Here is a 143928-nt window from a genome sequence, read left to right as displayed (position 1 = left end):
TATCATCAGAAATAGTTTTGTTTGTTCTTGGATCTCATAGAAATGGACTCAAAGTATGCATTCTTTTTGTCTGGGTTCTTTTGTTCAGCATTATGTCACAGAAATGCATGTCTCTGGTTGGGTGCAGGCATAGTTCATTCCTTTTCTTTGCTGCATAGACTACTATGCCATTCAACACATAGTGAATGAATATGCCACAATTTGTTTATCCAGCATTATTGTAAAAAATCTTGTTTCCTTCTCTGAGTCTGGAGATTTAAGACTTTCTACAAGATCTCAGGTCTTTTGCAACCCTGTGTGGCTCATCCTCAAATTGCAATGGTTATAAATGGCTATTGTATCCATCAGGATCCAGTTAGGAAAGAGGTATTTCAGAGACAGCAATACATCTTCACTTGTCTAGCCTCAGGGTTATGTCACCTATCCTTCTCTCCACCATTATCTTGCCTGTAGAGAACGTAATCTTCCTGACATTCCACAGAACATCACACTGATCCATTACATTGGTGACGTCTTGCTGAGTGGGCGTGATGAGCAGGAGATGGCAAGTACTTTAGATGCATTAGAAAGTCACATGTGTTCCAGGAGGTGGGGAATAACTCCTAATCCAAGTACTGTATCAGTTAAGGTCCAGGAAATAGAAACCACACTAGGCATTTCAAACGAAAGGGATTTAATACAAGGAGTTGGTTATACAGAAGTTAGAAGGCTAAGAGAATGAAGTAGATGTTGAGGTGACCCCAAAATTAGCAACCATAAGAAGGAGCGACCACCTCTAGGGATGCGAGAACACTTGGGAAGATTTAGCATTACCAGAATGTATAGGAACTTGAAGGATAGGCCACCAGAGGCTGGTTCTGGATCGAGGAGAGCATTTTACCTCTGGTGCTGGAACCTTTAAGAGGGTACTGTGCGCCTGGTCCTTGGGCCTTTGTGGGGGGCCCTGGGGCTGGTGCGCAGAGAACCAAAGCAGTGGGGAGCTGGAACCTCCTGCAGTTACTGGAGGAGTGCCACAGTAGCTGCAAACAGGAAGAGATGCCTGTCTTCTCTCCTCCCACCTTCCAGTTCCTCACCAGCGCCTCCCATCAGCAGAGCCTAAAAAGGAAATTGGGTGGTAAGGAGTTCTGGGAAATGTGGTTTGCAGACAGCCAGACCCAGCGTCACAGAGTGGAAGTGAGAACAGTAGGGTTGGCCTGGTAACTACCCGGGTAGCTACCGGCGCAGCCATCACCTCAAGATCTCACCAAAATAAGATGTTTCCCCCTGGGAATATGCCGGTTGCAGCTCCTTTGGGTACTGGTTGAAAACTTAGAAGTTCTGGGCCTTCTCCCAAGAATGCTGAAAGCTGTCACCGTCCCTGAATTGTCTAGCACCTTAGGGCTTGCGGAGCTCCTGAACTTCTAGCTCCTAAAGCTGCAGCAACTGGCTACACACCAAGGGAAGGAGAGAGCCTGAGGTCAGATATCCTTTCCCCTCTTAGCCCCATCTGAGGTCAGTGGGACACATTCCAAGAGTTAATACCTTACAAATGTTATAAGGAATTTTTTAAAATTTTTATTTATTTATTTATTTGGAGATAGAAAGCACGAGCAGGGCAGAGGGAGAGAGAGAGTCTTAAGCAGGCTCCATGTTCAGTGTGGAGCCCGACCTGGGGCTCGATCTGAAGACCCTGAGATCACGACCTGAGCAAAATCAAGAGTTGGTCACTTAACCGACTGAGCTGCCCAGGTGCCCGAAGGCCTTTCTTAATCTAATGACTTCCTTAATCTAATGACTTCAAGTTTCTCAGAGATGGAAACATGAGAGCAATTTAAGACTACCATTGTTTTCCTTCTCAGTGTTCTATTAGAGACCTTTATGTGCAGAGATGGGGGAACAATGAAACTAAATAAACAACATCTAACCACAGCAGGAAAGGAAAAAAAAATTAAAAAAAAAAGAAAAAAGAAAAAAGAAGATAAACCCACCAAAAAATTAAAAAAGGAAAGGCAAGATATGGGGACCCAGAAGGAAGGAGCTGGTGAGAAGCTGCAAGCACAGATACTGATTTGTGCTGAAGAAGATTGCAATTTGCTCGGGGCTTGCTCAGGGGCAACAAAAGGTAACCATGCTGGATAGAAATTACCGAACATATACAAAGCAATGGAAAACATTGAACTGCTGAGGGTGACACCAATGCAAAGGAAAAGAGGCTGTGTATGCTGGAAGGCATCAGGAATCACTGACCCCATGTCGCTCCCTACCCACCAGATCACAAAGGCTGTCCATCTGAAGCTATGCAGCCGGTATGGCGAACACGTCAGTGTGGAGTGCCACGTAGCTACAGCACTGGGCGCAGATGTGTCCGGCTGGAAGAGTGAGTATAGGGATGAGGTCGAAGGCTACCCATGCCGTGAGTATTGTCTTTCTTCTAGGGGAGAGATCTTAACTTACATAGAGACTGAGTTCCTACGCTTTAGAGCCTTAGGACCCTGGCAGAACCCAGACATCCCAAACTAGTGATCTTCTTTCTTCTAAACTACACAAAGCTATAGGAAGGACAATGCAGGGAGAAAGGGCAAGCAGGGCCCAGGATGGGGAGGTGAACAGAACAGTGAAGGAGTTCACTTACACTTAGGTGTAAATCCAACAAAATATGTAAGGGCATATATATAAAGAAAACTACAAAATGCTGTTGAAAGAAATTTAAAAAAAGGTTAAAAAAAAAACCTATGAAGGGATGTATTGTGTTCATGGATTGGAAGACTCAACATAACAAAGATATTGGTTCTCTCCAAATTGATCTGTATAGATAGATTGATAGATCTAATGCAATTCCTATCAAAATTCTATCAAGGATTTTGGTAAACATAGAAAAGCTAATTCTGAAATTCACATAGAAAAAACAGGAACTAGAATATCTCAAAGAATTTTGAAAAAAAAAAAAGGTAGGAAGATTCACTCTACCTGATCTTATGGTTTCCTTGTATGGCTATAGTAATCAGGACTATATGGCTATAGTAATGCAGTTTTGGCTGAGGGACAAACACAGATCCAGAACAGAGAACAAAGTGATAGCCTCCACAAGACCAACCAGTCGGTTTCTGACAAAGATAAAAAAGCAATTCGATGGATGAAAAGAGAGTCTTTTCAAACAAATGGCATTGGAGTAACTAGACATCATGGACAAGAAACCCAAAAACCTTGGCTTAACCCATTTTATAACAATTGACTCAAAATGGATCATAGATTTTAAAATGAACTGTAAAACTATAGAACATTTAGAAGAAAACAGCAGAAAATCTTCAGGACCTGGACTTGTTGAAGAGTTTGTAGATATGACACCAAAAACACTACCCATAAAAGAAAAAATATCAATCAATTGGATTTCATAAAAACTTTCTATGAAAGGTCCTCTTAAGAGGGTAAAAGTATGAGCTACAGACTGGGAGAAAATATTTGTAGACCACATATCTGATAAAGAGCTCATTTCTAGAATATATAAAGAACTCTCAAACTTAATGATAAGAAACAAACAATCCAATTAGAATATGGGCAAAATGCAGGATATATGGAAGGAAAATAAGCACATGAAAAAATGTTCAATGTCCCTTGCACTGGACACATGAAGACCACACCGAGAGGCTTTTACGCACCTACCAGGACAGCTGAAATAAAACGTAGTGGTCACGCAAAATGCTGGTGAGGATGCAGAGAAAACAGGATGGCTCATACATTGCTCATGGGAATGTAAAATTGTATGACCACTTTGGAAATAGTTTGGCAGTTTCTTTTTTGTCTTTAAGATTATGTAGTTATTTGACAGAGAGAGAGAGAGTGCACGCATAAGCGGGGGGAGTAGCAGAAGGAGGGGGAGAAGCAGGCCCTCCGTTGAGCAGGAAGCCCAGTGTGGGACTCTATCCAAGAACCCTGGGATCATGACCTGAGCCGAAGGCACACGCCCAACTGACCGAGCACCCAGGAACCCCAGTCTGGCACTTTCTTAACCCTGTGTCCCGACAATTAACACCACTGGACATTTCTCCTAGAGAAACAAAAACTTGTGTCTTCACAAAAACCCTTCCGCGATTGCCCATAGCTGATTTATTCATACTAGCCTGAAACTATGAACAGCTCAGACATCCTTCAGCGGGTTAACGGTGAAAGAAACTGTGATAGGTCCATACTGGGAAAGAGTACTCAGTAGTAAAAACGAACATACTCTTGGGACGCCTGGGTGGCACAGCGGTTAGGCGTCTGCCTTCTGCTCAGAGCGTGATCCCGGCGTTATGGGATCGAGCCCCACATCAGGCTCCTCCTCTGTGAGCCTGCTTCTTCCTCTCCCACTCCCCCTGCTTGTGTTCCCTCTCTCGCTGGCTGTCTCTATCTCTGTTGAATCAATAAATAAAATCTTAAAAAAAAAAAAAAACGAACATACTCTTGATAAACACACCCACATGGATGCAGCTCGAGGAGCGGGAGCCCGGCCGCAGACTCGAGGTGCCCGAGGAGCACACCTCCACCGCTCTACAGCCTCCGCTTAGGTCAGCTTCACTCTCCCCTGCGTGGACGGGATGGAACTCAGGCCTGGCATCTCGTCCTCCCCATTCCCGTGAGTGGCTCAAGCATGACCGCGTGACCCAATTTAGGCCAAAGACAGTTGCTGAGTGAGAGTCACAGCTCGCCGGTCCCCTGGCACTGCTGACTGGAGTCTGGCTAGCACGTAGCACATGACCTGGAGCAGCTGGAAAGGAGCCACACTGGTTATGTTGTTTGAGCCTCTGAAAGAGTCCGTGCCTGAAGGTAGACTACCCCAGACTCATGTGCTAGATTATGTCTTCTATTAAAGGAACAAACTATAAAGAGTCCTTGGAACAATTCAAGTAACAGCAGACAACAAGATGCCTCTACTCTGAATGAGGGAGTTGCTACACTCCCAAAGTCTAAAGGAAGGAGGAGTGTATTAAAGAAAAATGATCCTGTGTTTCCTGAGCCCTGTCTCCTATCTCCACAAAAATGGAAGATCCCTAAATAAGTCAGAAGATTTTTGTACAAGCAGCTGCCCATTTTTCTAAGCCTCTTTTGTATCAGTCTCATTAAGGTGTAACTGTTTAGTTCCATCAGTGGAGCTGGAATAAAAAAAAAATCTTTTCCCTCTAAAGAGAAAGCTCACAAAATACAGGGAACACACAGCAATGTGTAATGCTCCCTCCCTTCCCTAGAAGCCAGCGGGGGAAGGAAGTGTTGGGGGCAGGTCCCCAGCCCAAGAGAGGTTATAGTTTCTCACCTTCCAAACAGAGCTCACTGGAGAAGCAAGATGAATATTGTTTTAGCAGCTTCAAGGAAACTGGTCCTTCTTTACCAGCCCAGCATTTCTATTCGCAGATAACCAAAGAAGTGGCAGGCTCCAGGGGCCTAGCTGTGGTTCCTGTGTATCTGAGGGGCTGGCCATTGTGCCCTCATGTGACAGGTCACCTGCTCTGGTCCAGACTCTTAACAAGAAGAGTGAGACATTGAGGAGATCGGGTGGAATAAAGCACAAGGAACCCACCAATCACCTGGGCTGAGGATCAGTCCCCTTTATCCATGTGAAACTTAGTACTGGCTCCTACACTCAAACTCCTGTGTTATAACGAGCTGTATTAGCCAACTTTATAATTAAGGCCCGTAGACTTCAACTACTCCAGCAGAAAATTACTGCCAAATTCTCATTACAAAGTGACACTTTTTGTGAGATATTTCAGGAAGCTCGGCAGAAAGAAGATAGTGCTCCAAGATATCCTAACTAAATGCCTTTTGAATAATTGTAAAGGAAGTGCTTTTTAAAAATACATACTACATGAATTCCTTTATTACCATGGAAGTGCCATAGATTGAATGTGTGTGTCCCCCCAAGATTCGTGCGTTGAAACCTAACCCTCAGTGTGATGGTGGTAGGAGGTGAGGACTTTGGAAGGTGATTAGGTCGTGAGGGTGGAGCCCCCATGCATGGGATTAGTGCCCTTATAAAAGGGACCTCACAGAGTTCCCACACCCCTTCCACCATGTGAGGACACAGCGAGAGGACAGCTGTTTATGAGGCAGGAAATGAACCCTTACTAGACATCAATCTGTTGGTGCCCTGATCTTGGACTCCTAGCCTCCAGAGCTGTGAGGAGTCACTGTGTGTTGTTGAAGCCCCTCGGTCTGTGGGGTTCTGTCACAGCAGCCAGAACAAACGGAGACAAGAGGGAGGTTGAAGATTAGGCCTCAGCATGTACTTGTTTATTGGTTCATCGATTCACTCAATGAAAAGGCTTTTTCTTAAGTTGCAAAAATGGTACCTGATTTTTTTACTTTAATTTCTCTAATAATATATTCATTTCGGTGTTATCACCACTGTCTTCTTTCAAGGTTGAATTAAATTTTTACCTTTCTTTCAAACCTGTTCGATATTGGATCTCTATTCTCTAAGCTCCAATAGCACTTCACAGTTTAGTACTTAATTACCTATTATCTTCCATTGCTTTCAATTTATTTCATGTGTGCCAGGCTTGTCCTCACAATTAGATTTTTTAAAACTGTGGTAAAAAACACATAACATAAGGGGCACCTGGGTGGCTCAGTCGGTTAAGCGACTGCTTTCGGCTCAGGTTAGGATCTCAGGGTCCTGAGATCAAGTCCTGAATCAGGTTCCTTGCTCAGTGGGGAGCCTGCTTCTCCCTCTGCCTGCCGCTCCCCCCTGCTTGTGTGCGCTCTCTCTCTCTGACAAACAAATAAAATCTTTAAAAAAAACACATAACGTAAAATGGGCCATTTTAACCATTGTGAAGCGTACAGTTCTGTGATATTAATTACATTCATAATGTACCAGAGATCTGAGAAGTTTTTCATCTTGCAAAACTGAAACTCCATACTCCCCACTGTCTCCTCCCGAAGCCCCCAGCTACCACCATTCTATTTGCTGTCTCTCTGAATTTGACTGCTCTAGGTCCCTTATATAAATGAAGTCATGCAATATTTATCTTTTTGTGACTGGCTCATTCTCTTAGGGTGAAGTCCTCTAGGTTCATCCATATCGTAACATGTTAGGATCTCCTTCCATCTTAAGGCCGAGCAGCATTCTACTCTCTGTGTACAGCTGATGGGTGCAGCCAAGTCTGGCCTTACAGCCCTCATGATTTCCCAGTGAACACACATAGTGGAGCCCCTCAAAGACCCTCTGACACCTGACTGGGGAGAAGGAAAAGTCTCATTGGCACAACTTGTGGACTGAGCTAGGAGTGGAAAACTCAACTGAAATATGATAACCTTCACTGTGGAAAATCAAAAGTAAAACCAAACTAGCAACTCTTAATTACCATTTGGTATAATAAGAAATATATATTTGGGGTCACCTGGGTGGTACAGTCGTTAAGCGTCTGCCTTTGGCTCAGGGTGTGATCCCAGCATTCTGGGATCGAGCCCCACATCAGGCTCCTCCACTAGGAGCCTGTTTCTTCCTTTCCCACTCCCCCTGCTTTGTGTTCCCTCTCTCACTGGCTGTCTCTCTGTCAAATAAATAAATAAAATCTTAAAAAAAAAAGAAATATATATTTGATCTTCATCCCCAGTTCCTGGCACAGAGCTCCTAAAGCCCTTAGGAGTTCCTAGAAGATAAGTTATAAGAGTGCTTTTGTTCGTAATAAACCTCTTTCAACCATACTTGAGTTTATTTTTTTTTAATTGTAAAGATTTTATTTGTTTATTTGAGAGAGAGCACAATTGTTGGGACAGAGGGAGAGGGAGAAGTGGACTTCCCGCTGAGCAGGGGGCCCAATGCAGGGCTTGATCCCAGAACCCTGAGATCATGGCCTCAGCCAAAGGCAGACACTTAACCCACTGAGCCACCCAGGCACCCCAATCATACCTGAGTTTATGCTAGTGAGGTGGCTCTTGGAGGCCTGAGATGGCTTCAGGATGCAGTTGGTTGCCAAGGGAAACAACCACGTGATTAGATGGTTGGAACTTAGAGCTCCTGACCTCTGGGGCGGGGAGAGGGGCTGGAGATTGAATTTGATAACCAATGGCCAATGATTTAATCAATCATACCTGTGTGACGGGATCCCTATAAAAATCTCTAAGCAGCAGGTTCTGGAAGCTTCCTGATCCATGAACATAGTGAGACGCTGGAAGGGAGGTGTGCCTGGGAGGGTATGGATGCTCCACCGTGGCTCCAAATACCTGTAGGCTATTCCTAAGTTGTATGCGTCTCTTCCATTGGACTGTTCCTGAATTGTATCCTTCAGAATAAACTAGTAAATGTATATAAAGTGCTTTCCTGAGTTGTGTGAGTCCTTCTAGCCAGGTATTGAACCTGACGAGGGGGTCATGGGGGCCCTGATCTGTAGCTGCTCCAGCGGAAGTATGGGTGGCCAGGACTTGCAATTGGCATCTGCAGTGGGGGCGGTCCTGTGGAACCGAATCCTTAAACCTGTGGGGTCGGCTGCTAACTCTGGGTAGTGTGAGAACTGAATTGAATGGAATTGTTGGACATCCAGCTGGTGTCAGAGAGAATCTGAGAGTTGATGCTAGGACCATAATGACAGGCAGGCATTTTCTCTGGCTCCAGAAGGAGGCATATGTGGGAAAGGAGCCTGGGCAGGCAAGCATGCTCAGTACATCTGGGGCGTGTTAGGAACTCAGCACCTGCAGAAGAAATGTTTATTTAAAATAAGTATTACTGACATGCCTTACAACAGGGGGACATCTGGGGTATTCTAGTAAAAGTTATGGGACATTTACTAGATTCTGATTAGAAGTTTACTTATTTATTTATTTTTAGTACTCTCTACACCCAATGTGGGGCTTGAGCTCACAACCTCGAGATCAAGAGTCACAAGATCCACCAACTGAGCCAGCCAGGTGCTCCGGAAAACTCAGATTTGAAACCATTATTCTGTGCTCTTCACTTTGAAGTTAGTCCCAGCTTCCCAAACTCACTCTGAGTTTGTGAAGTATAAAACCTGTATTAAGAAAAATGCTGTTTCCTCAATTATTTGCAACCCTCTCCAAATGATACACAAAAATCCTCAGGCAACCTTCGTAGATAGAAATGTGTTAGCTAGAGGGGGGTGAAGGAGTAGGACGAAGGCAAAGAAGACAGCTCAGAGCAGGCTGTTCCTGCCTGATGGCTTTTCCACCTAGTGCAGTGAGTGTCATCAAGGAAACAGGTTACAGAAGTTGTCCATCCTAGACCTACTCCATCAGTGACTCCTGGACGGGATCTGGAATCTCAGTCAACACATTCCCCAGGGGTTCTAAAGCCACCAAGGTTTGAGAAGCACTGGTTTCTTGTATGGACTAATTTGTGCCCCCCCCCCCCATTTCACATGTTGAAACTCAAACCTCCAATGTGACTATATAGAGAGCTTATAGAGATAGGGTCTTTAGGACACAATTAAGGTTCAATGAGATCCTAAGGGTGGGGCACATCTGCAAGCAAGAAGAGAGCTCCCAGGAACAAAATTGGTTGATGCCTTGATCTTGGACTTCAAGCCTCCAAAGCTGTAATAAATTTCTGTTCTTCAAGCCATCCGGTTTTTGTGGTACATTGTTATAGCAGGCTGAGCTGGCTAAGGCAGCTTCAGGGGCAAGAAATGCCCAGTCTATTGTCAGCTACAAAGAAGGGACCCTCGCTCTAGACCTGGAATCTCTGGTGTAAAGAGCCAGGTGTGTGGTTATCCTGGGCTGGAGGCAGGGAGGTGACATGAGGGCACTCCTGAAATATTGGCAATGCTCTGTTTCTTGGTTAGGGTGTGATTACACAGAAGGGTGCACTTTGTGAATCCCTATTAGGCTGGGTACTTAGGATTTGTGTATATATTTCTACTTAAAAAAATCAATGATAGTATTCAAATAAAAAGTTCAAAGATTTACCTCTTAGAACTGTGAGGATGAAGAGATCACAGAGTTAAGGCCCCTGACCGGTTTTTAGTACGCAGGCCACACTCCTTAGTTATTTGCCAGCTTTTATCAGCGCATTAGTGAAAGGCCAAATGAATATGCAAATGAACAAACTAGGCGAGGAAAGAGCCTCAGCAGTCCGCCATTGCCACCGAGAGAGCAGAACAGGGCAGGGAGAAATGCACACAGATGTGGGGTTTGCGTTTCAGCTTTTCCACCTCCTGACCAGGTCACTCCCTGAGGCTCAGCTTCCTAACTGCACAACAGGTGAGTCGCCAAGGTTAAACGTACGCAAAGGCCCTATCGTCACGCTCTACCTGTATGCACCCCAGAGCTCAGTGAGTGCTAAGCATGATGCAGATGAACGGGGAGCTGGGATGTGGCCAAGTCCCCTCGCAGGAGAATCAGCAGGCAACTTTGGATGCAGGTTCTCCAGTGGCCATTAGCCCCTAAGCATCTGTAGACCAAAGATTTCGATGTTGCTCTAGAAAGGTAAACTTTCCAAGAAACGCTGTTCACAATTTACCTTCAAGGAAATCATTCGCACTTCCAGCTGCCATGCTCACATTAAGCTTATTGCTGGTAATGACTGAGCCAAGACAGTGATGCCAAATACAGCCTTCCTGAGTGACCTTAATGAAATTCAGCTAATGGCAATTTTATGTTTTATGGAAGCTCTTCCTGTCTACTAACTGCCAACAAGAGCCAATCCCGGCATCTTGTGCCTGCATCTCAGCCTGGACATTTCAGGAAACTCAGCAAGAAATGATACCAGCACAGATTGGAATGCCTCTTAGCTGTACTGTGAAGTTTAGGAGATAAAGCCATACAACCAAGGCCTGTGGAAACATGATTTTAAAATTATGTTGACATGCACGGTAATGATCACTACCACCTACTCCGGCCCTGCTATAACCCGGATATGATGGCAGGCATAGGAACATGTCACGTCAACAACAACACGTCCCGATATTTACTCACCCATCAGAGGTGAGTGGGGGCATCATCTCCTACAGTCTCTATTCTCTCTCCTGCCACCTGGGCCCTGCAAGGGCTAAAAGGCCACATGTTATAGTTTTCTAGGTGTACAAGGTCCTTATAATACACTCATAGAATATATACATCGAAGTTCAAGAATAAGCAGATGCATCTAAAGCCAAGAGCCAGACAGGTGAGCTGCAGAGGACGTGACATTTGAACAAACACCTGTGCTCTGTCTGTGCAGACCTGCTCTTTGAAAGCAGGAGGGCCTGTGGAAAAGCGACCTGAAGAAATGTGTGCTTCCTAAGCAGAAAGGGGGAAAGAAAGGTGTTCAGAAGGAGTGGTCGTCTGCTGTGCACAAGGTAGACTCGGAGTCATTGTTCCTGAATGTTCTGGGGGAAACACTTGTTTGGCTAACCTCAAGGCCCATGCTAACTTGCATGAATGTTTCATATCCAGGCACAAGAGAACTTAAAAAGGAGGGCAAATTAGGAGCGCAAGGTTTGTTTTGTTTTCTTGAGATGATAACATCAAGGTACTAGTAAATGGTTGCTAACATGATGGTGAACAAAAAGGAAGTAGTAATGAAATTGTTAGGAAACCAGGCTAAAGGGAAACTGAGTGATAATCACAAGAGGCCAACTAACAACCACGATGGTGATAGCCTAATTGCAAATCAATCAGACAAAAAAACCCAAGGAGAAGTTGACCATAATAAACAGGCAATGCATAGCATAAGTAATGCAAATGGCTAATTAACACAAACTAGAATTATCAGTCCTACTGGCAATTAGGAAAATGTAAGTTAGAACATGTTTCCATCATTAGGCTGGTAAAATGTAAAAATTATTGACACTTTGCAGTGTAAGGGAGTATGGAGAAGCAGGGACGGTGGTACAGCCTTTTGGGAAAGAGACTTGGCAGCACCTAATAAAGCCCCAAATCCCACCTCGGTCTTGACTTTTTACTACACAGACACTGGGATGTATTTCTATGCATGCATGTGTTTCTCTGTGTGCCTGTCTTCATGCCACAGCCTGGAAAAGAGACTGGAAGGGTAAATAGCAACGGTCAGCAGTTTCCCCTGGAGAGCTGCCTTCTGTCACAGCCCCGGTTCTAGGTATCAGGCACATGTGCCCACAAACACGAATGCCAGGCTGTGCAGCATTTGTTATGACGGAAACAAGAATGTCTGCTACTAATTTCATCATTAGGAATAAAGAACATGCATGTGATTCTTGGTCTCAAGGTCATGAGTTCGAGCCCCGTGTTGGGGGTAGACATTATTTGAAAAAAATAGTAAAAAAAATTTAAAACCAAACCAAAGCTACCAAATAAAAAACCATGCAGCTGGGAAAAATCGCCTGCTGGAGCTCTACGCCCAATAAAGAAAACTCTCTAGGGGCCCCTGGGTGGCTCGTTTGGTTGAGAGTCAGGCTCTCGATTTCCACTGGGCTCTTGGTTTCGGCTGGGGTGGTGATCTCCGGGTTGTGGGTTTGAGCCCTAGGTAGGGCTCTGCACTCAGCAGGTGTCTGCTTCTCACCCTCTCCCTCCCGCTCCGTCCCTATCCTGCTCACCTGTGCTCTCTCTCTCTAAAATGAATAAATACATCTTAAAAAAAAAACAAACTCTGTAAGGAATTGTAAAGTGAAATAGCCAATGACCTAAAATCACTGTGCTAGGTCTCTGTACATGCTTATCTGTCTGCATGTCACTCTGTGGAAAAGAAGATGATACACAACTGTTAACAGTAGTTTCCTAGGCAGAGGAGAGGGAGATGTGGAAGGGCAGGAGGAGAGGCCAACCTGGCTCTTGTTTTCTTTCTTTCTGGAGACTTGCCTAAAAGTTGGGGTGGACAAATGCAGATTCCTCATGTCGGTGGGAAGCCCACTCTTAGGGACCTATTAGCCAATGCTGCTTTGAAAGCGTTTACCCTTCCATAAGATAACATTAAATACTACTAGCGTAGGGGCACCTGGGTGGCTCAGTAGGTTAAGGGTCTGGCTTTGGCTCAGGTCATGATCACAAGGTCCTGGGATCGAGCCTGGAGTCAGGCTCCCTGCTCAGAGGAGAGCCTGCTGCTCCCCCTGCTTGTGCTCTCTCCCTCTCTGAGAAGTAAATAAATAAAATCTTTTAAAAAAAGAAGAAAAAGAAACTGTAATCCAAGAGTTAGAAATTATTCAATCCAAACTTTTTATTTTATAACAAAGAAACTGAGGCCAGAAAATGTAGGGTGACCTGCCCATGCCACAAAAGAGCTGCCAGCCACGTTCGGAGCACCACCCAGACCTCAGACCCAGGCGGGCACTATGGCAGGATATTAGAAGCTGTCTTTCCTAAAGAGCAGCAACTTCTATCCTGTGCTGGTCACCCTGACCATGTGAACCTCCCAGATGAGAGCCTCGCTATATCGAAGGGCATTGGTTCGTGCTGAGAGGCAATCCTCCATGTGAAGCACTAACCACAAAGGCACGGGTGGGGGGACAAGGAAGGGAGTCTCAGATTTTTCTGTGAAGTCTAGAGTCATTCATTCCCTTCAATGTTCTCTTTAAAGCTTTGGTCCCAGGGCTTCAGTGAAAAGAGCTTTCGAGGTCCTTCCTGTACCCACACCCTGGACATGGTGGTAGGTAAACACGGTTAGGCTCTCACTTCAGTCTTTGGAAGATGCTCCTTAGACAAGGCGAGGGAGAACTAGGGAAGGGTGTCAAGCACTGAGTAAAGTTAATATGACTCAGGCTCAAACTAATCTACTATTCCCCAAGGCAAAACTCTAACTCCCCCTTACCGGCAAGAGGCTGACCTCCTTTCTTCCAACACAATTACTTTCAAAAGCAGAAAATGAGAATAACAAACTCGTTTAAACCTTAAAAAAAATTTCTCAGCAAAATAAGTGTTCATGTGAATTTTTAAAAAATAAGTTTCAGGGGTGCCTGCATGGCTCAGTCGCTTAAATGTCGAATTTCACTCTTGATTTCGGCTCAGGTCATCGTCTCAGGGTCGTGAGGTCGAGCTCTGCATTGGGTTCTCTGGGCGTGGAGCCTGTTTAAGATTCTCTCTCTCCCTCTCCTTCTGTCCCTCACCCCCCGCCCCCACGCACTCTTTCTCTCTCTCTCTCTAAAAATACATACATAAATAAATAAAGTGTACAATTCATGGGGCACCTGACTCAGTCAGTAGAGCCTGAGACTCTTGATCTTGGGGGTTATAAATTTGAACCCCACGTTGGACATAGAAATTGCTTAAAAATAAAATCTAAAAGCAAGTGTATAATTCAGTGGCTCAGAGTTGTACAACCATCAGAATTGATTTTGGAACATTTTCATCATGCCAAAAAGAAACCCCATACACGGGGCGTCTGCCTTCGGCTCAGGGCGTGATCCCGGCGTTATGGGATCGAGCTCCACATCAGGCTCTTCTGCTGTGAGCCTGCTTCTTCCTCTCCCACTCCCCCTGCTTGTGTTCCCTCTCTCGCTGGCTGTTTCTATCTCTGTCAAATAAATAAATAAAATCTTAAAAAAAAAAAAAAAAGAAACCCCATACGGGTTAGCAGTCCCTTCTCATTCCTCCTTCCCCCAGACCCTGGTGACCACTAAGCTACTTCCCATCTCTATGGATTTTCCTCTTCTGGAGAGTTCATATGTACGCAATGATACAATAGGTGGTCTTCGTGACTGACTTCTTTCCCTGGGGATCATGTTTTCGATGTCCCTCCGCGTTGTAGCATGCATCAGTTCTCCATCCCTTTTTATAGCAGAGTAACAATCCATGTGTATATACAACCTACTGCATTGTATTTATCCACTCACCAGTTGAAGGTCATTGGAAGTGTTTCCACTTTTGGAATATTGTGAAGAATGCTGCTATGAGTATTTATGTATGAGTATTTTTGTGGACATTTGTTTTCATTTCTCTTGGCCGTCTACTGAGTGGTGCATTTGCTGGGTCACGCGGTACCTCTAGCTTCACATTGTGAGGAACCAGACTGTTTCCCAGATTGGCTGCACCATCTTACGTTCCCAGCAGCGATGGAAGAGGGTTCTAGTTACTCCACATCTTTGACAATACTTGTTATTGTCCGTCTTTTTAAATTGTAGCTATCCTACTGGGTGTGAAATGCTATCTCAATGTGGTTTTGATTTGCATTTTCCTAATATTTTCTAACGTGTGTGTCCTTGATTTGCATATATATATATATATATATATATATATATATATATATATATTTAGCAATATCAAATCCTTTGCCCATGTTTTAATAAGATTGTCCTTCTTATTATTGGGTTATTAATATTTTTTATATATTCTGGATACAAGTCAGATATGTGATTTGCAAATATTCTCTCCTAGTCTGTGGGTTGTATGTGTCCTTTTTGTAGCTGGAAGTTGCTTGGCACCTTACTTTTCTTCACAAAATGGGTTTGGCGGTTATAGCTGCAGTTTAGTACTTGAGAAATTATTTCTACCTCTCACCTTAAAGTGCTGGTAGAGCTACAGGTAATGTTCAATTACTGATGAAGAAAACTCCAAAGGGGGCACCTGTGTGGCTGACTTGGTTCAGTGTCTGCCTTTGGCTCGGGTCATGCATGATCTTGGGGTCCTGGGATCGAGCTCTGTCTCATCTCATCGGGCTTCCTGCTCAGTGGGGAGTCTGCTTCTACCTCTCCCTCTGCCCCTCCCTCCCCCCAGCTTGAGCTCTCTCTCTTTCTAATAAATAAATTAAAAATCTTTAAAAAAATTCAAAGCTCTCAGTTTTGAGAAAGAAATGGGGCATGTATGAATGTATCCTGTCATAGTTGATAGGATACATTATTTCTTTTGTTCTTATTCTTAAAGGAAACAAAGGTCTCATAAAGGCTAAGCCAACAAGGATAATTCTGGTAGGAATAGCCCCACTTGGGAAATGGGAGTAAACTCCTTTATGCCTAACCCACAAATATGGCTTTTCTATCATAAGCCTCATCCATAAGCACAGAACAAATTAATGAGAATGGGCAGGTCTCCCAGTCATCTGATCGCATTAATTGCTGTATGCATAGCAGTCCCCAATCAGGAAGGGTTTTCAGTTTCAAATGACAAAAATCCACTTTGGCTGCTTTAGGGAAATAGAGAATTTATGGAAAAACATGGACGTCTTTGGAGAGCAGGTGAAGCAGTTTGGTTACCAGGCTATGCAGGAAAACTACAGTCAAAATGGAAACTTATCACAGGTCCTGTGAGGACAGCAGGGCTGTTGCTGACCAGTACAAGATCCTGAAGCTAACCCCCAGACCCAGTGCTGCTGGCATTAGCACCCCAGGAGGGGAGGTCTATTTCGCAATGACTAGAGGCAGAAGACTACCATTCTGGACCCTTTGCATCTTAGAGACGTACTTTAAGTCCAAGAAAGGCAGACCTGACTGGCCAGAGCCACGTCCTGTGCCATGGTTGATCCTTCAAGAGCTTGCCCACACCCAGTCCTCCTTTCCTGCCAGGGACGTTAGATTTTACATTGTCTTGTCCCCTTGCAGTTAATACAGGGTAACGGACTGTGAGTCAGATGGGCTAGCCAAAGGGGTATGAATCAAAGTGACAAGTCTCACTTCTGGGCTGAAGCATTTTATCGCCCAGTGATAGCCCTCCAGCAGTCTATTCCCCTCGGGTGTTGCCATGAGGGCCGGGTATTTCCAGGGCTGCAGCTACAAAAGGGTGAAGGTCAGTCTAGGTCTCAAGGTGAGTATGTAGTGCAGAGTCCTGGGACAACCACTGTTAGATATGTAACCTGAGCTAGGAATAAACCTGTGCTGTTGAGCCACTGAGATTTTGGAGTTGTTCGTTCCTGTAAAACAGTCTAACCTAGAGCCATACTGACTACATTAAAAAACATGTATATAGGGAACAAACTCAAAAGGCACAGGAGGGGAAGAGGAAAGTAGTTTAATATTTTTCTCCTCATCTTTAAAAGAAAGGACTCAAATTTCTTTCTTTGTTTATAACATTTACATTCTATTCAAACCCTATTTTCCCTATTGTTTTATCTTGGTTCTATATTTAAGTTGATTGAATTTTCACTTCCAGTTCTTTTACCTTGACCTCTCTGGTGTCACATTCTTTAGTTTGAATCTTTCTTGTTTGGCTAGATTTCACCCTTGTGTACCTTTTTCAGCAGTCCGTCTGTTGCTTTTGTATTTGAATAGACATTTTGACTGTGTGTAAGAATTTTCGGTCAATCTTTCCCTTAGAGTTTAGACATTGCCTTATAGTCACCGAATTTGGCACAGTGAAGTCAGGTGAGTCCGATTTTTGATGTCTTGAAGAAACTTCTTTTTAAAATAGCTTTACTGAGATATAATTTACATGCCACAAAATTCACCTGTTAAAAGTGTACAACTTAATGAATTTCAGTATATTTACAGAGTTTTGCGACCATCACCATACTCTAATTTTGGAATATTTTTATCACCCCAAAGAGAAACCTCCTATCCACTCTCCATTGTCTTCTCCCTCCAGCCCTTGGCAACTATTGATCTATGAATTTGGCTATTTTGGATATTTTGTATATATATGGAATTGTGCAATGTTCGTCTTTTGTGTCTGGCTTCTTTCACTCGGCGTGTTCTCCAGGCTCATTCATGTTGTAGCGTGTGTCAGGAATTCAGTCCATTTTATGTGAGTAATATTCCACTGTATGCACGGATATATCACATTTTGTTTACACAGCCATCCGTTGATGGATATTTGAGTTGTTTCCACTTTTATTTATTTATTTTTTAAGATTTATTTGTTTGAGAGAGAGAGCGCTTAAGTGAGGGGAGGGGCGGAGGGAGAGAATCTTCAAGCAGACTCCTTGCTGAGCACAGATCCTGTTTCAGGGCTCCATCCCGCACCTTATGAGATCATGACTTGAGCCAAAACCAAGAGCAGGATGCTTTACTGACTGAGTCACCCAGTGCCCCAGATTGTTCCCACTGTTAGGCTATTATGAGAGTTCATGATCAAGTTTTTGGGTGGACATATGTTTCAATTCTTTTGGGTATATGCCTAGGATCAGAATTGCTGGATCACATGGTAACACTGTGTTTAAACAGTGTTGAACTGGCTGTTTTCCAGAGTGGCTGCATCATTTCACATTCCAGCTGGCAGTGTATGAGGGTTCCAGTTTCTCCACATTGTGAACAATACTTAATCAATAATAATAATAAGTAAGATAATAACATCTTATTTATCCCAGTGATGCTAATTGGTACCTTATGTTTACTTGCATGATTAATGATGGTAAGCATCATTTCATGCACTTAATGGCCATTTACACATCTTCTTTGAACAATTGTTTATTCAAATTCTTTGCCCATTTAAAAAAATGGGTTGGCTTATTATTGACTTGCAAGAGTTCTTTAAGTATTCTAGATACAAGTCCTAAGCAGAGACAAGATTTACAAGTATATTCTCTTATTCTGTGGATCCCCTTTTCATTTTTTTGGTGATGTCATTTGAAGTACAATAGTTTTGAATTTTGATAAAGTCTAACATATTTTTCCTATTGTCACTTATGTATGGTTTTATAGCTAAGAAATTAGCTATAACTAGTTGCCTAACTAGATACAGTGTTTTCTTCTCAGAATTCTATGATTTTAGCTGTTACATATAGGTTTTTTGGCCATTTGGATACAATCTTTGCATGTAGTATGAGGGGTAAGGGTCCCAAACCATTCTTTTGCATGTAGATATCTAATTGCCCTGGTATATGTTGAAAAGACTATTCTTTCCCCCATGGAATCGTCTTTGCATGGAGGCTTGCTACTTATGTTTAGATGTCTGAAAAAATGTTTTTCTTACAGTTCAGAGATGTAACCAAGTAGGGTCTTTTTAAAAAAAGATTTTATTTTTAAGTAATCCCTACACTCTACATGGGAATGGAACCTACAACCCTGGGATCAAGAGTTACACGCTCTACCAACTGAGCCAGCCGGGCGCCCCATGTAGGGTCTTTGTGGTATTGTTCTATATCACTTTTTCTTTGTGCTTGTCTCTGTGACATTGCAATTTAAGTATGTTAACTTCAGGGAAAACTATACTATATAGGTATACATTGGAGATATTGCAGGTTTGGTTCCAGACCACTGCAATAAAGTAAATATTACAATAAAGAGAGTCAATGAAGTTTTTGGTCTCCCAGTACATACAAAAGTTATGTTTACACTATACTGTAAAGTATGAAATAGCATTATGTCTAAAAAAGTATGTACATAATTTAAAAACAGTTGATTGCTAAAAAATGCAAACCATTATTTGAGCTTTCAGTGAGTCATAATCTTTTTGCTGTTGGGGGGTTTTGTCTCAGTGTTTATGGCTGCTGACCAGGGTGGTGGTTGCTGAAAGTGGGGGTGGCTGTGGCAATTCGTTGAAGTTAGACAACAGTGAAATCTGTGCCATTAATGGACTCTTCCTTTCATGAATGAGTTCTCTGCAGTATGCGATATTGTTTAATAATATTTTACCCACAGTAGAACTTCTTTCAAATTTGGAGTCAATCCTCTCAAACCCGGCCACTGCTTTATTGACTAAGTTTATGTGACATTTTAAATCTTTTGTTGTCATGTCAACAGTCTTCACAGCATCTTCACCTGGAGTAGATTCTATCTCAAGAAACCACTTTCTTTGCTCATCCATAAGAAGAAATGAATCAGGGGCATCTGGGTGGCTCAGCTGTTAAGCGTCTGCCTTTGGCTCAGGGCGTGATCCTGGAGTTATGGGATCGAGCCCCACATTAGGCTCCTCTGCTATGAGCCTGCTTCTCCCACTCCCCCTGCTTGTGTTCCCTCTCTCGCTGGCTGTCTCTATCTCTGTCGAATAAATAACTCTTTAAAAGAAAAAGAAAGAAATGAATCATGAGAATCATCCATAAGAATCAAATGAATCACTACATCAAAAACTAATGATGTACTCTATGGTGACTAACATAACATAATAAAAGGAAAAAAAAGGAAACCACTCCTCATCTGTTCAAGTTTTATCATGAGATTGCAGCAATTCAGTCTCATCTTCAGGCTCCATTTTTTAAAAAAGATTTTATTTATTTATTTGAGAGAGAGAGAGAGACCACATGAGCAGGGGGAGAGGCAGAGGGACAAGGCTACTCTCCACTGAGTGCAGAGCTCTACATGGGGCTCAATCCCAGGACCCCAAGATCATGACCCGAGCTGAAGTCAGGCATTTAACCGACTGAGCCACCCAGGTGCCCCCTCAGGCTCCACTTCTGATTCTACTTCTCTTGCCATTTCTACCACATCTGCAGTCCCTTCCTCCACAGAAGTCTGGAACCCCTCAAAGTCATCCATGAGGGCTGGAATCAACTTCTTCCAAACTTGGGTTAATGTTGATATTTTAACCTTTTCCCATGAATCATAAATGTTTTTAATGGTATCTGGAATAGCGAATCCTTTCCAGAAGGTTTCCAACGAACTTCTCCCAGGTCCATCAGAGGAATCACTATGGCAGTTATATCCATCAAGTGAAATAATAAGACTTTAAAATTAAAATTACTCCTTGATCCATGGACTGCAAAATGGATGTTGTGTTAGCCGACATGAAAACAACAGTAATCTCATTGCACATACCCCTCAGAGCTCTTGAGTGACCAGGTGCATTGTAAATGACCAGTAATACTTAAAAAAAAAGATTTTATTTATTTATTTGAGAGAGAGAGAGGGAGAGAGAGAGGAAACCAGTGGGGGGGGGAGAGGGGCAGAGGAAGAGGGAGAAGCAGACTCCCCATTGAGTAGGGATCCTGATGCAGGGCTTGATCCCAGGACCCTGAGATCATGACCTGAGCTGAAGGCAGATGCTTAACTGAACCACCCAGGTGCCTCTGAGCAGTAATACTTTGAAAGAGATCTTCATTTCTGAGCAGTAGGTCTCAACAGTGGGCTTAAAATACTCAGTAAACCATTCTATAAATAGATGCACTGTCATCCCAGCTTTGTTTCTCCCTTTATAGAGCACAGGCAGAGTATATTTAAACATAATTGTTAAGGGCTCTAGGATTTTCAGAATGGTCTATGAGCATCGGTGTCAACTTAAAGTCATCAGCTGCATTAGCTCCTATCAGGAGAGTCAGCCTGTCCTTTGAAGCTAGGCATTGACTTCTCTCTAGCTATGGAAGTTCTAGATGGCATCCTCTTCCAATAGAAGGTTATTTTGTCTACACTGAAAATCTGTTGTTTAGTGTAGCCACCGTCATTAATAATTCTGGGTGGATCTTCTGGAGAACCGGCTGCAGCTTCTACCTCAGCACCTGCTACTTCACCTTGCAGTTTGATGTTATGGAGACAGCTTTTCTTAAACCTCATGAACCAACCTCTGCTAGCTTCAGACTTTTTTCCTACAGCTTCCTCACCTTCTCAGCCTTCCTAGAATTGAAGAGAATTAGGGTCTTGCTCTGGATTAGGCTATGGTTAATGAAATATTGTAGCTAGTTTGATCTCTCCAGACCACTCAAACTTCTTCCATATCAGCAATAAGGCTGTTTCATTTTCTTAACATTCATGTGTTTTCTGGAGTAGTTCTTTCAATTTCCTTCAAGAACTTTGTCTTTGCACTCACATCTTGGCTGACTGTTTGGTATAAGAGGCTTAGCTTTTGGCCTGTATTGACTCCTGACATACCTTCCTCACTAAGCTTAATCATTTCTAATTTCTTATTTAAAATGAGAGATGTGTGACTCTTCCTTTCGCTTGAACACTTAGAGACCATTGTAAAGTTATTGTCCTAATTTCAATATTGTCGTGTCTCAGGGAATAGGGATGCCTGAGCAGAGGGAGAGAGGCAGGGGAACGGCTGGTCAGTGGAGCAGTCAGAACATACACATTTTATCCATTAAGTTCACCATCTTATATAGATGTGGTTTGTGGCACTCAAAAACAATGACAGTAGTAACATCAAAGATCACTGATCACAGATCGCTATAACAAATATAATGAAAAAGTTTGAGATATTGCAAGAATTAGCAAAATGTGACACGGGGGACACGAAGTGAGCAGATGCTATTGGGAAAATGGTGCCAAGAGACTTGCCCGAGGCAGGGTTGCAACAAATCTTCAATCTGTAAAGAATGCAGTATCTGTGAAGCACAGTAAGGCTAAAGGCAATAAAACGAGGTTTGCTTGTAAACTCGAAGTGTAGGGGAGGAAAACGTCTCCTTCTTCCCTTCCAGATTCTTTCTTTGGCTGGTTTAATAATTAAATTGACATAGGACAGATTAACAAGAGAAAAACAAATTTAATTATACATGTACGGGAACCTTATAAGAATATGAGACCCACAGGCAGTCAGGCAATTGAGGCTTATATGCTGTCCTGAGCAGAGGAGAAGGGGTAGGGGTCTGAGACTTCAAAGGTAGGGAAGAAGAAAATTTATGGGAAGACAGGAAGAGCAGACGTTTGGTAAACATGTTTGCCATGCTTTGTGGAGACAGGGGGACAGAGAGGAATTTGATCTCCAGCTTCCCTCCCAGTTTACCATGCCAACCCCATATGCTTTGTAGTTATCTCTGGTGATAGTTTAGATAGACCAGACCCTCTATCTAAATTCTTTCAGGCAGTTAAAGGGGAGGTAAAAAGCTTTTCCTGAGTCTTCTGGATCTTATTTGACCTCAGTTCAAAATAATCCACATGCCAAAGTGGTAGAGTAGTATAATCTGCTCCCCTTCAAGGGGGAGTTTCAAAAAGGAATTAACATCTCTTGTACTAAAACTCAGTAATTTCTTCTATTTCATTTTAGATTTTTGGTCTTTAAATTTAAGCAAAACAAAATTTAATGCTGTTCATACAAAAAAAATAGCTTTCATGGTGCAATCTGTTCTATAAAATGATTATCTGCCTTTCATCTCAATTATTTCCCTTTATCATAATGTCTAGAACTATAATCATGAAACATTAACCCTGATTTTTTTCCTAAGTGGTAGAGTTTTGGTAGATTTACCAATTTCTTCTTCATATCTCTCTGAGTGGATTAATTTTAAAAAAGAATGAGAATGTATAATTTTTTAAAGATTTATTTATTTATTTGAGAGAGAGAGAGTGAGTGGGGGGAGGAGCAGAGGGAGAGAATCTTCAGGCAGATACCCCACTGATCATGGAGCCTGATATGGGGCTCAATCTCACAACCCATGAGGTCATGACCTGAGCTGAAACCAAGAGCTAAATGCTTAACTGACTGAGCCCCCCAGGCACCCCAAGAATGTATAAATTTTTTTTTAGATTTTTTTTATTTGAGAGAGAGAGCAAGCGAGTGAGTGAGAGAGAACAGGAGCGAGGTGAGGGACAGAGGGAGAAGCAGATTCTCCACTGAGCAGGGAGCCAATGTGGGGCTCGATCTTGGGACTCCAGGATTAAGACTGAGCTGAAGGCAGACACTTAACTGACTGAGACACCCAGGTGCCCTATATAATTTTTATATAAAAGTCAAGTCATGACTTTGGGTATCTGGGTGGCTTAGTTGGTTAAGAGTCCAACTCTTGATTTCAGCCTAGGTCTTTTTTTTTTTTTTTAAGATTTTTATTTATTTGGCAGAGAGACACAGTGAGAGAGGGAATGTAAGCAGGGGGAATGGGAGTGGGAGAAGCAGGCTTCCTGCTGAGCAGGGATCCTGATGCAGGGCCTGATTCCAGGACCCTGGGATCATGACCCGAGCCGAAGGCAGACGCTTAACGACCGAGCCACCCAGGCGCCCTCAGCCTAGGTCTTGATCTCAGGGTCGTGAGTTCAAGCCCCACACTGGGTTACATGCTGGGTGTGGAGCCTACTTAAAAATAGTAATAATAAAATAAATAAAATTCTAATCTTTGTATCTCTTTCTCTCACACACAAAGGAAAACATGGTAAATACATACAGTGAAATATTATTCAGCCTTAAAAAAGAAGGAAATCCTGTCATACACAACAATATGGATAAACCTCGAGGACGTTATACTAAGTGAAATAAACCAGTCACAGAAGAAAAAATACTGCATGAGTCTATTTATATGAGGTATCTAAAATGGTCAAACTCATAGAAGCATAGAGCAGAAGAGTGGTTGCTAGAAGCAAATGGGGAAGGGAAATGGGGAGTTGCTAACCAACAGGTATAAAGTTTTAGTAATGCAAGATGAAAAAGTTCTAGAAATCTGCTGTACAACATTGTGCCTCTAGTTAACACTATTGCATTGTACAATTGAAAATCTATAAAAAGGATAGATCTTATGTTAAGACTTACCAAAATAAAATTAAAATCAAAAAGAAAAAAAGCATGTCGTGACTTCAAAAATTTACCATCTTAAGTTTTTCAAACACCTTGAAAGCAATTTCATTCCTTAATATCACTGCAATGTTGCACTTTACTAATCTTTTCCCCAGTTTTATTGAGATATGATTGAAATATAAAATTGTATTAGTTTCATGAGTACAATGTAATGGTTTGATACATGTCTATGTTGCAAAATCATGAGCACAGTAAGGCTAGTTAAGTCCATCATTTCACACAGTTACAATTTTTTTCCCTTGTGATGAGTACTTTGAAGATCTGTCTTAGCAACTTTCAAATTTACAATACGGTGTTGTTAACTGCAGTTATCACGCTGCACATCACAACCCCAGGACTTATTTATCTTATAACTGGAAGTTTGTACCTTTTGGCCACCTTCACCCATCCCCCCTGCCACCCTTCAACACTTTACTCATTTCTAGAGATCACTCACTTCTGATAAAAGCAGGAAATATTCATCACTGTCTCAGTGTTGGACTCATTGTGCTGTCTTAAAAGGTTTCACACAGAATGTCCCATGCAACCATCTCATCAACACCTCAGAAATAGGAGCTGTTATCATCCCAGTTTGACAGATGTGGCAATTGAGGTTTCGGGAAGTTCATGAGCTCACCCCATGGTACTTGAATAGTGCAGGAAAAAGTCCTAGTTGGTGCCTTTAGTGTCCTGCACTGCCTCTCCAAGCCCCTTATAGTACTCTCAGGACTCTCACAGTTATGTTACAATTATGTAGCAGGGCACACAAGGCCCCAAGACTTGGTCTCTGGCACATGTTTGTCACGATCTCTCTCCTTTGTTCTTCCCCTCATCCCCTGCATTGTCATTTCTTGTCTTTCCCTTCTGCAAAAATATTTTAAACCTCAGTTACCTGGCAGACTCCTCTATTCATCCTTTAAAATTTATGGGATTTCTCCCCTCTGTATTCTATCTTCAATGCACCAACATTTTCCCCCAAGTATTTATTTATTTATTTGAGAGAGAGAGAGCGAGCGAGCAAGTGCACACATGGGTGGGGGAGGGACAGAGGGAGAGAAAGAATCTCAAGCAGACTTCCTGCTGAGCATGGAGTCCCGTGAGGGGCTCAATCTCACGACCCTGAGATCATGACCTGAGCTGAAATAGAGGGGAGGAGGCTTAACTAACTGAGCCACCCAGGTGCCCCAATGCATCAACCTGTTAATCTGCCCACATTTGTTTGGCTCAGGGTTTGTCTCTCCCACCAGATCATACATTCCTGGAAGACAGAGACCATTTGATTCATCTTTCTGACCCCAAAGTGTCACATAAGGCTTAATAAATGTTTGCTCAATTCCATGATCAATTTCAAGATCCAGTTCATTTGCTAACCCCCTCTGTCACTCCTCTGCTGTGATCATTTCCTTCTCTAAATGCTGAAATCACTTTTATTTTATACTTCTGGTTTACTGCTTAACACATCTGCTGTCTGTTGCCACCTTTCTGTTTTATAGACACAGTCTACAATAAAACAGCCAGGAAAATACAAACCTGCTTTACTTGTCTGTCCTCAGACTTAGCCCTAGGCCTTGTTCACATCAGAAACTCAAGGCATGATGATGATGGAGTCAGAAGAGAAAGCAGCATGTTTTCCAAAATGCAGTTATGTTACACACTTAAAAACAACGGCTCCTGGGGCACCTGGGTGGCTCAGTTGGTTGAGCGTCCGACTCTTGATTTTGGCTCAGGTCGTGATCTCGGGGTTGGGAGATGAAGCCCCGAATCGGACTCCACACTCAGCAGGGAATCTGCTTGAGATTCTCTCTCTCCCTCTCCTCCTCACCACTCCCCACCATTCCCTCTCTTTCTCTCTCCCTAAAATAAGTAAATAAATATTGAAAAAAAACTGCTCTTAAATCCACCTGCAGTAGACAGAAGTCTAAGATGACCCTCAAGATTCCTGTCCCTTGGTGTTCATGGTCTTTATAATCTATACTTCTAGTGGGGGTGGGAATGTGAATGTGATAGGATTTCACTTCCATGACATAGTTTCATCATATGGCAAAGCCAAAGGAATTTTGAAGATGTAATTAAGGTCTATAATGGGTCAGCGTTAAGTTAATTAAAAGGGAGATCAGCCTGGATGGTCCTGACCTAATCAGGTGAACCCTTTAAAAGAGGCCTTCCCAGAAATGAGAAATGTGAAGCTAGAAAAGCACTCCTTTGGGCCTTGGAAAGGCAAACCATTCGTTCAACAGGAAATGAATTCTGCCAAAAATGTGTGAGCCTAGAAGAGGGCTCAGATGAGCTCCCAGCCCTGGCTGATACCATTGTTGCAGCCTTGTGAGGCCCTGATCAAGGTCCCAGTGCTGGCCTCTTGAATCATGGAAACAGCGTATTAGGGTTCTTCAGAGAAATAGAACCAACAGGAGATATATCTGTATCTATTTACATTTATGCTATTTATATCCCATATATATGTCTGCAATAGATTGATATCTATTATCTTTTTTTTTAAATATACACTTCAATTTTTAAAAAAAGATTTTATATATTTATTTGACAGAGAGAGAGCCAAGCAGGGGCAACAGCAGGCATAGGGAAAGGGAGAAGCAGGCTCCCCATGGAGCAGGGTGCCAGAGGCCCCGCTCGATCCCAGGACCCTGGGATCATGACCCGAGCTGAAGGCCGATGTTTAACGGCTGAGCCACCCAGGCACCCCTATCATCTATCTATCAATCTATCTATCTATCATCTATCTATCTATCTATCTTCTATCTATCTATCTATCATCTATCTATCTATCTATCTATCTATCTATCTATCTTCTATCTAACTATCTATCTATCTTCTATCTAACTATCTTCTAACTGATGAGATTTATTATAGGACTTTGCTCATGTGGTTATGGAGGCTAAGAAGTCCCACACACTGCTGCCAGTAAGCTCTAGAACCAGGAAAGCTGGTGGTATAATTTGGTCTAAGCTGAAGGCCTAAGAACCAAGGGACTACTGATTTAAGTCCCAGTGTGTGAAGGCCCAATAACCAGGCCAATGTCCAAGGGCAGGAAAAAGATGGCCCAGCTCAAGAAGAGAGAGTGAATTCACTCTTTTGCCTTTTGGTTCCATTTGGGCCCTCAATGGATTGGGTGGTGTTTGCCCATGGAGGTGAGGGTGGATCTCTACTGAATCAAACGATAATCTCTTCCAGAAACACTCTAACAGACACAATCAGAAACAATGTTTACCAGCTTTTTGGGCATTCTTTAGCCCAGTCAAGTTGACACATAAATTAACTATCACAAGTCTACCACTTGTCAACTATACATATCTCCAAAGCGATACTTAATCTCCAAAGAAACACAGTAACAAGGTCATAATTCCTCTTAACATGATACTACTATCCTGCATACAACCCAAAACCCACTAACCCCTTTCCCAGAAGAGAAGGTAAAGTCCTTGAGTGACGTTTGCTCTTTACTTCGATATTCCATAGCTCAAATAATATAATGTAAAATTAACAGTACCTAGCACAATGATATAAAGTCAGCATATCTATAGTACATGGTAAGAGGATAAGAGAGGAGAGAAAACAAAGATATTTTCTTTTTAAAAATATTTTATTTATTTATTTGTCTGAGAGAGAGAGAGAGGGAGAGTGCAAGCAGGGGCACTGGCAGAGGGAGAGGGAGAGGCAGAAGCAGGCAACCCACTGATCAGGGAGCCGGACACCAGACTCCGTCCCAGGACCCTGGGATCATGACCTGAGCCAAAGACGGATGCCCAACCAACTGAGCCACCCAGGCGTCCCCAAAGATATTTTCTTAATATATTTATATATATATATAAACACAAGTATATTCAATACAAAATTAGGAGGAAATACTCATACAATTACAATCCTCATTTTTGTAACTGGCCATGAGGTTGCAGCTGGTATTTATAACCACCTTCTACTCACCATTTTGTATTCACTTTGCCTTCAGCAGGTCCCTCAGCTGGTCATGGTTTTTCACCTGGTGGGGTGACTCAAACCTTCATTTCTGAAGGGTCTGGGTCATTAATTACTATTCCTACCTGGTTTGGGTTGTTGTAGTTTATATCAACCTTATTATTATTATTTAAAGATTTTATGTATTGGGACACCTGGGTGGCTCAGTCAGTTAAATGTCTGCCTTCAGCTGGGGTCATGATCCCAGAGTCCTGGGATCGAGTCCCGCATCAGGCTCGTTGCTCAGCGGGGAGCCTACTTCTCCCTCTGCCTGCTGCTCCCCCTTCTTGGGCTCTCTCTGGCAAATAAATAAATAAAGTCTTTAAAAAATAAAGATTTTATTTATTTGAGCAAGAGAGAGCGAGAGAGTGAGAGAGAGCCCAAGCAGAGGGAGGGGCAAGCAGAGGGAGAGAGAGGTACAGGCTTCCCCGCTAAGCAGGGAGCCTGATGCGAGGCTCAATCGCAGGACCTGAGCTGAGGGCATAACTGAGGGCATAACTTACACGCTTAACTGACTGAGCCACCCAGGAGCCCCTACATCAACCTTAATCATAGGATATGGAAATACTAAGTGACAGTGTGAGGGTGTCTTGAATTCCAGATATGCTCTTATTTCGCTCCATCATGGAGTATTTCAATTTCCCCTTGGTAGTCGGGACCAATCACCCCAGTAACTCCCTTCCTTACCTGTTGATACAGAAGCATGAGGAGCCCAAAGTGGCTGGGTTGCAGTCTTAACTTCCAGTTCAATGGAACCATTGTTGTGTCTCCTGGTAGAAGCATCTCTTCCTTTGGAACTAGGACTTCTAGGCGAGGAGAGCATAAAGTCATAGGAATAGGAAGCAGACATTTTGTTTGTGGGTTAACAGTGAGTAATATCACTCCTGTTTCTACCCCTTAATTCCAAAACCCCTGAATCCTGGCTCTGGGAGGGATAGCACCATATATTAGTTGCTGTTTCACAGCATAACCTACCTTTTGGAGAACCTTGCCCCAGTCCTGCAAGGTACTGCCACCAAGCTGGGACTGTAACTGAGTATTCCAAAGCCAGCTTTGGAAGGATGGTGGGACATGGTAAGAGTGAATTCCATGAGCATGAGCCCATTGCTTCACTTCTTCTGCTGTGAAGTGAATTTCTTGAACTGTGGCAATGCTGTGGGAAATACCATGAAGGTGGATAAGGCATCCTGTAATTCTACAGATGGTAGTTTTAGCAAAAGCATTGCATGCATGGAAGGCAAATCCATATCCAGAGTAAGTGTCTATTCCACTAAGAACAAGACACAGTCCCTTCCATGATGGAAACAGTCTAATACAATCGACTTGCCACCAGGTAGTTGGCTGACCACCCTGGGGAATGGCGCCATGCTGGGGGCTCAGTGTTGGTCCCTGCTGCTGGCAGACTGCACACTCAGCAGCGGTCATAGCCAGGTCAGCATTGATGAGTGGAAGGCCATGCTGCTGAGCCCATGAGTAACCTCCATTTCTGCCATCATGGCCTCTTTGTTTATGAGCCAGTTAGGCGATGCCAAGGGTGGCTGGGGAAAGGCTGACGGATATTCATAGAATGGGTCATCCTATCCACTTGATTATTAACGTCCTCCTCTGCTAAAGTTATCCTTTGGTGAGCATTCACATAGGACACAAATATATTCACATTTTTTTACCCAGGTATGTTCTTTTCACATACCCATTCCCCAAATTTCTTTGTTGCCAAATTTCCAATCATATTCCAAGTCTTTGATTATTGAACCACATCATCGGCTCAGACATGAATCAGTATATAATTGCACATCTTGCCACATCTTCCAAGAAAAGTGAACAAGGTGGTGCACTATCTGAAGTTCTGCCCACTAGGAGGGTTTCCCTTCACCACTGTCTTTGAGGGATGCCCCAGAAAGGGGCTGCAGGGCTATGACTGTCCACTTCTGGGTGGTGCTTGCGTATCATGCAGAACCATGTGTAAACCAGGTCTGCATCTTTTCTTCCTCTGTCAGTTTATCATAGATAACTCCCCATGAGGCAACAAGTGCAAGATGGAGGCAAGAAGGCCATGTAGTAGGAGTGGGGAGCATGGGCATTTGGGCCACTTCCTTATGTAATTTACTTGCACCTTCAGGGCCTGCCTGGGTTTGATCACCACTTTCATTTGATGCTGGAGTGTTGCTGTGCATGCCCAACTTTATGGCTTGGTGGGTCAGATAACACCAGTTCATGATGGTCAGCTGAGCTCACATATAATTTGATGGCCACAGTCAAGCATTCAGCCTCTTCCAGGGCCTAGAAGCAGTCCAGGAGCTATTTCTTGAAAGCAGAGTTACTATCTGAGGAGGATGGCTGGGCCTTACTCCAAAATCCTAAAGACCTGCAATGCAATAAATCTACAGGGGCCTGTGAAAGGCTCCAGGCAGCATCCCTATCTGTCACTCCCACTTCAAGTACCATTGGATCTGTATACCGCGCAAGTGGCAGAGCAGCTTGCACAGCAGCCTGGACTGTTGCAGAACCTTCTCTTATTCTGGGGCCCAGTAAAAACTAGCAGCATTTTGGGTCACTTGGTAAATGGGCCGGAGTAACACACCCAAATGAGGAGTATGTTGCCTCCAAAATCCAAAGAGTTTGGAGAGTTGCTATCCTCCTATGATAAGACAGTGTAGGTGTATTGCTGGTCTTGCCAGCTGAAGGCTGGCTCTGGTGGGCTTTATGGACAGGTATGGAGAAAAAGTCATTTGCCTGATCAATAGCTGCATACCAGGCACCAGGGTATATTAATTTGCACAATGATGAAGTCTCAGCTGGTACAAGAGCTTCACTTGGAGTCACCACCTGGTTTAGCTTGTGATAATTTGATGTTATTTCCTAAGACCCACCCATCTTCTGCATAGGAGAGCACAGTGGGTCCTTCCAGGAAAGCCAAATGCTTTTGATAGGCTGTTTTCTTAGATTTGTACAGTTCTAATGGTTTCCACTTGGCCTTCCCCACCATAGTAACCCTCACTGCACAGGTTGAAGAACAAATTGTGGGGATTCTGCCAGCTGCGAGGTACGTCTACTCCAATTACGCATTCTGGATCTGGGGAAATAACAACAAGATGCCTTTGGGGACACACTGGACCCACAGTGAGATGGACTTGAGTTAAAACTCCATTGATCGCCTGACTCTCTTGAGCCCTTACTCTGACCAGAGGGCCATAGTGGCATTTTGGGTCTCCTGGAGTCAATGCCTATTCACAGCCAGTGTCCAGTAGTCCCTGAGAGGTCTAATCATTTCCTTCTTCCCACTGCAGTTATCCTGATAAATGGCTGTAGGTCCTTTTGGGGAAGGCTGGGAGAAAGATTAAGAGTATAAATTTGGTAGAATACTGGGGTGCTGCCTCAAAGGGACCCATTTCCCCTGTTCATTCCAGAGGTTCCTGATTTGTGAACTGGCTCAAGTCTGGGAACTGATTGACGGGCTGTGACACTCTATTTTGTGATTTGAATTAGACTTTTGTTCACTTGACCTAGAACTCTGCTTGTACAGGTCAAGTAAGAATTTCATAGGCTTCCTATTGATTTCATTTCTAGGAACACCATCATTAACCAGCTAGTGCCATAGGTCTGTAGGAGTCAGACTATTCCGCTTGCTTTGATCTGCTGTCCTTTGTGGTAACTACACCCACCTTCCCTTTGATGTTGTAAAGCCAGAAAAGCACTCCTTGGGCCTTGAAAAGGCAAGTCACCTTGAGTTCAATAGGAAATGAATCCTGCCAAAAACCTATGAGCCTGGAGGAGGACTCAGATGAGCTCCCAGGCCTGGCTGATGCCATGATTGCAGCCTTGTGAGACCCTGATCAAGGTTGTAGCTATGTTATACTGGACTCCCAAAGCATGGAAACTGAAATGATAAATGTTGTTGTTTGAACCTGCTACTTTTTTTTTTTTAAGATTTATTTATTTTAGAGAGGAGAGAAAGAGTTAGAGAGAAAGACAGTGTGTGTGAATGGGGGGGGGGAAGGGCAGAGGGAGAGGAAGAGACTCTCAAGCAGACTTCCCACTGAGCATGGAGCCCCACTTGGGGCTCAATCCCAGGACCCCAGGATCATGACCTGAGCCGAAGGCAGATGCTTAACCAACTGAGCCATCAGATGCCCCAATATATGTGAGACTTTTAAAACACTTGTGTGCCAGTTTGAATGAAAAAAATATATATACAATTTTTGGGTAAAGTATCTATTTCTTTTTTTGTAAAATAAAAAGGTAAACTATATGTGAATTAAGAATTTTATTAAAGTCAGTCAAGCTGAGAGTCAACTACAAAAGGTGTGGACAGATCATTAGTGATACACTAGAACTGAAATAATATTGTATCACTAAGTCCTTTTTGAGGAATCTACTAGAGAGCAAGTTCCAGACAACAAAATGACTAAGGCACTGACATAACGGTTCGTTGTGAGCATTAAATATACAGGTATTTTTCTAGAAATTAATACTAATTGAAGATTAACAGGGAGAGTATGCTACCTACTGTCAATATGCTCTGACATTGTAGGTATAGCACAACTATTTAAAAAATAGGGGGAGCCTCTGGGGCACCTGGGTGGCTCAGTCGGTTAAGTGTCTGCCTTCAGCTCAGGTCCTGGGCTTGAGTCCTGGGTGGGGCTCCCTGCTCAGTGGGGAGTTTGCTCCTTTCTCTCTTCCTCTGCCCCTCCCCATTGCTCATTTTCTCTCTCTCTCTCTCTCTGTCGCTCAAATAAATAGGTAAATAAATAAAATCTTAAAAAAATGGGGGGTGCCCCTGAAAGAGGTGGAGATTAATTCCCCACCCCCTGAACGTGAGCCATATTTTGTGACTTGCTTCCACAGATTAGATTATAGAAAGGCAGGAGGGAGGGATAACTTTACAGTGGACAAAACTGGTAAACACAACTTAAATATATGTCTGTGTATCTGTTTACTAAAAAGTCCTATCAACAATTACAAACCCAAAAGCAATGATCATGCCCCACTGCCTAAATTGTGCTATTACAATATTGCTTCCCAGTAAATAAAACCAGGGATTCTTAGAGAAATGACCGAAGAGTAGGAAACATATAAGATGTGTCTAGAATATTCTTGCCATACCAGATAGCAAAATCATATCAAAAAGAATCAAGAGCCAGCCTAAGCTTGATCCTACAGAAAGATAGAACCAGATAATAAGTAACTCCTAATGAAAGAACACAATACCATAAATAGCCTTTCAAAAAAAAATCACATATGAGCTGACCAAGAATCTGAATCCAGAGGACAGAGAATCATGTTTGAACTATAGTATTAAGTACAATCGGCAAAAAATCAGACTGCAGGAAACTTCAAGTCAAAGAATTGAGTGCCTTTACAAATAAATTGTAAGAAAAAACAAGGGCCACTTACAGACTAAAGATTTAAAAGGTATATCAAAGATAATAAGGAAACAGGCAAGATAAACTGTAATGTTAAGAGAAATACGTTTGGTTCTTGAAACCATAGAGAAATTTAAAAATGTGATTACTGTAAATGTCAAGTTAGGGATGTCCATTAATGGCAGAGTAGATTTACTAAGATAAATCACACTCTGGGCCACAAAATACATCTTAACAAACTTAATACTATAGAAAGATAGCCGAAAATTCCCCAAGTACTTGGAGGTTAATCCACATACTTTTAAATAGCATATGGGTCAAAGAAGAAGTCTCAAGAAAAGGTAAACATTTTGAACTAAATGAAAATGAAATACAAAGTTTCAAAATTTGTGGAATTCAGTGAAAGCAGTGTTTAGAAGGGAATTTATGTCCCTAAATACATATAGTAGAAAAAAAAAGACCTAAGAATAAAATAATGTAAGCTTCAAGTTTAGGAAACCAGAGAAAGAACAGCAATTTCAACCTAAATCAAGGAGTAGAAATAATTATAGTCACAGTAGAAATAAATGAAATTGACAGCCAGAAATCAATGCAGAATATCAACAAAACCAAAAGTTGGTTCTTCTTTTTTTTAACAGTGCATGTTTTTAAAAAAGATTTTATTTATTTGAGAGAGAAAGAGAGACCACACAAGCTGGGGAAGTGCAGAGGGAAAGGGAGAGGCAAACTCCCCACGTTGCAGGGAGCCTGACACAAAGCTCGATCCCAGGACCCCGAGATCATGACCTGAGCTGAAGGCAGATAATTAACTAACTGAGCCACCCAGGTGTCCCCAAAAGTTGGTTCTTTAGAAACATCATTCAGATTTGTAAAACTCAAACGAGGCTAAGCAAGTTAAAAATAGAAGTCACAAATTACTATTATCAGAAATTAAAGAAGGGACATTAAACTATCAACATAACAGAACTAAAAAAGAATTAAAAGGGAATACTAGAAACAACTTTAAGCCAAAAGATTAGATAATTTAGAAGAAATGGACGAAATCTTAGAAAGACACAAACCATCAACACTGACTCAAGAAGAAACAGATATGAATAGATCTAAAGCAAGTTAGCAAATTGAGATAGCAATAAAAAAAAAAAACTTCCCACAAAAAAAATCCCAGGATCAGATGACTTCACTGATGAATTCTGAGGCATTACCCTGATACCAAAATGGAAAAAGACATCACACACACACATACACACACACGCGTACACAGCAGTATCTTTCATGGCTACATACTGAAACAAACAAACCTAAAAACAAAAGTTAGCAAATGAAATCCATTTATAAATAAAAAAGAATATATGTGATCATCAAATGGGATATATCCAAAGGAATGCAAGGTTGATTTAACATATGAAAAATCAATTAACCTACATGACATTAATAAAGACAAAATCCACATGGTCATCTCAATAGATGTAGAAAAAGTATTTGACAAAATGCAATATCCTTTCATGATAAAACACTCAGCAAAAGAGAAGGGAACTTACTCAACTCATAAAGGATATCTATGAAAACCCCACATCTAACCATCTAATGGTGAAATAGTAAATGTCTTTCCCCTAAGTTCAGGAAAAAGACAAGGATGTCCTCAACACTTTTATTCAATATTTACTAAAAGTTATAGCTAGGACAATTAGACAAGAAGATGAAATAAAAGGTGTCCAGACTGGAAGGGAAAAAGCAAACTCTCTCTTTGTAGATGACATGGTCTCATATATAGAAAATCCTAAGGAATCCATTAAAAAACCACTAGAACTCATAAACAAGTTTTGCAAGTTTACAGGACACAAGATGAATATACAAAAATCCACTGTAGTGACATCAGGGAAGATGGCTAAGTAGGAAGTGCTAGGAATCCCTCACTCCACTGGAACAGTAATCAGATTGGCAGGAAATTTTCTGAAAAATTAGACACTGGTAACTCTGGAGTACGTAGAACACTTGTAGCATCCAGCAGAGAGTTTGATGAGGAGGCTGGTAAATTTTGTCAATTGCAACTTTGATGAGAAAGGGGATACCATTTCCCATCCTCCAGCCCTGGAGCAGGCATCTACAGGGTCAACAGCCCATGGTCCTGGGTGGCTTGTTGGAGGCAGAGTGGGCAAGAAAAACTTTGTCCTCCAAAAGTCAGGGTTGTACATTCTGATTGCTGTTTTTGATCAGTGTGTGGCAGGCATGGAAGTTGGTGGTTGTTTCAACTCCCATGAGCTGAAGTGCCTCTCAGCCATGAGAGAATTTAAAGACAGGATGTATTTCTCTCTCTCTCTCTCTCTCTCTCTCTCTCTCTCAGGAGCCACATTTAAGGAAATCTTTGTCAGGTCACTGGATGACTATAGAGACAACAGAAGGGAAACTTCAATGAACACATACAACAAGAAATACACACTTTGCAATACCATATGGAAAAGCCACAAAGGATGGTTTCAGCCACCAACAAGCACAACCCAGCAGTCCCTGATAAGTGGGAGATTAGATTTCCAGAATTACCACAACATGATGCTCAGAATGTCCACTTCTCAACAGAAAATTACAAGACATACAAAGAAATAGAAAAGTATATTCCATCCACAGAAAATAGAGTTTGACAAAAATAATCCCTGGAGAAGCCCAGGTATTAGAATTATTAGTCAAAGAAGTTACATCAACAGTCTTAAATGTGTTTGATGAGCTAAAGGAAACCATGGACAAAGAACTAAAGGAAATTGGTAAGATGACGTCTGAACAAAATGAGAGTATCAGCAGAGATAGAAATTATAAAGAGCAACCAAAAACAAAAATTCTGGAGCTGAAAAGTACAATAACTGAAACAAAAAACTCACTAGTGGGATTCAATAGATTTGAGCAAGTAGAAGAAAGGATCACTGAACTTGAAGATTAGACATTAATTATCCAGAAGAGCAGAAAGAAAAACAAAATGAAGAAAGTGATAGTCTAAGGAGCTGATGGACACCCCCAAGCATACCAACATATCCATTATAGGAATCCCAGGAGAAGAGAAAGAGAAAGGGGCAGAAAAAATATTTGAAAAAATAATGGCCCCAAACTTCCCAAGTCTGATGAAAGACACATCCAAGAAGCTCAACAAACTCCAAACAAGATAAACTTACAGGGATTCACACTGAGATACATGACAGTGAAGTTGCTGAAACTCAAAGACTAAGGGAGAATCTTAAAAGCAGAGAGAGAGAAGTGACTCTTCCTGTACAGGGGATCCTCAACAAGGTTCAGAGCAGATTTCACATTAGAAGCCATTATGGCCAGAAGGCAGTGGGATGACATTCTTAAAGTGCTAAGATAAAACATGTCACCCAAAAATTCTATCTCTAGCAAAACTTCAAGAATGATAGAGAAATTAAGACACTTCCAGATAAACAAATGCTGAGGGAGTTCACTACTAGTGTAGCAACCCTATAAGAAATGCTAAAATGAGTTCTTCAGGCTGAGATGAAAGGACACTAGAAAGCAAGTCAAAAACATCAGAAAATATTGAAGAATACTAGTAAAGGTAATTTCACAGGTAAATATAAAAGCCAGTTATTATTGTACTTTTGGTTTGGTTTATGTCTCCCCTTTTCCTATATGATTTAAAAGGAAAATGTATGAAACAATTAGAAATCTATGATAATGGTATACAATGTATAAAGATGTAATCTGTGACAGTTAACATAAAGAGGGAGGGATGGTGATGTACAGAAGCAGAATGTTTATATACTAATGGAACTACATTGATACTATCCAAAGCATATTTCCATAAATTTAGGATGTTAAATGTAATCCCTAAGGTTACTCCTAAGAAAATAACTTCATATATACAGAAACTGAAAGGAGGCAATCAAAATGGTACACTACAAAAAATCAACTAAGTACAAAAAAGGGCAGCAACCGAGGAACTAAAGGAACCCAAGCCATAGAACACACACAAATAAAACAGCTAACTAACAGAAGTAAATTCTTCCTTAACAGTAATCACATTAAATATAAGGGCATTAAACTCTCATATTAAAAGATAGTGCTTGGTAGACTGGATTAAAAGACAGCATCCATCTGTATGCTATCTATAAGACACTTACTTTATTTTTTTATTTTTTTTAATGATTTTTTATTATATTATGTTAGTCACCATATAGTACATCCCCGGTTTCCGATGTAAAGTTCGATGATTCATTAGTTGCGTATAACACCCAATGCACCATGCAATACGTGCCCTCCTTACTACCCATCACCGGTCTATCCCATTCCCCCACCCCCCTCCCCTCTGAAGTCCTCAGCTTGTTTCTCATAGTCCATAGTCTCTCATGTTTCATTCCCCCTTCTGATTACCCCCCTTTCTTTATCCCTTTCTTCCCCTACCGATCATCCTAGTTCTTATATTCCATAGATGAGAGAAACCATATGATAACTGTCTTTCTCTGCTTGACTTATTTCACTTAGCATTATCTCCTCCAGTGCCGTCCATGTTGCAGCAAATGTTGAGAATTCGTTTTTTCTGATAGTTGAGTAATATTCCATTGTATATATGGACCACAACTTCTTAATCCAGTCATCTGTTGAAGGGCATCTCGGCTCCTTCCACGATTTAGCTATTGTGGACAATGCTACTATGAACACTGGGGTGCATATGGCCCTCCTCTTCACTACGTCTGTATCTTTGGGGTAAATACCCAGTAGTGCAATGGCTGGATTATAGGGTAGCTCAATTTTTAACTTTTTAAGGGACCTCCACACTGTTTTCCAGAGTGGCTGTACCAACTTGCATTCCCACCAACAGTGTAGGAGGGATCCCCTTTCTCCACATCCTCTCCAACAATTGTTGTTTATTGCCTAAGACACTTACTTTAGATATAAAGAAACACAGGTTGAAAGTCAAAGGATAGAAAAAGATATTCCATAAAAATAGCCAGCAAGAGAGCTGGGAGGGTATATTATACTCAGACAAAAATAGACCGTAAAAGAAAAAGGATTAGAAGAGACAAAGAAGAAACATTTCATACAGGTAAAGCTTTCAATATAGCAATTAGACATAACAATTATGAACATATCCACACCTAAGGTGCCCCAAAATATATGAAGCAAAAATTGACCAAATTGAAGGGGAAAATAGATAGGTCAACGATAACAGTTGGAGACTTCAGTATCCACTCTCAACAATGGATAGAAACAACCAGACAGATGAATAAGGAAATAGAAAATGTGAGCACCATAAACTGATGAGATCTAACAGACAGAGAACACTTAGCAACAGGAGAATACACATTCTTCTCAAGTACCTATGGAGCATTCTCCAGAATAGACTGTATGTTAGATCACAAAAGAAATCTCAATAAATTTAAGTAAATTCAAACTACAAGCAATATCTTTTTCTTTTCTTTCTTTCTTTCTTTTTTTTTTTAAGATTTATTTATTTATTTTAGAGAGAGAGCACCGAAGACAGCCAGCATGAGTTGGGGGGCGGGATAGAGGCAGAGGGAGAGGGAGAATCTCAAGCAGATTATGACCTGAGCTGAAATCAAGAGTTGGATGCTTAATGGATTGAGCTACTGAGGTGCCCCCACAGTATCTTTTCAGTCACTGTAAAATGAAACTGGAAATGAAAACAGAAAGAAAATCAGACAATTTACAAATAGGTGGGAATTAAACAAACACTCTTAACCAACCAAAAGAAGAAATAACAAGGGAAATTTGAAAGCACTTTGAGACAAATGAAAACATAACATAGCAGAACTTAAGGAACGCAGCAAAAGCAGTGCTCAGGGGGAAGTTTATGGCTGTAAATGTATGTGTTGAAAAAAGGACTATCTCAAATCATTTGATAACCTTCATTGTACATCTTAAGGAGTTAGAAAAAGAAAAGCAAACTAAACCCAAAGCTAGCAGAAGAAAGTAACGGAACAGAGATAAATAAAATAGAAAATAACAACGCAATGAAACTAAAAGCTATTTTTTTGAAAGATCAACAAAATTGACAAACCTTTATCTAGATTGACCCAGAATAAAAGAAGATTCAAATTACTAAAATCAGCAATGAATGTAGAGACATTACCATCAATTTTATAGAAATAAAAAGGATATTCTACCAAAACCAATGCAAGAAGAAATGGAGGCATGTAAGTGTTGCCATGGGAGTGAGAGGGTAGTGTTGAGGCCTGCTGGGGGAGAAGGCACCCTACACAATTCTATCGCTAGATATAGACACTCCTATCCTTGAAAGGTAAAAATTTCAGTGGGAAACTTTGTCTGTAAAGATGGAAACAGTGTGGCCCTCTGAACTGACACTAAAAATAGCTCCCATCTCAAAGAACCCAGCATGAGAACTTAGATGCTGGGGAACAGCATTTGGTGAATGAATCCTTCCAGCCAGATACAGCACTCTCTTCGAATTCATCACCTTGCATTTGTAATCGGACTGGATCACATCCCATCATGAGGTTCCTGACGACTTTGAACAGTTTTTCAATGATCCTTATAGAAAGACACCTTCCCCAAAGAAATGTAGCACCTATATACAGTCCGTTGGTACGTACTGGATCTTCAGAGAACACTATAATCACTAGTGAAGAGTATATTAAATGGCTCAAGGGTTACTATGGAGAATTTTTCTATGGCGTCACAGTAAATCTCCTAAAACCACCTCCTGTTTCTGCAATGAGGTGTTCCTTTAGAGTCAATGATAATGCGCAAAATCCACAAATGTACGCAGGGCAAATCCTGAAGGTTTAAAAAAAAAAAAAAAAAGAAACCCGAAGATGCATTCTGTTGTGGGGATAATGGCAATTGATCTCTTTCTTCGGACAGGTCTCTTTGACATATGGTGTGGAAATACTCAACTTTGCCAGGTATGACAGTGATTTTTTTATAGCTCACGATGTGAAGAACAAACAGGCTCTAGAAAACATCTTCCAGTGGCCATCCAATTTCTGGTAACTATTCTATCACTAAAATGACTAGTGTTTTGCTGCCTCAATCTTCTAAGACTTTAGCTAATGAGATTGAACGCATATTAAGACTGCAACACTGTCAGGAGCTTATATGGCTAATGGGAGGCTCCAACCACTTAGAAAAAGCCAACCACTTCCTTCTAAATCTTTGCCCCATCAATTTACACAAGTTGCAGTGCACTGGTTTCAACATACTGTAGAAAGACACAAGGTGCTGGTGAGGTGGATTGACGGTGAATCTACTGACATACCTGGATTCACTCCAAAACATAGTCATGAAGATAATGTGAATTTGCCAAAACTTGTGGAAACCTTTAAGGAATGGAAAGAGTAGGTAATAGAATACCTTGCAGTTCTCCAAAACTAAGTACCTTCAAATAGGAGTAATTAAAATCAAACACTTGCACATAAATAGAAACTCTGAATAGCCTTATGTTATAGACTTGATGTTTCTGTCCCACCAAAATTCATATGTTAAAATCCCACCCCTTAATGTGATGGTAATAGTAGGTGGGGCTTTGGGAGGTGACTAGGTCATGAGGGTGAACCTCATGAACCGGATTGGTGTCCTTATAAGAAGAGACACCAGAGAGCTTGCTTCCTCTCTCTCTCTGTTCTCTCCCAGGTGAGGATACAACAAGCAGACTGTCATCTGCAAACAAAAAAGAGTGGTCTTACCAGACATCGGATATTGCTAGCACCCTGATTGGACTTCTCAGCCTCCGGAACTGTGAGAAAGAAATGTTTGTTTATTCTGTGGTATTCTGGTACTGCAGCCTGAACTAAGATACCTGTAAGTGGTGAGATTGAATTGGTGATGAAAAATCTCACAACACAGAAAATCCTAGAACCAGGTGGCTTCACTGGTGAATTCTGCTGAACGTTGACATAAGAATCAATATCACTTATTTGCAAACTCTTTCAACAAACTAAAGAAGAGGGAATGCTTCCAAACTCACTCTGTGAGGACAGCACTACCCTGATACCAAAACTCTAAAATGGCACTACAAGAAAAGAAGCTACAGACAAAAATTCTCTATGACTATAGATGCAAATACTCAAGAAAATACTAGCAAATCAAATTCAGCAGCATACAAAAAAGACCATCCCATGACCAAGTGGGATTTATTCCTAAAATGGAAGGATGGTGTGACATATTAAAAAATAGTCAATGCAGTAAATCACATTAATGAAAGAAAGGAATAAAAGCAACAATCTTCTCAACTGATGCAGAAAAAGCATTTGATAAAATATATAAAAACACTCAATAAACCTGGAATAGTAGGGAAATTCCTCAACATGACAAAAACCATATATGAAAACCCAACAGCTAACATCATACTCACTGATGAAAGAGTGAAAGCTTTCCTTCAGGGTCAGGAACAAGGCAAGTGCCAGATTTCATCACTTTTATTCAACATAGTTCTGGAAGTTCAAACCAGAGCGGTAAAGTAAGAGAAATAGAAGGCATCCAAATTGGAAAGGAAGAAGTAAAGTTATCTCTGTACATAGATGACATGGCTTTACATGTAGAAAAACCTCATGATTCCACAAAAAACTGTTAGACCTAATAAATGAATTCAGCAAACCCGCAGCATACAAAATCAACACACAAAAATCACTTGTATTTCTGTGCCCTTGCAATGAACAAATCAAATGCAAATTTAGAAAACAATTCCAGGGTGCCTGGGTGGCTCAGTCGGTTGAGTGTCCGACACTTGATTTGGGCTCAGGTCATGATCTCAGGATCATGGGATCCAGCCCCGTGACAGGCTCTGCACTCAGCAGAGAGTCTCTTTGGGAGTCTTTCCCTCTCCAGACTCTGCCCCTTCCCCCACTTGCGTGAGCATGCACTCTCTCTCTAAAATAAATTAATAAAACATAAACCCCAAATTCCATTTACAATAGTACCAAAACAAAAAAATACTTAATGTAAAATGGTATAGTTGCTACGGAAAATAGTTTGGTGGTTCTCAGAAAGCTAAACACAGAATTATCATATGATTCAGAAATCCTACTCCTAAATATATATCCAAAGTGAAGTAAGGCACTTGAACAGATACTTGTATGCCAATGTTCATTGAAACATTATTTACAATCCAAAAGGTGGAAACAATCTAAGTATCCATCAACAGGTAAATGGATAAAATGTGATATATACATATAACAGAATATTACTCAGACATAAAAAGAGATGAAGTTTTGATGCGCACTACAACCTGACTGAACCCTGAAAAGCTTATGCTAAGTGAGATAATCCAGATACAAAGGACAAATATTGTATGAATCCATTTTCATGAGGTACCTAAAATAGGCAAATTCATAGAGAGAAATAGTTTAGAGACCACGAGGGGTTGGGGCAGGGGGAATGAGGAGTTATTGTCTAATGGTTACAAAGGGGTAATGAAAATGAAAACATTTTGGAAACAGATGGTCGTGTTTACATACTGTTAATATAATTAATGCCACTGAATTGTATATTCAAAATGATTAAAGTGGCAACTTTTATGTTTATATATTGTTTGCTGTAATTAAGAAATAATGTAACATATCAAAAACCACTGAATTGTATACTTCAAATGGGTCAACTATATGGTATGTGAATTATATTAGAGTCAAGCTGTTCAAAATAAATTAAAAAAAAATAAGTATTTAGGGTGCCTAGGTGGCTCAGTCAGTTAAGCATCTACCTTTGGCTCAGGTCATGATCCCAAGGTCTTGGGATGGAGCCCCACATGGGGCTCTCTGCCCAGCAGGGAGTCTCCTCCCTCTGCCCCTCCCCCCTGCTCATGCTCTTTCTCTCAAAAAATAAAATCTTAAAAAAAAATTAAGAAAAAAACAGTTGTGTCTGAGTTTAACAAATGAAAAACTTTGAATACGATAGAACACTGTTCAAAGAAATTAAATTAGAACTAAATAAATGGAAAGACAGTCCATATTCAAGATCAGTAAATTTAATATTAAGGTGGCAAAATTTCTTAAAATTATATAAATTCAACATAATACCCATCAAAATCCCAGATGACTTATTTGCACAAACTGACAGGCTGATCTTAAAAATGACCTGGAAATTCAAAGGACCCAGGAAATTCAAAGTACTCAGGACAATCTTGAAAAAGAATAACAAAAAAGAGAACTCACACTTTCCAAATTCAAAACTTACTAAAAAGTTTAGGTAAGATAAGACAGTGTGGCCTAAGTTTAGACATACAGATCAATGGAACAGAATTGAGAGTTCAGGGGCACCTGGCTGGCTTAATCAGTAAAGCATGCAACTTTTGGTCTCGGGGTTGTAAGTTCAAGTTCCACACTGGGTGCAGAGATAACTTAAAAATAAAATCTTATAGGGGCGCCTGGGTGGTGCAGTCGTTAGGCGTCTGCCTTCGGCTCAGGGCGTGATCCCGGCGTTATGGGATCGAGCCCCACATCAGGCTCCTCCGCTGAGAGCCTGCTTCTTCCTCTCCCACTCCCCCTGCTTGTGTTCCCTCTCTCGCTGGCTGTCTCTCTGTCAAATAAATAAATAAAATCTTTTTAAAAAAATCTTATAAAAAATTTCGAGTTCAGAAGTAATTCTTCACATATATAACTAACTTTGACTAATTGCCAGGACAATTTCATGGTGAAATAATAGTCTTTTTAACACATGGTAGTGGGAACAAGCCATAGGCAAAAGAATGAAGTTAGACCCTTTAGTTTACATCAGGTGCAAAAAATAACTCAAAAATGGCTTAAACTCCTAAAAATGGGAGTAATGGTTACAGGGTAAAGGGCTTATTTTGGGGGCAATGAAAACATTCTAAAATTGATTGTGGTGATGGATGCACAACTTTGTGAATGTAGTAGAAGTCATTCTATTATATACTTCAAGTAGGTGAATTGTATGTTATGTGAATTATGACTCCTTTTTTAAAAAAAGATTTTAAGTAATCTCTATACCCCATATGGGGGACTGAACTCATGACTCTGAAATCAAGAGTTGCATGCGCTTCCGACTGAGCCAGCCAGATGCCCCTGTCATCAAATTTTTTTAAAAAATAAAAAGAAAGGTTATCACTACTGAGCCCATGGACATGAAAAAGATAATAAAAGAATGCTACAAAAACTCCATGCCCACAAATTTATTAACTTAGATGAAATAGTAAAATTCCTTGAAAGAAATTGCCAAAACTCACACAAGGAGAAGTAGGCCTATATCTATTTTAATAATTGAACCAATAACTCGTAATTTTCCAAAAAAGTACCAGATCCAAATGTTTTCACTGATGAATCTGACCAAACATTTAAGGAAGAAATTATATGAATTCTCTACAATCCCCTCCAGGAAACAGAAGCAGAAAGAACACTTCCTCATTCTGATACTAGCATCACCCTGACCCTGATAAAGTACAAAAAATAAACCACAGACCACTATCTTTCGTGAGCATAGATGCAACTAAACTATCAGCAAGTTGAAACTAACAATGCGTAAAAAGAACTGCACACCAAAACAAGTGGAATTTATTCCAGATATGCTGGTTTGATTAAAAATCAATTAATGTAATCTACTACATAAACATGCTAAAAAAAGAAAACTCATAAGATCATATCAGTGATGGAGAAAAACCTATGCCAAAATCCACCATCCATTCTATGATTGAAAACTCGTGGAAAACTAGCAATAGACGAGAACTTCCTCAACTTAATAAAGAACTTCTGCAAAAGCCCCTACAGCTAACATTTTACTTAATGGTGAGAAATTGGACACTTTATCCCTAAGACTGGAAACAAGGCAAGGATACTCCCTCTTACACTCTTACTCAGCATCTTACTGGAAGTCCTATCCAGTGCAATAAGACAAGGAAAAGGAAATAAAACTTATACAGACTGGGAAAGAAGAAATAAAACTATATTTGTTCACAGATGGCATTGTTTATGTAGAAAGTCCCCCCAAATTGACAAAAGAACTCTTGTTAATATAGCAACATCACAGCATATAAGGTTAATAGTATATGAATTTTGACTGCTTTCCTATATACTACCAGTGAACAATTAGAATATGAAATTAAAACCACAGTGTCATTTATTTTATTTATTTTTAAAAGATTTTATTTATTTGTCAGAGAGAGAGAGAGCACACAGGCAGGGGGAGGGGCAGCCTGAGGGCAAAGCAGGCTCCCCGCGGAGCAGGGAGCCCAGCGCGGAACTCGATCCCAGGACCCTGAGATCATGGCCCGAGCCAAAGGCAGATGCTTAACTGACTGAGCCTCCCAGGAGTCCCACATGGTACCATTTACAATAGCATACACACAAAATGAAATACTTTGGTATAAACCTAATGAAATATGTACAAGACGAGGAGGAGTAAAGATGGCGGAGGAGTAGGAGACACCTTTTTCAGCCGGTCCCCCGAGTTGAGCTGGATAGGTACCAGACCAGCCTAAACAACCACGGAACCAGCCTGAGATGCAGGAAGATGCATCTGGATCTCTACAAATGAACATCTCCAGCGCTGAGTATTGAGGTATGAAGCGGGGAGCCATGAAACTGTGCACAGATATCAGAAGATAAACGGAAGGGGGAGGGAGCCGCCGCGTTTGGGCGCCGGGAAGCGGTAGCCACTTGCACGGGAGAGCAGGCGGGGCTCGCGGACTGCACCTGCAAAACAGCGGACTGAGACTGTGAGCCGGGTGCGCGCGCCACCAGGCATCTCGCAGAACACCGGAACCCCGGTGCGCTCACGGGATCCAGACTGAGACCGGGAGCTTCCAGAGCGCACGCGGGGCAGCTGGCGGCGTTAGAAACACAAAGGACAGGGGCGCCTGGGTGGCACAGTGGTTAAGCGTCTGCCTTCAGCTCAGGGCGTGATCCCGGCGTTATGGGATCGAGCCCCACATCAGGCTCTTCCACTATGAGCCTGCTTCTTCCTCTCCCACTCCCCCTGCTTGTGTTCCCTCTCTCGCTGGCTGTCTCTATCTCTGTCGAATAAATAAATAAAATCTTTAAAAAAAAAAAAAAAAGAAACACAAAGGACAGAGACGCACCGGCCTTGGAAGTGAGGGCTGGGACGCTGGGTGTGCGGTGCACATCCTGGGACACTGCAGGGTTGAGCAGCACCAACAGTAACAGAGTTCAAGTGGCCAGAACATTAGTAGAGAACGGGCCGCAATCCCTCTGTTCTGTGACAGAGGCTGAAATTCGGCCACTGCTGCTCTGACTCTCAGAAGAGGCACAACAGACCGCCAGGGAAAGCCGCCAGAGAACAAAAGCCTGGAAATACCGGCTCAGGGAGTGCCCATCCCCATCTCCCCTCGCAGGGGACACGGAGACTCTACCCAACAGGGTTGCCTGAGTATCGGCGCAGCAGGCCCCTCCCCCAGAAGGCAGGCTGAAAAATCAAGAAGCCCACAACCCGGGGCGCCTGGGTGGCGCAGTCATTGAGCGCCTGTCTTCGGCTTAGGGCGTGATCCCGGCATTCCGGAAAGGAGTCCCTCACCGGGCTCCTCCGCTGGGAGCCTGCTTCTTCCTCTCCCACTCCCCTGCTTCTGTTCCCTCTCTCACTGGTTGGCTGCCACATAAATAAATAAATAAATAAAATCTTTAAAGAAGAAGCCCACATCCCTAAGATCCCTATAAAACAAGGGGCACGGCCTGGGACCCAGTCAATAATTTGGGCTCTGGACAACCCCGCAACCTCTCCTCATCAGAATGACAAGAAAGAGAAGCCACCCCCAGCAAAGAAAAGACAGTGAGTCTGTGGCCTCTGCCACAGAAATAATGGATATGGATGTAACCAAAGTATCAGAAATGGAATTCAGAGTAACGATGGTCAAAATGATGAGTAGAATTGAAAAAACTATTAACGAAAAGGTTACTGAGAATATAGAATCCCTAAGGACAGAAATGAGAGCGAATCTGACAGAAATTAAAAATTCTATGAGCCAAATGCAGGCAAAACTAGAGGCTCTGACGGCCAGGGTCACCAAAGCAGAGGAACGGGTTAGTGAATTGGAGGATGGGTTAATAGAGGAAAAAACCAAAATAGAAGCTGCTCTTAAAAAAATCCAAGCCCACGAATGTAGGTTACGGGAGATTACTGACTCAATGGAACGATCCAATGTTAGAATCATCGGCATCCCCGAGGGGGTGGAGAAAAACAGAGGTCTAGAAGAGATATTTGAACAAATTGTAGCTGAAAACTTCCCTAATCTAGCAAGGGAAACAAAAATTCGTGTCCAAGAGGCAGAGAGGACCCCTCCCAAGCTCAACCACGACAAACCTACGCCACGTCACGTCATAGTGCAATTAGCAAATATTAGATCCAAGGATACAGTATTGAAAGCGGCCAGGGCAAAGAAATTTCTCACGTACCAAGGCAAAGGCATCAGAATTACGTCAGACCTGTCTACACAGACCTGGAATGAGAGAAAGGGTTGGGGGAGCATATTTAAAGCTCTTTCAGAGAAAAACATGCAGCCAAGGATCCTTTATCCAGCAAGGCTGTCATTCAGAATTGATGGAGAAATAAAGACATTTCAGAATCGCCAGTCACTAACCAATTTCGTAACCACGAAACCAGCCCTACAGGAGATATTACGGGGGGTTCTATAAAAGTAAAAAGGCCCCAAGAGTGATACAGAACAGAAAGTCACAGCCAATACAAACAAAGACTTTACTGGCAACATGGCAACATTAAAATCATATCTCTCAGTAATCAGTCTTAATGTAAATGGTTTGAACCATCCCATAAAACGTCACAGGGCTGCAGATTGGATAAAAAGAAATGAGACATCCATTTGCTGTCTACAAGAGACTCATTTCAAACCCAAAGATGCATTCAGACTGAGAGTAAGGGGATGGAGTACCATATTTCACGCAAATGGACCTCAAAAGAAAGCTGGGGTAGCAATTCTCATATCAGATAAATTGGATTTTAAACTACAGACTATATTTAGAGACGCAGAAGGGCACTATATTATTCTTAAGGGAAGTATTCAACAAGTGGATATGACAATTATAAATATATATGCCCCCAACAGGGGAGCAGCAAGATACACAAGCCAACTCTTAACCAGAATAAAGAGACGTATAAATAAAACTACATTAATAGTAGGGGACCTCAACACTCCACTATCAGAAATAGACAGAACACCCTGGCAAAAACTAAGCAAAGAATCAAAGGCTTTGAATGCCATACTCGACGAGTTGGACCTCATAGATATATATAGAACACTACACCCCAGAACCAAAGAATACTCATTCTATTCTAATGGCCATGGAACATTCTCAAGAATAGACCATGTTCTGAGACACAAAACAGGTCTCAACCGATACCAAAAGATTGAAATTATCCCCTGCATATTCTCAGACCACAACGCTCTGAAATTGGAACTCAACCACAAGGAAAAATTTGGAAGAAACTCAAACACTTGGAGACTAAGAACCATCCTGCTCAGGAATGACTCGATAAACCAGGAAATCAAAAATCAAATTAAACAATTTATGGAGACCAATGAGAATGAAAATACAACAGTCCAAAACCTATGGGATACTGCAAAGGCAGTCCTAAGGGGGAAATACATAGCCATCCAAGCCTCACTCAAAAGAATAGAAAAATCTAAAATGCAGTTTTTATATTCTCACCTCAAGAAGCTGGAACAGCAACAGAGGGACAGGCCTAATCCACGCACGAGGAAGCAGTTGACCAAAATTAGAGCTAAAATCAATCAAGCAGAAACCAGAAGTACAGTAGAGCAGATCAACAGGACTAGAAGCTGGTTCTTGGAGAGAATCAATAAAATTGACAGACCACTGGCAAGACTTATCCAAAAGAAAAGAGAAAGGACCCAGATTATTAAAATTATGAATGAAAAAGGAGAGGTCACGACGAACACCATTGAAATTGGAAGGATTATTAGAAATTTTTATCAACAGGTATATGCCAATAAACTAAGCAATCTGGAAGAGATGGAATCCTTCCTGGAAACCTATAAACTACCAAGATTGAAACCAGAAGAAATTGATTCCTTAAACAGGCCAATTAATTATGAAGAAATTGAGTCAGTGATAAACAACCTTCCAAATAAGAAAGCTCCAGGCCCGGACGGTTTTCCTGGGGAATTCTACCAAACATTCAAAGAAGAAATAATACCTATTCTCCTAAAGCTATTTCAAAAAATAGAAACAGAAGGAAAGCTACCAAACTCTTTCTATGAGGCCAATATTACCTTGATCCCCAAACCAGACAAAGACCCCCTCAAAAAGGAGAATTACAGACCGATTTCCCTAATGAATATGGACGCCAAAATCCTCAACAAGATACTTGCTAATAGAATCCAACAGTACATTAAAAGGATTATCCATCACGATCAAGTGGGATTCATACCTGGGATGCAAGTGTGGTTCAATATTCGCAAATCAATCAGCGTGATACATCATATCAACAAGAAAAGACTCAGGAACCATATGATCCTCTCAATCGATGCCGAAAAAGCATTTGACAAAATACAGCATCCTTTCCTGATTAAAACCCTTCAGAGTGTAGGAATAGAAGGTACATTTCTCAATCTCATAAAAGCCATCTATGAAAAGTCTACAATGAATATCATTCTCAATGGGGAAAAGCTGGAAGCCTTTCCCTTAAGATCAGGAACACGACAAGGATGCCCACTCTCGCCACTATTATTCAACATAGTACTAGAAGTCCTTGCAACAGCCATCAGACGACAAAAAGGGATCAAAGGTATTCGAATCGGCAAAGAAGAAGTCAAAATGTCTCTCTTCGCAGATGACATGATACTCTACATGGAAAACCCAAAAGAAGCCACTCCCAAACTATTAGAAGTTATAGAGCAATTCAGTAACGTGGCGGGATACAAAATCAATGCTCAGAAATCAGTTGCATTTCTATACACGAATAACGAGACCGAAGAAAGAGAAATTAGGGAATCCATCCCATTTACAATAGCACCAAAAACCATACGTTACCTTGGAATTAACTTAACCAGAGACGTAAAGGACCTATATTCTAGAAACTATAAATCACTCTTGAAAGACATTGAGGAAGACATAAAAAGATGGAAAGATATTCCATGCTCATGGATCGGAAGAATTAACATAGTTAAAATGTCCATGCTACCCAGAGCAATCTACACTTTCAATGCTATCCCGATCAAAATACCGAGGACATTTTTCAAAGAACTGGAACAAATAGTCCTTAAATTTGTATGGAAACAGAAAAGGCCCCGAATCTCCAAGGAACTGTTGAAAAGGAAAAACAAAGTGGGGGCATCACAATGCTGGATTTCGAGCTGTACTACAAAGCTGTGATCACAAAGACAGCATGGTACTGGCACAAAAACAGACACATAGAAAAATGGAACAGAATAGAGAGCCCAGAAATGGACCCTCGGCTCTTTGGGCAACTAATATTTGATAAAGCAGGAAAAAACATCCGGTGGGAAAAAGACAGTCTCTTTAATAAATGGTGCTGGGAAAATTGGACAGCTACATGCAAAAGAATGAAACTTGACCACTATCTCACACCATACACAAAGATAAACTCCAAATGGATGAAAGACCTCGATGTGAGACAGGAATCCATCAAAATTCTAGAGGAGAACATAGGCAGCAACCTCTACGTCATCAGCCAAAGCAACCTTTTTCATGACACATCCCCAAAGGCAAGAGAAACAAAAGATAAAATGAATTTATGGGACTTCATCAAGATTAAAAGTTTCTGCACAGCCAAGGAAATAGTCCGAAAAACTAAGAGGCAGCCCACGGAATGGGAGAAGATATTTGCAAATGACACTACAGATAAAGGACTGGTATCCAAGATCTACAAAGAACTTCTCAAACTCAATATCCAAGAAACAAATAAACAAATCAAAAAATGGGCAGAAGATATGAACAGACACTTTTCCAATGAAGACATACAAATGGCTAACAGACACATGAAAAAAATGTTCAAAATCATTAGCCATCAAGGAAATTCAAATCAAAACCACACTGAGATACCACCTTACGCCAGTTAGAATGGCAAAAATAGACAAGGCAAGAAACAACAAATGTTGGAGAGGATGTGGAGAAAGGGGATCCCTCCTACATTGTTGGTGGGAATGCAAGTTGGTACAGCCACTCTGGAAAACAGTGTGGAGGTCCCTTAAAAAGTTAAAAATTGAGCTACCCTATGATCCAGCCATTGCACTACTGGGTGTTTACCCCAAAGATACAGACGTAGTGAAGAGAAGGGCCATATGCACCCCAATGTTCATAGCAGAAATGTCCACAATAGCTAAATCGTGGAAGGAGCCGAGATGCCCTTCACCAGATGACTGGATTAAGAAGTTGTGGTCCATATATACAATGGAATATTACTCAGCTATCAGAAAGAACGAGTTCTCAACATTTGCTACAACATGGACGGCACTGGAGGAGATAATGCTAAGTGAAATAAGTCAAGCAGAGAAAGACAACTATCATATGATTTCTCTCATCTATGGAACATAAGAACTAGGATGATCGGTAGGGGGAGAAAGGGATAAAGAAAGGGGGGGTAATCAGAAGGGGGAATGAACCATGAGAGACTATGGACTATGAGAAACAAACTGAGGACTTCAGAGGGGAGGGGGTGGGGGAATGGGATAGACTGGTGATGGGTAGTAAGGAGGGCATGTATTGCATGGTGCACTGGGTGTTATACACAACTAATGAATCATTGAGCCTTACGTCGGAAACCGGGGATGTACTGTATGGTGACTAACATAATATAATAAAAAATCATTAAAAAAAAAAAGAAATATGTACAAGATGTATATGAGGAAACTTAGAAAACTCTTGAAAAAATAAACACCAAAATAAATGGGGGTATCCATATTTATGGACTAAAACACTCAATATTATTAAGTCAATTCTTTCCCATATTACTACAGATTCTGTGTAATCCTAATCCAAATTCCAGCCGGTATTTCATAGCTATTAACAGATTCTAAAATATATGAAGAGACAAAGACCCAGTATAGCTAACACAACAGTGAAGAACAAAGTTGGAGAATCCATACTGCTCAACTACAAGACTTCCTATAAAGCTAGGGAGTGAAACAGAGTGGTAGTGGTGAAAGAATAAACAAGTATATCAACAGAACAGAATAAAGAGCCCAGACATAGTGCCACACAAATACAGTCAACTCATCTTTGACAAATGAAGCAAGGGTAATTTAATGGAGATAGTCTTTTCAACACATGGTGCTGGAATAATTGGACACACACACACACACACACACACACACACACACACACGTACACAGACGTTACAACTGTCATAAAAATTATCTCGGGGCGCCTGGGTAGCGCAGTCGTTAAAGCGTCTGCCTTCGGCTCAGGGCGTGATCCTGGCGTACCGGGATCGAGTCCCACATCGGGCTCCTCTGCTGTGAGCCTGCTTCTTCCTCTCCCACTCCCCCTGCTGTGTTCCCCCTCCCTCTCTCTCTGGCTGTCTCTCTGTCACATAAATAAATAAAATCTTTAAAAAAAAAAAATAAAAAAAATAAAAATTATCTCAACATGAATCACAGATCTAAATGTAAAACACAAAAAGTTCTATAACAAAACATAGGAGAAAATATAGATGATATTGGGTTTGGCGATGAGTCTTTAGATATAATCCAAAAGCACAATCCACACAAAAAAATATATTGATGTTGTACTTTATTAAAATTGAAAACTTCTGCTCTTCAAAAGGCACTATTAAGTAAATGGAAAGATATGCTGCAGATAGCAAGAAAGCATTTGCAAAATGCCTATCTTTCTGAAAAAAGACTGGTATCCTAAATATACAAAGAACTCTTAAAAGTCAATCAGAAGAGTGCCTAGGTGGCTCAGTCGGTTAAGTGTCTGCCTTTGGCTCAGGTTGTGATCCCAGGGTCCTGGGATCGAGCCCCACATTGGGCTTCCTTCTCGTGGGGAATCTGCTTCTCCCTCTCCCTCTGCCCCTCCCCCCTCCTCATGCTGTCTCTCTCTCCTGCTCTCTCTTAAATAACTAAAATCTTAAAAAAGCAAACACCAAAACCTCCATCAGAAAACAACCTAATTAATATATAGGCAAAGATCTGAATAGACACCTTACCAAAAATGATATAAAGATGTCAAATGAGCATAAGAAAAGTGCTCAGCATCATGTCATTAGGGAATTGCAAATAAAAGTGATACCACTACCTACCTATTAGAATGGCTAAAATCCAGAATGTGAACAACACTAAACTTTGGAGAGGATATGGAGCAATCATTCATTGTTGGTGGGACTGTAAAATGGCACAGCCACTTTGGAAGACAGTTTGGAAGTTTTTTTTTTTTTTTTTTTTTAAGATTTTATTTGACAGAGAGAGAGAGAGAGAGCATAAGCAAGGGGAGCCTAAGCGGAGGTAGAGGGAGAAGCAGGCTCCCACCCGAGCAGGGAGCCTGATGTGGGACTCGATCCCAGGACCCTGAGATCATGACCTGAGCCAAAGGCAGACGCTTCACTGACTGAGCCACCTAGGTGCCCCAGTTTGGAAGTTTTTTACAAAACTAAACATAATTTTACCTTATGAGCCAGCAATCACATTCCTTGGTTTTTATCCAATGGATTTGGAGAATTTATTTCCACACAAAACCTGCATGCAAATGTTTATAGCAGCTTTATTCACAATGGTCAAAAACCAGAAGCAAGCGAGATGTCCTTCAATAGGGAAATGAATAAACTTGCACATTCACTCAGTAGACTACCACTCCGCAGTAAAAAGGAACAATTTATGATACATACACCAAATGGATGAATCTCAAATTAAGACACAAATAAATATGTACTCTATGATTCCATTTATATGAAGTTCAAGAACAGACAAACTAACCTCTGATAATGGACAGATCAATGTTTACCTTGGTAGGGGCAGAGGGGTTTTGACTACAAAGGAGCACTCTTTTTAGGGTTATGGTAATGTCACATATATCTTTATTTGGATGTCAGCTAAGGGTGTATTTGTCAAAAAGCATAAATCTATTAAGATTTGGGTATTTTGCTCTACATAATTGTACAACAATAACATTGGTTATTTGAAAGAGAAAGTCAAGTTCATGGCTATTTTGGGGGAGGTAGAGAGTTGTGATTGGGATGGGACAGTTGTGGGGCTTCTGAGGTGACTAACAAAGTTCTATTTTTCACCCTGGGTGGTAATTTCAAAGTTGTTCTTTTAAAAATTTATGAAGCTATACATTTGTTTCATGTAGTTTTCTATATCTGTGCTGTAATTTACAGTAATAAAGTACAAACGTGTCCATTTTTTCACAGGATGGGTTGAACTGTATAATCTTTAAACAACTTTTAAACTCTAAAATTGTATGATTCTATATTATTACTGCGATAAAATCACTGAAAATGAAAATACTATAAGGCATTTCCTATTTAATGAGGTTTTGAAATATCCAGGTTTCTAAAAAAAATATATATATGAAAGATTTTCTAGACAAAGTGGATGGGTTAAAACTCCCCCCCCCCCCCCGATTTATGTTTCTTTGATTCTCCACTGTAGAGAAAAGAAGCCAAATCCACGTCTTACCTCAAATATATTTCCAATTCTTTCTAATCCTTAAGTCTGTGAATGATATTTTTCTAGACCAAAAGCCACTTGGTCTCTGGACTATCTCCTGTTTATAAATCCCTGGAAAGCACAACTAATATAATATCAGCAATTAAAAAGTTATATACAAATACACGTCCATATAAATAACATAAATGTACAGAACAGTTATATCTGTAATAACCCGAACCTGCTAACAGCCTGAATGTCTTTTTACAGGTGAATGGATAAACAACTTGTGGGACATGCATGCAGTGCAGAGCTTGGTACTCAGCAACAAAAAGCGATGAATTCTGGAAACACAGATAAATCTCAGGATAAATTTCCATTATGCTGAGTAGAAGAAAACACATTCCTTCCTACAAAGATTACATTGTATGATTTCACTCACATACAATTCCAAAAAATGCAAACTAATCTAGTGATAGAAAGCAGACTAGTGTTTGTCTGAAGATAGGGAGGCAGGCAGGGGTGAGAGGGAAGAAATTAAGAGGCATCAGGAGAAACTACTGAGTCTGATGGATATGTTCACGACCTTGACCATGGTGATGGTGAAATGGGCATGTATACACGTCAAATCTTATCAAATTGTATATGTTGAGATGTTTAATTGATTGCAGGTTAGGCCTCAATAAAGCTGTTTTTAAACAACATACTAGACACAGACAAGACTCTCCCAGCTTCTGACTGTATAAGGCAAGGAAATACTGAAAACGCTATTGTTCTAACCTGCACTAACAAGCTTCCTTTGACGAGTTGTCTGTTTTGTTTAAATTGCGGTGACAATACTTTTGGAGAAGACAGATCTGTAATGCAGGATCCCAAGTACCTGAATCATAGCCAGCACACCACATGAGCTCACTGGGGCAGTATGTGCACAGGAGAAACTGAGGCAAAGGAACATTCTTCTAGCACAGTCTAGCACACTATACTGGTGTCTAGCAAACAACCAATAATACTTTTCAAAGTTGGCTCCATGAAGCAGTGGAGATTATTCTGAGGACTTCTTAGCCTAGGCCACACAGGCCTATGTGGCCTAATCAGAAGCCCACCTTGCTTCTTCTCCAGTGCTATACCAGATGAAAGCTTACCATTTCAACTGGAGGAAGCCTGTTCCAGGTGAGCCAGAGTATTGGTCCCAAAGACCTGGTCAGAACTGACAGAGACTTCCAGTCTTAAATCTATTCACGTCAGGGCAAAGAGGAGAGCTCCAGACTCAAGTTGGCAACCCATGTCCTAAGGAAAGAGAACATCCAGCTAGAAGGGAGAGAGATGCCTGCTTGTATTCAAAGGAAGAAAGTCAAGCTACTATACCATTCGGGTAGCTCAGAGGAAGCAAGAGCAACCTTGTGAAGAAAATCCACGCTCCGTGGCAGTTCCACCCAACTCCTGCAGCCTTAATTGTTCTATAATTTGACCAATTTATACCTGCAATGGGACAAAATACAGTCTTGTATTCAAGATAACCAAGAGCCAACAGATTTTACCGTTGTGACATCTTCAAAATACCAGGGTAAGTGGAACCCATTTATGTGTAATAACGAAACTTTAGCAGAGTAGACTCCCAACATTGTGTAAGAAATTACACTAGGACACACACTCACATGGTGATCAGCACAGCACTGATTCACTTTATAAAAAGATGCAAACTGCTCATGTACAAAAACCTCTTTGAGTCCTTTATTAACATTTGGAGATGTGTGGTACATACAATTAACAGCATCACACCAGCTACAGAAGTACAAATAACCGAGAACGTACTTCAGAACAAGGATCTCAGAGCAACTTTGGGTGTTGCCTGCTCTGAACCTCCACGAAAACCCAACTCTGACTCACGCAGGACAGACAATATAACGATTTCACTCTGAAATGGTTCTTTAAAAAAATGACAAGAATTAATAGTTCAAACCCTTTAGAGTGTGAGATGTGGCAAGTCTCTCGGTGCCATGGCATTGCTGTAAAAGGCCAGCTCAGGCATTTGAAGGTCAGACAGAGTAAGAACCGGCTGGGATGAGGGGAAGAGGTTTGATTTTCAGTGTAGAGAGAAAATAGATGGTCCAAGCGGATATTTCAGTCCAGGCTCAGTATGGGTCCTGCAGGAATCCATCAGATAAATACAGTTTATAAACCAGAAGGCTGAAAACTGCCAGCCATTCATTTGTGTCACTGATTCTAACTGGCAGACACTGATGCATCAGGAGTCATTTATGACACAGCATGTTTAAGAGGGATATGCCTGTAAGAGAGAATGCAGTTCACTGCTTCAGAACAGCTCTGATCCGTTTGTGCCACTGGGTACCATGGGTCCCTGTTTTCTTGTGTGAATTAAGGAACACTTCCTTTATTTCAATGTTCCACTTTGAGAATAACCAAAACCCTCCCCCCACCCCCACCATCATTCTTCATAAATTCTGTTTCCAAAGTCCTGATTCTTCTGGGTCTACACTTTTTCCTTTCGCTTCAATTTTGACACCTTCTTGACAGTCCCGTTCTTGTTTAGAAGCTTCAGGACACGGTCTTTATGATCTAAAACCTTAAGCATGGAGTCTCTGGCCTCACTAATCTGGTCCATCACAAGTTTACACCGCTGCATATTTCCCTGCAACAGAAGACATCAACACCAATCAGTCACCAGGAGACCACCAGGCTTTCAAATAACTTTTCACCTATGGAATGAGGCCATTCTGTGGCTTCCACATAGAAAAAAATGTTTTAGTCTTTCTCATAATGCAGCCTAGAGTAAACAGGTTTTTTTTTTTTTTTAGGATTAATTTATTTTAGAGAAAGCGAGCACGTGTGCGAGCAGGGGTGGGGTGGGGTGGTAGGAGGAGCAGAGGGGGAGGGAGAGTCTTAAGCAAACTTCCCGCCAGGTGCGGAGCCCAATGTGGGGCTTGATCCCATGACCCGTGAGATCGTGACCTGAACCAAAACCAAGAATTGGATGCTCAACCAACTGAGCCACCCAGGCACCCCAAATAGTAGGTTTTTACTAAAGGTATTAGTGAAAGAGGGAGGGGAAACGTGAGAAGTAAGACCGTGCAGTGACAACCCCATAAACTAGATGATCAGAGGGAAAGGGCTATGTCAAACCTGTATCAGTTCATTTATTCGGTGCAGATCATCATCAGTTGCTGCTTTTTTCTTTGGGATAATCCCTTCCTGTAGGTTGGTGAGTCTTTCATAAACATCATGTTCTAGATTCGTCTGCAACACACAATAGGAAGGGCATCATGGCCTCAGAGATACTTTTCCTTGGTAACCTCAGGCAAATGCACCCACCTTGAATCACTTCTGTAAACTGGTATGAGAGCTATTTGGGTGATAGAATCCTTTCTCCCAAGGACTAGGGTGCTAATGTACAGCAAGGGAAACTGATCAACAATGAGTAATAATTTAGGGCCTATCTTCAAGGATAACTTTTAATTACTGCCCTGAATTCACCATTCCTCTAAAAACCCAGTCTAAAGGTTTCACAGAAACATGCTTTTCTAAAGTACAAAAAGCAGCCACGGCACTACTTTTTTTTTTTCCCCAAAGATACTCATAATAGACAATGTTCTTCAGATCACAGCTACTCCAAAGATGGAAAAACTTCATGAGGTTGTTGTTTTGATTGCACCCCCCTTCACCTCCTTGGTGAAGGAAGGATTCCCGCCCAAGGGTTATGGAAACGGACACGTAACACCCGCCAACACTGGACACATGAGATCAATAGCAGTTTACTAGTCAATATACTCACAGCCCAGGGGAGGAGGACACCACACACCACGCAGGGCCACGCAGGGGCTGCACTCAGGAACAGAGTGAACAAGCAGGGGCTGTAGGAGGCAGGCTTTGTAGTATCGAGAGGGAGAGGTGTTCCCTGGTTACCATGGGGATGTGACAGCTTATTCGAACAATATTTCAAACTGGCAGGGAACTAAAGCCCACTAATCAGGAAGAAGTGGGAGTTGAGCCTGGTCCCTGTGATAAGGAGCATTGTAGGGAGCAAGGGCTTACAGTTAGGCCATCTGAGGCTGTTTCAGATTCACAGAAACACAAAATATTGAACCTTAACTGTCGGTCTTATACCACAGTTCAATATATTTTGGTTCTGGGTACCAGACTAAGATATGTTTGAATTCTATCTTGGGATAGATATAGTAATTACAACATTATGTATTTTACATAAAAATTCTGCATAACCCATGTTACTTGGGAATGCTTCGGAATTACTCAAAAGGAAACTCTCTCTGAGTGAACTCCGATGCCTCCGGCATTTGTTCCTCTCTTCAGCAGGACATAACAACTACTAGAACTCTACCCACCAGCTGTAGCAACTGAGCAGCACAGAGGTGAACTTTCCAGCCTTGAGCACGACAGGATACCCCTTTCTGGTTAGCTATTTCCTGCAGCATAGCTTTCTTCTCTTCTGGAACCATTTAAAAAAAAAAGTATATTTCAATTTTTATAAAGCTAAAATAATTTGGGTTCAAGCTACTGATACATACTATTTTATCAAGAATTTCTTTACTTAAATATCTTTAAATAATTCCTTTGCATTTAAGTCATTAGGAACAGAAGTCACAACATGAATAAAAGTTTCTCCTTTTGTTCACCCCTGAAGAATGCTGTAAAGACATACTCTGCTAATTCTAGTGAGTTCGAAGGAGAGCAAATTAATATTTTAATCTCTTAAAGGAAGAGAAATGGTCTCTGGTGGCCTGGAGCCTTGTTCATGTGTGATGCTTGCAAGCATGTGGAGAATTGGGCATGAAGTTTTAGAAGCTTTTTGGTGTTATCTAGATCTTGGAGAAATGAAAGGAATCAAATTTGAACAGCATTTCACATTTGGATAGGAAAGTCCAGTAACCAGAACTGTAGTAAAATAAAAACATATCATTTGGATTGGGGAGAGGGAAAGTAGGATTGAGGGGTACTTGTCAAAGGTGAGTTGAGCTGTGTATGTGAAGTTTTAACTACTGTTTAACTACAACTTAAAATGTATTTATAGGGGCACCTGGGTGGCTCACTCAGTTAAGCGTCTGCCTTTGGCTCAGGTCATGATCCCAGGGTCCTGGGATTGAGCCCCAGGTCAGGCTCCCTGCTCCATGGTTCTCCCTGCTCCCTGCTTCTCCCTCTTCTTCTGCCTGCTGCTCCCCCTCCTTGTGCTCTAAATCTTAAAAAATGTATTTATAAATTAATTAAAAATTAATTTAAAATAACTAAAAATTATTTTAAAATATTTTTAAAATTTTACTTTATTTAAAAATTTATTCTTGAAAAGACTATATATGTATTTGTCAAAACCCACAGAATGTAGAACACGAAGACTGAGCACTAATGTAAGTGATAAACTTTTGGTGATAAAGATGTGTTAGTGTGGGTTCATCGAATGTACCAAATGTACCACTGTGGTGGGTGTGGGGACTAGGGGTACATGGGAAATCCCTGTACCTTTTTTTTTTATATGATGTTAATCACCATACAGTACATCATTAGTTTTTGATGTAAAGTTCCATGATTCATTGCTTGCGTATAACACCCAGTGCACAATGCAATACATGCCCTCCTTACTACCCATCACCAGCCTATCCCATTCCCCCATCCCCCTCCCCTCTGAAGCCCTCAGTTTGTTTCCCATAGTCCATAGTATCTCGTGGTTCATTCCCCTTTCTGTTTACTCCCCCTTCATTCTTCCCTTCCTTCTCCTACCGATCTCCCTGCTATTCCTATGTTCCACAAATGAGTGAAACCGTATGATGATTGTCTTTCTCTGCTTGACTTATTTCACTTAGCATAATCTCCTCCAGTCCTGTCCATGTTGCTGCAAATGCTGGGTAATCGTTCTTTCTGATGGCTGAGTAATATTCCATTGTATATATGGACCACATCTTCTTAATCCATTCGTCTGTTGAAGGGTATCTTGGCTCCTTCCACAGTTTAGCTATTGTGGACAATGCTGCTATGAACACTGGGGGTGCATATGGCCCTTCTCTTCACTATGTCCGTATCTTTGGGGTAAATACTCAGTAGTGCAATTGTTGGGTCCCAGGGTAGCTCTATTTTTAACTTTCTGACGGACCTCCACACTATTTTCCAAAGTGGCTGTACCAACTTGCATTCCCACCAACAGTGTAAGAGGGTTCTCCTTTCTCCACATCCTCTCCAACATTTGTTGTTTCTTGCCTTGTCCATTTTTGCCATTCTAACTGGTGTAAGGTGGTATCTCAATGTGGTTTTGATTTGAATTTCCCTGATGGCTAATGATTTTGAACATTTTTTCATGTGTCTGTTGGCCATTTGTATGTCTTCATTGGAAAAGTGTCTGTTCATATCTTCTGCCCATTTTTTGATTTGATTATTTGTTTCTTGGATATTGAGTTTGAGAAGTTCTTTATAGATCTTGGATACAAGCCTTTTATCTGTAGTTTCATTTGCAAATATCTTCTCCATTCTGTGGGTTGCCTCTTTGTTTTGTTGACTGTTGTCTTTGCTGTGCAGGAACTTTTTATCTTGATGAAGTCCCAAAAGTTCATTTTTTTCTTTTGTTTCCCTTGCCTTTGGAGACGTGTCATGAAAGACGTTGCTGTGGCCGATGTCATAGAGGTTGCAGCCTATGTTCTCCTCTAGGATTTTGATGGATTCCTGTCTCACGTTGAGGTCTTTCATCCATCTGGAGTTTATCTTTGTGTATGGTGTGAGAGAGTGGTCAAGTTTCATTCTTCTGTATATAGCTGTCTAATGTTCCCAGCACCATTTATTGAAGAGACTGTCTTTTTTCCACTGGATGTTTTTTCCTGCTTTGTCATAGACTAGTTGACCATAAAGTCGAGGGTCCATTTCTGGGTTCTCTATTCTGTTGCATTGGTCGACATGTCTGTTTTTGTGCCAGTACCATGCTATCTTTGTGATCACAGCTTTGTCGTATAGCTTGAAATCAGGCAACGTGATGCCCCCCAGCTTTGTTTTTCTTTTTCAACATTTCCTTGGCAATTTGGGGTCTTTTCTGGTTCCACACAAATTCTAGGATTGCTTGTTCCAGCTTTTTGAAAAATGTCATTGGTATTTTGATCGAGATGGCGTTGAACGTGTAGATTGCCCTGGGTAGCATAGACATTTTAACTATGTTTATTTTTCCGATCCATGAGCATAATCCCTGTACCTTCTATTCAATTTTGTTGTGAACCTAAAACTGCTCTAAGAAGTTCACCAATTAAAAAAAAAAAAACAAAAAACCCTAACTAGTAGGCAAATATTAGTGTGCATATGATTTAAAAGAATTTTAAAAATTTTTTGGTAATTGGAGATTCACATGCAGTTAGTTGTAGGAAAGGACACAGAGATCCTAAGTAGTCTTTACCTGATTTCCACCAGTGGCAGCATCTTGTAAAACTACAGTACAATACCACAACCGTGATGACGATGCAGTCTGACTATTCAGATATTTACCGGTTTCAGATGTACTTGAATACTTCATATTAAACATTTGAAAAAACTCTTTATTTTGAAATAATGATAGATTCTGAGGAAGTTGCAAAGATGGTACAAGGATATATCTGATAAAAGACTTGTATGTAGAACAAATGAAGAATTCCTACATCTCAATAATAAAAAGAAACCAATTAAAAAGGGCAAAGGATCTGAACAGATATTTCTCGAAAAAAGGTATACAAATGGCCAATAAGTACGTTCCAGTTTCTGTCTATTCCAAAAAAAGTTGCTATGAACAGCTGTGTACAGATTTTTGTGGGCACACAGGCTTTGATTTTTCCGGGATAAATGCCCAGGAATATAACTGTTTGGTCATATGGTAAGTGTATGTTCTAGTTTTTAAGAAACTGCCAAACTGTTTTCCAGAGCAGTTAGCTCAGCAAAGTATGAGAGACGACTGACGTGTGGTATGACAGCACTCTGCTAACCTGCTCTCCAGTGAAATTGGTGAAAATTTTAAAAATAACTATTTAGACCTCTGGACAGGCTCCTAAGGGAAAACAGAAAATTTCTATTCATGTAGCATCTATTCAAGCAAATCTGCGGTAAGAACAGTGAGTCCATGGTATCTGAACCAAGACCATTCCCTGTTTTTCTCTCCTAGCTCAGTGAGGTGGATCTCCATGTAGACTGCTGCAGCCCAGAACATGGGGTTCCCTCTCCTCCCATCCTGCTTCCCTCACCCTGCTGCTCAGGCTAAGTCCTAGGTGGGTACAACTGAGATGCAGGGGCTCTCTTCTGTTCAATCCCTAGTCTAGAATGGAGACTGCAAAGTGTGCTGAGAACACTGGGCCCTGGGAGCCCTTCTCCTGCTTTGTGAAGTGGTGGTTTCATGCTGGGAGAGGCAAGCCAAGAGGACCCCAGGCTGCTAACTCTTCTTCCCCTTCACTTGATGCTCACCTCCTAGAGTGGGGTGTTACTTAGAGAGAAGGCTGCCATTGTCCTCACGCCAACTCCAGAAGCCTAGCACAGAGATTCTGCCTGGGGGAGAAACAGCCCATAAAACAGGTAGCTTCTAATCTTTTCCTAAAGGAACTGACTCCATTTGCCACAGACTATGAAGTTGAAACCTAAAGGTGCTCCTAAGAACAGTGGAGGCTGTAGTGAAAGGCAATTGGGAACGTTGTAGATCAGATGAAGATACAGCCTAGACTGTGGGCTGACTAGTTTGTAGGAAAGAACAAAGAATAAGATGGCTGAGAGAAGTCCTCTTGGGGGCAGAACAAACATCAAACACTAACTTCAGTAACTACTCTGAAAGGAGCTATGATTTGACTGGAATAATTCGCAGAGGAATACAATGTGTATTCCAGAGCACATTCCAGTACTGTGTTCTGGTAGAGCAAACAGCACGCAATTAGCAGGGCTAATCAGCTGCGTGTGGTCAGGGAAAGAGTGGGCGAGAGCTCCACCAGTGCCATAGTCGTCCCAGCATGACTGCTGGCATACTTGAAGCTATGCCTCCCTGAGGAGCAACACTGAAGGGTCGACACACCTGGTGGAGGAGGTGATGAGACTTCACTGAAATAATCTAACCAGTCAAGATACAAACAAATAACAATAACAAGCCTGGGGTGGGGTGGGGAGAGACCAGTATTCAGAGTTATCTAGAATGTCTAGATTCCAACAAAAAATTATGAGGCATGCAAAGAATAATAAAGAGTGACCCATACACGGGGGGAAGAAAGCAGGCAAAAGAACCCACTTAATGAGAGCAACCAGATGTCAAATTTATTAGAAAAAGATTTCAAAGCAGCCATTATAAATAAATTCACTGAATGGAAGTAATGCAGGAGTGAAGAAGGAAGGTATGATGACCATGTCAAATTAAGTTGAGAGATCAATAAAGAGGTAGAAATTATAAAAAGAAAGGAACCAAATGGCAATTCTGGAGTTAAAAAGTACAATAAAATACTTAAAAAAAAATTCACTTACAGGAACACAACAGATGGGAACTGGTACAAAAGAGAATTAGTCGAGTTGAAGACAGACTGATAGAGATTATGCAGGCTGAAGAACAGAGTAAAAGGAATGGGAAAAATAATCAGGGCCTCCGAGAAAGAGACACTATTAAAAGCCTCAACACACAGGTAATGTATCAGAAGAAGAGAGAAAGAAGAAATATTCAAAGAAAAAAAATGGCTGAAATGTCCTCAATTTACTGAAAAACGATAACCCAAATATCCAAGAATTACAAGTATGACAAATGCATGACCTCACATAATCAATAGCTGACTTTTAAGGAGAAACAAGGGAGGCCAGAAGGCAGTGTAACTACAGGTTCAAGGTGCTTAAAGGAATGTACGAGAAATCTAACTTCTCTGCATCCTCACCAGCATTTAGCATTATCAGCATTTTTTGTTTCAGCTGTTTTGACAGGTGTGTAGTGACATCTCAATTTCAATTTCTTTAATGGCTAGTGATGGTGAACATTTTTTTAAAAATAAACTTTATGGTTCAGGACCCAATGAAAATACCGCTGCACATTTTACTTGTTATGTCTCCTTGGACAACTGTTGGCTTGATGGTTTCTCAGGATGGTCCTTGATTCTGATGACCTTAACAGTTTTGAAGACTACTGGTCAAGTAATTTTGCAGGCTGCCCTACTATTTGGATTTGTCTGATGCTTCTCTCAGGATTAGAATGTAGTCATGAGAGGACACATAGAGGGGAAGTGCCAATGCCATCACAGCCCATGACGGGTATATACTATTTTTTAAAAAAATTCCAGTATGATTACATACAGAGTTATATATTAGTTTCAGGTATATGATATAGTGATTCAACAACCCTATACATTACCTCGTGCTCATCATGGTAAATGCACTCTTAATCCTGTTCACCTATTTCACCTCTGGCCCCCACCCACCTCCCCTCTGGTAACCATCAGTTTCATCAGTTTGTTCTCTAACTATAGTTAAGGTTTGTCTCCCCCTTTTTTTTTTTTTAAATTCCACATGAGTGAAATCATATGGTATTTGTTTTTCTCTGACCTATTTCACTTAGCATTATACCCTCTAGATCCATTCAGGTTGCTGCAAATGGCAAGATTTCATTTTTATGGCCGAGTAATATTCCTTTGTGTATATATATATCACATCTTCTTTATCCATTTATCTGTCGAGGGACCCTTGGGTTGCTACCAAAGTTTGGCTATTGTTAATAATACTGCAATAAACAAAGAGGTGCATATATCTTCTCAAATTAGTGTTTTCAAATTCCTTGGGTAAATAACCAGTAGTGGAATTACTAGATCATATGGTAATTCCATTTTTAATTTTTTAGGGAGCCTCCATACTGTTTTTCACAATGGCTGCACCAGTTTGCATTTCTATCAACAGTGTGTGAGGGTTCCTTTTTCTCCATATCCTTGCCAACACTTGTTTCTTGTGTTGTTGAGTTTAGCCATTCTGACAGGTGTGAGGTGGTATCTCATTGTGGTTTTGATTTGCATTTCCCTGATGATGAGTGATGCTGAGCATGTTTTCATGTGTCTGTTGACCACCTGGATGTCTTCTTTGGAAAAATGCCTCTTCATGTCTTCTACCCATTTTTAAATTGGATTGTTTGGGGTTTTGTGGTGTCGAGTTATAGAAGTTCTTTTTTTAAAAAATATTTTATTTATTTATTTGACAGAAAGAGCACAAGTAGGCAGAGCGGCAGGCAAAGGGAGAGGGAGAAGCAGGCTCCCCACTGAGCAGAGAGCCTGATGTGAGGCTTGATCCTAGGACCGTGGGATCATGACCTGAGCCGAAGGCACGTGCTTAACCAACTGAGCCACCCAAGCACCCAAGTTATAGAAGTTCTTTATGTATTTTGAATATTAACCCTTTATCAGACAGGTCATTTGCAAATATCTCCTACCATTCAGTAGGCTGTCTTTTAGTTTTGTTGGTTGTTTCCTTTGCTGTGCAGGAGTTTTTATATTGATGAAGTCCCAATAGTTTATTTTTGCTTTTGCTTCCCTCGCCTTAGGAGACGTTATCTAGAAAAATGTTGCTATGGCTGATGTTGGAGAAATTACCGTCTGTTCTCCTTTGGGATTTTTATGATTTCAGGTCTCACATTTAGGTCCTTAATCCATTTTGAGTTTATTTTTGTGTATGGTGTAAGAAGGTGGTCCAGTTTCATTTTTGCATATTGCTGTCCAGTTTTCCCAATACCATTTGTTGAAGGGACTTTTTCCCATTGCATATTCTTGCCTCCGTTCGTCAAAGATTAATTGACCATATAATCGTGAGTTTATGTCTGGGCTCTCTATTCTGTTCCACTGATCTGTGTCTGTTTTTGTGCCAGTACCATCCTGTTTCAATTACTACAGTTTTGTACTGTATCTTGAAATTTGGAATTGTGACACCTATAGTTTTGTTTTTCTTTTTCAAGATTGTATTGGCTATTCAGGGTCATTTGTAACTGGTTCCATACAAATTTTAGGGTTATTTATTCTAGTTCTGTGAAAAATGGTGTTGGCATTTTGACAGGGATTGCATGAAATCTGTAGATTGCCCTGGGTAGTAATGACATTTTAACAATATTTGTTCGTCCAATCCATGAGCATGTAATATCTTTCCATTTGTGTCACATTCAATTTCTTTCATCAATGTTTTATAGTTTTTGGAGTATAGTTCTTTCACCTCCTTACCTTTGTGTCTTATTATTTTTGGTGTACTTGTAAAAGGTACTGTTTTCTTAATTTCTCTTTCTGCTATTTCATTAGTAGTATATAGAAACACAACAGATTTTCTGTGTATTGATTTTGTATCCTGCAACCTCACTGAATTCATTTATCAGTTCTAGTAGTTTTTTGGTGGACTCTTCCAGGTTTTCTATGTATAGTATCATGTCATCTACAAACAGTGAATGTTCTCCTCCTTCCTTCCCCATTTGGATGCCTTTTATTTCTTTTTCATGTTTCACTCTGTGGCTAGAACTTCCAATACCAGGTTGAATAAAAGTGGTAAAAGTGGAAATCCTTGCTTGTTCCTGATCTTTGTGGAAAAGCTCTCAGTTTTTTACCACTGAATACGATGTTAGCTGTGGGTTTTTCAGATATGGCCTTTATTATGCTGAGGTATGTTTCCTCCAAACCTATTTTGCTAAAAGTTTTTTAAAATCATGAATGGATTTTGTACTTTGTCATATATTTTTTCTGCACCTACTGATATGATCATATGGCTTTTTTCCTTTCTCTTGTTGATGTGATGTATCATGTTGATTGATTTGTGAATACTGAAACACCCTTGCACCCCAGGAATAAATCTCATTTGATTGTGGCAAATGATTTTTTTAAACATATTGTTGGGTTTGGTTTGCTAATATTTCATCAAGGATTTTTGCATCTATGTTCATCAAAGATATTAGCCCATAGTTCTTTTTGTGGTGTCTACCTGGTTTCAATATCAGGGTAATGCTGGCCTCAGAATGAATTTGGAGGCTTCCCTTCCTCTTCTATTTTTTGGAATAGTTTGAGAAGAATAGGTATTAACTCTTCTTTAAATGTTTGGTAGAATTCACCTATGGAGCTCTCTGGTCCTGGACTTTAGTCTGATGGGAGTTTTCCGATTACTGATTCAATTTCATTGCTGGTAATTGGTCTGTTCAAATTTTCTATTTCTTCCTGATTCAGTATTGGGAAGTTATGTTTCTAGGAATTTATCCATTTCTTCTAGGTTGTCCAATTTGTTGGCATATTTTTCAGAATATTCTTTTATATTCCTTTGTATTTCTGTGGTGTCAGTTGTTCTTTCTCCTGTTTCATTTCTGTTTGAGTCTTCTCTTTTTCTTTTGATGAGTCTGGCTAAAGGTTTATTAATTATGTTGATGTTTTCAAAGAACAAGCTCCTGGTTTCAATGATCTGGTCTTTTTTTTTTTTTTTTAAGTTTCTATCTCATTTATTTCTGCTCTACTCTTTCTTTCTTTCCTTGTACTCGTTTGGGGTTTGTTCTTCCTTTCCTAGCTCCTTTAGGTGTAAAGTTAGGTTGTTTACTTGAGATTTTTCTTGCTTCTTGAGGTTGGCCTATATTGTTATAAGCTTCCCTCTTAGAATACCTTTTGATGCATCCCAAAGATTTTGGATCATTATGTTTTCATTTTCACTTGTCTCCATGTATTTTTTGATTTCCTCTTTGATTTCTTGTTTGACCCATTCACTGTTTAATAGCATGTTATTTAATGTCCATGTATTTGTGTTTTTTCCAGATTTTTTCTTGTGGTTGATTTCTAGTTTCATAGCACTGTGGTCTGAAAAGATGCATGGTATGACCTCCATGTTTTCTAATTTGTTGAGACTTGTTTTGTGACCTAATGTGATCTATTCTGGAGAATGTTCCATGTGCACTTGAAAAGACTGTGTATTCTGCTGTTTTGGGATGGAAGGTTCTGAATATATCTGTTAGATACATCTGGCCCACTGTGTCATTCAAAGCCACTGTATCCTTGTTGATTTTCTGTTTGGATGATTTATCCATTGATATAAGTGGGGTGTTAAAGACCCCTACTATTATTATATTACTATTGGCTATTTCCTTTATGTTTGTTATTAGCTGCTTTATGTATTTGCATGCTCCCATGCAGGATGCATAAATATTTACAATTATTGTTGGATATTTACAATCTTCTTGTTGGATTTTATGATTATATAGTGTCCTTCTTTGTCTCTTCTTACAGCCTTAGTTTTAAAGTTTATTTTGTCTGATATAAATATTGCTACTCTGGCTTTCTTTCCACTTCTATTTGCATGATAAATGCCTTTCCATCCCTTCACTTTTCATCTACTTGTGTCTTTAGGTTTGAAATGAGTCTTTTGTAGGTAGCATACAGATACGTCTTGCTTTTGTAACCATTCTGTTATCCTATGTCTTTTGGTTGGAATGTTTAGTCCATTTACATTCAAAGTAATTACTGATAGGTATGGATTTGCCATTTTGTTATCTTCCCCCCCATCAGAGAGCGAGAGCATGCACATGGGGAGGGTTGGGGAAAAGGAGGGGCAGAGGAACAGGGATAATCTCACTAAGGCTCCATGCCCAGCGTGGAGCCTGATGTGGGGCTTAATCTCACGACCCTGAGATCATGACCTGAGCCAAAATCAAAAGTCTGATGCTCAACCAATTGAGCCACCCACATACCCCTTGCTACTTTTTTTTTTTTTTTAAAGATTTTATTTATTTATTTGACAGAGATAGAGACAGCCAGCGAGAGAGGGAACACAAGCAGGGGGAGTGGGAGAGGAAGAAGCAGGCTCATAGCGGAGGAGCCTGATGTGGGGCTCGATCCCATAACGCTGGGATCACGCCCTGAGCCGAAGGCAGACGCTTAACTGCTGTGCCACCCAGGAGCCCCCCTTGCTACTTGTTTTATGGTTATTTTTCTTTTCTTCTCATGCTTTCTTCTCTCATGGTTCACTGGCTTGCTTTAGTAATATATTTGGATTGCTTTCTCTCTATTTATTGCACATCTATTACCAGTTCTTGATTTGTAGTTATTACCAGGCTTATATGTATAACATCTTATACATATAGCAGTGTATATTGACAGTTGCTTAATTCTGAACAGAAGGGTATACTATTAACATGATCCATCACTATTCATATTGACCTTGAGCACCTGGCTGAGGTAGTGTTTTGTCAGGTATATCCACTATAAAGTTACTTCTTCACCCACCAAATTAAACTTTGTAAGAAAGTCTCTATGCGCAGAACACACTTAAGGACCGGAAATTTCTATTCCCTTGAATATCTTCTCGTGCACGCCATTCAAGTTATCCTCTTTGGTGAAATGTCTCTTCATGCCTTTGTCCATTTTCTAATTGGATTATTGTTTTTATTTAATGTTAAGTACTGAAAGTTCCTAATACATATATTCTAGATATGAGCTCTTTATGAAATATGTGGTTTGGTAATATTTTCTCCCAGTCTATAGTCTGTCTTTTCATCCTCCTAACAGGGTTTTTCAGATATAAAAAGTTTTTATTAAGTCCAATTTATTTTCCTTTCTTTTTGTGGACAGTGTTTTTGGTGTCATATTGAGGAACCGTTCACCATGCCCTAGATCCTAAACACTTTATCCTAGGGTTTCTTCTAAAAGTTTAATAGTTTTATGTTTCATATTTAAACCTATTATTCAGGGGCGCCTGGGTGGCTCAGTCGTTAAGTATCTGCCTTCGGCTCAGGGCGTGATCCCGCAGTCCTGGGATCCAGCCCCATATCAAGCTCTTCCACAGGGAGCCTGCTTCTCCCTCTCCCACTTCTCCTGCCTATGTTCCCTCTCTCGCTGGCTGTCTCTCTCTCTGTCAAATAAATACATAAAATCTTTAAAAACAAACAAACAAACAAAAAACCTATTATTCATTTTGAGTTAACTTCTATATAGGGTGTGAGGATTAAGTTAGGGTCTTTGGCTCTTTTTTTTTTTTTTGAACTTATGGACGTCCTGCACCATTTGTTGAAAATAAGACTCTCCTTCCTCCACTGGATTTTTTTCCACTGGGTCAAAACTCAGTTGAGCATATTTGTGTGGGTCTATTTCTGCACTTTCCATTCTAGTCATCTATATCTATATCTAGCTATCTATCTATCCCTCTGCAAATACCACCCTGTTTAAACTACTGTAAACTATATGCTTTAATATCAGAAAAAACGGTATCTCTTGTTTTTCAAGGTTATTTTAGCTGTTCTACTTTCTATACCTTTCATATAAAGTTTAGAATAAGATTTACTATGTCTACAAAAACCTTTCTGTGAGTCTGGTAGAACTGTATTAAACCCGTTGATCAATCTAGGGAAAATTACATCTTTACGTTAAGTTTCAAATCCATGAACACAGCATATCTCTTCTTTTATTCAGATCTCTTTCAGCAGCATTTTACAGTTTACAGCAAACACATCCTGTAATGTTTTGCTAGATTTATACCTAAATAGGTCATTTTTGGAGGATCAACCGCAAATACTATTACGTTTTCAAATATCTAAAATTATAATTGATTTTTGTGTGCTGACATTGCATCCTGTGACCTTGCTGAACTCATTTACTAGTTTCAGGAGGTTTTTTTGGTGGAATCCTTGAGATTTTTTTATGTAGACAGTGATATCATTTGCAAATAAAGACAGTTTTATTTAATCCTTTCCAACCCATATAGTCTTTTATCTCTTTCTTGACTTACATGGTGTCTAGAACTTCCAGTACTACGCTGAGTAAGAGTAGTGAGAGAGAGAAGAGAGGACAGCCTGATCTTTTGACTAATCTCAGGCAGAAAGCATTTGATCTTTCACTGTTAAGTATAATGATAGTTGTAGGTTTGTTGCAGACTTTTTATCAAGTTAGGGAAGTCTTCTTTCCCTGTTTTTGAGAGATTATGAAAAAGTGTTGAATTTTATCAACTGATGCAGAAAAATTATTTGACATACATATTTTTCTTCTTTAGCTTTTGCTGTGGGTGGAACTGTGTCCCCTCAAAAGACACACTGGAAGTCCTAACCATTGTACCTATAAAGGTGACCTTATTTGGAAATAGGGCCTTTTTGGATATAAGCAAGTCAAGAAGAAGTCATACTGAATTAGAGGGGACCCTAAATGAATGACAGATGTCCTTGTAAGGATATAGAGAAAGAGATCAGACACAGGAAAGAACGTCATGTGAAGATGGAGGCAGAAACTGGAATGATGTAGTTGCAAGCCAAATAATAATAAGGACTGCTGGCAACCAGCAGAAGCTAAAATGAGGCAAGGAAGGATTTTCTTCTACAGCCCTCAGAGAGAGCATGATTCTGCAGATACTCTGGTTTTGGATATCTAGCCTCCAGAACTCTGAGAGAATAAATTTGTAATTTTAGACCACTGAGTTTGTGGTACTCTGTTATGGCAGCCCTAGGAAGTTAATACAGCTTGTTAATAATGGTGAATCACTGATTTTCAAATGGTGACCCAGCCTTGCATAGCTGGCACAAACCCCACTCAATCAAGGTATAAACTGCTATTTATATGTCGCTGTATTTAATTTGCTAACATTTTGTTACAGACTTTAGCATCTATATTCATGAAGGATATTGATAATTAGTTTTCTATATTTGTACTCTCCTTGTCTGGATTTTGTGTTAGGGAAATACTGGCCTCATAAAATTAATATGGAAATACTTCCTCCTATATTTTAGAAGAGATTATAGAGAACTGGTGTTGATTCCTCTTTAAAAGTTGAGTAGAGTTTCCCAGTTAGAGTATCTGAAAATACAGATTCCTTTGGAAGCTTCAAAACTTGAGTTCATTTTATTCATGAGTTCTAAGACTAACCAGATTGTCTATTTGCTTCTGGTTGAGTTTTGGCAGTTTGTGTTTTCAAGGAATTCTTCTGTTATCTTTTTCTTACTGGTTTCTAGTTTGATTCCATCATGGTCAATGAAGATACCCTGTATGATTTCAATTCCTTTAAATTTGTTGAAGTTTCTTTTATGATCCAGAATATGGTTTATCTTTATGTTTTGTAGGCACCTGACACAATGTTTATTCTGCTGCTGTTGGGAGTGTTCTATAAAGGTCTGTTAGATATGGTGGTGTGTAGTCCTTGCTGATTTTTTGTTACATCGTTTTACTAGTTGCTGAGAGCAGGGTGTTGAAGTTCTAACTACCACCGCTCATTTGCCTATTTCTCCTTTTAGCTTGCTTCATATATTCTCTTCATTTCTGTTTTCTGTACATTTTTTTTTTATTAGCATGTAATGTCTTTTTCTGTCTCTAGTAATTTTCTCTCCTCTGAAGTCTACCTGATTTGGCATTAACATAGCCACTCCTGCTTTATTTTTGCACTGTATATATCATTTCCATCCTGTAACTGTCAATTTACTTACGCCATTGAATCTGAAATGAGTTTCTTAAAGACAGAGTGGAACTGGGTCTTCTTTGTCCATCTACTCTGACAATTGGTGTTTTATTGGTATGTTCAGACTATTTAAGGTAATTACTGAAATGTAAGGCTAAGTCTGCCATATTACTATTTGCTTTCTGTTTATTTCCTGCACTTTTTGTTCTTTGGTTTCTCTTTTCTTCCTTCCTATGAAATTACCTGACCAATTTTCACTATTCCATCTTGATTTATTTATATGAACATGATTTTAAAGCTTGGGCAAAGCGGATCAATACAGTTTAACAGTCAAGAGACTATTTGTATCAATACTTTCAGCTGTCACATTACCTTTCCTCAGATAGTTTTTGAAGAACGAGTCCCAGAAAGCGGTAACAATCCTTCAGAATGGCTTAAAATGTTACCAGGCAATACTTTAAAACACTTTCCTGCTATGATATGGAATCCTTGTGATGTGAAGAGACGTTTAGTAGCCCATGTCCTCCTTCTGTCAAAGGCCACCACTCCCTGGCCTTTGGAAATCTAGCTTATTTTCAGAGCTCAAGGTACCTCGTGAGGAAGAACTGCTGGAAGTGCAGCCACCTCTGTACTTCCACTAAGAGACTAAACTGTCAGAACCCTCACCCATGCTCACAGACATCAAATACCACCCAACTCTGACTCATCTTGAGGCTTCAAGGAAACCCTCAGAGAAATTTCCAAGTAGAATTTATGTGAGGGAGTGAGGAATGTGACCAATTCTCTGAAAACTTACTCTTCTCTGTGCAATGATTATATCTGAGATTAAAGATACTTAAAGCATATCAGTAGAAATATTTGTAAATATTTGCAAAGTACTATCAGCTGCTTTTATTATATGTGGGTTTATTAAAATGTAATTCTCAAGCACAATAACAACAAAACCATTTACTCGGCACTTGCCCAGAACTATTTTAAGAGCTTCCCATATGTTAAGCAAAAGGTCTTTTGTAAAATAAACTTCCTGGGGCTTACAATGTATGTGCATCTGACATCCTTGGGACTAATGTGGACTATGTCAAATAACAATCTAGTACAGCTCTTTCTTCCGCAACTACCCCGGGGGCTAAAGAAGTCATCCTGTCACCATTTGGGTTTTCTGGAAACTAGAAAACTATAATTCTAGCTTCCTGTTCTACTGTGATCACATTACAGTCAAGCGAAAGACCAATTTCATGCAACTAACCTTTAACCCGGACATCACTGTACCGCTGAAAGTGGTGGTAAGCAGCCTTCCAGGGGTTCCGATAGTGACGAAGCAAAGTAATGGGAGGTCTTGGACGCACTGGGACATACCTCACACCTTCTTCATCTATTCAGAAGAAAAGAAAAGGAAGGTACTAAATAACTTATTATATATTGTCAAGAGTCCTCAAGGTGTAACTCCAAGAAGTGATCCCTAAGTGAAACCTGATTATGTAAACAGCCTCAGGGATGGACTCCTGACTTAAGTGGGAAAGCTTCACATGACAATAGCTAGCCCAAGTGACCATTACCAATATACTCCTTGGGTGGAGATTTGCGTTTCTCAGCCTTCACCAAAAGACTCTTGGCAGCAGACTTCTCATCATCAGTGCTGTTCGTCTCCATCATATCCCCTTCTTCTGTTGAAATCACATGCTGTTGCTTTCGAGGCTTTTTCCTTGGGGAGGCACCAGGCGGTAGGTCGCTTGTAGGCATGGACAGGTTGTTAGCCAGCAATGCAAGAGACGGGGAGACAGTGCTGGTAGCCAGGGGAGGAACTGCTGTCATAGGAAAAAGAGCACATACATGTATAAGAATCCAAAAATAATGGAAAGCTTTACTTGATTTCCAACCAATGAGAATGGTTAAGAAGACAGAAAAGAGAACTACCACTTATTGAGGCTTCCTATGTGCCAGGCACTGTGCTAAGCACTCTACTTACAGCAGAGGGTGCTGACTGCTTTCTACGATACCACAACTTCACCATCCTTAGAAGGAGGACCCTCACACTTATAGATGGACACACTGCCATTCAGCTGAAAGACTCTATTTACTTGCCTCCTTTATAGACAGGTGTGGCTAGATGAAAACAGAAGTGTGTTGTAGCACTTTTAATAAGCTCCCTTAAAAGGTGTGACCTTCTATTCCTTGTCTTGTCACCCTAGAACTCAGATATGATAGCTAGAGTTCTAGCAGCTATCGTGAATCAAAAGCATGAGGGTCAAACTAGGGGTGTTAGGAGCCTGGATCCCTAATGATTTTATGAAGTCCACATACTATCCCTGGACTGTCTACCTGAACTGTCTTTGCTATTCTGAGCATACAAGGCTTGTTCCTAACTAGGACCTGGAATGTTCTTGTTCCAGATACCCTAATGACTAGCACTTCATCTTTTTAATGTCTCTATTCAAAGATCACTTCCTCAGTGAGGCCCTTCCTTTAAAGCTCTTCTTAAAACCACAGCGCCAGCCCTAACTTTCCCTTACAGAGCCATATCTCACTTGATTGTGCTTTGCTTCATTGCACCTCGCAGATATTGCATTTTTCAAAAACTGGAGGTTTGTGGCCACCCTCTGTTAAACAAGTCTATTAGCACCATTCTCCCAATAGCATTTGCTCTCTTCATGTCTCTATACCACATTTTGGTAATTCTCTCAATATTTCACAATTTTTCATTATTATATTTGTTATGGTGGTTGTGACCAGTGATTATGACTCACTGAAAACTCAGATGGTGGTTAGCATTTTTTAGCAATAAACTTTTTTCAGTAAAGTATGTACATTGTTTTTAAAGACATAATGCTTTTGTATACTTAATGGACTACAGTATTGTGTAAACATAACTTTTTTATGTACTGGGACATCAAAAAAATTCATTTGACTTGCTTTATTGTGATAGTCACTTTACTGCAATACTTGCTTTATTGTGGTGATCTGGAAATGAACCCACAATCTCCCTGAGGTATATGTGTATTTTATTACTGCTTTATTTGACAGTTTCTCTCTCCTATTAAAATGTAAGCCCCAAGATGACGGAGATGTATGTTTTATATAAGGCTGTATTATCAGTACCTGGCATAGAGCCCTACAGTTTAAGGTGTGATTACTGCCAATTTCCTAGCAGAGAGAGGTTAAGAGGAACTACTCAAATCAAGAGAGAAGAACAGTAAAATTGAAAACATTTCATTTCCCCTCCTGGGTTATCCACAGTGTCTTTCAATGAAGTGCTGAGGCTAAATATGGGTAAGCTAGAAGAATATTTCATGGCATAATAAATGCAAACAAACAGCAGCTTTAACAACTGCAGACACAGCACAACCACACCTCTTACTGAACAAACAGCATGGGGGATGGAGGTCTTTACGCCAAAATGGTAAGAGGGCAGTGCTGGCTCATTAGAGAACAAAATGACTTGCCTTCCACTTTGGTTTTATCTGTATTTCATAAATTTTGTACATTAAATGCTATTTTTGTAGTCAGGGGAAGCAGCATTCCTCAATAAATTACTAACATATAAACAAACAAACAAAAAGAAAACTTCCAAAGCGACCTGTGTTTCACACACCGGAAGTTTAGAGTCGAGGAGAGGAGGCAAAGAAAGCAGTGAGGAGTTTTACGATTTTACTAATCACATGTAAGTTTATCAAGAGAGTATTTTCAACAACATAAATCTTGCTTCACTGTGTAACAGGGCAACAAAAATTGGCAGGGAATAAATTGTAACTAATTAGCACTTAGCTGTGATCTTATTTTGACCCTTTTTTATATTTTTAATTTTTTTATACTATAAATGCTTATAATAAGGAAAAATGTTCAAATAAACAACATTATACCACAAAGAACTAGAAAATGAATTTACTGACATTTAACAGAGAAAGGAAATAACAATGAAAAATCAGAAATAAATAAAACAGACACCAGAATAAACAATAACATAACAAAACAAAACAGGCAATGCTTTAACTACATTAACTAAGAAAAAAAGACAGAAGACTCAAACCAAAATGAGAAATAGAAAACAATATAACTACAGAAGCTCTATTTAAGGATATTCTTGGGGAAACGTTCATCTTTTTTATGATTCTGGTAAGAAATAAAATTGATGCTAAAAGGGCAGGAAAAATGGTTTTAGTTTCAAAAGGAGCCTAGCAGTCCCCTTCTTAAAATGAATGACATGCAAATTTACAACAGGTACCAACGGGTCAGGCTTCACAACTGAGGGTCACCCAAGAGTCTGGCCCTCGAGGAGAGCCAGGAAAAGAGGAAGCACATGCCAATAAAGAGAACTCCATGAATGAACCTACCAGAGACTGGCCTCATGATGTCCATTGGTTCCACTTCCTCTTTAACTTTTATCTCAGGTACCGGAGGGCCCAACACAGAGGAGAGACTGCCAGCTACAGCAGCTGATGGTGGAGGGGCAGCCGCAATTGTAGTGACGGGGGGAGTGACGGGGACTGCTCCAGGAATGGTTGAGAGGGCGACAGCTGGTTGTGATGGGGGACTTGTGGCTGCGATCATGGTTGGGATGGTCGGTGGAGGCTGCTGAGCCGTGGGAGGGACTGCAATGGGGGGCTGATCATTATTTTGACTGGACACAGTCTCCATGGACACAGTAACTGGAGTGGCCATCGATACATGGATCTCCGACTTAGGCTTGGCACTGAAACACAAAAGCAAAGATAATGTAGCAAACATCTCAGAGGGTGGGTGTTTGTCCAGGTCTTTTTGTACAATGTGTAGCACAACTTAGACTCTCTTACTTGATTCTAGAAGTTGAACTTTAAGGTAGGCTTTAAAGGAAATTCAAGTTTTAAAAATACCTTTTCCTTGTGCCACCCCCACCAAATTTTATAAGCAGTAATAAAATTAACTTAGAAAATAACATTTTAACAAAATCACTTAAAGTCACGTCATTAAAAGGCAACCAATTTTCACTACGGTAGTGTCTTTTTTTCTCCCAGAATTCTTTAATGCATATGTTGTCTTAGGAAATTTCTTTTTTTTAAAAAATCACAATTGTACTTACACGTTGTAGTTTCTTGTAAACCTATTTCTAATAAAAGAGGAAACTCACATACATGGCAAAGATCCAAAAGAAAATAAATTGAAAATAATTTTTCTCCACCTCACACACCCAGCCCTCTACCCAGAGGCATCACATTTATAACTTTCCAGTATATTTTATCAGAATACTCTAGGAATCTGAGGTAGCTACAAATTTAATGTTTAAAACTGTATATCCTATTTTTTTCAGTTTTATCAGAAGTATCCACTCATATCATTATAAATTCTTCTTAAACTTTTTTTTTAAAGAAAAAAAAATTTTTTTTAAAGGTTTTATTTTTGTGGTACCTGCAGTTGGCTAAGCACTTGACTCTTGGTTCCGGCTCAGGTCACGATCTCATGGGTTGTGAGATCCAGCCCGAGTCGGGATCTGTGCTCAGTGGGGAGTCTGCTTCAAGATTCTCTCCCTCTGCCCCTCCCTCCACTTGAATCTGCACACACATGCACATGCTTTCTCTCTCAAATAAAGAAACCTGTTTTTTTTTTAGATTTTATTTTTAAAATTTATTTTATTATTTTTTAAAGATTTTATTTATTTATTTGACAGAGAGAGACAGCCAGTGAAAGAGGGAACACAAGCAGGGGGAGTGGGAGAGGAAGAAGCAGACTCCCAGCAGAGCAGGGAGCCCGATGCGGGGCTTGATCCCAGGACCCTGGGATCACACCCTGAGCCAAAGGCAGACGCTTAACGACTGAGCCACCCAGGCGCCCCTAGATTTTATTTATTATTTAAGAGAGAAAGTGTGTACAAGAGCACAAGTTGGGGGGGCAGAGGAAGAAGCAGCCTTGCCACTGAGCAGGGAACCTGCCCTGGGACTCCATCCCAGGACCATGAGATCATGACCAGAGCCGAAGGCAGCCGCCCAACCAACTGAGCCACCCAGGCACAGCCTCAAATAAATAAATCTGAAAAAAAAATTATTTTTAAGTAGTCTCTACACCCAACGTGGGGCTTGAACTCATGACCCTGAATTTAAGAGTCACTTGCTCTACTAGGCTGAGCCAGCCAGGCACCCCAGTAAAATATTTCATTTAATAGCTGTAAAGACTTACCTACTTAATAGTACTAATCCTAAAAATTCAGGATAGGAAAGGCAATACAAAACAGTACCCCTCAAGTTCAAGGCCAAAAACAACTGGATTTCCACAGGCAAAAAAGTCAACATCAAACAAAACCTCGCACCATACACAAGAATGAATTCAACACGGGTCATAAATGAGTGTAAAATGTAAAACTATAAAAGTTTTATAAAAAATACAAAAAACCCTAGGATTATGTAAAGAGATTCTAGACATGATACCAAAAGCACAATCTAAAAGAAAAAATAATAAATTGGGTTTTATCAAATTAAAAACTTTTGCTTTGCTAAAGACCATTTTAAGAGGTTGAAAAGACGAGGCACAGATTGAAAAAAAAATTTGTGAAACACATTATATTAATTCCATTTATATGAGGTACCCAGAGTAGCCAAATTCATTGAAAAAGAAAGTAGAATAGTGGCTTCAAGGGGGTGGGGGTAGAGAAAATGGGACTGGTTGAATAATGGGTAGAGTTGTAGTTCTGCAAGATCAAAAAGATCTGGAGATGGTTGCACAGTAGTGAGAATATGCTTAACACCAATGAAATATACACTTAAAAATGTTCAAGACAAACATAAAACCAAAACATGTATGTATGATAAAAGAATTATATTCACAATATATAAAGAACTCTATAAACTCAAGACTAGAAAACATACAATCTCATCAGAACATGGGCAAGAAACACAAATAATGAACAGATACTTCACTAAAGAAATATCCAGGAGACAAAGAGGCACATGAAAAGATATTCAATACCATTAGCCATTAGAGACATGCAAATTAAGGCCTCAATGATAGGACACCATACCCCTATCAGAATCGTGAAAAGAAAATTTAAAAACTTTATAACAGCAAGCGCAGGAAAGGATGTGGAGCAACTTGATTTACAAAAAAACTCCTAGCACTAATAAATGAGTTTAGCAAGGTTTTAGAATAAAAGGGTCTCACATGCTGCAGGTGGGAATTTAAAGTGGTACAGTCACTTCTGCAAAAACGGTTTGGAAGTTTCCTATAAAATGAAAAATATATGTAACTTAGCAACTGCACTCTTGGGATTTTTATCCCAGAGAAAAGAAAATGTATGTCTATCAAGAAAGTTGTACATGACTGTTTGTAGCAGCTTTATTTGTAATAATCCCAAACTGGAAACAACCCCTATGAACTTCAATAAACAAATGGATAAACAACTGTGATACATCCATATGATATATCATTACCCACTCTAAAAAGAACTACTGATACACGCTATAATTTGGATGGACCTCAGGAGTACTATGTTGGGTGAAAATCAGCCAGCATCATTAGGTTACTGTATGAGAAATATGTATTTATATAATTATATAAATAAAATATATAAAATATAAACCACATAAATATAAAATTTATATATAAATATATAAAATTATGTATATAATTATATAGATATAATTACATATCTATATAATTATATAGATATAATTATATAGATATATAATTATATAATTACATAAATTTATAAAATAGATATACAATTAAATATATATAGATACAGTTATATAAAACATAAATATATAAATTATATAACTTCTATAAATACAGATATATAAATTTTGTAAATAAAATTATATAGATAATTATATAAATAACATAAGTAACTTACAAGATTCCATTTACATAAAACCCTCAAAATGACAAAATTCTGGTGGTGGCACAGCTACGTGGCGAGGTGTTAGGTTTGGGGGAAGGGTATGATTGTAAATAAGGGAATGTCTTTGTGGCAATAAAACAGAGTCACATTCTTTTTTTTTATTTTTTTATTTTTATTTTTTTATAATTTTTTTTTAAGATTTTATTTATTTATTTGACAGAGAGACAGCCAGCGAGAGAGGGAACACAGCAGGGGAGTGGGAGAGGAAGAAGCAGGCTCCCAGCAGAGGAGCCCGATGTGGGCCTTGATCCCAGAATGCCGGGATCACGCCCTGAGCCGAAGGCAGATGCTTAACGACTGCGCCACCCAGACGCCCCAGAGTCACATTCTGATTATGATAATGGTTACATAAATCTATTCATGGGTGAAATTTCAAAGTAGTATATACCAAAGGAAAAAAAACTGGTGACATTTTAATAAGGTTTATAGTTAGTCAAGAGCATTGTACTAATGTCAATTTTTTCTTTTTCTTTGTAATAACTTTATTCATGAAAGAAAGAGCACAAGTGTGCACATGTGCACGCACACGCAACAGCAGGGGGAGGGGGAGAGGGAGAAGCAGACACCCCGCTGAGCAGGGAGTCCACGTAGGGCTCATTCCCAGGACCCTGAGATCACGACCTGAGCTGAAGGCAGATGCTTAACCAACTGAGCCACCCAGGCACTCTGCCAATTTTTTCATTTTGAAGAAGTACAAGGGATATGTAAGATGTAATCATTGGGGGAAACTGGGTAAAGAGTACATGGGAACTTTCTGTACTATCTTTATAACTTCTGTGAGTCTTAAATTATTCTGGAATTAAAGAGAATTAAAAGATAAAACAACCAGAAACATCAGCAAAAATGTGGGAGTAACAATCTCTGAAAATTCTCTTTCATAAAAGCAACAAAAAAGGTGACAAAAATGCCAAATGTTTTCTTCAGAACTCTGGAAATTAATAATCTGGCAAAATTATTCAAGAAAATTAGCTGAACCTCAGTAAGACCAGTAAACTCTGATGTATTTCACTTGTGCTATTTCTGTTCATCTCCACCGCCATGGTAGGCATGCATACCAACAGTCCATGCTCACAGTGAAAACCAGCAGCCTGTAAGCTAACAGAGGGGTTCTTTACCAAAGAACTCTCATTATATAACCTGTCCGGTTGTTCCCATTTGCAAGATTGTCTTATTTGACCCAGCTTGTTCAGTGTAAATAGCTTTATCCTTACAGAGTTTGTTTGTAAAAATTAGATGTAAATGCTGTATGATAGGATGATAACAGGTAGGGCAAACAATAAGCTACCCAAAAAGCTTTAAAAGAAAAGTTGGAGAATGAAATGTCCACAGGTGCTTTGAAAAGCTCCAATGTATTTCTGACAATTCAGGAAGCAACATACACATGTAGGACGATGTGCATACCCTGGACTGTGGTTATGCCAGGAAAGGACTGAGAAGGACACAAGTTCTCACCTCTGGCTGAGTACGAGGCTTTGTGAAAGCAGGAAGAAAAAAGTAAGAAAGAGATGTAAAATTGCCTGCCTCAGTGTTGATGGGTCATCCTAAGACACACACAGAAGTCCTTGGCAAACACAGGAGACTTATTGGTTCCAGACATTCAACAAAATCTGTTCAGTCATTAGCTGACTACAAAGCTAATACAGTAGAGAATTCAGTGGTTACACTAGACAAAGGTATCGATTTTAAAGAATTATTTTATAAAAGTCCCTAAACGAACAACCACAACAGCAACAGCAAACCCTGGGGAGGGGTGGGAATCTGATTTTCAGAGCTGCCACATTATACTGTTTAAAATGCCCAGTTTTCAACAATAATTCCTAGGTATGTAAAGAAACAAGAATGCACTGTTCAAACACAGGGGGAAAAAAGCAAGCAATAAAACTGTACTGAGGACGCAGAGATGTTAGACTTACTAGTCAAAGAATTTATCTATTATAAATATATTCAAAGAACTAAAGGAGATCATGGCTAAAGAACAGCATAAAAATGATGTCTCAGCAAACAGATTAATAAAGGACAGAAATTATAAAAAAAGACCAAAAAGGAATTCTGCAGTTGAAAAGTTGAGCTGAAAGGAAAAAAAAAAACCACTAACAGGACTCAAAAGTGTATTTTAGGAGTGCCTGGCTGCCTTAGTCGGTAGAGCACACAACTCTTGATCTTGGGGTGCTTTGAGCCCCACGCTGGGTATAGAGATTACTTTTTAAAAAATGGCAGTTTAAAAAATAAACCCACATATTTCAGCAGCCATTAGAAGGAATCAATAAACTCAAAGGTAGGTCAACTGAGATTATCCAGTCTGAGAAACTAAAAAAAAAGGGGGGGGGTGTATAGGAGGAAAAATAAGCAGAGCCTCAGATATCTTTGGGACAGCAGTAAGTAAACCAACATATACATAACGGGAGTCCCAGAAGCAGAGAGAAAAGGGCAGGAAGAATATCTGAAGAAAGAGTGGCCAAAAACTCCCTAAAATTTGATGAAAAACTTCAATCTATCTAAAAGTTCAACTAACTCAAGTAGGAAAAATTGGAAGAACCCGCACCTAGACATATTATAATTAAACTGTCAAAAAGCACAAGTATTTAAAAGTAAAATTCTGTAATTTAATTACACAAAAAAGGTAATATATGGCAAAATATTAAAAATTAAGTCTAGTTGAATACTGTTTGCTCTATTTTGCTATACATTTACAGGTTTTCATATTAAGAACTTCAAAAGAGAATGCTATAAGTTGAAGATATCACCTACAAAGAAAAAGGGATTTTTATAAAAATTAATTAATTTATTGAGAGAGCGAGCGAGCATGAGCGGGGAAGGGGCAGAGGGAGAGGAAGAGAGAGCGAGAATCTCAAGCAGACTCAGCACTGAGCCCAACATGGGGCTCCATCTCACGACAGTGAGAATCTGACCTGAACTGAAATGAAGAGCTGAACCTTTAATGAACGGAGCCACCCAGGCGCCCTGAAAAAGAGATTTTCCAATTTCAAATTCTCCCAGCCATTGTATTATTTAAGAGTGCAGGTAGGAATTTTGTTTATGGAAAGATGGCACAGATCTACTTTTTCCTGTTGTTCCTGCTAAGTATAGCTGAAAATCATGAGTATTACATATAATGCAAATAGAATAGCTGTTGCAAGATGAAGGTAGACTGGCTAGGGACCTCAGGACCAAAGAATGACACAGCAGTGAATTCCTTGGGTTTCCTTTTTGCCTCATGTGTTCCAGACTGGGTCCTGGAGAACCACAATGCAGAAATGTCAAAAGGCGCAGACAAAAGTCCTAAGAAAAGTCTGCTCAAAGAACCAAGACAGGAGCAGCTCAGCAAGATGGGAAACCTTCAGACAGTAACTGCTCTACCCCAGTGAAACGCCAGAGAAACAACTGTGGTATCATTTCCATTCTCTCTTGCAAATGCTTTGGAGACCCCAGACTTTCACACTTGCCAGGCCATACATAACGAGGCACCTCCATCCTCTCTCTACCATCTCACCACTGAAGTGGTGTCAAAAGAGGCCAAGCAGGGAACCTGGATTTCAGTCCCCCACTTGGCAGTAAGGAGGCAATGTTTTCTCTTCTTCAACTGGGTCGTCTGAGAGGAGAACTGCTAAAACATTAAGCTATAAATAAATTCCAGGGTCTTATAAGACCATAAATGTTCAGGTCCAAACAGAAAACCACTCATCTAACCAAGAGCCAGGAAAATCACATCTTGAATAGGAGATGAATGATGAAGGTATTATCAGATAAGGACACAGATATCATAAAAGTGCTTCAACAAGTAATGACAGATTCACTAGAAATAAATGAAAAAAAACAGAACAATCTCAGCAAAGAAATCAAAATTATAAAAAGAACCAAATGTAAATGATAGAACTAAAAAATACAATTGACCAAATAAACTCACTGTATACTGTCAGTAGTAGAGCGGAGATAGAATCAGTAGGGTTGGGGACAGATCAATATAATTTACCCAATGTCAACAACAAAGAGAAAATAGACTTAAGAGTGAGTGCACTGCACAGTGTTTGAGCTTGGAGTTGAGCCCCCAGCTGATCGATGTCCTCTCAAGTGTAGGTAGCTACATGAGGGGCTAGTCCTTCACTAACACCACAAGGTCTCTGGCTCACTGAGTGGAGTCTGATAGTAATTCTTGCTACAAGAGTGATGGCAGAATAAAGCCATTTTCTGATATGCAAAAAAACCCTGACATCTTATATACTCCTTCTCTACCACAAAAGAGATGCTCTAATAAATCAGACAGTAAACCAAGGAAAAGGAAATGTATACGTGCACCAGGGATAACTTGAAGGGAATTCAGAGCATGATGGACAAAAGGAACACCAGGGATAATAGCTGGGCACCAAGTCCAGAGAGCAACCAGTGCAGACTGGATTAGGTAAAAGCAAGGCTTCAAGGAGGGAGGGATATAATCAAGAAAAAAATGGAACTGAGAGATCTGACAGATCTGTCTGTATTTGGAGGATAGGTTTGGTGGAGAGTCTGAGGATGAATTAGTGACTGACAGAAAACACCTAAGTTTATGTAAGTAATAGCTTATATTATTATCTGACTTCTTTTAAAATTGTTTTTAAATTTATTCGAACAGTTTTTAGATTTACTTTATCTATTTTCTATTTTATAATATTTTAATTTTCCTTAATCTTTTGGCTTTGAATTGGTAATATATTCATGTTTCAAAAGATGTACTGAGAACTCCCCCTCCCTCCCTTAACCCCCTCCCCCACTATCTCTAAACACCACCACTGGACTTCAGTATTTTACTGAATCTAAGCTGCCAGTAATTATACACAAATTTTGTGTGCCACTTAAGAATACATTAATGATAATATTAATGTGTCCTCAATTTTAAATCACATATTGGTTTCTGAGATGTTGATATGTACTTTAGATCTTACTTGTATCATAGTATGTTCCATATGGTTTTTGTTTTATCTCTGCTTCTTTTTAAAATTTTGCTCACTTTTCCCAATTCTATCCTCTATGTCTACACTGTTTTCTATTTTAATTTTGCCTTCATTCTGTGGTTTCTTTTATATCTTTACTGAGTTCTGTCCCTTCATGTGTCATCCCTTTATGTTCTGTCATTTAGTCCTGGGAGTCTGCATTTCATCTCTGTGTGTTTTCCTTCACTGAGGTGGTGCTGACTTCATTAAGTAATTTAAATTCATAGTCAGATTTTGAAAATAAGTTTCATCTGTCCTGCTTTTCTGGTAAGTGTTCTTACTGAACAAATGAGTATATTTTGTTGTTCTTCTTCTACTTTTTAATTTTAGTTATCTTCACATGAAGATCCTTTTATTACTCATCAGTGAATGAGTTGGGCTATTCCTAAAAACAGCAATTTACATGAGATTCCTTTCACTTGGGCGTGGGAGTGTGGGGAGACTGCTCTGATTTTAGCTAGTTATTTTTCACAGTCCAAATGCTCTCTTCTTTCAGGTGCCACAGAAACAGACTGCCAACTGCAAGTAAGGCCAGCTGGGTGCCTGCCTGTGCAGTGCCCTACCTCCACAACCTATCTCGGAACCATACTCAGTCCAGGAAAGACTCTGAAAATAGCCCCCTCTCACCCAAGTTTCTGCACATATTGCTGCTTACAAGGAATATACTTTTGTACTTCACAGAGTGCTTTTCACCTTTAGGAACCCTATTTTTTCTTAGCATTTTAAAAGTAACTCTAGTGCTACTTAAAAAAAAAAAGAAACAAAACCTACAACACTTTAAGCAAAAAAGGTAGTGTATTAAATTTGTAAAATTTAGTATCCAATGCTGGCAACAACATGGAGAAAATGGGAACACATTTCATGAGGATATAAACAGGTACAGTGATTGGAAATCAGAATTTAAACTCTACATGTAATTTGACCCAGTAACGCTACTTCCAGAAATATATTCCAGAGAAATGTTTGCAAAAGGGCTCAACAGTAAACAAAAAGATGCACTGCATTACTTGTTTATTACAGTAATAAATGGAAATAACCTAAGTGTTCATTAAAGGAGGACTAACTATGGCACCAACACATCTGGGAACATCACATAGTACAGGAATACAGTCTCCTTTTCTAGTTTTTTATTTTACATCTCCTAAGATGACATGTCCTAAGGCATGGTCTTTGTACCACCTCTACTCTCTATTTATACTATCAGTAGACTTTCTTCTACTCTCACGGTGTAAAAAACATATATCTGTTTAAAATTCTCAAAACTTAATCCCCAGCACAGATCTCTATCTTCAATTCTAGAAACGGATCTACTTTGGAATTTTTTAGTGGGCTATACACGTGACATCTCCACTTGGCTGTGTCTAACCACTTGGAGATCTCAAAAGTAAAATATTTAAAACTAAATTCTTAGATTTTTTTTCCCTTGTTATTCCCATGCAAAACCTCCTAGCTATCATTGGTTTCTCCCCTTCTCTCTATCAGAAAATTCTGTCAGCTGCACCTTCAATACATATCCAGAATCTGAACTCTTTAAGACTTTTACTATCTCCATTCTGGTCTAAGCCTCTATGATAGTCTAAGGTTCCATCATCTCTCACTTGGGTCTCCCTGCTTCCACTTTTGCTTTCTTGCAGTTTATTCCCAGCACAGTAGCCAGAGTAATCTTTAAAAATAAGTCAAATCATGTCATTCCTATGGCTCTCAGTCTCACCCAGAATAAAATCCAAAGGATTCTGAATGGCCCTTAAAGCCCTACATCATCTGGCCCTCAGTTGTATCTCTGAACCATGATGTGTAACTATCCCCTTGTTCTCTTGCTGTTCCTTGTGAGTTCCTAACATACAGGCAGTCCTGACTTTGTACGATCCTGAGATGTGTGAATTCTACTATATCATGTAACTATATTACACGAGTGCCCCACCAATCTGTTCAAATTTCAGTTACCACTGTATATTAACTGTAAGTAGTTACATAAACTTTATGCAATGTTATGCAAACTTTGCTGCTAGCTCCTCAGTCCACAAATCACTATGTAACTAACAGATACGCACCATGATCTACGACCAATCACATCACTTCCTTTGAAGTATGTCTGTGAATGGTCACTGCACATCTGTTATTTAGTTTATGCAGATGGTAAAGTGTGGAGCTGTGCTGTTTCTTGTTTCCCAGGGATAAACTAAGGTGAAATTTTACAATAATGGATGACAGAAAGAGAGTGAGAACTGGCCAACAAAAACGAAAATGCAGGAAAAAAACAGTAATTCTGGAAGTAAAATTGGATGTGATTAAAAGACTTGGAACGGGCAACAGCAAAGAGAAGACAGGATGAGCCCTAGGCTTGTATGAAGATATGGTATGGACCACATAGAAAGAACCCAATGAATATTAAAGGAAGATAGTAAAGTCATCTCATCTCATCTTTTAGTTGAAATTGCACTAGGAGCAAAAAGCCACTATGGTGAAATGCAGTATTTACTTCTACTTTGGATTGATGACTATTAAATAAATAAATAAATGAATGAATGAACGAATGAGTAAATAAATAAATCCCAGTCATTTAGGCCAAAGTGTTAAAGTTAGCTGCCACACTGAAAGAAAATGGCCACTTACAAGGAGAATGAAAAACAAAAGCAACAATAACAACAAATCCTTTTCTGGCCAGTAAAGGCTGGTTTATTTAAAAAGTTAATAAATTAATTTTGATGAATTAATGTTAAGCTATCTGGTGAAGCCACTAGCACAGTTAAAAGATGCTGCTGCAGGGGTGCCTGGGTGGCACAGCGGTTAAGCTTCTGCCTTCGGCTCAGGGCGTGATCCCGGCGTTATGGGATCGAGCCCCACATCAGGCTCCTCTGCTATGAGCCTGCTTCTTCCTCTCCCACTCCCCCTGCTTGTGTTCCCTCTCTCACTGGCTGTCTCTATCTCTGTCAAATAAATAAATAAATTCTTAAAAAAAAAAAAAAAAAGATGCTGCTGTGAAATGCGCACCCGGATTCCATGCATTAGTTAGGGCAGAGGGCTCTGATGAAAAGGATGAAGATGTCCCTAAGAAGTGATGCTGGCAAAAAGTTTCACATTAAAGGAACTCTTGGAGATAATCTGCCACCATTGAAAAGACAAAGGATAAAATGTCAGAAGCAGATCCAAACTTAGAAAGGATCATGACAATTCACCAACGCACGGAAGGACTGTTGTGCTCTTCACCACTGAGTTACACAATGTGGAGGTAGCGAGCACTGTTCAACTACTCTTGATTACCTTTTAAAAAGAAATAAAACTTTAATTCTCAGTGTTTCTCGGGTTTAAATTACAGTGTAACAAATAAATATTAGTTTTACTACTTTTTTCACTTCTCTATATATGGTAACTGATGATAAGAGAGTTTTGAGTATTTTCATAACATTTTAAAGGTCATAGAATAAGCACAACCCCCACCCCCTAAAATTAAGATAATTTTTCATAGCTTCCCCCTGCATGGTTATTTTTACTTTTCTGCACTAATGTGCAAAGTAACTACCGCATGTCCTCCTACATCAAATTCTTGGCCCCTGCTCTCTCCTCGGCCTGACGCAGTTGGACATCAGGAAGCATGTGACTGTTCCTTTGTGCTCTTAAACCTCTACTCAGAGAAGGCTTTCTGGACAGCATCACCTCTTCCTCCTGTTGCCTTACATTCCTTTCACACTGCCTTCTTTTTCTTCACGTATTTATTTCTCTACACCTACTAGAAAGTAAGCTTAAGGAAAATGGAGACTTTGTCTTAGTCACTCTTCTATATTCCCAGATTCTAAAATGGTACCTGGCACACACAAGGCAATAATTTTTCTTGAATGAAGTTTGTTTTTTTTTTTTTTGAATGAAATTTTATGATGAAGTAGATAAATACATCATCACCATGGCAAGCTATAACTGATATAAGTAAAAACTGCAAGATGTAGAACAATCTAATCAGCAAGATCCTGTTTTTAAGACTTAATCTACATGTGTACATAGAGAAAGACGTGGAAAGATACTTAACAAAACTGTTACCAATCTATACAATTCTGGCCAGTGGATTGGCAAGGTAGACGGAGAACAGGATAATGATTTTCACTTTATATTTTAAATATTTTTATAGTGTCTCTTTCCCAAAATAATATTACTTGTGGAATTAAAAAGAATAAAGAAAACGGCATATATTAACTACTGTCATGATATCATTTTTTTCTTTTAAAGATTTAATTTACTTGAGAAAGAGAGTGAGCGCATGAGCAGTGGAAGGAGCAGAAGGGGAAATTATCTCAAGGAGACTCCGTGCTGAGCACAGAGTCCAATGCAGGGCTCAATCTCATGACCCTGAGGTCACGACCTGAGTCAAAACCAAGAGTTGGTCACTTAACCGACTGAGACACCCAGGTGCCCTATGATGCCATATTTGATAGCAATAATAACTGGGGGTTACTGTGAGGCAGGCTCTGTCCTTAATGCTTTAAAATGCATCATTTCATTTAAATACATAAGAATTCCATGAAGCAGATGTTATAAATACGGCTATTCATAAATAATAATCAGAGAGGCTGAACAATGTGTCCAGGTCACACAGCTAGAAAGTGGATGTAAAAAGATGCACATAGGCAAATTATGTAAAATTTGTCACATGTGTTAGACTTTTTCCTCCCCAATTATGAGCAGTTGGAAGCAAGAGTGATAACATTTATGTGCTCACCCTGCAGGCCTAGGTGACCCGGATGTACTCCGCATAGAGCTCTCCACTCGAGGGCTAGCCACTTCAGGAGGCTGAGGAGGAATGAGGGTTTTCCGAACTGCCATTCTGAAAGAGACCAGACAAACCCAGAAAACAACAGTCCGAGGGCATTAAAGGATAGGAAGTACATAGTTGCTAGGCATACCTATTGCAAAATAAAAGCACTACACTGGCTAATCCATTTTTAAGTGGATTTTAAAATTTTATCGAAAGTAATACAGATACATTATTAAAAAAGCCAAATTGCACTAAAAAGCTTTTAACAAAATACAGCAGGTCCCCATCCCCATATCCTGCCCATCTCTCTCCAGGAAGCAACCACTGTGACTCTTTTAGCTGATACTTCTAGTATGCCACATCTTCTTTCTACTCATTATCAAACTTGAAATCCACATTACGTGTTCACGATTATTATTATGTCTATGTATTTATATTGACCTGAGAAAGTTCCTGGAAGTCAAATGAGAAAAGTTGGTCAAGTTAGTGTCAACTATGCCATGCAGTAGAGGCCACAAATGGCTCAAACTGAGAACCAGTGGGCTCAGCAATGTGGAAGCTGTGAGTAATCGTGACATGTTTAGTTTTGGCAGAGTGGTGAGAGCAAATGCTAGACAAGAGGGGGTTGAAAGAAAATGGCTAAAACCAGAATTTTTGCAAAGCCTAATTAATGGATCTAGATAGTGATCATCAAGTCTGTTAGCATCTCAAAAAGGGTGACCACCAAACATCATTTTAATTTATAAAGTGCTCTTGCCAAAAAAAAAAAAAAAAAAAAAAAAAAAGATATATGAATCTAATCAAGCTTTAGATTCAAGTAACAACTTAAGAGAAAATGTGTGGAAGAGACAAGAACAGCAAAACTACACCACAGGGGTAGTGGGTTGAATTGTGGTCCCTAAGAGATATCCAAGTCCTAATCCCTGTACCTTTGAATATAAAAAAATACGGTCTTTGTGAATGTAATTAAGTTAGAGATCTCAGAGTAAGAGCCTTCTAGCTTTAGTGTAAGCCCTAAATCCGATGACTGGTATCCTTATCACAAAAAGGAGAAGGAGATTTGAGACATAAAGACACAGGAAGACCATGTGAATGTGGAAGCAGAGACTGGAGTGATGTGTCCACAAGCCAAAGGTCTGCCAAGAGCCACCAGAAGCTAGGAGGGAGGCATGGAATGGATTTTCACTGGGTGCATTCAGAAGGAACCAACTCTGTTGACACATCCTGATTTCAGACTTCTAGCCATCAGAACTGTGAGAATAATTTTTATTTTTTAAAGATTTTATCTTTAAGCAATTTCTATACCCAACACGGGACTCAGACTCACAACCTTGAGATCAAGAGTCACATGCTCTACTAAGTCAGTCAGGCACCTCTGTGAGAATAAATTTCTGTTGTTTTAAGCCACCAGATTTGTGGTAATTTGTTATGGCAGCTCTAGGAAACTAACACAATGTGGATGCAGTTGACAAAATCCAGGCAGGGAGAGGGAAAAGTCTACAGAACAGACCAAGTTTCAACAAAGAAATCTCAAGGAAAAAAGAGATGAAGGAAACCTATAGAAGAGTCTTAGGAGACATGTCAACTGATCACAATGTGGGCACCTTATAATATACCGATTCAAATAAATTAAACAAAAACTTTGTGACAATTGAGACCACTGGAAATTTGAACAATGACTAGATATTTAATATTATGAGGTTATTATATTTTTTAGTGAGTACCTCAATAGACACATGCTGAAATATATACAAATGAAATGACGTGCTCTCTAGGATTTGCTTCAAAATAATATGGTAGAAGGGGGTGGGTAGGTATGTAATTAAACAAAACTGTCCCTGAGCTGATAAACTGATAACTGAAATTGAATAATGGGTATACGAATATATGTTCAAAATTTTATTATGTTTCAAGTTTTCCATAATAAAAAGTAAAAAATAAACAAGACCAACTCCACTAACTACCCCCCCAAAAAGCAAAGAAAATCATTAAACCTAATGAGATACACCACTATACATCCACAGAACAACCAAATTTAGACTGCCAATAACAAGCTGTTGGTGATTATGAATGCAATGATCCCCACGGGCTGCTTAGAGTGCAGGGGTATAAACACTTGGAAACACTGTTGCCAATGTCCACCAGAGCTGAACATAAGTATAGTTTCCAACTCAGCAAATCCCCTCCGAGGTACCCATTTACCTATGTATCAAAGGTCATACAAAAACATTCAGGATAACATTATGGCCCCAAACTGGAAACCACCCAAAGACCTATGGATAAACTATGGTATTGTTATACAATGGCATTTCATATAGCAATAAAAAAATTACTATCACATGCAATAAGGTGGATGAATTACATCAAACCAAGGGAAGGAAGGTGGACTCACACAAAAACGTGTAATGTATGATTCAGTAGAAGTTCAAAAAGAGGCAAAGCAAATCAACAGAGTCAAAAGAAAAACTGGTTAGTTGCCTTTGGGAGAAAGTGCTGGTATGTTGTTTTTCTTGACCTAGATAGTGGTTGTATGCTGTGTTCACTTGTGCTAACTAATCACGGCATACATGCATTATCTTTGCAGTTTTCTATACCTTAGTGAAAACGAGAGAAAGAAACTGGAAGAAAAACTTGAGTTAGCAAATACACATAACTCCTTTATTTTCTTTGAAAATAGGAGGAAAAAAATGAGGTAGGTAGTGGAGCAAGGTGGCTCAACAGAGTTTTAAGATGGAAGAAATGACAGCATGTTTATACTTACTATGTGAATGATACACTTGCGAGAAAACACTGATTAAGTAGGAAAGAGGGAGAAGCGCTACAGCACTGTTCTCAGCAGGTTAGAAAGGCTGAGATCAGGCTACAAAGGCTGAGGTCAGCAAAGTACCAAGAGTCCATTCATAGTAACTGATGAGTAGAGCATGGGATACAGATGCTGGCAGGAAAGGAGATGTAAGAGCCGGAGTTGGTGGAAATTCTCTTTTGGGTGTTTCCATTTTTCTCAAAAAGTAGGGAACAAGTTCATCATCTAGTAGTGAACATGGATGAGAAGGTGTGGAAGTTTTGAGAGGAGCAGAGGTAAAACAGCTATCCAGGAGAGTGGCTTAGAAAGCATTCTGTGTTGGTCCCCTATAAGATCCTAGTGGAGGTTTGTGAGGTTAAGCAAGGCCAGCCAACATGGTTGTTTACCCCACCACAGTCTGCTGCACAAATTCAGCAGAAAGTTGAATTTGACTCTGGTTCTGACAAAGTGAAGGGGGGGTAAGGAAGTGGGGGCTCTATGCAAGGAAGTGATCGTAATGGACCACAGGAAATGAGTCAGGGAGAGCAGGGAAAGGCCATGAAAAGCAGCAAGGAATAACGCAAAGGTGGTAGTAGCTTCGGTGGATCGAAGGTTCCCCGGTGGGTACTGCTGGAGTTGCAGTACCAGTGCCGGCAGGCAGGAAGACAGAAGTTAGGGGGACTGGCGGACAGAAGAGGTCAGGGAAGGCTTGTGCTTGTGGGTGTGTGCTGCTGATGGAAGGGGTTGGACAGGGAAGCATTGGAGCAACTGAGAAGCCAGAGAGCTGGGAAATCATTTTGGACAGAATGAGAGCCAGACGTTATGGATCTTCTGAAGGACAGACAAACATACCCACAAATCAAGTAGAATCTGATGCAGCCTCTTGAGCTGCCCTGACCAACAAGGTAGCCTCTAGCCATATGGGGCTACTAATCACTTGACTGGGGGCAAGTGCAAGTAGGAGCAAAATTTTTAACGATAGTTCATTTAAATAATTCGTATTTAAAGCTGATCTCTGATTCAGTTATTAGAAAACTTTGCAGTGTACTTGGAATAACTTGGATATGTGAAAGTACTTTTTCAACTGCAAATTTTATGAAATCTGAATACAGACTGAATGCTTTCCAAGAAGGATGGCCTGAAAGTGGCAGCGAGGCACAAAGAGGGCATCAACCCCACCACCAGGCCCAGTGACAGAAGGATGGGGAGGAAAGAGAGCCACTACTTTGGACAGAGTGTAGGAGCCCAGACCCTGTGGGAGAACCAGATTCTAGTTAGTTAGACTCTGTGGCAAATGAGAGCAGTGTGCCCCATGGAGGAGGCAGCAACCAGACTGTACCTCAGTGACTTCAAGCCCTCCAAATCCACACAAAAATGAGCACCATCCAGTGGGAAACAGGCAGACTCTCTACAGGGCTCTTCCTGGGAGAAGAAATGTGAATGTGTTCCTATAGAAATGCAGACTACAGAGAGAAATCACAACCAGGACTGAGGATGAGGGAAATGCGGGAACTTGTACATGTGATGGAGGCGTTAATTCATGGTTTGTTTTGGAAGGTACTTCGGCAATACCTGTCAAAACTAACAATGTACACATCCAGAGTTTCCTCTTCTTGAAATTATCCTAAAAGCTACAATGAGTCCACAAGGACTGCTGGAGAATAATGTCTGTCTTGGCAATGTTTTAAGAGTGAAAAATGAAAAATAATCCAAATGGTTTATCAGTGATTATGTACATATATGATGGTCTATCTTTATACTTAAATATTACGCATTCTTTAAAAAAAACAATGTAGAACTATATGTAGTGATATGAAAAAATGTCTCCTTTGTATGAAGAAAAAAACTAAAATCATGTAATATTCCACTTTTCTAGAAAATGTTTATAAATACATTAAAAGAATTATGTATCACCTAAATACATTATGTATCACCTAAAAAAAAAAAAAAAGAAAGAAAGAAGGCAGGCACACTCAAAGAGGAAGGATACAGGGAATTCTGATGACAGAGTCAATTACAGAGGCACAGCAGTAGGGTCATAGGGAGGCGATGAAGTATAGGAGAAGGGGGAAGATCTTTTTATCTCGAGGGTTATGAAATTTCAAGATGTTTATCTTAGTGTTGGTTTAACTGTGTCCACAGCATCTACTGTGCTGGGCATTTCATGGTTCTTTAAATCAGGAAACTCATGCCCTTCAGGTTTGGAATTTTTCTACGAATTATTTTTAAGTGATCTCCTTTCCTCTTCTCTGATCTCTTGCTGAAACTCCATTACTTGGAGGTAGGATCTCCTGAACTGATTCTTTTAATTTCTTGTCTTTTCTGTTTCCTATCTTTTTGTTTTTTTACTCGACTTCTGGGAGATTTCCTCGATGTATTTTCCAACTCTTCTACTGAGTTCAATTTCTGCTCTTGTAGTTTAAATTTCAGGACACGCTCTTTGTTCTCCACGTGTTCCTTTTGTGTAGTACTGCCTTCCTGTTTCATGGATACATCTTTTTTTGTCCTTTGAAGACAGCATCCACAGTTCTGGTCTTTATTTGCTTTTGCTCTTTGTTTTTAGTTTTATTTTCATTGCCTAGCTTCCGTATCTTCCAGGCTGTGTTTTTCAGTATGTCTGATGGTTTGTATCTTGCATTGTTAGAAGGCCCCTCAGATACCTGGTTATCCTTGGTTGTGTGTTCATGATGAGGAGTCGAGGACTAACACTGGTCAGAACCTCTGAACTTAAAGAAGAACTTGTCTACTTTTTTTTTTTTTTAAGAAAGGGAGTGAAAGAGAGAAAGAGGAGTGGGGGAGGGGCAGAGGGAGAAGGAGAGAGAGTATTAAGCAGGCTCCACACCCAGCACAGAGCTCAATGTGGAGTTCGATCTCACAACCCTGAGATCATGGCCTGAGCCAAAATGAAGAGTCGGGTGCTTAACTGACTGAGCCACCCAGGCGCCCCAGACATTGCCTACTTTAAATTTCACTGTACTGTGATCTGATTCCTGACCTTACAAAATCCCTAGTGTTGGTATCTTTGCATCCTTCCCCCTGGGCTGGACAATCCCAGCAAGAAAGTAGAGTCCTCATCTCACTTTTTGTCTACAGCATTCAATTGCCAGGGTCCTGCCAGCTAAAAGTGAGAAGTGGACTGGAAGTCTCAGCCCTCTGAAATTCTGTTTCTAGTGAAATACTCCTGGCCCTCCTTATGCTGATTGATCCCAGTAGAACATCTGCAGAATTTAACCCTCTGGGTGCATGCTGCGGTTGGGAGGAGCAGTGTACAACAAAGTGTGGGTGGGGAAGGGGATGAAGGGGTCTAACCTTCTCAAACACATTTGAACCCAGCTTCCTTCTACCCCTTGTTCTTCCTGTTCCTGGTCCTTCTGAAGCTTCAGCAATTTAAATGAGGATGCTTCTCAATGTTCTCCTCTACAGACTTAAAATTCAGCTTTCTCACAGCTAAGTGAATGATCACTTACCCACCTGCTTTTCAGCTTCAAAGTTTGGTTGCTGTTGTCTTCTATTCTCCCCATCCTTGTGTGTTTATATCTTTTTTAAAAAGCCTCTTTGCTAAAATTTCTATAGGGTTTTAAGGGGACAACAAATTTAGCACTGTGTGTTCAACATGCCATGTTATGCATGAGCTTTGCCTTGCATTTTCATTGATAAGGTTTCTTTGCCACAGACTGACTTATCTTTAAAAGAGACTCCGGTCGAGGCAAAGTCCTGCACATCTGGAAACCCTATATGGACCCAGCAGTTTATGTTCTTGCTATGCTTTCAGCTTTATAATCTTCTGCTGTTGATGCACATCAGCTTGGTGGAGCCACAAAAATGCTGCTCTGAAGTGTGACTGCCCATCTTCTACCTCCCAAGTTTTCAAGGTAAGTTTCAGAGCACAGCACATACCTTCCTGTCCATGACCCACAGCAGCTCAGAGGTTCTATGGCAACACCGTCCACTTCTGCTACTAAATATGACCCTTACTTAATACACCTGGGATATTATTTGCCCTGAGCAAAAATTCATGCTTGCCGATAAAGAAAAAAAAATACACAGTACACGTTAACGTGCCTACCTAGACAAGCCTGAAGGGTCTATTAGAAGCTACTCAGAGTCTAGAATTAAACTCCCAAAACTAGAAAGAACTCCTAAAATAGTATGCAATAGCTGCTTATAAACTGACCCCCTGCCAGACTCACAGATTCTTACTGTCCTACATTCTTTGCTTGGCAAGGCTCTACTGAATAAGCCTGTGGTCAAGTTATTTTGAAAGAGATTAAAAAACGCTACAGAATATGAAAGCTTAGAGTCTGCTACCAGCACTGGATGAGTGCCTACTGTTTCTACTAATTATATCCAGGACTAGAGGTGTCGTGTGGCACTACTGGGTCTACCTACCCATCCGTGGCGGGTTTCTTCCGGAGGATACTTGGCCGGGGGGATGAGCCCTGGGCCGGAGCATTGGTGCTAGCACTCTGGCTGTGGGTCTGCACCACTGTTGTTGCTGCTGGAGCAGCACTGAATGGATTGCTGATAGGGTTGGCTACAATTGTGGCGCCATCTGCCAACACCACTGCTGGAGGGCAGGGAGGGGGCAAGAGAGAACAATGAAGAAAAGGAAACAAAAGAAACATTAACTAAAATGTCAAAACAAAAACAACCAGACCACCAGAATTAGAGTACCCATGTTATGACTGTCCAATTTCAAGAAAGCAAGGGATGAGCACAATGTTCATCTGCCTAAAAGCAGATGGCAAAGTGGGAGAGGTTACTAAGTCTACTGGTGCACAGTTCTCTCTGCGGTATAATCTTAACTAATAAATAAGATAAAGTACATAGCATACTTCAAGAAATAATCTCCTACAATTTTTGTGAAATACCATTGCCTCTCAATCCCTAAAAATGATACCAAAAATCCCTAAAAATGATACATTAATTTTACAGCTTTACATACAACTCTGAAGAAAATCTTAAACAGAGTGAGAATACTATAATAAAGGTGAATTTGCTCTCTCAACTTTACAGAGTGCTTCTAAACACATGCAAACACGTATTAGGCTGTTTATGTACATAATTCTTAATGTTTACAATGACTATGACAGATAAGTTCTACACAACTCATGTTAAAAGAAGAAACTAAGGCACAGAGAAATTACTCAAGACCACCAAGCCCATAAGTGGCAGAACTAGGATTTAAACCTAGTATATCTCCTTCCTCTACACCAACTTCCATGCAAAAAACTCAAATTACCTGAAGTCTTTCCTTCAGACTGAGGCTGCTGAGTACCCATTGGTGCAGGCTGAAGTCCCTGTGTGCTGATTGGGGTTGCCGAGTGAATTCCCTGTGTACCCATCGGTGCTGGCTGTATTCCCGGAGTCCCGATGGGGGCTGGCTGTATCCCCTGTGTACTGATGGGTGCTGGCTGGATCCCTTGGATATGTCGAGCATGAGAAGCATCCACTGTCATCAACTGCATGGGGTTTAGGTGGACTGTGGATGCCACCCCAACGCCAGTTTGAGCTGTAATGGCAGAGTTTGGAGCCTGGGCGGAAACTGAAAATGATGCAGAAAGTGACTACAAGAATGTTAGCTCTGATTAGACACAGTCCACATAAAGAGAAAAACACTAAAATGAAAACAGAATTTTCCACTGTAAAAGATCTAAACCCTGAGTTTTTATGTTTTTTTTTTTTTTTTTGAGAGGGAGAGAGAGAATCCCAAGCAGGCTCCACACCCAATGTGGAGCCCAACATGAGGCCTGGTTCCACAACCCTGAGATCATGACCTGAGCTGGAATCAAGAGTTGAATGCTCAGCCGACTGAGCCACCCAGGCACCCCAGGTCTTTTTTTCTTTTTAAGATTTACTTATTCATCTGAGAGAGAGAGAGAGAGCACAAGTGGGAGGGGCAGAGGGAGATGGAGAGAGAAACTCAAGCAGACTCCGTGCAGAGCACAGAGCCCGATGTGGGGCTCAACTTCACAACCCGAAGATCATGACCCGAGCCAAAACCAAGAGTTGGATACCCAACCAACTATGCCACCCAGGAGCCCCATAAACTCTCATTTTTTTTTAAAACAAAGCACTATATAAAGCTCTACATATTGGAGTTTTTTTCCCCACTTCCTATCAGCGTGATATGATCTTGCTGCAGATTATAAGGAAAGGATTAAAACAAGAAAAAGGAAATCATCTATTAAATTCCAAATGTGAGCCATGCCAACTGTCCTAAATAATTAAAATAAAACTCCTGAGATACATCCGCAGCTCCCAGGTCAAGAATTTTGCTCTAATTGATGGAACCACCATCACAGGCATTTTTGATACACAGTGGTTATGAATTTTAAATTCCATATAGGTGCTGAAGAGAGAGAACAAGCAAGTTTCCTTTTTTTGCTACTGTGTTTATTAAAAACAAACTTGACAACAACAAAACTAAAAACAACAGCATTCCCAGGAAGCAAAAGAGAAGGAATTTCTATTTGTGGAAAGGAAAATACAAATGATGTTTCTTCTCAGTCATCAAAACAATCCAGAAAAAGATATATGCACTCCATATTCACTGAAATGTTATCTACAATAACAAAGATATAGAAACAACCCTAAGGGTCTACTGATGGATAAATGGATAGAGAAAATGTGACATCTATCTCTACACACACACACACACACACACACACACACACACACACACGAGAGTATTATTTAGTCTTAAAAAAGAATTAAGTCTTGCCACTTGACAACATGGATGGACCCTGAGGGTATTATGCTAAGTGAAATAAGCCAGCCAAGGACAGAAAAAAAGCCCGTATGATCGCAGGGAATGGGGGATGGGAGAACGGGTGAAGGGGGTCAAAGGTACAAATTGCCCATTACAAAATAAGTAAGACTTGGGGATGTAATGTACAGCATGATGACTGTGGTTGATAATACTATACTGGATATCTGAAAGTTACTAAGAAGATAGATCTTTAAATTCTCATCACAAGAAAAAACAATTTGTAAATATCTGTGGTGAGGGATGTTAACAAGACTTATTATGGTGATCATTTCATGATATACACAAATACCGAATCGTTATGTTATACCCCTGAAACTAATATGTCATGTCAATGATAACTCAATAAAAAAGGGGAAACAATTGATGTAATTTAAGTTTTATAAACCATATAGTGGTTGAAAAAAGGTAAATTGTTATTGTCAGTGAGAAAATGACAGCAAAATGTTAGCACGTGTAAATTCATAGCTACTGCTACACCGCAATTCTTCCCTTGTTGTAAATGAAAGAAAAAGAAAAAAAAAGAATCAACCTGACAAAGCTATTAGTTTCTTCCTGAGAAGTGAATGAACCCTTGTTTCTGTTCAGTAACAGTTGTGGGCACTTGCCTGAACATGCAGTCTATCACTATGCCAAGCCTTTCAAGATCCAATCTCATTCCATGTGCCGCATCCTCATTCACACTGCACTCCTGCCAAAACCAAACCACTCTGTTCTGAGCACATATTCTGTGCTAATACTTTATTCACACACAGCAAAGTGCTTTCCCCCAATCCCACCCCGTGGCTCTGTCCTCTGCATTCCAAGAGGCTTTCCAAATGTCACTTCCTTTAGGAAATCACTCCTGACCTCCACCCCTACCCTCTCAAGCAGAAATAACCTCTCCTAGCTCAGACGCAGGCTGGCTTTGTTCAAGCCTCTTTAATTGGAACTTGGCACTTTCTCTCTAGTAAGAGCTCTTCATGTCTTAATGCCTAAGAGGCTCTAAGCTTGTTCAAAGTGAACTGTTTAAGAGTCAACTTTACAAATAGAGCCTAACATAAGACTTTACATACAGTAACAAGGTTTCAATAAATATCTGTAAAATTAATAAATGCATGAATGAGGGCACTTGGGTGGCTCAGTTGGTTAAGCGTCTGCTTTGGGCTCAAGTCATGATCCCAGAGTCCTGGGATCGAGCCCCTCATTGTGTGTCGGGCTCCCTCTCAGCAAGGAGGTCTGCTTCTCCCTCTCCCTCTGCCCTTCCCCCTGCTCATGCGCTTTCTCAAATAAATAAATAAAATCTTAAAAAAAAATAAATGCATGAATAAATAAATGAATGAAGTGGAAAACATCTCTAAAACAAGTGAAACTTCAGGAACAATTTGAGAGATTGTAATCCAAAAAAGATTACTTGCAAAATATAAAAATTATGCATATACATTCATAATTACATGTTTATATCTAATACCTAATGAACCAACAAGATTCCATCTTTATAAGTAACCAGAGGCCATGAAATTGGTCTAATCCATCATAAACTATGTATTACAGAAATCTCATATTTGGCCCCATTATATACAAATTTTCCTGTCCTCTTCCTGATTTGAAAACACCTGCTTTAAAATCATTTAAAAGGAGCCACCTGAAAACAGGACACTGTAAGCTGTTTAATAAATCATTCCTTCAGTTGTGTCCATCCATGCAAAGATCCACATGTCTGAGAAACAACACATTACCATCTGTCATCTGCACCAACGATGACAGTACTGGTATTGGAAGAAATAAATTGCTGTTGACTGGACTATTCGTTTTTCTGTGTTCCTATCCATCAGGACTACCGTAGTGGTGAAAGAAGACACTTGGAAAAATAATAATGTAGAGAAACAAATGGCTGGCAGAATCCCCAATACTTCTGACAGTGCTCTTACAATGCATTTTTACAAATAAATGTTTATATAAAATGATAGTGTCTGCATAGCTTGTTCTAGCTCAGGAGAGCCTCTGCAGATCCTTTTCAGTTGGATAGCATTGAGAGAAATACACATTGGTCACGAGTTACCTAGCCCAGAAAGACAACATGACTGCACTGTTATAGAAGTATCAACTGGCTGAGCTAGATGAAGGAACCTGAAGGAAGTGCTGTTACTGATAGACTTAAGAATTTTCAGCAATTAAGGTAACACACACACACACACACACACACGAAATTTACTTCTTAATTGTCAACATGGTTCTACCATACTTTTTGTGTCATACTTTTGACCATAATCGATTAAACGTGGTTTTATCTTTATAGGATTGTTAATAAAGAACAGTTATAAGTTTCCTTTAAAAAGATGTTATTACTTTGATGTACAGCAAAATATGACAGAAAATTCAGAACAATTCATCAGCCTCTTCCCCACATTAAAATAAACCTTGGGGAGGGGCGCCCAGGTGGCATAGCTGGTTAAGCATCTGACTCTTGGTTTTGGCTCAGGTCATAATCTCAGGGTCATGAGATCAAACCCTGTGTCTGGCTCCACGCTCAGCGTGGAGTCTGCTTGAGAATCTCTCCTTCTTCCTCTGCCCCCACCCCTTGCACACTCTCTCTCAAATAAATAAACAAATCTTCAAAAAAAAAATTAATAACTAAACCTTGGGAAAGTTTTATGGAAAACAACAAAAAAACCCAATGTAGTGACTGAGGAACCTGTATCCAAAGCTATTTAAATACCTTAGAATTTGGAAGTTTTAGACCAACACTGTCCGATGGAAATTTAAGTCATACACGCAACTGTAAATTTTCCAGTTGCCACATTAATAAAGTAAAAAGCAGGCCAAATTAATTTTAATGATATACTGTGTTTAATCCAATATATCCCAAATATTAAAATTTCAAAATATAATCATTATAAAAATAATTAGTAAAATACTTTACATTCTCTTTTCCATAATATGTTATTTTCAAAATTCAGGGAATGTTTTACTAAATAAAACACATTTCAAATCAGATATTGAGTTCAGTTTTTATCAGATAAGTTTTTATCAGAAATATTTTACTTGTATTTTGGTTCATATCACTAAGTTGTTCCAAACATATTAAAAATTTCTCTAATTTTAATTAAGTAAAACAAAACAAAACAAAACCCAGTTTTTCATTTGCGCCACCCCCCTTCAAGTGCTCAATGGCTCCATGGAGCCCTGGCTGCAGTCCTGCTTCACACAGAAGGGCAACACCCACAGTCTGGACAATCTGGCTCTCCTATGCCAAAAGTGAGCCGAGGGTCTCATAGGAAAAGAACACACAAACCCTGAGGATTAAGTATTGTTTTTTCTGGACTGGCAAAAAGAACACTACCTACAAGTCAGGATGGTGAGTGTTGAGCATAACTGGACTAATACTAAAAACACATCAGATATCCAGAAAACAACAGAAGCCCCATAAAAGTATGGCTTTTATCATTTTAACTGTACTGCCATTTTAAGGTATAATAAATTGTTAACATAATTATCCTCAGAGTGGGATAAAATCATATAAATACACTAACAAGTAGCAACCTTTTTACAGACCACAGAGGTGTGACCTAAAACCTTAAAGCTTCAGATTTTAGCCTTATCTGAACCTGAACATAGAAGGTGGAATAATTAAATCCATACTACAAATACTCACTGATCAATTTTCATCTCATTGCTTGCAAAAACTGGAATGTTAAAAGTCCCCTTAACAGCAGGGCTCATACCTGGATACTGTCGGATGGTGGACACGGAGCTGGTGATAGGGGTGTACGTGTGCGCAGCCAGTGGGTATGCAGAAGGTGGGTACGTTGGCAAAAAGTATTGGAACTGAACGGGAACAGACGGTCTATAGATGGAAGACAGATAATATGAGCCAAAATGGGCCTATTTTCTTCTTTACTTTCAAATGATCCTATCCCCCAGATCCTCTTCATACCCTTATATGCCATACCAACATTTCCCCAATTGTGTCCCAAATAAACTGTTAGATCAAAGGACACACATCCAGAAAGAGTAGTATTCTTAAAAATAAACGGGTACTATAAATACATCAATAAACATAAAAATATACACAGCAACAAGTACCAAAACCAACGCAGAAAAACTTAATAATCAAGGTTTTCTCTGCTCAACTCCACTCAAAGTTTACACTGGCAAATCTTACCAAATACAAGTAAAACAGATAATCCCAAACTTACACAAACTGATTCAGAAACCAGAAAAAGAAGAAACAAGATCAAACTTAACATAGCCCTGATAAGAAAACTGGATAGGGAGGATAGGAGAAAAGATTATAAACAAATCTCATTCTCTACATCAACACAAAATTTCTAAATAAAACGGAATTAAGTACTGTATAAAACAAAATATATGATGATCAAATAAGGTTTACCACAGGAAGATAAGAATGATTCAATATCAAAATTTCTATGAATGTTTTAATTCTTTAAAAAATTAAGTGTTCTAGAACAATCATTTGAAATATCACAAAAGATATACAAAAATATTTAACAGAAACATAACAATATGTTAGCTATACTAGAATTAAAAAAAAAATTACTTCCCCCTCCAAATTTTGATAGCATTCAATACTTATTCATGATATAAGTATCTGAAAAATTGGAATGAAAAAAAGCTTTGTTCCTCAATCTGAAACTAGCATCTACCAAAATCTATTCTGAAAGTTCCCAAGAATTCCCATTTAGGTCAGGAATAAGGTAAGACTGTTCACTATCTCTGCTGTATTCAACATCACATTGGAAGCTCCAGGTAACAAGAGAAACACAGGTATGAAAAATGGAAATGAAAAAATCCCTCATCCTTCAAAAAATTGTCATTATTTGTAGAAAAAATGAATACCTAGACGGGAAATCCAAGAGAATCTACAAATTTTTAGGGCTAACAGGTGTGTTCAGCAAGATGAATGGACACGAAGAGCAATATATTAAAACCTGTAAGCATTCCTACACACCATAATACTCAAACAAGAACATTTAAAAATGATCCAATTCCGAAACTACTTCATTTGCACTGTACCAGGTTCTCATTGGTAGAGAAGAGATACATAAAAGGAACGGAAGAGGTAACGGGGTTGAATCAGAAGGATCAGCATGTACTAAAGAGTTGTTTTTGTTTTTAAGATTTATTTATTTATTTTTTTTAAAGATTTTATTTATTGGACAGAGATAGAGACAGCCAGTGAGAGAGGGAACACAAGCAGGGGGAGTGGGAGAGAAAGAAGCAGGCTCATAGCAGAAGAGCCTGATATGGGGCTCGATCCCATAACGCCGGGATCACGCCCTGAGCCGAAGGCAGACGCTTAACCGCTGTGCCACCCAGGCGCCCCTGAGATTTATTTTTTACAAAAGAGTGAGAGAGCGAGTGGGAGTAGGGACAAAGGGAGAGGAAGAGAATTTCAAGCAGGCTTCCCACCCGGCATGGAGTTCGATCGGCAGGGGCTCGATTCCATGACCCTGAGGATCATGACCTAAGCTGAAATCAAGAGTTGGACACTTAACTGACTGAGCCACCCAGGTGCCTCTAAAGAGTTTTTATGATGTCACATACTTCCTATTTCTGTCAGCTAAAACAGCCTGGAAGAAATGACAGTCAAGTAGCAATAAGCAGAGCTAATGCCTAGAGCCTGGTTTCTAAATGATGAAAACGAACCAGGGCTCCATGGAGAAATGGTAGATTCCAGGGCTCAGGTAATATTCAGGAGAAACTTGGAGTATCTTGTTGCAGTGGGAAATAAGGAAGGAGTAGAATGCATGGGACATGGAAAACCCACAGGAACTGGTCTGAAGAAGCTCCCAGAGAGGATCTGGGCATCAAAACAGATGACAATAATGAGTTATAATAATGAATAAACTAAATCCACGAGCCCATGCTCATTTAAAAAAATAAAATACACAACAAAATAAATGGGGGTAGATAACATTTATTTACATAAGAATGCCAACTGATAAATGTGGAAGAAATGATAGAAAAAGTCACCATTTTGCAACCATCTACTGATTCGGCCAAGAATCCTCAACAGATGCTACTGCCACTGAGTGAAAGTTTATTGAGGAACAGGGTATTTATAGTCTCCAAGTATTTTCACACGTATTTAGTGGCTTACAAAGGAGAAAAACAGGGGCGCCTGGATGGCTCAGTTGGTTAAGCATCTGCCTTTGGCTCGGGTCATGATTCCAGGGTCCTGGGATCGAGCTCCACATCGGGCTCCCTGCTCAGCGGGGAGTCTGCTCCTCTCTCCCACTCTGCCCATCCCCCCTGCTCATTCTCTCTCAAATAAATAAATAAAATCTTTAAAATTAAAAAAAAAAGGAGAAAAATATACCTTTATAGAAAAATCTGGCAAACATCACCTTCACTAGGTAATTAGTGCTGACATGGCTAACAATGAGACACAGGGGTGGCAGGAGCTCTCTGATGTAGTAACAGTGAAAAGAATGCATCACCTAAGTGGTATTTGCTCCAAAAATGCATAACCTCAGAATCTAACTATGAGGAAACAATCCAACAAGCCTAAACTGAAGAGAATTCTACACAAACAACTGGCCTACCTATACTCTTCAAAAATGTCACTGTATGAAAGGGAATGAAAGGCTAAAGAATCATTTTGGGTAATTGCACTGTGGTTATGAGAAGGTCTCTGTTCTTTGGGGATGAAAATTAAAGTACTCAGGGATAAAGGGTCATGACGCTGCAACCTATACTCTCAAACCAGCTCAAAATAAATCAAACACAGAAACACACCAAATGAAAAAGTAGGTACTGGTAGAATATCCATCAAAAGAAGAATGGCTAAATAAACATAGCACATTTTCATAAAATAAAAAAAAATTATACACTATTATTTTCAGGAGGAAATCTGAAAATAAGAGTAAGTATATATATATATACTATATTTCTCAGACATTCGATGTTACTGAAAAATCAAAACAATTAATGACAGAATGGGGCAGTGTAACTGGCACATTCCCTCCTACCTATTGTCACTTCGGGTTTCCATGGCCACAGGATTTGGAGAGGCCCGATGACCTGAAATGGGAATCAGGCTACTCCTCTCTGCAGGGTAATCAGGCTGGATCCGAGGAGACGTGTGTGTGATCTGCTGAGGCACCACCTTAGCTACAAATGCAAAATCCAATCATATTACCTCTCAGATGCTTTTACTGGCATGCCAAAACATTCTTGGCCAGCAACAATCTTAAGAATGCAAACAGTAATAAGAAGCCTGGATCTTCAGTTTTAATCAAAATAAAAAAAGAAAGATGAATACACGAGTCTACTGAATTATTATTTCAAGCCAATCATCTACTGATACATTCATATTCGCACACTGTTATTTGTCAAAGCAGGGTTCAACATCAATACTTCAACAAAAATATCAGCAATCAGGCCCTGACCTGACTTCCTGAAAACATTTTTTAAAATGAGAAAAATTTTTAACAACAACAACAACCGACAAAATTCTGAATACCAACATGGCAAAGACCTTAGCTTCTACTGCAGATTCCACAGCTCATTAGTAATGAGTCAATCATTCTAACTTCCAAGTCTCAGTTTCCTCATCTATGGGAAGGCCTTCTTTAGATAATCACTTTACTTCTAAGATCCTCTGAATGTCTTGTGATTTTGCACAATACTTTACAGCAAAATCAAAATGACTATAGAGTTTTCAAATCTAATGTGAGGCTCAGTTTGCTCTCCTCTAGCATTTGCAATCAAGTTTTGTTTAGAAGGTACAGCTGAACTGGGACATACTTTAGTGTTCTTACAGAACTGTCTGTTAACTCCATGTGGGAAAAAATTTGGAAAGAAAAGCTGCAACCTACATTAGGTATATACAAGGACAGCTACCAACTGTATAAGACCCCAGTTACACCAATGACAGGCACATAAACACTGGAGACTAGGATGACGACACCACATTACCCAATGTGCAGCACACTGAACATCAAAGGTAAGCAGCACAAGCCCAGCATGATTCCCAGCTATTTCCTGAGGGAGGCAGCTGGAGAAGTTTCTGCAGGGAGATGGCTGGGATGCCCAATTCAACCACTGATGATGACTTGTACTGGCTAAGGCAGAGAGAAGCTGCCATGAAACATTTTCCATCAGTAGTAACCAGAGGGGGGAGTTGAGTGGGAAGCAACTAAGTCTTGTTTCTCCACTGTGCCCATAAAAGGTAGGAGAAAAGAATGCTTCCAACAGGAATGCAGCTGTCATTTGGCAAAGTGGCTAACTACTGGCTGGTAAACTATACACACGCCGATGAATTTATATCTGTACCTTTTTTTCTAATTAAAAAAAGCCACACACTGTTATAAAAAAAAAAAAACTTAAGGAAAAACATAATGCAAAAATCATAAGTTAAACATAATGCCACGTCCAAAGATGATCCTTGTTTTCTGAATGCTGTGATCATCTGATTCTGCTTTTTAGAATTTCGACACCACTGACTGTCCTATGTGGGCCAGAACATGGAGAAAATAAAGATGGTATTTTATTGGAAATAAGCATTCATTAAAGGCAAAAACTCTATGCTTATGATTAATCAGGCTTCCCCCCCCCCCGACTCAACACATTAATATTGGTAAAAATGGTTGAATTCAATATTTAACCTCACCTGGAGAAACAAGTGTCACTTGGAGAAAGCTGCTTAGGTGATTTTAATATACCCACTAAACCTCCACTTGAAAATCAATGCTCTAGGGTTAGTATCAGTTTCCTTTCTCAACTGAGGTACCTTTGCACAGGGACCGTATAGTGATGTAACAAAGAAATATTTGGCTTACTATAAAAGAAGAGAAAACCAGAGCATAAGCCTGATGGAACTTAGACCCAAATCTATCACATTAAGTGGCAGATGTTAAATCTGTTTGGACACTTCTGTCAAATGATTTTCACAACTATAATTTAGCAAATGGTTAAAAATCAAAGATAAAACAGCTGGGAGATATGGAATATAATACTGTAACTTAAGACAGGTAAAAAGTTGATAGTTTTAGCCAAACGAATGCACGTACTTCTGTCTCCTGGTAGTCCGAGTTTACTTCCACAGTGTGGTCTCTCAGCAAGATACAGTGACATAAATAAGAACTCATCTCTAAATAATTCTTTACAGAGATGATTCAAAATGAAACCAGAGAGTCCCTATAGGGTACACTGCCTTCCTTTACTCGTCTTATTTTCTTTATAGCTATAGATATGCTAGTGAGACTCTCGACTATAAAAATGGCAAGAACAAGCCTGGCTCTGTTTTTACAGTGCTCAGGGTAACTGATGAGACTGTTAGATACAGTCAGAAAATGGTGTGAAGTGACATGGAATAAGCAACAATCTTTTTCAACAAAAGTGCATCAATGCTAAAATCACGCACACACTCCCATCCTCCACCCCACTCTTTACAGGAGGGTTAACAACCTTCACCTCAGAGGGGTAAGAAAGGAGTATGTTCTCTCTGATGCCAAGCTGACGTGAGCAGTAATGTGAGAAGAGCCAGCAACGGTGTTTTCATTGCTAAAAGCCTACTGTGGGGCTTAGTATCAATTTAAGAACAGACATGGCTGAGTCATCTAAGGGAGGAGTAAGGGCTTCCTGGGTCCCACCATCATTCCGGAAAAGTGTCGTCCAAATTCGCACAGAGGGAGGTGAAGCTGTCTTACGTGGGAAGGAAGGAACTACCACAGTGCCGGACGTAGCAGAAGAGAAGCCATACTTCTATGTCTGGTCACCGGATTTCTGACAGTTAAGTATGTCAGTGTGTCACCTTACAAAAAGCACGCTTCTAGAAGTTTATGAAAAATATGGCAGCTGTCCTATATCTCTGGGAGTAAACAGTAAGATGGCATGCTTATTGTCATAAAACCAAGGCAAAGCTAACACCAGAAACTAAACCTGGGCCTTGTGAATTAGAGAGAGCAGTACTCTGCCTCAGAAGCCAGAGTCTGCTTTGGAAGCTGTGATAGTGAGACATCAGCCCCTAGGACAGGTGTAGGCAAACTGTGGGCATCCTGCCCAATGCCTGTTTCTGTACGGCCCATGAGCTGTATGTGGGTTCATACTTTGGAATGGCTGGGGGGAAAAATCAAAAGAACATTTCATGACATATGGAAATTATATGAAATCCAAATTTCTGCGTCCATAAACAGTTCTACTGAAATGTAGCCACAGTCATTCATTTACATATCACCCACAGCTCAGCAGTTGTGACATGGACCTATGAGGCCTGCAAAGCCTAAAGTATTTATTATCTGGCCCTACAGAGAAAGGATGTCAATCCCTGCTCTGAATGACTGTCTGGCTACCTGAAACTTCAAAGATTTTTTAAATATTCAAAGCATATATTTAAAAGGGGAATAAACAAAGCCTAGAAGAAATTTTAGGATGTTCTTGAATTATCTTGGGGTGGCAGTTAGATGATAACCGAGGGTAATCAACCTGGGGGTTATCACCCTTCTCGCTGTGCACTGCCCAGAGAGTTTTCCTGAACAATCCATCAGCATACAAGTTCTCTTCATTCCAGGTCCTTGCTTCTTTCTTGCTTTTTCTGTGGATCTCACCTAACTATGTTAGTGAAGTTAACTTATTTCTTTAAAAGGCACACACAGGAAAAGTTAAAATATGAGGAATGAGGAGTCAAAGTTGTGTTAAAATAACGTCTACTTTCAGCTCTCAAAGATTATTGTCCTCTTTCCCCCCTATGGTCGTCAAATCTGTATGACAGATACACCAAAAACTGAATTCAGTGTTGCTTTGAAAATCAACAATAATTTTTTAAAAAACCCCAATACTAGTCCTCTATATGAAGACCTGGTCAGAGGGGCCGAAAAATCCCTTTTAAGCTGTATGTGAAGGCTGCAGGACACTTACCAACTGGGATGTTTGAGGTGGTCACAGCAGTAGCATGGGATGAATGTGAGGGCATTGTCATGGTAACAATTGTACTCGTGGGAGCTTGTGTGTGTGACACAGATCCTGAAATTGGAGAAAAAAAGTCTTCAACAATGGCCTCTCTACACACACTACAGATTCTCAAATACCTGAGAAAAGCTCTAGGGAAAAGATAATTCTTCTAGTCTATTCTTTTCCTCTGACTGAAGCTGAGAAATGAAAAATTAACTTACCACTCATGCCTTATACTACCTTAGGAGGAAGGGCAGGGTTGCCAACTTACCAGCCGTGGTTGCTGAAGGAATGGTGTTGGTTGCCAAAATAGGTGCTACTGTTGCCGCAGCCACTGGTGTGCCAGTACTGAAGATAGTTTTCTGTGGGGGTGGGATATCCCACAACACAGTTATAAGCAAGAACATTTCCCCCTCAATCTAGTTTAAAAGCAATCACTGCCTTCAATATTGCTAGTTCTCAGCAAGTTTTGCACAAGTCTGGTTTTAACCCACAGCCTCCACAGACGGTTTCACCTCTGGTTTTACCTGCGCCATGGTATGAAGCTGTTGTTTTGGCGTCCCTAACGCAGGATGAGATGGCAGTGTGATTCTTGTTGTTACATCCCGTGACTGGGCAGGACGCTGAATACTAATTGCTGCAGATGGTGGATGCTGGATAGACAAAGTTGGCCGACTGAAAAACATAGAAAAGACATTATTTCTCACTTGTCTCCAGACATGATGCAGGCGGTCAAGGCCATTTACTATCTTACACTAGACCACCATCATACAGTTTTATTTTTTAGGTCTGTGATATCCACAGGTGAACCAATGAAGTAAATGGCCTGTCGAGTTTCTTTCCTATAAGTCCCATAAACCTCACTGCCAAAGGTATCAATATGCACCATGAACCGAATCAATTAATCCTTAGTCATTTTCAGCACTCTCAGTGCAGTTAACCAATACTCTTGGACAATCTTGAGTAAGCATTATTATAATCAATACCTTTCACTCTGTAGACAAAGCTGGAGATACACACTAAGGTTTTCACATTATGAGGGAGGATTACAGACAACCCTGATTAACAGTAGCCCACCCCATTGCCCCCAAAGCACTAACCTGCTCTCAATTTCCTATCATTCCTTACCGTATCATTCCTTCAAAAATTAGTTATGATTGTCTAATGATTGGAAGGGATAGCAACACAGAAACCATGTCAAATTAACTAGCAGCAAGCTACAAAAACTGCAACAGTGGCAAGAAAACTTGACATTATAACGAAGTTGGCATCTCAAGTCAGAGGGGAAGAATGGACTATTTAATAAATGATGCTGGGAAGACCATGTAGCCCTTTGAAAAAAATAAAACTGGATCCATGCTTCATGCATTACTACACCAGGATAAATAAGAAGAGGATCAAAGATTTTACAGCAAATAAGAAGTACACGAAGACAGAAAAATTCTTTTATGACCTCAGAGTGGAAGAGAACTTTTTAACTACTAAAAGCTTTCAAAATCCAAAAGCTATAAAAGATTAAAAAATTTGACTCTGTGAACAAATAAGCAAACCTACACAGCAAAACACACAAATGCACTATAAGCATTGTCAAAAGACTCCTAAATGAAAGTGTAATCTTCTTAGTATACTAGGGACTCCTTGTAGTCAATGAGAAAAATAACAGCCCAATAGAAAACAAGCAAAGGATATGCATATCCAGTTCACTAAAAGGAGAATGCAAGTGGCTCTTTAACAAAGAAAAGATGCTCACTCCCACTCACAGAAAGAGAAATACAATTTAAAATACAGAGATATCACTGTTTACCTATCAGATTGGCAAAACCCCCCAAAATGGACAGCATAACGTTGTTCAAGCTGCAAGGAAATAGGCACTCCTAAATACTCTAGAGGGAGTGTGAACTGGTACAAACGCTAAGGAAGGCAATTAGTAGGTATCGAAATTGTAACTGCATATACCTTCTGATTACTTTTGGGAATTTATCCCACAGGTATTCTTGCATACATGGATAATGACTGAAGTATAAGGTTATTCTCTGCAATATTACTTATGATAGTCAAGTACTAGAAACAACCTCAGACCCATTCACACGTACAATGGATCACTGTGTTGGTACTAAGAGAACAATGAGGCTGTATAAGTAAGGAAATGGGAAACTTTTAACACATGTTGTTATATTTAAAGAAAGGAGAATATATGAGTTAATTTTGGGTAAAAAGGACAAAAGTAAGAACTGCATTTGAATCTGACTATAATTAACACTGGACGGACATCCAGTTAGTTATTATCAAGTAACTTAGAAAAGGTAAAAGGGAAGGAACACAGGATCCTGGTGGATGGGGGACAGAGGAGAGAGTGACCCTCCTTCCTACACATCTTTTTATGCTTTCATATTTTGAAACCACGCGAATACAAATTAAAAAGAAGTGAATAAACTGGGCTGTAAGGGTAAAAACTTGATTGAGACTGCATGTGTCCCAACTAAGCAATGGTTTCATCAAAAAAGCATCCACTCTCAAAATGCTTTAAAAACAGACATGACCGGGTATCAGTGAATGAAGTGTTCAAACTGAATGAAGGATGGTCTTTTCTCTGAAGAAAGACAGCCAGATGCCTTATCATTGCAGTTCAAAGGAAAGCTGAAATACTGGCCATAGATAAAACTACAGAACTTGGTGGAACTCACTGAGAAAGCCTACTACTGGAGACTGCATCTTTATGCTTTCCAGGATGAGCCATTTCCCCAGGCCCATTCCCTATGTTCACCCAAAATGTAAAGGACCCTGAAAGATTTCCCTTAAGTGACTCTCATGTTCTCAAGCCAGAAAAACCCTAGAAACATAAAAACCTGAATAATCCTAAAAAGTCCTAGGGTCATTCATTTTAAGCCTTTTTATTACGCCTCTCCCACTAGTCATTTTTAAAGATTTATTTTTCATTTTTTATTTATTTGAAGAGATAGAGACAACCAGCGAGAGAGGGAACACAAGCAGGGGGAGTGGGAGAGGAAGAAGCAGGCTCCTAGCGGAGGAGCCTGATGTGGGGCTCGATCCCACAACGCCGGGATCACGCCCTGAGCCGAAGGCAGACGCTTAACGACTGCGCCACCCAGGCACCCCATTCCACTAGTCATTTTTAAAAGGCTGGGAATGAGGAATGGATGTTTTCTGATAATTTAAATGTCCACTTTGAGATTTTGTTTAGGTTTCATTTTCTCTCTCCACGTGATAGAATCCAATTTTTATTATGAATAACACAGCCCAAAAGTTATATCCAGAAACACAAAGAAGAAAAATACAAGCTCTGTGGCTAGGAGTCACCGCTGGAGCAGCAGCACTCTGGTAACACTATTGGACTAGATTAGCTGGTACACGTCAAGGCAATTCTGACCATGATCCCCACTATTACACTGAGAGTTCAAGTACTTCTGTGGCTCCTAAAATTACTGAAGATGACCATTACAGCAGTTGTCGTGGAGTTCAAATGCATGCTGCAGGGTCAGGTGTTCAGTACAATCCCTGCGGAATGAGCCTGAGGATATTATTCTTGATGCAGCAAGTGGAGACTCAGACCTTGCTCAAAGTAACAGGATTCTGAACACCACTAGTCCAGTCAATGAACAATAATTAGGACTTTGTTTTGCAGCCTGGCTTCTTCCCTGTATGGCTTTCACACCTTCCTGAAAGGTGACTTTAGAATAACATGAGAAGAATGATATTTGCTGACACAGATCACCTGCATAAACTTGTCACTGCAACTGTCAGGATGTTTCGGCAGCTTTACCAGATAAAAATCCATTTTGGAGACTGGAATTTTAATAGTTGACAACATACTATGCTAAATACACCTGCTCCCAGTATTTACGATGAAAACCATTCAGAGAGATACATGTGTATATAATTAAAGTAATGACAAAATTTAGGACAGATAAACTTCATTATAAAAATAATTTTGAAGGGCCTCATAACAAAGAATAAGGTCAACATTTGAATCACCAGAAAAGGGTCTCAATTCACCTTCAATATACTCATATTTAAAAGGTCTGGCTCATAAAAAAATAGCCAGAAAAGAATATTTATATGAAGTATTTAAATACATTTTTAAGTGTTTTTGAAAGAACAAACTATAGTACATGGTAGTCTTTGACTTTCATTTACTCTTAATGGGAAAAAAACCCACGAACATTTCTATAAGGTACGTTACATGTTAGGCATATTTTAATTCCTTTACACATATTAATGTTAAGTACTCCTTTTAATGACCTGTGAAGTAGGCAATATTATTGCTATTTTCTTTTTTCCCCATAGATTTATTTACTTGAGAGAGAGAGAGAAAACACGAGTATGAGCGGGGGAGGAGCAGAGGGAGACGGAGGATCCTCAAGCAGACTCCCCGTTGAGTGCGGAGTCTGATGTAGGGGTGGATCCCAGGCCCCTGAGATCATGACCTGAGCCAAAATCAAGAGTTGGACACTCAACTGACTGAGCCACCCAGGCGCCCCTATTATTGCCATTGTCTAGGTGAGGAAACTGAGGCATTTACTCTTTGGCCTAGCACTCCTATTTCCACAGATCTTGAAAGTATACCACTACCAACATGCAACAGCACATGCTGAAATGTCCATCAGTACATCCATAAGCTGGGGTACAATGCAGTCAAAAGTAAACAATAAATAAGATATCTCTGCGTACTGATTTGGAATCATATACAGAATATATTAAGAGAAAAATGCAAAATACAGAACAGTATATATAAATACAATATGCTGTTATTTTTTTTTTCTTTAAAGTTTATCTTTTTTTTAAAAAATGTTTTTATTTATTTATTTGAGAGAGAGAGCCAGAGAGGGAGAACACAAGCAGGAGGAGAAGCAGAGGGTGAGGGAGAAACTGGCTCCCTGCTGAGCAGGGCCTGCCATGGGGCTCGATCTCAGGACCCTGGGATCATGACCTGAGCCAAAGGCAGACACTTAACTGACTGAGCCACCCAGGCGCGTCCCAACATGCCGTATCTGAGGGACAGACAGGAGAGTGATACTCCTCACTGTATACCTTTTTGTATATTTGTATTTTGGAAATATGTGAATATAAATTAAATAACAGAAAATGTTACTACATATCCCACAGAAAAAACAATCACTTCAAGTGACCTCTGAATACATTTCCACTCTGTTTAGTGGGATCCAGTTTGAAGAAAAAAAAACTGGGGGGGCGCCTGGGTGGCACAGCGGTTAAGCGTCTGCCTTCGGCTCAGGGCGTGATCCCGGCGTTGTGGGATCGAGCCCCACATCAGGCTCCTCCACTATGAGCCTGCTTCTTCCTCTCCCACTCCCCCTGCTTGTGTTCCCTCTCTCGCTGGCTGTCTCTATCTCTGTCCAATAAATAAATAAAATCTTAAAAAAAAAAAAACTAACTCATTTTCACTATATAAACGTTCACAACTTTTGAATTCCTTCATACCATCTGAATATATACAGGTAACATAAAATTAAAATGAACAACACAGTCTGTTTTATGTTGGGCAGCTGTGTCTCTTTATACCTCAGGCAATATTTTCAATTACCAGGAAGTGTCCGCATTTTACTGAAGAGGAGACTACGGATCAGGAAAGTTGAGAAACTTGCCTAATGTCACACAGCTAGTGAATGATAGAGCTAATGGTTAAATATAAGTCCTAGGTACACTTCTGCATTTAAAAGTTACTTTCTTCAGAGTTCTGTTCCAGACCCTCTTCTTAACTCTACTGATTCCCTCTGGAGAGACTTAGATACCTCAAAGCTTTAACTGTAGCCCACAAGTTGATGACTTCCAAACCCATTATCTCTGGCACGGACATCTCTTCAATCACCTGCTGACAACTGCCACTTTATTGTTCCATGGATAAACTCAGTATCCCAAAAGTCAACATTCTTTCTAAAACTAACTTTCTTTCCCTTGTTTCCTTTTTATTTACTTGGTCAAACAAAGAAGAGACCAGGGAGGCATCTAGACTCTCTCTTCCTCACCACTCTGCCTTGTCTCGAGCTGGCATTTGAGAATTATGGATAGTCTCTAGTCTGACAGCTACATGCCTACTACCCCTTCTTCTGTTCTTCTGTTCAGTGAATCACTTCTTGTTTATATTGCCAAAGGCATCACATAACTAAACGTGTGAATCAAGAAAGACCTCCTGGTGAGACTCACATCCCACTGCCTCCCCCCAACTTTCACAGCCTTACCACAATATGGCTTGGGATCAGAAGGACAAACATCATCATGTCTTCACCCAATTGTGTCATTTCTAGGAAGCATCACAGATCATTCCCTCATCAACCAGACTTTATCCCTGTATTGGCTCTATAGAGCTCTCCCTTTTCAGATATCCAACCCTTCCAGTGCAGCCTCTAGACTTATAGTCCATTTAGCCAAATACCCTACATCCTCAATCTCTTCTCTGAATATATCCTTTACCTCTCTGCCCTAATGAATCTGGGTTCTCCCCTGAGAACACTGCTTCCCCCTCCAGCCCTCTCATCTGGGAGACATTTTTTTCTCTCATAAACCTCTTCCCTACATATACCGTCTTCCTAAATAATCTTCACAACTCTTCCCTGGACTCCAAACTCATCTATTAATCAATCTCAACATCTCCACTTGGGTGCTCAGAAGTCAGCACATCCTTCCAAGGCCCAAAACTAGTCTGCAATTCCTCCCGGAAACCTACTCCTCCCATTGTTCCTCATCTCAAGTTACTGCAACTCTACAGAGGCCAACTAGCAGGGCCAGAATGCTGACTCCTCTTGTTCTCTTATTGCCCCTATGTAATTCCTCTGAAATCCTCAACCAACTACAAAACTCTATTCTGAATCTAATCATGTCTTTCCACCTCCAGCAATGATCTCTTCTGGATTCCTGCATACCTTTCTAAACCATCTCTCCATTTCTAACTTTGCCTCTCCACAGCAGCCAGGCTTCAGATCATGACACTGCTCTGCTCAAAACTCTGCTAAGGCTTCCCCCTGCACCCAAGCAAAGTCTAAACCTGTATAGGGCTTCCTAAGGCCCTAATCTGGAGACCCTGTTACCTCCTAAAATAATCTCTTGCCACTCTCCTACCATTAGCCTCTTGCTTCTCCTTATCTATGGCAAACACACTACTGTCTCAGGGCCTTTACACTTGTTGTTCCCACTGCTTAGAATGCTCTTATCCCACACAGTCACAGGGCTCACTTCATTATGTCTTTCAATTTTCTGCTCCAATCTGTTCTTAATAACGGTCCTCCCAGATCACCTTACAGGAAATAGTAAGCCTGTACTGCCTACCCTGTCACTCCAGATCCCACCCTAATTTTTCCCCAAAGCTCTTTTCACCATCTAAAAAACGTTGTCTTTTATTTGTATGTCTCCAGCCCCTAAAAAATAGAAACTCTATGAGGACAGGAATTTCTGGTCGTTCACTGCTTTATCTCCAGCATCTAGAACACTACACAGCTCATAAAAAGCACTCAGTAAGTGTTTATTGAGTTAAGTGAAAGGACAGAATGGAAAGGAGGAGGGCCTGATCTCCAAACCCCCAAATATACCTAAGTGCTGAATCAGTAGCATGTGCTGCAGTTGTAGTAATGACTGGAGACTGAGCTCTGGTGGCCGAGACAGTTGCTACCACAGCAGGAGGGATGGTATTAGAGGTGGTCACAGGTGGACGAGACTACCAAGAGAAGAGAAAAAATACTTCATTTAAAACAAGAGGCAAAACAACAATAAGCCAAACACTGAAAGTATAATTTGAAACTTGGGTCTTCAAACAAGCATGTTTGTGTCCAAATGAAAGCAAATTCTCACCATTCTCAATAAGGAATTCTCTTTTCAGACAGGTAATTTTAACACCCAAGAGATGGAATTACCAAAAAAGATCCTATTTTGGCTGGATGGACTATATAAATTCCTTCTTTCCAAGCAGGACTGTATGCAACACTTTGTCCTATTAGTATGAGTTGGGATCCAACCCTTCAGATCTAGAGTGCCCACGGATTCATTGCTGGTTCTGGTGTAAACATTTTACACTACCACACAACCAAGTGCTTTCTACAGGGGGATCTCAGCTGTTGGATGGAACTGCTGGCTCTCAGACCCTCTAAGCTAGCAAACACATGAAAACAGCACTTGACTGTGGAAGAGTCAGGGTGCCCAGATGCTCTCTGGCTGTTTTCACATGGATGTACTTTCCTTACCTTGCCCTAGACTACATCTGTGTGTAAAATCTTCACAAGATAAATGAGTTCCATGCTGGACTTCACCTGCTTGTCCACCATTGATTCTTTTGATCATATGAGCTCTCCAGAGCAGTCCCTTTCTTGACCCTGATACACACAGTTAAATTGGCAAACGCTGCCCATTCTGGATCTCTCACTTCCAGACCTTTTACCTATTGTGCCTGCTGTTACAGCTTGTTGTCTCACAGAACTGTCACACTATCTTTATTGAACTCCTTGTCTTGGTTCTTTCTCCAATCCTTTCTGTGCACCATTTACACTCCAGGGGCCTAATGAGTCTCCAAATGTGTTTTATAAGCCAGCAAAGTCTGTTATTTTGTTTTAAATTGAAAACTCTAGGCTGGACATGTACTACCCCATGTCCTACTCAGCAGCACCCTTTCTGTCTTAAATCCTACTGTTTCACATACATTACCAGTCTGGCCCCCAAAGTATCTGCATTTTCATCTCCTGTCTGTGATTCAGCTCCATTAGTCTTTCAAGGATATTTCTTTGATTGTATGTTACTGTGTTCAAAAACCTTAGTGGCTCTCTGTTGTGTACAAAATCAAATTTATACTCTGTATCTTAGAGCTCTGAATTTAGAGACATCACAATGTCACCTCATAACACACTGTACCTCAGCAGTACTGAGCCCATAGATTTCCTTTAAAAAATGTTGAAAGGCTTTCAATGATGTCTTCTTTGAAAAGCATACACACGTGCATAATAACGTGCACAAAATACGTAGGGGCTCATAAATTGCGATCTGAATGAATGAAAACCTCTGGGTCTGCCTCTACTAAACACTGAATGTAACCACCACCATCTTCCTCACCACCATTCACAGTATTGTTCCCTTTCACTGCCTCTCCACTTCTCTGAATCCCTGTTACCACACCCATCCCAGTGAAAGCTTCCTTTACCATGGCTCCTCTAAATCCCGACAGCCGATCACATCACAATGTATATAACCCAACCTTCCCGACCTCTTGGCAACTAGATCAAAGGTCACTTGAGGTCAAAGGACTCTCCCAGGCTCTAGCAGAGTAAAGAACTCAGAGTAGGCACTTAATACGTGCTGACCATCCACAACCGGACATGCCTGGATTGGTTGATGAATGATGTGCTGGACTGCTGGTTGAGCTGTAGCAGCATTTGGCAACTGGGAAGTCGGCCTCAGGACCGTGGTTACTTTAGAACTAGACATCACAGCAGCAGCGGCTGCACCTGGAAAAAAATTTTTTTCACTAGTATGGCTTATGGGCTCACAATTTACATAATTTCAATTATATGCCCTAGGAAAATAGTGTGAATAGTTTCTAAACCTCAGTATGTCAGTAATTTAGCAGAGGTGCTATATGTATTATTTCCCTTTCCTCACACAGAAAATTAGCAGAATGTGCACTCAAGGGTTGTGATTTGATAAGATTAATAACCTGTATTGCTTTTTCAAGCACATTCTTGAACGAAACTGACTGTTGTTTTTTTTAACTCCAAGTACGTAGAAAAGAAGCACGTACTGAATAGCACAGGGTGGTGCCACCAGCTTCATTTAGGCCAAGGCTCCAGCAGCGTAACCACCAGCGACGGTTCACTTGAACCACCAGTGCCTTTGTATCATCAGTGCGAACATCAACCCGGTACTACAGGCAAATGAAATCTTAGTATTTTAATGAAAGTAGTTTTGACCTAACAGAGACCCCCTTGCAGTCTATGAACTTCACCCTGAGAACCACTGAATTATGTTACGACCAAGTAAACCTGGTTTTGTACTTGTGAGCCTGATTTCGCCAACAATGATTTTACACTCGCCAAAAGAAGGTTACAATTTCTGATCAAGTAGTTGAGAAAAATCATTAAATTTAATACTTGAGAACCTATTAGAACTTAGTTGTAAGAATAAATTCATCTTATGGCTATGTTACTTGAGTAACCATTATCACTAAACTTTAAGAATAGTCAGTATTTGCATTTCTGACTTTCTTATTAACAACAAACACCGTTTGGACATCATAGCTTTGAGGAGTTCCTTATTACAAAGGACAATCTTTAGACCGTACTAAAAAATGTGAACTGCTTCAAGTTTACACACACAAGCATACACACACTTGCTGAAATGCAACTATAATTCACATATACTAGATCATGCTCAAAATGTGTATTGCTCTAAGTTATTTCTGTTGTCCTATAACTTTTAATAAGATGATTCTAGATATATTTTTTGCTAACGGTAACAGAAATCTCTTACCAAATATCTATCTGCCACTGCATTTGAGAATTTGAACAAAACGTGCAGTTTTTACCTCGAGGTAAATGAGAAGCTCCAATGTGAAGAGGGGGCCCAGGAGCATTGCTGCGGATAATAGACATCTGTACATTTGTGGTCATGATGTGATGTAGGTTACTGGGATGTCCCTGCAAGAAACAGGATGTAATGTTATTTTCATGTGCTTGGTTTTAGCCATTGATGCTTAGCCATTGCTTCTAGGAGGTCAGATGCCTCCAAATGTGGGTCAGGGTGTTCCTTTAGACAGTGAGTATCCCAAGGGAAAGGACTTCAGCTTTTTTTTTTTTTTTACATAACATACTGCATGATGACCTGTGCCAGCAGGCATGTGGTGACTATAAGGACCCTTCAATGCTTCAAGCCTAGCTAGGTGCTAGACCTCTAATAGATAGACACATTTGACTGTCCACTTTGGGACATTCTCATCTTCAATATTAGTTTTTCACACTTGTTTTCTCTACTTTGGCCAAAAGCTTATTTTTTCCTATTATATTTTCTTTACGTGCCACTGCATTCATCCATCCTTTATGCTACTCAGGACTTCTAAGTAGACGTCAATTAGCACCCAGCAGGTACTCCCCTCCGAGTTCTTTAGCTCCCCCCTTAGATGTCCCTTCCTCACATGCTCCCAGCCCTGATGCCAGTGTTTCCCAGGCGGGGGTTCCAGTACTTCCGGGAGTACTCAGCAGTACGACAGAGGAAGAAAATATAGTGTGTCTTCTTGTATACCAATTTTTTCTTGAAAACTTGAAGGGAAAGGTTTTTAGATTCAGGTTTTTTCACTCTCAGTAGTTCAAAATACTTAAGTAAATCATGTACATGTTTATGGAGTAGGAGTAGAATCTCAGGAAAAAATTTAAGTTAAAACATGAGACTACGAAGTAAGTGTTCACGCCTGGTGAGCTGCTTGAGGGAACCAGCTAGGTGCCCAAGAGATACACATTCATTCTCCTCAAAGAAAATCCTAGAAATGCAACACTGCCATGAGGCTATTCTCAATCCCACACAACTGGACTCTGAGCACCTCAAGGATACAGACTGTCTTAACTAGATTTGTATCTCACACTGAGGGTGGTGCCTCACACACAGCAGATGCTCGATACATACTGGCCAAATGACAAACACCACTGTGCATGTTGGTTTTATTTCCTGTAGATATCCTTCTCTCTCAAACCTACTATCTTCCCCTTGCAGATATCAGTGACCATTTAATTTTTTATTTAGTACAGTGCCTAATGTACTGCTGGCATTCAATAAATAATGATCAACAGTTTGGCATCTCAGTTTGAAAATCAGCAAATTAAGAGGAAAAAAACCTGTTGTCCACTGATTGTTGCCACAGGAATGGCTGAAGCTTGAGGGATGCTACTCTCCATGGTAACGGTAACCTGCCCTGGAACCTTGGGGGGAAGTGACAAGGTAGAAGGTGGAGCAGGAGCAATGGGACGGCTAGGCATGGTGGGCTTCGGGGGCGGCTGCAAACAGAAAACCACACGAAACATATCAATAGCTTTTTACGAGTGATGCATTTCATTCTATAGTTAAAAGTACACAAATCAAACCTGGAGAGTGCCAGGAAAGATCCAGAAGCCTTATATATTTTATCTCTTAGCATCACAGCTTTTCCACTGAAGTACTAGCATTTCCATTTTACAGATGAGGAAACATACAAAGCAAGGCTATGTCACCTGCTCAAAGCCACGCAGACAGTAAAAACTAGAACTGGGACCGAGGCCCAGATCTACGTGGCTCACAGCCCACATTTTTTCTTCTATACAATGCTGCATCCCACGTTTGGGCAGAAGTAAACAAAACTCCCAGTAACTGAAACACAGTCATGAGGTAATATACAAGGCGATATTCTCAGATACCCCCGAATTAGCAGCTTTAAAACAAAACCTTGGAGAAGAGTGCCACTCCAAGATAAAATCTGAGTTAGCATGCCCATAACTTGAATAAAATCAATGTCAAAACGGATACTAGAAAAGATCCTGTGATGCCAACTGCCCAGCGGCACAAGACTAGGCACTGCAGAACAGCAGGGCTCTAAGTGACAGAGAAGAGCTGAACTGACGGGTCAAAAAGAAAACACTACGATCCTGGATATAGCCTAAGACTTTGTGAAAATCGTCAAGAAGATTAGCCAGTCTTTAGCTGCGGTTTAATGTGAAATTTTAAACCTCTCCATTACCTTCATAAGTCCCTCCGAAAAGGAGAGTGGCACTGCTGGCGTCAGATGTGCTGGTGGGGCTGTCACTGTGACGGGTGTGCCCGATGCAACAGCATGGTGTGTAGACAACATCTGCACCTGTGGATAGGGCCTTACCACAACAGGCTCTTGCTTCTCTTCGCGGGACTGTAGGGAGCTGCTGGAACCCATGTGCTCCCTGGCAGTGACTTCAGCCTCTCGACTAGATTCATCGTTGACTAGTAAGGACATTAAGGGAGAAATAGCATGTCATATGCTTCCAATATTAATATTAATGAATTGCACAACACATACAAGAGTGGCACTTGCAACTAAGTTTCAGGGTTGACAAAGTGACCATTTCTTTGTGAGATTTTCTTAAGGAGAATTTGGGCATTAGGTTCCCCTAACAGATATCAAACCCAAGAGCCACACCTATGGAACACAGGACTTACTTTGGATATTGTGACTTTTCCACTCCTATGAACAAAGGGCCTGATAACTATCTAAAATTAACTCAAGGGGTACCTGGGTGGCTCAGTCGGTTAAGGGTCTGCCTTCAGCTCAGGTCATGATCTTGGGGTCCCGGGATCGAGCCCCACACTGTGGTCCCTGCTTGGGAAGCTTGCTTCTCCCTCCCCCTCTGCCCCTCCCCCTGCTCATGCACGTGCACTCTCTCTCAAATAATCTTAAAAAAAAAAAAAGAACTCAGAAGAGCAAAACTAGATATGTTTTCATTTAAGATATTTACAAAGTTATAAAAACATAACATTAAAACGATAATTTAAATACAATTTTTAAAAGATTTTATTTATTTACTTGTGAGAAAGAGTGCACACATGTGCACGACTGGGGGAGGGGCATAAGGAGAGAAAGATGCAGATTCCCCACTGAGTGCGGAGCCTGATGTGGGGGTCTTGACCCCAGGACTCCAAGCCAAAGTCAGACAGTTAACCGAGTCACCTAGGTACAATTCTTAAGTTCAAGAACATATGGGTTTTCAAAACAAATTTCCTACAAAGCAAACATGGAAATCTCCATCATTACAATGCACACAGTCTCTGAAACTCAACAATTCCATGTATAGGAATGTATCCTATAGATACAAGGCATATGTGTAAAATGACTTGTGTATAAGAGTATTTGTTTTACCATTTTTATTCCAATAAAGGAAGTTTTAAAACCTACATGTCTATCAACAGGGGACTCGCTATATAAATTATGGTATACTCCCACAACAGACTACCATGTGACTATAAGAATAAAACAAGGAAGCTTTTTAGGTACTCTCATGAAAAAACTGATAGCATCATGCAAAAATAACTAAGAATATACAGATGAAAAAAACAAGGTACAGAACAGTGAAAAAGTAATGAAATTTATACAAATATATTTGTGTTTATTTTCTTATGTAGAAACATAACTCCCAAAGCATCTTGATTTCTTCATGGCAAAGAAAGTGGATTCTGGGAGAACAGGGATAAGAGAAACACTTTTCACTGTATACTTCCTTTGGGAATTTTGGACCATGAAAACATGTAACCTATTTAAAAACTAAGTTAAAAAATCAAGGACTTGGGGCGCCTGGGTGGCTCAGTCATTAAGCATCTGCCTTCGGCTCAGGGCGTGATCCCGGAGTCCTGGGAGCGAGCCCCACATCGGGCTCCTGCACTGGGAGCCTGCTTCTTCCTCCCCCATTCCCCCCTGCTTGTGTTCCCTCTCTTGCTGGCTGTCTTTCTGTCAAATAAATAAATAAAATCTTAAAATAAAAAAATCAAGGACTTAATCTAATAAAATAGAGTTCGTGAAAATATTATCTCATACTTGTCTACCATTTTCCCAAAATGATATTAACATTTTTTTGAACATAGAGATTATACTTATGTAAAAAATTTTAAATCTGTAAAACTATCAAGAAAATAAAGCTGCTCCCAAAGTCTATTTCCCAAAGGCACCAAGAGTTAATATGTTGGTAAAACCTTGAGACATTTCTCACCTCTTTAATTTTGGGGGGGGGGGTTATTTAACTTTTCAATGAACTATTATCTTCATAAAGTGCACAAATGTTAACTCTACAGCTCAATGAACTTGCACAAACTGAATACACCTGAGTAATCACAGCACCCAGCTCAAGATGCAAAACATTCCCTACAAGCCCTCTGCTCAGCTGGATTCCTCACTATCCCTTCCAAGGATATGCACTATCCTAACCTCTAGCACCACAGATTACTGTTATCTATTTTTGAACTTTATATAAATAAGACTCATAGCAAATGTACTCTGTTGTATCTTTCTTCTTGCACTTACGGGTATGAGGTCCATGAATGTCACTGCATGTAGCTGCAGATCTTTCATTGTCAGTATAGTAGGTCACTGTGGGAATCAACTACAAATTATCCATTTTACTGTTAATAGGCATTTAGATAGTTTTCACTTTTCAGTAGTGCTAGTAATATTCCCACACATCCCTTTTGGTGAACTATTCACCATTTTTATTGGATATATACCTAGAAGTGAAATTGCTGAGCAATATTGAATATATACTACATAATTTAAAAAAATGTTAAATGAAATTCCATTGCATAAATATACTATAGCTTCTTTTTTTTTTTTCTTAAAGTAGGCCCCAAGCCCAGCATGGAGCCCAGCACAAGGACTGAACTCAGGACCCAGAAATCAAGACCTGAGCTGAGATCAAGAGACATCTGTCTCTTAACCAACTAAGCCACCCAGGCATCCCAACTATAACTTTTTAAACCATTGTATCACCGGTGGACTTTTAGGTTATTTCCAAATTTTTTGTTATTATCCACAACTTGGATAAAAATCCATATGTACTTTGAGGCCTCGTTAAACGATTTCCTCAGGAAAAAAATGTTTGAAAATACGTGTGCTGGGTGAAAAGACTGATGCATATTTTATTTTTTGTTATATATTGATTTTTCTTCCTGGTCATTATTTTTTTTAATTTTGATTTTTAAAACCACTTTATGGGTGATAGGTATTAAGGAGGGCACTTGTGATGAGCACTAGCTGTTATATTTAAGTGATGAATCACTAAATTGTACACCTGAAACAAATATTACCCAATATGTTAACTACAATTTTTTTAAAAACTTGAAATCAAAACAAATAAATAGAACCACTTTATTGATGTATAATTTACATACAATAAAATGGCTATTCTAAGAGTGGAGAGTTCAACAAGAGTTTTTTTACGTTCTTACCAACAACCTAGGCACAGAATGGCTGGGTCAAATGTTAAGTGTTTGACTTTATGAGACTGCTGGAATACCTTCCAAAGTGGTTGTATCCATGTTATGTTCCCGTCAGCCAGTGTATTAGAGTTCTGGCAGCTCCTAATCCTCACAATTCTTGATACACAGACATTCTAGTGGGTGTATAGCGGGTCTCTCATTGTGATTTTTTTTTAAGATTTTATTTATTCATTTGACAGAGAGAGAGACAGCCAGCAAGAGAGGAAACACAAGCAGGGGGGGTAGGAAAGGGAGAAGTAGGCTTCCAGCAGAGCAGGGAACCGGATGTGGGGCTCAATCCCAGGACCCTGGGATCACACCCTGAGCCGAAGGCAGACGCTTAAGGACTGAGCCACCCAGGTACCCCTCTCGTTGTGATTTTAATTAGAATTTCCATGACAAGGATGTTGAAAATCTTTTATGTGACCACAGGTTATTCATATATATCTTTCTTTGTGAGGCATATGTGTCTATCTTTTGTCTGTTTTTTAGTCAATCAGCTTTATTGAGGTACAATAAAAAAAAAACCCCACTAATTCTTTATATAAAATCAGATAAGATTTTACAAAAAAAGACTGTACTACACGGCTCCTGGGTGGCTCAGTTAAGCAGCTGACTCTTAATTTCGGCTCAGGTCATGATCTAAGCGTTTTGAGATCGAGCCCTGCGTCAGGCTTCGCACTGGGTGTGGAGCCTGCCTAACATTCTCTCCCTCTGCCCCGCCCTCTAAAAAAAAAAAAAGTATACAGTACTATAACCACAATACAATCACGATACAAAACATTTTCCATTATTTTCACTGGTTCATTCATGCCCCTTCGCAGGCAATTTCCTCCCTCCCACCCTTCTGTACCTTAGAAACCACTAATCTGCTAATACTATAGCTTTGTGTTTTCTGGAATTCCATGCAAATAGAACATATGATATGCGGTTCTTTGTTTTTTAAGATTTATTTATTTGAGAGAAAGAGCATGTGTGTCGGTGCGTTGGGGGGGATGGGGAGGGAGAGAAGGCAGAGGGAGAGAATCCCAAGCAGACTCCCCGCTAAGCCCAAGGAGGGGCGTGATCCCAAGACCCTGAGACCACGACCTAATCTGAAACCAACTGTTGGAAGCTCAACCAAGTGAGCCACCCAGGCACCCCAGTACAACGTGGTCCTTTGTGTCAGCCTCCTCCTCTTAGTACAGTTGACCCTTGAACAACATGGGTTTGGATTGCATGGCTCCACTTACATGTTGATTTTTTTTTTTAAAAAACATTTTATTTATTTATTTGGGAGGAGAGAGAGAGCATGAGCAGGGGCATGGGACAGAAGGAGAGGGAGAAGCAGACTCCCCACTGGTCAGGGAGCCTGATGTGGGGCTTCATTCCAGGACCCTGAGATCATGGCCTGAGCCGAAGGCAGACACTTAAATGACTGTGCCATCCAGGTGCCCCTATGTGGATTTTTCTTTTTTCTGATAAATACAGTACAGTGCTGTAAATGATTTTCTCTTTCTTATGCTATTCTTAATAAATTTTCTTTTCTCTAAGCTTACTTTATTATAAAAATACAGTATATAATGCATATAAAATATAAATATGTATTGTTTATGTTATCAGTAAGGCTTCCGTTCAACAGTAGGCTATTAGTTAAGTTTCTGCAGAGTTTAAGTTATACTCAAATTCCTGACTGCACGGAGGGTCAGTGACCCTAACCCCAAGTTGTTCAAGGGCTAAGTGTATAATGCTTTTGAAGTTCATATGTTGTTCTATATACCAGATGTTTGTTCCTTTTTAATGTTGAGTAGTATTCCACTGTACATGTAAACCAAACTATATTTAGTCACCAGTTAATAAATTCTGGGTTGTTTCCAGTTCTTGGCTATTATGAATACTGCTTCTGTGAACATTGAAGTATGGGTCTTTGGACATACATTTTCATTTATCTTGGGTAAATATCTAGGAATGGGACTGCTAGGTTGTATGATTAAGTTTATATTTAACTTTATAAGACACTGCCAAACTGTTTTCCAAAGTGGCTAGATTATTTTGCATTCCCACCAACAATGTATGACTTCTACTTGCTCCACAAACACATCAAACTTGGTATTGCTGGTCTTTTAATTTTAGTCATTCTACTGGATGTGTACTATTTTCTGTGGTTTTAATTTGCATTGCCCTGAGGATTAATACTATTGGGTATTTTTTATGTGCTTACTAGACATTCAGATAGCATCTTTGGTGATGTGTCTATTCAAATATTTTGCCCATTAAAAAAAAAAATCAGGCTGTCTCATATAGCACAAGCTATTGACTTACAAGGGTTCTTTATTCAGGATGTAAGTTCTTTGCAGATAGATTTATTGCAACCGTCTTCTCAATTTGTGGCTTGCCTTTTTATTAATAGTGTCTTTTGAAGAGTAGACATTTTAAATTTTGATAAGGTACAAAATCCCAGTTGCTTTTGTAATTAGTGTTTTTTTGCAATCTAAACAATTTTTGTTCACCCCAAGATCGTAAGCAGTTTCTGTATTTTCTTTTAGAAATTTTAAGTTTTAGATTTAGATCCATAATGATACTTTGTGAGTTAATTTTTCTGTACGGCGAAAGTAAAGGTCAAGGTTCATTTTTTCCATATGCATATTCTGGTGTTCAAGCACTATTCTGTTGAAAAGACTATCATTTCTCTATTGAATTATCTATGTACATTTGTCAAAAATCAATTGACCATTACGTGTGTGTCTATTTCTGGATCCTCCACTTTCAGTGATCTGTATCTCTATCTTTATGCCAGTATCACACTGTCTTGATTAGTGCAGCTTCACAGCAAGTCTTGAAGTAATGTAGTAGAGTCTTCCAACTTCCTTTTCATTTTTTTTTTTAAGGGGTCAAAATTGCTTTGGCTATTGTAGGTTCTTTGGTTTCCACATAAATACAAATTCAGGCTGGCAATTTTTACAAAAGGATATGATAGGATTTTGATTAGAATTTTTTTTTAATCTACAGATCCCTTCGGGTAGAACTATTATCTTAAAAATGCTGAGTGTTTCAATAGATGAAAATGATTGATCATTTCATTTATCTAGGTTTTTAATTGTTCTTAGTCACATTTTTCATAGTTTTCTAACCCCAAGTCTTACACACATTTTTGTTAATGTATCCTTAAGTATTTGTGGGTTTGTTTTTTGTGGGGTTTTTTTGATGCTATTGCAAATGACATTTAAAAAATTTCATTGTTCATTGCTAGTACTAAAAATATAATCAGTTTTTATACCTTGAACTTTTATTCTGCAACCTTTACTAATTTCACTTATTAGCTCTAATGGCTTCTTAAATATATGATCTTTATATATAATCATATTGTGAACCTTCCCTCCTGTCCAAACAGATTTTCCCCTTAAATTTTTAAGGGAAACAGACAATTTCATAACTCTCTCCCAAACCTATTTGTTCAGAAAAACATTGATTTTTTTAATTTTTGTTATTTATTTTATATATATAATATATAACATAATATTTATTATAATTATAAAAAAAATTTTTAATGTTTTTTTTTATATTATGTTAGTCACCATACAGTACATCCCTGGTTTCTGATATAAAGTTTGATGATTCATTAGTTGCGTATAACACCCAGTACACCATGCAATACGTGCCCTCCTTACTACCCATCACCAGCCTATCCCATTCCCCCATCCCCCTCCCCTCTGAAGCCCTCAGTTTGTTTCTCAGAGTCCATAGTCTCTCATGCTTCATTCCCCCTTCTGATTACCCCCCTTTCTTTATCCCTTTCTTCCCCTACCGATCTTCCTAGTTCTTATGTTCCATAGATGAGAGAAATCATATGATAATTGTCTTTCTCTGCTTGACTTATTTCACTTAGCATTATCTCCTCCAGTGCCGTCCATGTTGTAGCAAATGTTGAGAACTCGTTCTTTCTGATGGCTGAGTAATATTCCATTGTATATATGGACCACAACTTCTTAATCCAGTCATTTGTTGAAGGGCATCTCAGTTCCTTCCACGATTTAGCTATTGTGGACAATGCTGCTATGAACATTGGGGTGCATATGGCCCTTCTCTTCACTACGTCTGTATCTTTGGGGTAAATACCCAGTAGTGCAATGGCTGGGTCATAGGGTAGCTCAATTTTTAACTTTTTAAGGGACCTCCACACTGTTTTCCAGAGTGGCTGTACCAACTTGCATTCCCACCAACAATGTAGGAGGGATCCCCGAAAAACATTGATTTTTGACAATTTCACTATGATATAATGTACTGACAATTCTCTGTTAAGCTCTTTTCAGAATCATTTAGAACAAAAGAATCTTGGAAGAATAATTAAGAAAACTTGTTGTAATTCATACTTCTGACCTTTGAACATGTATTTGAAATCCTGATATGCTTAGGATGCCAAATTAGTTCTTCTAATAAAAGTAATAGGAAATATAGAGAAATATTTAACTCCTTACGGAAAAACGTTTATTTTCTTTCTCAGAGTCACTGAAGGAAAAAACACACACAGTATTCGAAGTTAAAATTATAGACAATTTTGGTTAAGTCAATAATTTCCTTCTCAACAAAATCTGAGGGCAATTATTACTAATTGACACCTTTTTTTGTTTTTGTGTGTGTGTGTTTTTTTTAAGGATTTTATTTATTTATTTGACAGAGAGAGACAGAGCGAGAGAGCAAGCACAAGGAGGGAGAGTGGCAGGCAGAGGGATAGGGAGAAGCAGACTCCCCATGGAGCAGGGAGCCCGACTCAGGGCTCGATCCCAGGACCCTGGGATCGAGACCTGAGCTGAAGGCAGACACTTTGTCAACTGAGCCACCCAGGTGCCCCCGATGCCATTTTTAATAAGCAGTATAATTCTTTGTAAATAGACGTTCAAAAATATTCTCTTTAAGCTATACTCCTTTAAATCATTCCATGAATTTATACCAAAGACAATTTGTCAAAAATATTTGTTAAGGAGCAAAGAACTTTAAGTCGCTCTGTAAGGACTTGTTGACAACTATTTTGTGCCCTACAATGTAGCAAGTATAGCACATACAAAGGTACACAAGGTTCCAGATTCCAGGACACGATTCCAGCCTTCACTCTAGGAGGTCCTACCCCTGACTCCTGTGGTCTAGGCAGCAAAGACCTCCTAGAGAAAGTGACACCTGAGATGAAACCTCAAGGAAGGACAGGAATTAATCAGATAAGTGAGTGTGAAAAGGAAGAAGGAAGATTGTGGCAAAAGGAACAATGTATAAAGACTCAAGGTCAAGAATATTGGGAACTTTTTGTCCTTCATTTAGAAAATGAATAGTTACTATTAAGCAGGAGACAAGAAACAGCTTAAAATTACTTCAAGTCTAAAGAGAACTAAGATAAATTTGTAACAAAAACTAAGTTGGCAGGAGGGAAGCAGAGGCTGAAACATCAGACAAAGGTCCATAGCTCACATGTACAAGCCAGAGAGACACAGCAATTAAAGATGATGCCTGTGTTCCTGGTTTGAGCAATGAGCAGATAGTTTTACCATTTACCATGATAAGGAACTTAGGAAGCAGGCGGTGAAGAAAAGGGAATAGAAAAAGGAATACTTTACTTTGCAATGTCATTTTTTTACTTGATATATATACAGAGAAAAAGACTACTTGAAAGAGTACCTCAACTTTAGCACTGATGACTGGACTGGATACTTTGTTGTGGAGCGCTGTCCTGCCCATTTTGGATGTTTAGCTGCATCCCTGGCCTTTAAATATCAGATGCCAACAGCACCCCCTAGTTGTGACAACCAAAAACGTATCCAGACATTGCCAAATACTCCCGGGACTGCAAAATCACCCCTGTTGAGGACCACTGATCTAATAGAACTCAAAGGGCATACCACTAAAAACTAAGTGCATATATGTGTATATATTCAGTTGACCCTTGAACAATGCAGGGGTTAGGGGTGATGACCACACCGCATATAACTTTTGACTCCCCAAAAGCTTAACTAATAATCTGCTGACTGGAAACCTTGCCTGTAACAGTCGATTAATATGTATTTTGTATGTTATATGTATTATATTCTTACAATAAAGTAAGCTACACAGAAAATGTTATTAAGAAAATCATAAGTAAGACAAAATACATTTACAGTACTGTACTACGTTTATTGGAAAAAATCCACATGTAATGGACTTCTACAGTTCAAACCTGTGTTTTTCAAGGGTCAACTGTACTTTTTTTTCTTTTTAAACCTTCTTTCCTAGCTCATAGGCTCCTAAAATGCCTTACACACCTTTGGACTCCCTCATGGCACTATTATACCTCTGGGCCTTAAAGGAGAACAAGGAGAACACATTAATGTATTTAAAATATAGTTCTTGTAAGCCTTTTTTGCTATAAGTTTCACGTATAAGCTAGTATATGAGAAAGGATTAAAAAAGGAATTTTTAAAAAACCTTGTTTGTTTGTTTATTAAGGGTGGGAGGGGCAGAAGGAGAGGAAGAGAAAGAATCTTAAGCAGGCTTCATGCCCTGCGCAGAGCCTGAGGTGGGGCTCAATCTCACCACCCTGAGCTGAAATCAAGAGTCAGACAGTTAACCAACTGAGCCACCCAGACACCCTCAAAAAACCTTGTTTAAATTAGAATTGTAATACATCCTTCTTCAAATTCAATAAGCTATTATTTACTAAAATCCCACAAGGAATTTGCTAATTTTTAAATGAAAAAACTGGCAATATTCTTAAAGCAAGAAACAATATAGAAGAATGTCACATATCTCACCTGTGGCAGCTGGGTTTATCAATCCTGCAGAACCACTGTTTGCAATCTGTGAAGGAGCCTGGCTTAGCCCAGTGGAAGGGGTTCCTAACCGAGGAAACTGCTGAGAACTCATTTCCACCTGCAGTGCATACAGTCATATGGTTATTACTAAATTCTCACATTAGAATCAACAATGAGAAATTAAAGCATCTCCAGTACCTATACTTTCCCTTAGAAAAACAAATGCAGCTTCATTCACCTAGAAAAATTACTTGTGATCAACATACGGTGCAGAAATGATCTAAATTCTCTAAGTTTTTAAGGCACATGGATTCAAGCAAAAGTAAAATCGTTTGTGTGGTGTTGGGGTATACTATGACACTCTGTAAATACTTACAGATTACCACTCTAAAAAATCAACACTGAATTCTGTACAACAGCCATATAATGGGTATTAACACAATACGTAAGTATCTGTATAAAGTTTTATGAAAAATGGCATGTTCCTTTGAAAGACTGAAGCTCACACCAAGGTGAACACAACTGTCATCAGTATGTCATAGGAGGAACCTGAGGGGAGATGCCCTGTTCTAAGAAATCAGAAAGCTTGTATCAAGACCTAATCTAAAAGGAACCCTCAAATGGTTTTCTGCACAGGCCTCCATTTACCGACTTCCTCCCCCTTCTCTCACAGACCCTCCACTGAGCCAGAGGGACCAGAGACCTTCGCTACTTTCTCTAAAATCGACCCCCACTTTTCCCTCAGGAGCCAAGCTCTACCGATATTCCCAATTCGCACGCAACCCCACCCCCACCCCGAAGCCCACCGCTGAGATCGCATAACACAGGTTTCCAGACACACTTCGGGTGTCTGAGACTTTGTCTTGGGGGGGTAGGGAGGACGGCGTTCTGGGGAGCCCCAGGACAAGCGGTGTGCCTCTTTACCTGCAGCCGCCGCCCGCCGCCCGCACCACCCGCTTCCATCTCGCCGGGCTGGGGGTGCCGCGGAGGGCCCATTTCGGTGGCAGCGCTGGACTCCTGGGTCTTGGAGAGGACTCCTGCCGGAGCGCGCCTCGGGCCCGCCGCTGCCCAGCCCAGCCGGCCCCGCTCACCCCCGCCACCCCGCCGCGGCTCCGCTCCAGCCTTCTTCCCCCGAACCTGCCCCTACCTCCCCCGCCCGCCCATTGGCCCCACGCCGGGCGCGTCACTCGAGTCCCCGCACCAATCCGCGGAGGCCTGCGCGCTCTGATCCCGCCCCACCCTCCCGCCGACTCTCAGCCAATCAGGCGCGAGCCTCGCCGGGGCAGCCCAACCTCTCGAGGCTGAGCCAATGGTAGAGGAAGACAAGCGCTGCCGGAGAGGGGGGCGGGGAGGTAGGAGGCCCCGCCTCGGTCGGGGTCTGAAAGCGGCGGGCGCAGGGCCCGGATGTGGAGAGTCACTTTAAACTGCTCCAGGAGCCAAACTCCCTGGGCCGCCCGCCCGCCGGCGCTCCCCCGGCCGCTCCACTTCCCCGCCGGGGCCCACGCCCGCCACGCCCCCAAGCCCGAAACAGCCCACCCCTCCTGGAGCCTCTCCCTTCCTTGCCGCAGGACGCCAGGTCCCTGTCGCCGGCCCAACCGCCGTGCCCAGCTCGTGAAAGAGCCTAGATCTGAGCCGTAGGAGAGGAGGCACCGCTGCCCTTCCCCAGGGACGCACAGCGGGACGGACGCTGCAGCCCGGCTCGGCCGCCCCGCCCCCTCGTCTCCTCCCCTCTCCTCCCCTCCCCACCCGGGCGCCCGTCCCGCCATTACCTGGGTGCTGCGCCGAGGGGCCGCCGCGCCGCCTCGAGCTCGCTCCCGTGCGCTCTCCGCCTGTGGTGCGGACGCCCTCGGGCTCCGGACCCGCCGCCGCCGCCGGGGCGCTAGCACTCTGTCCCCCACCCCTCAGCCCAGCGCCGCTGCTTCCGCCGCCGTAACGAGCCTCTCACCTATTGGCTGGGGTAGGCCCCGCCCTCCTCTGGGGAAGCCAGTAACCACTCAGTATGAGCGGGAAAGCGGACCGGCCTGCCCCTTGGGGCCGCGGAGGCCTCTGGGAAATGTAGTCTCCAGTGTCAGGAGGGCGGGCCTGGGCGGGACCTCCAGGCGACCCGGCCGGTGCAACACACCCCTTTGCTGCCTGGAGTGGGTTCTGCCTTTTCTCTTTGCCTAGTAAAGAGGTAGTGGAGCCCATCCTTTTGCCTTAGCTGATGGCACTAGGTTTCATTTTACCAAGGGAAGTGCGGCACGGGAAAAGGCTAATGGAGGCAGACTATAGCGGGACGAAGAGGCCGCAGGCAGGGCGGAGGGTTTTCCTGACTGTGCTCACTTCCCCGCGCCGCGTTGTGGGACTTGATGTCACCACCGAAGGCGACGACCGGCAAAGCCTAAGCACCGTTGGAGAATCGGATGCGCTGAACTGGAGCAGCTCTGTCGGGTTTGCGCCGAGCGCGCCGCCGTTTCGAGAGCAGCGCACCGGGCTCGGCGGCCTCAGAGTCGTGCTCCCTCTGGTTAAAGCAGACTGGCTCAGAGAGGGGCTCCTGGCACAGGACTCGGGCACTGTGCACTTGCTCAGTTTTTCCAGATTACAAAGAAGAGAAAGGGGATGGTGTTGCTTTGTTGTTGTTTTGTTTGGGGTGGAGGATTGGAGTTTGTACACCTGTAGAAGTCTTAGCCAAAATTGGTGAAGCAAAATTTGGATATGTTAATAGAGATTACGTCCCCCTTCTCCTTTCCCAGATGGTAATTTAGGCCTGGAGTTTTGTAACTAGTTAGAAATAAGTGGGGGGTCAAATTCCTCTTTCCTATCCCGCACAGCTGTGTAAGATAACTGCTTGCTAGGAAGACCGTAGCTCATAGCAACAAGGATGAGTCTCAAGTACCCCTCTCCTTCCTCAAGCCACTTTCCTTTCTCACTTTCTTCCCTTCTTAAATTTCTTCTAAAAGTAACTGATGTGATACACTGTAGCCTCCCCTCTCCTTAGGCAATCTATACCCCTTGTTGGAGTCTGCACCTGCCACCCTTCTCAAGCTGCTCCCCAAAAGTTGCCAGTGTCTTACTTCACCCAATGGTCCTTGCTTAGTCCTCCTTATGTCTAGCTTACCAACAGTAATTCCTCCTTAAAACGTTCTTCTCTTTTCCTCTATAACCACGCTCTCTCCTGGTTCTATTCCTATCTGTATCAAGCTCCGTTATACATTTTCTTTCTCAAAAATACAGCATTCTCCAAGGCTCCTACCATCTTATAATGCTGTACTATCTTCCTAACTGGTTTAACGCACTCTCACAGTTTCAAAGATCATTCTTGATAATGACTCAAAATCTTATCTAAACAATAATTTCTCTCTGAGTTGTACACCTACAGTCCCACAGATATGTCTTACAATCCCCTGAAAGGTAACAGACTGAACACCTTTATTGATTTGCCTCATCTATGAACTCCTTTTGATTTCTGGGTTTGATAAATTACATCGCCATCCTCTCCAGAGGCCTTTGGTTTTATTGTTGTTATTTTCCATTTTTCCATCTCCCAATGTCATTATATGTACCTTTGTACCCTGTTTCCAGTAGCTTCCATAGCCTTGGCTCAAGCTTTCGCTCTATCTTGTCTGGATTATAGTAGTGCTGTAATTGAGTGCCCCCACCTGCATCTCTTCCTACTTCCATTCTGTCCTCCACAGAGTTCTTTTCCTAAAACATTAATCTGAGTCCATTCTTCCCATCCATGGTGATCCAATAACTTCAGAATAAATCTTTAAATCCTGTATTGAAGGTCTTAATAATTTAGTCCCTCCTACTCAAACATAGGGTACTCTCTCAACAGTAGTTTCCACCAGTTCTCCACAAAGTTTGATTTCCAGTGCTTTGCTCAAGGCTGACATGCCTTCTATAAGGCCCCAACCTTCAGCGATCATTGGTAGAGTTCTGCCGATTCTACACTACCTACCTGGAAAGAAAATTATTTATCTTCTCCTACAAGTCTTCCATGAATTCTTCTCCCCTCTCCTCCGACAGGATACTTCCTAGAACTTCTTCAGTACTTCTAATATAGCACTAACCTGTCTACCCTGTATTCTTCCTGGAGTAGGCAGAGAGAGAGAAATTACTCATCTTTATACCTCCAGTCAAAAGGAAGGATTCGATAAATGTTTGCTGAGTATAGTCACAAACACATCATAGTAGATGGATGAAATCTGAGTTTTCCTTAGTTACGAGGGACAGTCTCTGCTGCTTTATTCGTATGTCTCCAGTCCTTCATATCATGGATACCTGAAGGAAAATCCATGGTTATGTTGCTAGGGTTTAGAATCCCCATCCACTGAGCTTGGTGTGCTGAAGACATACGAAGACATTCCTGTTGCCCCAGCTGAGCTGAATCTTCCATACATCTCGGGTATTCAAGCCCCCTGTCAGTTTCAGGGGCTTATTAGTATCTTGGGTCTTGATAATGATGTTGCTCACATAGGATAGTTTGGATGGATTGAGCAAAGACACCAACAGGTACCATAGCTGCTTGGTGGTTATCTAAAGTTAGGCAAGTAACTACTGCCCTCTTCCAACAAAGAGGACAGGTTCTCAATGCAAGCGTCCTGTGGTGGTCAGTCAAGAGTCAGTGGGTGGTCTATAAGTGTTGGTGAATCTGTAACAGGCCTTTGGCACTGGACCCCAATGGTTATCAGTCTGTAAGAGCCTGGGTGGTCTAATGACACTGTTTGTGATTCCTCTAAGTTCAGATACTCCCCTTGGCCCAACTCTTCAGCCAGAGAAAAATAGTCCCTTCCAGTTCACTCATCTGTAAAGTGATAATACCATTACTTATCTCCGTCTTATTGTATAGATTAAATGAGCTACAGATATAAAGGGTGTAATGCTTTTGAACTTTGACATATCCATTGTTTTTTATTTTTTATATTATTTATTTTTTAAATTAACATATAATGTATTATTTGTTTCAGGGGTACAGGTCTGTGATTCATCAGTCTTACACAACACCCAGTGCTCACCACAACACACACCCTCCCCAACGTCTGTCACCAGCTACCCCATCCTCCACTCCCCTCCCCTCCAGCAACCCTCAGTTTATTTCCTATGATTAAGAGTCTCTTATGGTTTGTCTCCTTCTCTGGTTTTGTCTTGTTTCATTTTTTCCTCTCTTCCTTTATGATCCTCTGCCTTGTTTCTCAAATTCTGCATATCAGTGAGATCATATGATAATTGTCTGTCTCTGATTGACTTATTTTGTTTAGCATAATACCCTCTAGTTCCATCCACATCCATGTAAATGGTAAGTATTCATCCTTTTTGATGGCTGAGTAATATTCCATTGTATATATACCACATCTTCTTTATCCATTCATCTGTTGATGTACATCTGGGCTCTTTCCTTGGCTATTGTGGACATTGCTGCTGTAAACATTGGGGTGCAGACACCCCTTCGGATCACTACTTTTATATCTTTGGGGTAAATACCCAGTAGTGCAATTGCTGGGTCATAGGGTAACTCTATTTTCAACTTTTTGAGGAACCTCCATACTGTTTTCCAGAGTGGCTGTACCAGCTTGCATTCCCATCTGTTGTTTTTATAACCTTCATCTGTTTATTACTCAGGCCAGTCTCAGCATCTATTTCCTCCTTCTGTGCCATTATCCCTACCCCAAATGCACCTATGCTAGGAGTGGTGGACAGATCCTAGGATGACCCTTTGTGATCCTCCTCCTGGTATTTGTTCCCTGGAGTAATTCCTTTCCCTTGAATGTGAGCAGGACCTGTGATTTGTTCTAACTAATAGAAAATGGCAAAAGTGATGAGATGTCACTTCCTTGACCATGTTATGTTCTTTGAGACTGTCTTGCTGTCAGACTTACTCTAGAGGCTCCTACTTGGCCTGATGAAGCAGCCATGTGACAAGGCAAGGAACTGTAGGTGGCCTGTAGGAACTGCTAGCAACTTCTGGGATTTGAGTGTGGCTTCCAGAAAACACCTGCAAGAGTTTGGACCCCCAGTCCTACACACCAAGGAAATGAATTCTGCCAACAACTGATTGAGCTTGGAAGTTGAATCTTTCTTAGTCAAGCTTCCAGATAAGAACCTAGTTCAGTTGATACCTTAATTGTCACCTTATGAGACTCCAAGTAGGAGACCAAGCTAAGATACACCTAAACTCCTGACGTACAGAAGCTATGAGATAATAAATGTGTATGGTTTCAAGCTGCTAAGTTTGTGGTGATTTGTTATGCAGCAATAGCTAACTGATACACCCAGAGTAGGGTGGCATCTGACCCTAGGGCATCTATTCTATAGGCTATCTTGAAGGAAGGTTCTGTTCAAACTAGAAGAAATGTAATTACCCAACCTTCTCAATTCTCTTCAGAATTTGAAATATAGAGAAGAAGAGAAGGAGCAGAAGCTGAAAAGCCTGAGCTTCATGAAAACCAAGAGAAAAGTGAGCCAGAAATAGTCTGGAGCCATAGACAGAAAAGAGCAGCATGGAGTTCCTGAGGATCACTGGTAGTCATGGGAAACCCCTAGAAGCAGAAATACATAGGGGCCAATTCACCAGGCAGTGGGTGGGAGATGGACAAACACTTCTTAGAAAGCCAGAACAACCAGCTAAGTCTCTGGAATTGACCAGGAGCCTTGTGGGTCTTCATCTGCAGCCCACTCTTCATGAGCCAGGGTGAACCCATCTTCTTTACAGCCATTCACGTCTTGTTGATAAATGCACATGAACTTGAGTGAGTCTCACTATAGCTGCCAGAAGCTGTCAAGTGAAGTGTGAAGTCTAAAGGCAGGCAGTGCAGAGTGAATACAGTGGCTGCACCATCTATAAAAACCCAGGTTACTGTCTCCTGTCTGCCAAATTTCATCTGCTGCCTCTTGATCCAGCACTGGCTCTAGCCATCTACTACTCTGTTTCTACCCGAACTGGTCTAATGTTAAGTGGACGGCAATTCAGTTGTGACACTCACCACCCAATTAGTGCAGGCCTCACAGGTTGAGGGCAGAGTCCACCACAGTCTGCCCTCACTTCGGATGCCAGCCACAAGTCTCAGGGAGTCCCCAGGCCACCTGAACTTCTGACTGACTGGCTAGAAATTCAGGGGTTCCCATGAATTTGTTTAATAATTCACTAGAATGACTCACAAAACTCAGGAAAGCGCTATTGCTACAGCTACTGTTTCATTATAAAGGATACACATGGGGGAGATCTGAGAGGAAGGGCAGATCTTCCATGCTCTCTCCTCATAGAATTGGAGTGCATCACCCTCCCAGCACATCAGTGTGTTCACAACCAGGAAGCTCCTCTGAACTTCAGCATGCAGAATCTTTATCAGTGTTTCATTAAGTAAGCATGATCAGTTAAATCATTGGCCACATGATTGAACTCAATCTCCAGCCCCCTTTCCATTCCCAGAGCTGAAAGTCCCTGACCTCTGCCCCCATCCTTAAAGCTTTCTAAAGGCCCACCAGGAGCCACATTATTAACATAACAAAATCACCTTCATCATCCAGGAATCCCAAGTGTTTTTGAAACTTGATGCCAGAAACCCAGCACAAAGACCACACGAATTATTTATTATACCACAGCATTACATCTGTATTTTAGCCAGGAGTAAGGAGCAAAGAAGACCCCATCCTTTCCACTTAAAGACATTTACTGGAAGCTGCACAGGACTATTTCACTAATATCGAGTGGCTGGAACACAGACACTGTATTGCAAGAGAGTCTGGGGACTGCAGGCGTTTTCCTTGACAGTAATGTGTCTAGCTAAAAATTGAAGATACTATTTTTAGGAAAGAAGGGAAGATTGGTGTTTCAGTAGGCAATGGGTGGTATTTGAACAGAACTCATGCAAAGGATGGAGAGAAACACAAAAGGCAGAAAGAAAGTTTTTTCATTTCAGCCTCTGTGGGAAGTTGAGCTGTCAGGGAGCCACTAACAACAGCTGTGAACAGTTTCCATAGTAATAGACGCCAGTGTCTTGGCCCCCAACCCTGAGATCTGGCAGTGGCTGCCAGGAGCAGAGCTGTGAGTATGCCCACATGAGAGGCTAGGTTATTGTCTATGGTGTCAAGAAGGTTAAGAGAGATCACCCCAACAGCCATAGGTGAAGACAATGGCACACATCTCAAGGAACAGACGAGAAGAATTCCACCAATAGATTGAGTGACAGGCATGCCACAGAGGCTGGTTATGCAGAGCCCAAACATCACCACCCTTGGAGAGCACTGTATAAATACAGTAAAACTTCCCTGCAGGGGGGTAGAGGCAGAGTCACAGAACTAATAAGTGGTGACCGTTATTATGACAATACCTTTACTCCCAGGCTTGTGTGGCCATAGAAATCCCAGTGAAGAACCACTGCTCAAACACTTTTTATAGAAGAATGTGGATGAACACTGCAATGAGCAACTGGTGTTTTGGCTGATTCATAGTCCTTTCTTTTAGGAAACACTCATCTCCACAGCCCCACATACAGTGATGACCATCACATAGCCTTGTCCCCTGACCTCTATGTTGGGTGTGGGCCCTGCTGGGAGAGAGCCTTCTCTCCCACGAACTGGAAACTTGTGTGGAGACATGCAGAGATTGAATGAGAATGGAACCCAGTCACTTCATGGCAGCCCTTCAAAGTTCTGGTACACAGGATGCCAGGGATGTCTGGGCTCCCACCCTTACTGGAGTCTGCTCCTTGGGCTCTTCTTTGGGCTCTCTGTGCATTTCAGCATGTATCTGAATTAGTTTTCTATTGCTGTTATAACAAATTACCACAGACTGAAAGAACCCACATTTATTGTCTTAGTGTTCCACAGGTCATCTGTCTAATGTGAATCCTACCTGGTATCAGGCAGGCTGCTTTCTGTTCTGGAGGCTGTAGAAAGAATCCATTTCCTTGCTCATTCAGTTCCCTTTGGTTGTAGGACCAAGGTCTTGTTTTCCTGCTGCTGTCAACTGAAGGCCCACATTTCCTGGACCTGGACCCCTTCCTCCACTTTTAAAGCCAGCAATACAAGTTGGGTCCCTCTCATGTTTCAAATTTCCTCTCCTTCCATCTCATCTCTCTGAGCAAACCAGGAGAGGTTCTCTGCTTTTAAACACGCCCGTGATTAAACTGGGCCCACTAAGATAATGCAGGATAATCTCCCCATCTCAGGGTTTATACCCTTAATTACATCTGCAAATTCTCTTTTGCCATGTAAGGTTCTAGGGATTAGACAGATGGTGGGCATCTTTGGTAGGCTGTTATTCTATGTGCCATGCTACCTGTCTGATTAATTCCTTGGGGTCAGGGATCTGATTTGTACCCTGACTCTGCTTCTACAGCTGCTTGACGCTGGACCAGACACTTCCGTCTTTATGCTAGCAGATCACTCCAGGAGTTCCTGTCTTGGTAAGCCATGTTGGCAGAACTGCCATACAGGCTGACACAGGGCAAATGTAACAGGTCAGTTCGCTGGAGGAATCGGGGTAGTTTCAGTATGAGGGTGAAAGCAGAGCTGCTCCTGAGGAAGAGAGCCATGGGGCCAACAGGAGAAGTCAGAGAGGAACAGAAGCATTGGAACTGGGGCACCTCCATGAAGAAAGGAAGAGGCTGGGCTGCCATGCCGAATACCAGCCCAATGTGAGTGGGAAGTCTGGTAGCGACAGGGCACAGCCAGGCCTGCAGGCAGCAGAGCCAGATCTCATACCTACTCCCTGGCCCTAAGTCCTCTGCGGACTCCATGGACCTTTGGAGATGCTCAATCTGGCCCCTTTTGACTCTTGGTGGCCTTGTAGCCTCAGGCCCTCTGAACAGTTGGGAGGTGATCCCATTCCTGGGCACATTCCCTGCCTCTTTCCCCTTGCCACACAGAAGCCACGGGCCATATAAGA

At 40.6% G+C, this 143928-nt stretch overlaps 1 protein-coding gene, 1 non-coding gene and 1 pseudogene across 14 annotated transcripts; 2 read left to right on the top strand and 1 right to left on the bottom strand.

The window, feature by feature from the left end:
* The first annotated feature begins 39122 nt into the window (after window positions 1-39122).
* LOC123779514 (archaemetzincin-2 pseudogene) lies at window positions 39123-40844 on the top strand (annotated as a pseudogene).
* Window positions 40845-56702: 15858 nt separating this feature from the next.
* Window positions 56703-135969, bottom strand: SAP130 (Sin3A associated protein 130). Of its 13 annotated transcripts, none has more exons than XM_045777685.2 (22): window positions 135830-135969; window positions 134061-134178; window positions 124055-124290; window positions 123180-123338; window positions 121880-121991; window positions 120679-120803; window positions 118905-119029; window positions 111873-112020; window positions 111617-111707; window positions 111313-111417; window positions 107424-107565; window positions 104154-104275; window positions 98923-99225; window positions 98070-98247; window positions 90863-90967; window positions 77658-78016; window positions 74886-75134; window positions 74576-74701; window positions 59352-59455; window positions 58784-58876; window positions 58135-58248; window positions 56703-57643 (listed from the first exon to the last, which is right to left on the bottom strand). In XM_045777685.2, exons 2-22 carry the CDS (start codon window positions 134170-134172, stop codon window positions 57485-57487), a joined length of 3267 nt encoding a protein of 1088 aa, XP_045633641.2. In that variant the 5' UTR covers window positions 134173-134178; window positions 135830-135969; the 3' UTR covers window positions 56703-57484. The 13 variants fall into 13 exon arrangements, with proteins under 13 accessions (XP_045633641.2, XP_045633642.2, XP_045633640.2 ...); XM_045777686.2 differs by lacking the exon at window positions 135830-135969 and adding an exon at window positions 135597-135743; XM_045777684.2 differs by lacking the exon at window positions 135830-135969 and adding an exon at window positions 134985-135109 and having other exon boundaries at window positions 74886-75131.
* On the top strand, window positions 85204-85351 carry LOC123779523 (small nucleolar RNA SNORA62/SNORA6 family). The gene has a single exon (XR_006776212.2). It is a non-coding gene; the product is annotated as a small nucleolar RNA SNORA62/SNORA6 family (small nucleolar RNA).
* Window positions 135970-143928: the final 7959 nt, after the last annotated feature.

Source organism: Ursus americanus, chromosome 1 (genome assembly GCF_024610735.1).
Source record: "Ursus americanus isolate L20-20 chromosome 1, mUrsAme1.1.p, whole genome shotgun sequence".
Classification (NCBI taxonomy): domain Eukaryota; kingdom Metazoa; phylum Chordata; class Mammalia; order Carnivora; family Ursidae; genus Ursus; species Ursus americanus.
Note: the sequence above shows the minus strand (reverse complement) of the source record. Positions and strands in the feature narration are given on the sequence as shown.

Coding starts and splice junctions, on each gene's coding strand:
- SAP130 (XM_045777682.2), bottom strand. CDS start 135,056: ATGGGCCCTCCGCGGCACCCCCAGCCCGGCGAGATGGAAGCGGGTGGT. Junction 134,179..134,984: donor GCGGCGGGCGGCGGCTGCAG/GTAAAGAGGCAC, acceptor TATGCACTGCAG/GTGGAAATGAGTTCTCAGCA. Junction 75,135..77,657: donor CATCATGAGGCCAGTCTCTG/GTAGGTTCATTC, acceptor TTCCTATGACAG/CAGTTCCTCCCCTGGCTACC.